Consider the following 108,400-nt stretch of genomic DNA (forward strand, 5'->3'; position numbering starts at 1 on the left):
ATAGTCACAGAGTGATCGGCGTGTTAGTCTGTATCTTCACAAAAAAAGAAAGCAGTCATGTAGCACTTAAAAGACTAACAAAATGATTAATTAGGTGACTGCAGTCATGTAGCACTTTAAAGACCAACAAAATAATGAAATAATTGAAACACCCATGTTTGCTTTATTTACAGACACTAAGTTTTCACAGGACTCTCCTTTACAAATTTTTTGCACTGAAATTCTACTTGTTACTGCTTCTCCAAAGTTAGTCACGTGATCTGTAATTATGCAGTATAGCTGTCTTTTTTTCAGTGCTTAATTTTTAATGAAGTAGGTGTCAGGTCTCAAGTAAATGTTTTATGTTCATAACCAATGCAACAAGCCTAGCGTTTCCCCTAACTATGAACTCCCAAGCTTAGAGGTATCAGGGCTCAGCCCTGCCACAAATTAAGAACTGTCCCTATTGTCATATTATGTCAGTTGCTGCCACTTGTCTGCTCACTGGAACCACTAAGGCACACTTCTGCTTCCCACCACCTGTGTTTTAGTAGTACACGTAATTATCTAGATTGGGCCTCCACAGCTAATAATCATGCAGGAAGCAACACAGAAGAATGTTGTATCTCAGACTTCTGGTGGAGTATGGGCCAAAGCCATCCCAGGCCCTGCACTTCGGGGGCCCCCCGAGTGGCTGTTTCAACTGTCCTATAGATGGGACCTGCTGGATTCAGGGCAGCTGGGGATAACCTTGTGGCACTGTTCCCTTGAATTTTTTTTTCCATCCACAAGGGGAATTAACTGGTATGTCTACCAACACACGTGGCTGTGCATCACCAACAGAAACATGCTGCCCACGTTGGATGGCTGTGGACCCTCTGCTAATCAGCTGGGATACACCTCAAAGTCTCTCAGGCAGGAGCTCAAGAGCTCAGCTTACTGGAAACACTGCTTAGTGAGCTTGGTACTGGCCAGCAGAAAAGGGTCAGTTGATCCACTGCACTCATTGCTACAGCAGAAGCTTGAGCAACCTGGCAGCCTGCTCTGCTGCCCATCCCCGAGCGCTCCACTTCACCATGGTGGTAGCAAGTGGAGCAACCCAGCACCAGGGTGTTCTACTGCTGCAGTAAAGCAGAGCACAGCAGGCTGGGAGCGTGTGTGCTGGGTAGGCGCTAACCTTCCAGCTGCCCTGTGCCAAGGCCCCCTCCCCTGGTTCATATTGCTTGAGGAGGGGGCTTTGGGAAAGTGGTGCAATGGGAGTGGATGAAGCAGAGGCAGGAAGAGGTGAAGCAAGCTGGGGAAAGGCAGGGCCTGTGGGGCTAGGGGGAATGTTGGCCTAGTCCCCACTCCCTGTGAGGGATGGCCTTGGCATGGGCCCACTAGTGACACTCTTTGGAAAATACTGTATTGGCTTCCTCCGCGGACAGGACCTGAGGGGGCAGGTGAACTGGGCCAGAGCTGCGGCCCCTCCCTTGCCCACTTCGCTGTGTGAGCGCCTCAGGCTGCCCCAGCTAGCCCAGGCCACCAGGACTACACGGTGTCTTGGGGCCCAAGAGATGGGTCCTGTCGCCGCTGTCTGCCTGGAACCAGCCAGGCCGGGGGTGTGACCCAGCCACGGTCTAACAGGCTGGCATCCGCGGGCAGGCCCCACACACAGCCCTAGGGCCTCAGAACGCCGCGCCCGAGTCCCTGCGCGCGCCTCTCCCCAAGGCTGGGTCCTGGGCCGCGAACCCAGGCACCACGCGTCCCAAGGCTGCGCCAGACCGCTCCCGGTGCGTGCGCCGACGGGCAGCTTCAGCCCAGCCTTCCGGCTGCCAGAGCGAGGCTGCGTCTGACACAGGCGCGCCGGAACCCGGAAGTGGGGGAGGTGGCTCTGGGTGCGAGCTCAGCGGTGGTGTTGAGCGACTGACAGGCGAGGATGGCGAGTGAGCGCCCGGCCCGGTCAGGTGTGTGAGGGCGTTTCGGCAGCGGATCCTGCGGACAGGGTGGCGGTGAGGCTCTTCGCCCCCCCGTGGCTGGAGTGTCGCCGTGTTTGGCGGGGTGGGTGAGCCCACGGCCTGGTGGGGGTGCCCGTGCCCGGAACCCTCCTTTTATTCCCAGGCGGTGGAGCAGGGAAATGGGGGACCCTTCCCAGGCCCGGGAGCAGGGCGCTCCCGTCCCTCCTTTGATGCTGTCAGGGCTGCCAGGAGATGAGGTGAAGGGCCCCCTGTCCTTGGGGACCGTGCGTATGTGACCCCAGCCGGTCTCTTGAGTGTGAAGAGCCAGAGAGGCTCCAGCACGCGAGGTTGCTCCCCGCGTCCTGGGCCGAAGCAGGGACGTGAGCGGTTGGGTGTCTGGCATTTGGAGGCAAAACGTTCTGGCACCCGAAATCTCGCTGAGCCGCACAGGAAGTCCCACGCTGCTCTTGTGCAGGAGTACAAAACTCCCCAGTAAGAATGTCATTAAGAGACTAAAGTACTGAGCATAGAATACGTGATTGGCCTCAGCCTGAATGCAGCCTTATGGAACTCGGTGAGTTAGTCACGCTGTCAACATCAGTGTGAGAAATGCACAATTAACGAGGACAATATTTGATCTTCATGTTGAGCTTTGTTTTTAATATTGTTCTGATTCTGAAAAAGATTTTAGAAAGAGCAGAACAAATATCTTTAAGAATAGTATCTTGGATTTGTCTCAGGGCATTTCACAAATGATAGGAGTACACTGTTCTATTGCTTAATAAACAGATGTGCCATATGCTTTCTTCTGTCAGTGCACAGCAATGTTACATGATAGAAAGAGAGGAGCATAAGTTTTAATAATTTAGTAAATGATTAAAGTGTGCAAACCCCACTAAAAGTAAGTAAAGATTGTGGAAAGGACATACTATTGTCCCTCGTATAATTATTCTTAATATTCTTTGCAGATTATGAAAGTATTCTGATCAAGCTGTTAAAAATTTCAGCAGTGAACTTGTGCTTCACCATAAATCGTTCAAGTTGTTTATGAAGTTTCTGATATTAAAAGTGCATTATTGAAATGAAGAAAAGGAGAAAGCTCCCTGGAAATCTAAATGAACATATACATCTTGGTCATGAGAAAAATATTTCTGATGGGATTCTTGTAGAGTCTAACCAAGACACCACAAAATCTGTAGAAGTAGCTATTGCAGACCAATTTGAGAGTTCCCAAGAACTTCCTCCATCACCAGAAGGAAGAAAACTCTTAAGTTCACTGCAGTATAATAAGAATCTACTTAAATATTTAAATGATGATAGACAGAAGCAACCTTCTTTTTGTGACTTACTTATAATAGTAGAAGGGAAAGAATTTAATGCACACAAAGTTGTTGTAGCTGTTGGCAGTAGTTATTTTCATGCTTGCTTGAGCAAAAACCCAAGCACAGATGTTGTCACACTGGATCATGTAACTCATACTGTTTTTGAGCATTTGCTTGAGTTTTTGTATACTTCTGAGTTTTTGGTGTATAAAAATGAAATCCCTTTAGTGTTGGAAGCAGCAAAATTTTTAGACATTATAGATGCTGTGAAACTGCTCACTAATGAAAATATTTCCAGCATACAATCTGAAGTGGTAACTGAAAACACAGTACCAGCTGAAACTGACAGTGAATTGACTGGAAAACTATCATATAGCCACCAGTGCACTTTTTGTAGTCGGAAGTTCTGCTACAAGAAATCCTTAGAAAACCACTTGGTGAAAGCTCACAGATCCTGTCCACTGGAAAAAAATCATGGGTTAAAAATGGTTGAGAAAGCAGACTTTTCTACCCGAAGATCTGCAAGGAATCGTAAATGTCCTCCTAAGTTTCATAATAGTGATAATGAAAGCAGTGATGTGTCTGACAGCAACTTACATAAAGGCCATTCTGAGAGAGAAACACCTGTTAAAAATGAATTTGAAAATAGTGGAAGTGAGTGCAATGCAGATGAAGAGGGTCAGGAAGAAGAAATATCTGAAGAAGATTCTGAGACTGAAGAGCAAAATAAAGATGACATTGAAGCAAGTCCTGAGCCAGCTGATTCAGGAAGAAATATTTCTGAAGGCTTAGGTCCAGTCATCATTCAGAGTAGTGGCAAAAAACTGTTGCAGTGTCCCAAGTGTGACAAAACATTTGATCGAACAGGTAAGAACAATTAAAGTTTGCCTCCTTCCTCTTTTCTCCATGTTACTTGCAGGTGGGAAATAGTCATTTTGACTTTTGTAAACAATTGGTGTTTCTGTCTGCTAAAATTTAGTATGAAGTGCCAGTTCTTATAGATTGGGGTCAGCAATCCCCAGCATGGGTGCCAAGAGTGCCACACAAACTGATTTTCATCAGTACAAGAGGCAGGAGCTCCGTCCTACCCCTCCTCCCCATGCAACTGGGAGCTTGCTCAAAGCCATGCTGCTTGTGGAGTAACAAAAGACCAGCTCGTGCTACCAACCACTATCTAAATAGTAAAGCTGTGCATCTTAATTTATTGATTGATGAAGCTGTTGTAAGAAGGACTTAAGTGACTTTTGAAAGTATCACTAGCACTCAGACTACACACAAAGGTCAAATTTCAGCACACTGCTTTGGAAAAGTTGTTGACACCTGTTGTAGATCTTGAAAATTAGAAATGATTGCTTTAGCACTAAAACTAGGAAGTGAATTAATAAGTGCTATTTTTATTAATCCTGCAAATGTCAAATTTTTCTCTTCTCCCCCACTCGACCTTGGTTCCATTGCTTAGTTAAGAAAGAAGCTTCAACAGAGTGCAGTATAGTCTAGTAGAATGTAATGTAGTTTGTAAAAAGTCTGAAACATGGGCTTGACTTCTCACCAAACTGTCCAACTTTATCTGATTAAGGCAGCTGACTTCTGTTTAAGTTATAGTATCTTAAAACAATTATTTCTTGTGATAGCACTGTATCCGCAACACACAACTTCCTGATTATGAAAACACTTATCTATGTAGTTAATCATAGAGAGGTAGCTGTGTTAGTGTGTATCTTCATGAAACAAAAAAGCAGTCTGTAGCACTTAAAAGACCAACTAACTTATTAAGTGATGAGCTTTCGTGGCACAGACATGCTTCTTCAGATCTGGAAATTTTGATAAAAGTAAACTGACACAATGAGAATTTAACAGATAGAGACAAATTAAATGAAAACTGAGAAATCAGCTACATAGGACAGATGAAGACGATGGAGGGGGAAGAAAATTAAGTTTATAGACACTTGCAGTAAGTAATTTTCCCCCCTCCTCCCCTTTGCCACCCCTCTCCTTCTGTCTTATATAGCTAATTCATCAGTTTTCATTTAATTTTTTTCTGTCTTTCTGCTAAATTCTCATTGTGTCAGTTTACTGTTTCAAAATAAGCCTAGTATATGAATACAAATGTAATAATTTTATAAGATGTTTGACATGTTTACATACCAAATAGAATAATACTAAACTCACTTCTAGATTTAAATTAGGTTTTATTGCAATTTTAAATGATCTTGCCATTAGTAAGTTCTAATTTTGTTGATCTGAAGGCAGAACTTTTCTTATACGGATCTCTAGTAATAGAAATTAGTCTAATACATTTTTATGTACAAGTCACAATACACACACATTTTATTGTCAAATTTAATTTTATAACACTTGCTGAGGGATGTGCTGGCTGAAATTAAGGGATAAATTAAGACTCCTTTTACAAAGCCAGGTTAAAGTTCTTTAATTGTGTTATATTCTTGTTAGGTGTGATAAATGTTCCTCAGAGTATTAAGATACTGCTTCAGTACATACCCACAGCTTTCCCACTATCTTTCTAATCTGAGGTTTAAATGGTGCATGCCTTATTCACATTTACCTCTTCGTATTTTCTTTTCCATAGGTACATTTCTCTTCAGCTGAGACTGTTAATGTATTTCTAGGCTTCAGTTAAGAGGCACTGAGCCTCAGCTGATTGTGGAAGTTACTAGAGCAGCACGTCCCAAGATCGGGCTCTTTTTAATACCATTGTAACACTACCACTGTATATTTTTGTCATCCTGAGATCTTAGAATTTGTAGTCATTATAAGGGAAAAGAGAAGCTGATTTATGTGTTTAGATGCCTATATTATAGGGGAAATTGGCAAGCTTGATCTGATGGTATTTTAATTTAATCATTAAGGCAGGGAACTATTTTTGGTTCCAGACCTTTCTTGTAGCAAAACTTTGTAAAAGCTATCAAGTATTTGGCTGATAATATAGTGCTATTCATCTGCAAAGCACTGTACAAGCATTAACTAGTTGATCCTAATGACAATCTGGTAAGTAGTATTATCCACATTTTACAGATGGGGATACTGAGGCAGAGGTGAAATGAGTTGTCCAAGGTCACAGATAATATAGTAATAACTATTCAACATTAAAAAAGGTGAGATCTCTCTCTTTTAAAGTAAAACGTTGTGGAATACTCTCTGAATTTGATAACTGTTGCTAGGATTTTTTTGATATTGAAAATTCAGATTACGGAGGCTAATAGTCTGAATTTTTAAATGAAGTATTTTGAGTAATAGTACAAAGTCAAACTTTTTTTCTCTTTGTACTCTTGTAATATAGAGCCACAGAACTTGTGTTTTTTAAAAGGGGGCCCAGGGAGAAGGAGTGGATGGAGAAATAAGTCCATCTTCCATTGGTTATTTTAATATCCGTAGTACACTTTCCTTGTTTATAGAGTGTTCAGACATAACTTGTAGGTGTCTTTACAAAGAAATAAACCACCTTCCAATCCAAGTGCAGACCCATGTTGCAGGATTGGGGTCCAATTTTAGTCAAGCTGTGAATAATAGTGTAGAAGAAATGGGGCAGAGATTCTTGTTGTACAGGTTGAACCTCTCTTGTCTGGTACTCTTGGGACTTAACCGGTGCTGGATGAGAATTTGTCGAACCATGGGAAATCAATGTTTTGTAGCACATTACCAACATTTTCACTGGTTATTGGGCTCTTAGAAGACATTTGGGGGTAAATTAGACCTAAATAATAGCACAGAACACTGAGAGCCAAGACTGGTGACTGCACACAAACTTTATGGGACCACATGAAGCTTGGCCACACCCATGATAAGTGGTTGTCTAACTAATTAAAATTATGCCAGATTACAGATGTTGAGCGACAAGAGAGTTCCAGATAAGAGATTCAGCCTGTAATGCCTTGGATCCCTAATCATGGGGGAGTATGAGCATCTGAATCTACTTTAGTCTTTGATTATACCAAAATAAATAAAATGAAGTTCTACTTTTTAAGTTTCCAAGCTGCTTCCTGTTCTAAAAGAGGTGTTTGTAGGCTGGATAATTTAAAAAAGTAATACATCTCTTATTTCTTTAGGATAGGGAGTTTTTTGCTGAGATGAGTATGTAGGCCTATGTGCACAAGATGTGGTAGCAATATATATGATGTAAAAATAAAACATTTTAAAAACAGTAAATATTTATTTTGGGAACCTTTAGTTGATTTTTTACATGATCTCTATAAATCATCCAATGAAACTCTAAAATAATTGGTCGTGTGTATATGGAATATGCCTAGACTTCTGGAAGGTTGGCTAAAAGTGTTTAGTGTATGTACTGTACAAGGCCTTGACCCCTGGTTTGTGTGCTCCAAATTGCAACTCTGTAAGGCTCATATTCTTTTAAGCTTCAAAATACTGCGTGGGGATTCTAGCAGAAATAAAACTGCACTGAAGACAGTAAAGAATGTATGTTAGTTGCCGTCAGTTTATGCTTTTAAGCTGTCTATAGCAGATGATTGTTCTACATTAAACTATCTTATTTTGTAGGGAAACTTGAGATCCATAGCCGTGTGCACACAGGTGAGAAGCCCTTCGAGTGTGATATTTGTCATCAGCGCTATTCCACAAAATCTAACCTGACAGTTCACAGAAAGAAACACAATAATGAAACAGAATTTCATAAGAAGGAGCACAAATGTCCGTACTGCAATAAACTGCATGCAAGCAAAAAGACCCTAGCAAAACATGTGAAGAGGTAAGTATGAGTGAAGAATATCTGTTATACTTCCACATAATGTATGTTACAGCCCCAAAGCTTGTACAGCACTTGGAAAATGGAAAAAGTTTACATAGATGCAGGGGCAGCACTGGTTTTGGTAGCAATGATGTATCTCCCCTAGTGAATGAAGATAAATATGCATGTTAAATCTTAGATTCATCAGGTGCATCTCAAGAAATAAATATTTCACATGCTGCATACTTGAACAAAAGCTACGCTTTAAAAAAAGGTTTGTCAAATGTGGAGATAAGTAGACTTTGAAATGAGAAGAGGATGGTACGCTGGCACTGCGTGCTATGCTAACATGTTACTATAAATAACATAACAGCTAAGAAATTTATAGTTTAACGTTACTCATTTTCACTTCTAGATTTCATCCAGAGAATGTACAAGAATTTCTTTCCATTAGAAAGACAAAGAGTGAAGGTTGGAAATGTGATGTAAGCATTACTTTGACTTTTACCAAAAAATTAAATAAACTGGAAGTTTTTTCTATTGGGATTTTTTGTAAATTGGTTTATACAGAAATTACTTGGCTTAATGTGTATTTTATTTTCATTGCGCTAGTCATCTGAAGTCTCAATAAGCTGTATATGCCATAGTGAAAGTTCATATTTGTGTTGATCAGTTTAATATTCTTAAATGTTGCATTTTACCTAGAGAGGTGGTGGAATCTCCATTATTAGAGGTTTTTGAGTCCTGGTTTGACAAAGTCCTGGGTGGGATGATTTAGTTAAGGTTGATCCTGCTTTGGGCAGGGGCCTAGACTTGATGATCTCCTGCGGTTTCTTCCAGCCCTAGGATTCTATGAGTGTGTGCATAACACTCTTTGCCTGTACAGAAAATAACAGAGTAATTTTATAAAGTAGCTGCATCTGTTAAAATTGTTAAAATATAGTTTTATACATTTCACTTACTGAGAATATTACCTTAATAAAGAGGAGATTGGGGAAATTACACACCAGTCAGCTTAACTTCTATGACTGGAAAGATCTTCGAACAAACTTTTAGTTTGTAAGCACTTGGGGGTAAAAGGGTCACAAGGAACAGTTAGCAACTCAAGAAAAATACTACTAAATTGATCCGTTATCCTCTTTGACAAGATTACTGGCCTAGTGGATAGGAGGAAGGCTGTAGACATGATGTATCTCAAGAGTACTGCAAATTTGTTGGTATCTGCATCCACAAATATGGATGCAGATGTCAACAAATGTTTTTTGAGGAAGAGAATATAAAATTTGTATCTGCGCAGGGCTCTTTATGTATCTTGGTTTTTTTGTTTGGGTTTTTTTTTTTTTTTGGTAACAGTTTTTACACAATTTCAGCTGTGTTCACCTAAACTATGGAAATGTGACGTAGATGACGTTACCATGAGGAAGATGCAAAAATGTTTGAAAGACCACAGTCAGAATAAAACAGCAGAAATGTAGCATTTTAAAGACTAACAAAATGATTTATTTGGTGCTGCGCTTTCATGGGACAGACCCATGTCATCAGATCAATCTCATTTCTAATGCAGACTGACTTTTATAAGTAGAAAGGACCAAAAAAAAATTGCAATAAAAACTGGCAAATCATGTACATAGGATTGAAGGAGGGAGCTGAGGGAAGGTGGGATGTTAAGTGTCCTTCCTGAGATAATTACGAGCATCAAAGGAAGGGAAGCAGTCCTTGTAACGTGTGAGGTAGTTGATGTCTCTGTTCATACCACATGTTAGTGTGTCAAATTTGAATATGAATTCCAATTCACAAATTTCTCGCTGTGATCCATTTTTAAATCCTCTGTGCTCTAGGACACAAATTCTCAGGTCTTTAACAGACCCACTCCATTGAAGTGTTCACTGACCGGCTGATGTGTATTGAGTTTCTTGATGTCTGCTCTGTGTCCATTTATTCTTTGGTGAAGGTTTTGCCCTGTCTGTCCAATATATATAGTGGCAGGGCATTGTTAGCACGTAATGGCATATGTAATATTGCTGGAAGTGCATGAGAATGTGCCTTTGATCTTGTAACTAAAGTGGTTAGGTCCAGTGATGGTATCCCCAGAATAAATATGTGGACAAAGTTGGCAGCAGGGAAAAGTTCCAGAATTAGTATTACTGTGGTGTAGCCTGTGATTGCTGGTGAGAATCTTTCTTAGGTTAGGAGGATGTCTATAGAACAGAACAGGCCTGTCAGTAGGGGTTTGAGCTGGGGACTATAGGTGATGACAAGTGGTATTCTGTTATTGATCTTCTGGGGCCTATCTAGAAGTAGCTGGTTTCTGGGTATTTGTCTGACCCTGTCAATTTGTTTTCCCCCCCCCCCCACTTCTGCCGGTGGGTAATGGAGTTTTATAAATACTTGGTAGAGGTCTTGAAGTCTTCAATCTCTCAGTAGGATCAGAGCAGATGTGATTGTAACTAAGAGCTTGACTGTAAACAATGGATCATGTGGTGTGTGCTGGATGGAAGCTTGAGACACGTAGGTAAGTGTAGCAGTCAGTGGGTTTCCAATACAGAGTGGTGATGATGTGGCCATCAGTGATTTGTACTGTGGTATCCAGGAAATGTATTTTTTGTGTAGAATTGTCAAGGCTGAGATTGATGGTAGCATGCAGGTTGTATACCTTGGCGAGGGGCATTATGTGACAGAAAATTCAGCTTTTAGATGAAACATACAGCTCTTTACAAATCCCATAGCCAACTGTTAAATTTAAAAAAAAAGTTGATTCTAATGGCACTTGCTTGGGAACCCCCTTGCAGCAAATCCATCCACTATCTGCTATACATTTCACAGACTCACTGTCTTCTGCAGGAGAAGTCTGTTGATCACCTTGGTTACCTGGATGACAATAGCCCCCACTGTAGATTTGCCCACTCCAAATTGATTTTCCATTGACTGGTAGCTGTCTGGTGTTGCAAACTTCCACAGAACAATTACCACATGCTTCTCAACTGTCAAAGCAGGTCTTATGCTAATATTGCTGCGCTTCAGGGCTGGAGACAGCAGTTCACAAAGTTCCTAGAAAGGGGCCTTATGCATGCAGAAGTTTTGCAGCTACTGCTGATCATCCCATGAGGGCAAAACAATATGATCCCACCAGTCTGAGCTGGTTTCATGGCTCCAGAACCTATGGTCTATGCTGTACAGTTTTTTCCAGTAATGCCGAAAATTCCACAGTTGTTTTTTCCAGATCTTGACGTCTCTCAGTGTCCCTGGCAGCGATGAGCTCATACTGCATAGGCAGTACTGTCAGTGTGAGAAATGAGCACAAAACACTGCACCAAGCTTTGAAGTGTTCTGGGATCAATGTTAGTGTTTGTAATGATGGTTGGCAATCAGTATAAAAAAAGTGTGAAAAATGCATTTGTTTTCAGTGGGAAGGTGGAAGTGAGGGAAATGCATTCTGGGATGATGACATCAGAAACCCAAAACCACTTGCAGTGACTTTTTTTTTACCCCACAAGATACCAGCACAAAATCCCAAAATGCAATGGGTCTGCAGGAATTGTGGGATGGGTGCCCACAATGCACTGCTTCTACAGGCGGTCTTCAGTTACCTTGTGAGGACCCACGACGTTGACTGTGGCTGTTTCTACACAGGCCACTTCCTTCAGAAGTGGAATGCTAATACATGGAGCGAAAGATGCTAATGAGGCACAAATGCAAATTCCCCACGCCTCATTAGCATAACGTGACGTGATTTGGAGTCCGGAAGACCGTTCTTCATTTTTCACTCCGTGTATTAGCTGTGTAGAAATGGCCTATGTGAGCAAGTGTGGACACTCAACTTCAACTTTATAAAAATCTAGGGTTAAAAGGCTGACTTTAACAAATTTGACTTTGTTCCCAAGTTTAGATATGCCCTGTGAAATAGATATGATGGATTAAAGAATTTACCTGGCCAGGGAGAGTGCTGTAGGGTTTGGATGTGAGAAGGACGAGGGCAGGGTGCTTATCTGGCACCCCACTCCTAGGGGCACTCTGCCACTGAAAGGTGGGGAAAAGTGTCAGGGGAAATGTCATTGCACTGCTGTTCCTCCAGCTCATGGTGGAGGGTGAGTAGGGGACGGGGGTGGCATAGTACAGAACTGTTTCCTCCTCCTGACAGTCTTCACTGTGGATATTCTTGGTTACGGATACCTGTAGTACAGAGGTTCAGATGTATCCTGAAATAATTGTTTGACATCCATAATTTCCTACAACTGTCGAAAATTAGTTGATAAAAATCTAACTGTTTAAAACCCATATTTTTGTGCAATTGTAAAAAATTAAATCGATTAAAAATCTAAATACATCAAATAAACGCTATGTTTTATCCTTTAGCATTCAAATACATAACTGTTTTTAAAAAAATGTAATTCTACCAAGCCCATGTATAGGCAGGCTGAGCTATCTAATTTTCACAACTGCTGAAGTTTCTTGTTCTTGGATTTGAATTACTTTACTTGGGTATCAAGAGTATGTCTACACTACAGCGATCTTTTGAAAGAAGCCCAAAAGATCTCTTCTGAAAGAACTTCTATTGAAATAGAGCGTTCACACACAAAAAAGTGGATCAAGAGAGTGATCTCCTCTTTTGAAAGAGAGTGTTCACACAGCCTCCGCTCTTTCAAAAGACCAGGCCAGACATTGAAAAATCAGGTGCCACGAGGACTGCTGTTTTGAAAAAAAGGGCCTGTGGAGCATCTACACATAATTTTTTTTTTCTTTTTTCAAAAGAAGGCGCTCTTCCTGATCTGGGAGCAGAAGAGCACTTTCAAAAGGAGTGCTATGTTCTTTCAGTTTTGTTTAGAAAGAATGCCTCTTGTGTGTGGAAGCTCTGCTGAATATTTCGGAGGAGCTCCTTCTTTCAAAAACTGTTTCGGAAGACCTTGCTAGTATAAGATGCAGCCAAAGTGAAAATGAGTTTGAAAGTTTTGTCTGTGTGATTTGTCTCTCTCCCTCTCGCCCCCTTCCCCGCCCCCAGTGATTTGTGGTATTTTTAAAGAGGTTATAGAAACTTTAAAAAATAGTCCTGTGTTTGTCTCTACCTAATGTTTGATTAAGTATTTGTCATTTTAGATTTGTAAGAAATCTTTTGCTCGGAGACCCCATTTGGAAGAACATATGATTCTTCATACTCAGGATAAACCCTTCAAATGTACCTATTGTGACGAGCACTTCAAATCGCGGTTTGCAAGACTGAAGCATCAAGAAAAATTCCATCTTGGTATAAAAACCTCCTTTTACATCAAAACAAAAAGCAGTCGAGTAGCACTTTAAAGACTAACAAAACGGTTTATTATTTTTTATTTATTATTATTTTTATTTATTATTCTGACACGTGACCAATAGATTTGAAGTAAAAGTCTTCCAATGAGCACTGAGTTTGATAGTTAGTAGAAACAAGGGAAAATATTTTACTAGATTTCTGAAAAGTTTTAGCAAGTTTTCAAAAAGAACAATAGGTTGACATTATTTATTTTTTCTTTAAACTGCAATAATAATTTAAAAACATGCATCCAAATAGCTGTGTCATGTTTGAACTAACTGACTGGAAAATTCTGGTGAACAAACCCGTCCTTTAACCATACTTACTCACAAAGTATGTATATTGCCAATACATTTAATGATTGTTAGGCAGCACAATTCTACAAACAGATAAAACTATGAGGGAGAAATATCCCATGAGTCTGGAAACTAATAAAACAAACCTGAAAAATAAGATGAATATAAATTTCTAACAGTATTGAAATTATTATGAACTGTTTGGCCTCTTGCACTAATTTTCTTATACCACATCAGCTGAGATGGAAAGAGTACTTTTACACTTTGAGCTGCAGATGTGATTCCCAATTTGAGGTGCTATACTTCCACTAGCTTTCATTGAGCTTTATAGATTTCAGTGAATAGATTGTAGTCAAAACAATACAAAGGGCGGGAGAGGCTAGCTATCCCAGATGCATACCATCCAATTTCATAGGCTTATACTTCTGCCAGCATCCTGCTTCTGCTGCAGGGATCAGAGCGACTGTAGGTATATCTCTTTTAGTTGGGAATTGCACCCCTAGACACTGTGAAGCAATTGCTATAGCAGACCTCTGCTAAACCAGGGATATCTTCAGTAAACAGGTCATAGAGTATAGAGTCTGATTAACACTGGGTTGCCAAAGACTAGTTTTGTTGACTTCTTGTTCATGCCGAAGATCTGTGGATTCTCTCAGGCTTTTTCTAGAAAGGAGGGATGACTGGTGATGGTGGTTCTGGTGGTCAGAATTTAGTTTTAGAAGAATACAGGTGGGTTCACATCCTGGTATATGATTAGTTCTAAATTAATAAGCTTAGACCTTTGGGCTATCTAATTTAAATTTTGTTGGCAGATTGTAAAATTTAAACATTTGAGTATTTTCTCATATGGAAAAAATGTGTAAATCAGTTCATTAAACTAGTATTTTTGTCCTGCATCTTGGTTAGGGAATGCATCACTGACTCAAAATATACATGTGTTTGACTCTGTAATTAATCTCAACTACTAGCAGTTCTGGTTATTTCCTTTCAGGCCCTTTCCCATGTGATATTTGTGGTCGTCAGTTCAATGATACTAGAAATCTAAAACGCCATATAGAGTGTACTCATGGAGGAAAGAGAAAATGGGTGTGTTTCATATGTGGAAAATCAGTCAGAGAAAGGTAAGAAGGAATATTTCAATCAAGACTTGGCATTACTTTCTACATTAAAATTGCATGTTAATATATTTGAATTTATGAAATCAGTTATTTTCAGAGGTTTGGTAAGCCAGTGTATCAAAGAAGCTGTGTGTCTGCTATGCACTATGGACATACGTATTTATGGTACAATTTATGTATGAGAATGGAGGGCAAAGGTGATCAACTGACTGCAAAACACCAAATATAGAGGATTATTGGGGAATTCTTTTAGCTGTATTCAAATTTGCTCTATTGTGACATACTTCACTGCCTGTATAATTGAAGAGGGAATGTGATTTTTCTGCAACAAGAGCTTTGCTGAGAATAATAGGAATTAAATAATAATAATAATAAAAAAGCTGGGCAAAAACTCCAAGAAATGGCAAAATTTTAAAGTACATCTGAAGCAGGGAGCCTGGATGGTTAACATGGTAAAGGAGCACTCAAGGATGATAAGGTTACTGTGGAGAAACTAAATGAATTCTTGCATCGGTCTTCATGGCTGAGGATCTGAGGGAGATTCCTGAACCTGAGCCATTCTTCTTAAGGGGCAAACCTGAGGAAATATCCTGGATTGACTTGTCATTAGAGGAGGTTTTAGAACAAATTGATAAACTAAACAGTAAGAAGTCACCAGGACTAGATGGCTGTCACTCAAAAGTTCTAAAAGAACTCAAATGTGTAATTGCGGAACTACTAAATAACAACGGTTTGTAATCTAGCCTTTAAATCATCATCTGTACCAAATAACTGGACGATAGCTAATGTGTCACCAGTTTTAAAAAAAGGCTGTACAGGTGATCCTGGCAATTACAGGCTGGTAAGGCTAATTTTAGTAGGAGGCAAATTTGTTGAAAATGAAGTAAAGAGCAGAATATGTTTGGGGGAGGGGAGGCTGGGGAGAGAAGTCAATATGGTTTCTATAAAGGGAAATCATGCTTCACCAATCTACTAGAATTCTCTAAGTCTGTCAACAGGCATGTGGACAAGCGGGTTCCAGTGGATATAGTGTACTAAGATTTCCAGAAAACCTTTTGACTAGGTCCCTCACTAATGGCTCTTTCAGCTTGCTAACTTGTCTTTTGCCTCTTTTCCATAAAAGTAAAATGTAGAATATGCAATTACACAACTTGCTGGGCAATATATTAATCCTGGTTATTAGAGTGAAGATTTGTATTGGAAGATTCAGAAATACTGGTTAATTGAGTACTGGAGAACAGAACTTCACTGTTTCTAACAAAACATTCTACTTAGTATTGGTAACATCTAGGGTACTAATTTAAAATTTTTTAGAGGTAGCTGTGTTAGCATATTTCAGCAAAAACAACAAAGAGTCCAATGGCACCTGAAGGACTAACAATTTTATTATGGCATAAACTTTCATGCATTGTAACTCACTTCTTCAGATGCATGAAAGGAAAGAAAGAGAACAGGAAAACACAGATGATGGGAGTGTTACATCAGAGCTTGGTAGTTCAATCTTGGTAGTTGTAGATAAGGTTAGAATAACTAAAGTGGAAAATTGCTTATACTAATATGCGTATCATTCCCATTCTCTATTCAGACCCATTTTGATGGTGTCAGATTTGCATATGTATTCCAGTTTAGCTGTTTCCTGTTGAAGTTTTTTGCTGGAGGATGGCAAATTTCAAATATGTAACTGTGTGTCCAGGGAGGTTAAAATGTTTCCCCCCGGTTACTATGTTACTGTTCTTGATGTCAGATTTGTGTCCATTTATTCTGTTGCATAGAGATAATCCAGTTTGTCCATTGTACATGGCAAAGGGCCATTCCTGGCACATAATATCATATATGACATTAGTAGATGTGTAGGTGAATGAGCCTTTGATAGTATCGATGATGTGATTAGGTCCTGTGATGTTGCTGGGGTAGATGTGTGGACAGTTGGTTATGGAGTTTGTTGCAGGCATTTTGGTGTCTGACTTAAAACAACAAGCATTTGTGTGCATTGTGCATCTTTGAGAGCATCTTGTTTTCAGACGGTGGCAGTAAAACTATACATGATGAATGAAATTTAGGAAGTTTATTTGTTCATGGTTTTATGTAATTTGATACAAACTTTTGTAATTTGAAACAAAATCCTCTGTTTAATCCTGATGCATCACTTTTGGTAGAGAACAGTATTTTCTTTTAAATCTTTGAAAACAGTATTAATGCTGAGTTTCTAAAATATTGCCTTTTTTTTTAAACCTAGAACAACTTTGAAAGAACATATGAGAATTCATAGTGGGGAGAAGCCTCATCTTTGTAGTATTTGTGGGCAGAGCTTTCGGCATGGAAGTTCCTACAGGTAATGAAGCAGATTCTGATTCTGTCTAAAAAGATTAAGCTATCACCTTATCATTGGTAATCGGTGTTTCATCTTTGCCCACACATCTTGAATTGATGTTTTGATTTGGGTTTCCAACACTAATAAACATTATTTTTCAAAACTGTTTTTTAATTTAAAGAAACTTTGGGAATTTAGATTGATATTGGTGTGGAAAATGGTTTTTTTTTTAGAATTGTCTAAATTTAAGACTTAAATTACTTGGACAGAATCCCTTTCAAATACTAAAAATATCAGCAGTTGGAAAGACAAACATCAAGAAACAAAATGTTTGCATTGTTCTGTTCCTCAGCTGTAATACAGTTTACATCAAAGTTGACTTCTAGACTGTCTGCCAACTTTGAATAAGTAGTGTTTGAGGCGGGGCAGGGGGAAGCATAACAAGTAGCATAATTCAGTTTCTTTATTAATTTTTATTAAGGCGAAGTTATTCTTAAAAAGTCCTGTGTTCTCAATGATGTCCATATCAGGTTTGCTTAGTTTTACAAGTAAAGAATAGTGCTGGGGCAATGTCCCTTTCAGATTTCTTCGCTAACTGGCAGAAAAATGATTCTTAGGAAGCCACAAGAGTGGTCATGCAGCCTTTCCTGTACTATTGTGGGCATCTAGGGCAGCTGGCAGAGAAGTAAATCACTGTGGGAGAGGAGGCTGGACTGGGGAAGATGCAGCTGGTGGCTCCTGTCCTGAGCTGAGCTCAGCTTCTAGTCCTGGCTGGGTTGGGGAGGTTGCTACTTCCTCTTTCCTTGTACTGTATCCAGGGCCAGGTCAAACTCGCCCTGAGATTTTATGCCTGGCTGGAGGAAGTTCTGCACACTCTTTCCCACCCCATGACCATACAAATGTTAAACTTCAACACTGACATACATTTATCTCTGTCTTAATACAGACTTCATCTAAGAGTTCACCATAATGACAAAAGGTATGAATGTGAAGAATGTGGGAAAACATTTATTCGGCATGACCATCTAACAAAACACAAAAAAATACACTCAGGTAGGTAGGCTGGAAGTTTGATCGAAATATCTGAGTGAACAAAAAATTAATGCTTAATATTTTTAAATGTTTTTAATATGAGTATATGTCTGTTACAAATGTTTTCACTTTGTGTCCTAAGGTAAGGACTATTTATCTCTTCAAGCATTTGCAAAGTTTAACAGTCTAATGTATCCTCTGTGTTAACACAGAGAGCTGAGGGACAGTCAAATGATGTAACTATTGATTTATGTATTTAAAAAAAGCAAATGTGATAAGAGGATTTTTGAGTTAAGATTTTTTTTTAATGGCTGCTATTGGAAAAATTAACACCATGGTACAAAAAGCTGTCATTCACAGTCTCTGCTGAAGTTTGCACCTTGATCACTTTAATGTAAAGTAAACTGTCTGGATTTCTGAAATTCCCTATTGTGATTGGGAAATCTTAAATATGGGGAGAATCAACTTGGAACAAAGAGAGGTTTTAAACCCCCCCCCCCCCCACCTGTTTTGCACTTTGAGGCAAATGGGAAAGGGGTCATACTGTAGAGGAAAGAAAGTTTGAACCATTGAGGATTTCTTTATTGCTGCAGAGGGATTATAAAGATTCACCAGAGGGTGAAAAATAACTTTCCAAAATGGGGTGAAGATACAAAAGTGATCAAGGGCTTAACTTTTGGAGCCCTTTTTTGAGTAAGATAGCTGCTTATTTAGTGTTTTAAACCCTAATATGATATAAAAGAAATCAATTTTGAAAGTTCAGATGAAAAAAAATCCCCTTTCTGTTCTATTTGCCTCTCTTAGTTGAGAAAGTACCATATTTTGACTGTTCAAACTGCATCTGCATACATCAGAAGAAATATTCTGTCACTTTGTGAAAGATCTCAAGGTGACTCAAGAAACATCTTTTTAAACATCAGTTACCTTTTTAAACAAGACAAAAAGTAACTATTAAAAATTAGAAAAAAGGATTATCGTTTGGATATAGCACTAACTTCTTAAAACTACTGAACTGATATTGCAAGAGAAAAAGGCTGACATAAAAAATCTTAGGCTTTTTCAAGGCTCTTGGAGCTTGGCTTGTTAAAGATGAAACTTCAAGTCTCATGAAAAAGGGTGACCTTTCAATCTTTCTCTTGCCTCTCTTCTTCATTTTGTGGCTGTGTGGGGTAACGAATTCCAGCCCCGGAGATTAGTTACAATGTAGGAGGAAATAGAGGCCAGGGAATGAGGGACTAAAAATGAGGAGATGGGTAAAAATGACATCTCTGCTTTTTTCAGCCCAAAGTCATGCAATCTTTGTTCTGAGCAATATAAAAATCCTTTTGAGATGTGGGAGACCTTTTGGTTGTGCGATATAAAAATCCTGTTGAGATGTGGGAGACCTTTGTACTAAATATGACTGTACTTTTTCTGAGACTTAAATTCTTGTTAAACTTAATTTATATTTGTTGTTGATTTCCTTTAAAGGTGAAAAAGCACATCAGTGTGAGGAATGTGGAAAGTGTTTTGGCCGCAGAGACCACCTAACTGTCCATTACAAAAGTGTTCATCTAGGAGAGAAAGTGTGGCAAAAGTAGGTACTTTTTAAAAATTAAAAATGTAAACATTTCCATATTATATAAATGAAAATGGACAAATTTTATAAATTTATAATATATGTATACTGTGCCTTTTTCCATTATGGCAAGGTTCTTATAAAGCCAGTGCCAAGTCCTGTGTTTTGAAATGGCCATGTGGAAATCATAGCCATCTTGACAATCCAAACAAGACCTTTTGTATTCCTTAGAGTGACTGTTGCTTGTTTCATCTTGGGAGAAAAGGAAGATGAACTCGTTTTAAGGCTTTTTGTAGCACAACGTGCTGTAAAACTGAAGGCCATTTTTGACTGCTGATCTGAAGTAGCCTCCCCCAGACGCACTTGGGTTTCAAATGGGAAATTTAAAATGGATTTGCTGTATGAACGCGAAATAGTAGACAACTCAGTTTGCAAGATTAAATATAGAATATAATATAGATAGCCCTTTGATAATTAGATGTTTAATGCAATTGTCTGTCCTCACGAGATATATTTTATATTGTAATGTAAATGTAGACGGGGGGGTGGGGAGAAATATGTGACTTTACGCAGTTTGTGGAATCTTTAAAAGCAATGTACATATTGGATTACTTTGGAGAAACCTGATCTAATGGAAACATGTTTTCTTCTTTACAGATATAAAGCAACATTTCATCAGTGTGATGTCTGCAAGAAAGTTGTTAAAGGGAAATCAAGTTTGGAAATGCATTTTAGGACACATTCGGGTAAAACTTGAACTATTACTCTGTTACTGCCAAATTGGAGTGAAGCCAGATAATGTTCAATTAGCATAGGACTGATAGAGTTTTTCTAACTTTTCAGCCTCTGTGAACCTTTAGGGCAACAGTAGCAAGATAGAGCATGAATTTTCTAGTGATTGTTTTGTGCCATCCCTTGCTGAGTGTGAATACTGACATGTGAATGTATTAATCAGCTCCTCCTTAGGAGGAAGAGGAATTCCTGGTTAGCATGTGTTCTTCTGACTGTGTATTCTTACCAAATTTACTCATGTTTTTCCTACCCTCTGGAGATCTTGGGAATGCATAACTTCAGTTTGTAACCCTGCAGAGTGGTTGGTGTCTTCAAACACTCGGTTCTGCATTCTCTGCAGGAAAGTAATCGTTCATTGGAAAGATACAAAAAAAGGCAAAATTGAGCTTCTTTAACAACAGTATAGTAACACAAATGTTATTTCTTCTTGTTGGATTTATTGACCAGTCCTCTTAATGTGCACTGGTTAGAAATCCCAACTGTCTGGATCCGAGGAGACTGCTATGCTGATACTACATTCTGGTTTTACTTGATGAATTGTATTCTCAGATGCCAAACACTTTTTTCTCAGGCAGCTTTTTGAGAACTGTGTTTTATATATCAAATATTCTCTAATCCGCAAACACATGATTTCTACATAGTGATACTTGATTTCAGCATTAATTGATAAAATGCAACTCTTTCTTCTACAGGTGAGAAACCATATGAATGTCAAATTTGTAGTCAGTCTTTCAGAATTAAGAAGACATTAACAAAACACATGGTTATTCATTCAGAGGCTCGGCCTTTTAACTGCCAGCATTGCAATGCAACATTTAAACGAAAAGACAAGTTGAAATACCATATTGATCATGTGCATGGAACAAAGGCTGCAGAAGAAACAGTAACATCTGAGGAAAAGGTAATATCCTTGCCGCTACAGTATACGTCTGTTGACAAAGTTTTCCAAACAGAGTCTAAACCGTATGTGGAACAGCCTGAAGTTTACGAACCAAAAGCCAAAACTATGCTACAGAATGTACCAAGAGAAGTATGTGTGCCAGTAACCCTGGTGCCAGTTCAGATGCAAGAATCTCAGGCTGATCTTGTACAACATACCACTTCTCTCTCACCCCAATCTCATGGCATTCTTCCCTCAGAGTCTCAGCAGCCAGATTATCAACGAGCAACAGACCTGGCATTTCTGGAAAAATATACTCTCACTCCCCAGCCTACGAATATAGTTCATCCTGTCAGACCTGAGCAAATGTTGGATCCTAGAGACCAGTCTTACCTTGGAACTTTATTAGGGCTTGATACAGTTCCAACTGTACAGAATATATCAAATAATGAACAATCATAATGAGGCCACAACATTCCACCTAACTTACTAAGGCACTAGTCACTGAAAGGTCAATATGACTATTGGGTTTTGTAATTTACTTGGACTTCTAGGCTTCTGAACTGTTTTGTTGAGTTCAAGAGAAGAGAGATTTGTTTACATATGTGAGCATTGACTCATTTTGATATATAATATCTATATATGTATATCTATATATATCTATATATATATCTATATATATATAGTGTTCCTTGTGGTTTTAAAGGCTTTTAAATATCTTATAGAAGGCCTTTTGAAAACAGATTCTCCAATATCTTTTAAGAATGCCAGCTGTAGCACACTTTAATCCCATACTTGGCCATTAATAAAAATAACTGTTCGGCTGTCTGCATATCCCTTTCCAAATAAACCTTTCTGTGGATAGTGGAACGAATACTAGAAGACTTAAAGGTTATAGACAATTCATTCAAGTTATGATCGGAAAAGAACATGAAACTAAACCTCGATGATTCCTCATTTTAAATTAAAAATTATTTTATCACAGATAAACTTGGTTAAATTATTTATAGTAATTCATATGTTTAGTGGGATTATGAGTCTGAGAATAGAAACAATACGTGTGCTTTTAACCTTGGTTCAGTCTTCTAGAATGCTTCCAACATTTGTACTTTGAAAGGTTGAGTGACATGGAGATAATATGTTGTGATCCTCAGGCAGTAATAAAAGATTGGAATAGCTCAATTGTTTATGAGCACAAAGTCAAACCAAGCTGAACCCCTCACTGGTGTACCAATTTCCACATTGCTGCTGTGTTTAAGTGCAGGTTGTACCTCCCTCATCTGGAAACCTTGGGAACTGAATGGTCCTGGACAAAGGGATTTATGAGACAAGGGGAGGTCAGTCCAGCTGCTTGGAGGTTGGGGGAGGGGGTGGAGGGCGGGGATCCCCCACACTTGCATGGCTTCCCCCATGACAGGGCTGCTGGGCTTCCCTGGTGTGACGGGGCTGCAGGGCTGCCAGTGGGGCACAGTGCCCAGCCAGCTTCCAGCTGCAGGACTGCCAGGGTCTGTCCTGTAAGGCAGCTGGGTTTCTCTGGCCAGGCAGGGGATCCCCAGGGCTGCTGGCAGGGCTCCATGACAGAGCCATCTCCTAGCCACAGGGCTGCTGGGGTTCCTCTGGCCCTGGCAGGGCTACATGCCCCAGCCAGCTCCCTATTGCAGAGCTGCCAGTCCCAGACAGGTCCCTGCGACTGCAGCTGCCAGTGGGGCTTTGTGCCCCATCCAACTCCTCACTGTGAAGCTGGCAGGGTTGCCCCAGCCAGGTGCCCGTGGCTGTGGGGTTCCATGCCCCTTCCGAGTCCCTGCCATGAGACTGCCAGAGTTCCCTTTGCCCCAGTTAGCTCCCAGTCATGGAGCTGCTGGGGTTCCCCCAGCCAGGCTGGGTTTCCCGCGGATGGGGCTACCAACAGGGTTCTGCACCCTAGCTGATTCTGGCTGCAGGGCTGCTGGTTCCCGCAGGTAGGGTCCTGTGGCAGCTATCTGGTCCAGTAACGTCCTTTGTCCTGCCAGATGAGGAATATTTCTGGATGAGCATGTTGGATGAAGGAGTTTCAACCTGTAATGTAGAAAGCTCTTTTCAGAAAAGTAATTTTTTAAATTTATTAAGAGAGTAATGGTATCCGCAATTATAAATCTCAGTTTGGGGGAAGAAAGTGAAAGGAAGTGGTTTGTTTCTCCATGTTTTATGATTATATACATAGTGTATAAGTGACATAATTAGAAAGAGGAAGGATTAGAAGATGTCAGGGCTTTAACTATTCTTTTTCTGTTTACATATTGTTTTACTAATGTGGAATCATATCACATTCACCATCTAGAAAATGTAAATTATTAAATCCTGCAGACTCTCTTTTAATTAGATCCCTACAAATCCATGGATATCTGTGGATCAGTTTTGCAGATTGTGAATCAGATGCACATACAGACTTTTGTATCTGCACAAGACCCTGTTTCCAACCTCATTGCCAAAATAATACTTTGCTTGTTGTAGACTCAGTCTTATGCCAAAGGAAATATGAAGAATCATAGTTGTGTGTGTTATGTCTCATTAAGGATTATATTTTAGATTAAACTTCCCTTGCATTCCTTAAAGATCTGGTTTTCTCACTTTTATTATTCTAAGCTATGTATGTCCAATTTCTAAATCACTTGTTACGGTGAATTACTGTTAAACTTCTGCATTTGGTAAGTGCATAAATAGTTTCTGAAAAAAATATCCTGTTGCTACAAATTCTTAATGATCCTAGCTTGTAAAATGCTAATCACATCCCATGAGGAGTTTGAGTGCTTTACAGAGTTGGGGGCCAGAGCTTGGAGTCTGGTAATGTGTAGAAGCTATTCAGCCTGATTCTCACATAAGTCACACCAAAGATTTGCATTATACTAGCCTGCATAGAATTTTAAATGTGTTATTTTTAAAAGGACTTGTCCAAAGAAGCACAATAGAAGTCCTAAACTTACAGATCTTTAAAATATAGTTCCCATAGTAGGGCTGAGTATGTTTAATGGTTTTGTTTTGATATGAACAAAGCAAGATTAGAGATATGAACTTGGAAAATGTTCATAATGAGAAGCTCTGTGTGTGTGTGTGTGTGTGTGTGTGTATAATATGTATGTCAAGTAAAAAATGAACTAATTATACAATATTCAGGCTATTGAATGCCATCTATAAAAGGACACACCAAGTCTTGTGCATCTTGCTTGACCTCTGCAAAAAATAGTTACGACCACCATACTTACACTCCAATGCACAAAAATAGTTATTTGTTTCAACTTTTGAAGTTGGCAAGCACTGGAGTTTTTATTTCTCTGCACATCCATATTGCTTATAAAACACATACCAGTGTTTCCAAAACTTGTGCCATTAAAGATAAACTAATATCAGTACTATGTGCACAGTCCTGACATTCTAACTTTGCATTATTTACTGACTTTCTTTAAAATGATAGAGGACAGGATGAAATGGGCATAAAAATTTTGGTAGTCATGTTTTTGATTTTTTTTTAAATCAAATCAGTCTGGAACTCACTTCACAATATTTAAATGTTGAGACTGAATTTGGAGCATATACTAGTGTTCTTTTTGTTTGTCATGATTGTGCTAACTGCTCACTCGTTGTTTAATTATTAAAACATTAAAGCCAATATTTTCAAAAGTGCCTAGTGACCTTGGGTGCTCAATTTGACATTTTAGAGGTGTTTAAGATGGGTACCCCAAGTCACTACACTTTCTTAAAAATGCTGGCTTAGTAGTTCTTCAGTGCAGTTTTACAATTAACAATATTAGTTTGCATCTTTATCTGCTGGTCAGGCTCTATCATTGCCAATGAAGGAGAAAAAATAGTTCATGTGGGAACTTAAAAGTGCTAGATTGTAAAATAATTTCACTTTTTTTATATGCTGTGTTTTGATTCTTATGCCCTTGTAGTAGTAAACTTGCATGTGAGTCAAGTAAATCTCTAGGGACTGGTTCTTCATTCTATGTGCACGAATGGATCATCTTCAACCTGATAGAGCGCTAGTTCTGAGTAAAAGGGCATGGATTGAGAGAGAAATGTGAACCATCTTGACTGGGCAGATTGGAGCTCCTTTGCTGATGGGACTTTCATATCAATAAACACATGGATTTGTACCTATTTAACATGAGAATGTTCTATAAGCATTGAGAGAGTTTTCACAAATAAAGCTTCATCAAGGTGGTAGCATGGACTCTGCTCACCATTAAAGCTGAAGGAGGAAGCAGGTCTCTTTTAAAAATGAACAGCGGCAAAAGCTTTTTTTCTCTCCCACAAAAAGTTTTGGAGGAAAAGTGGAGTCTTTGTGGTCACCTAAGTCTTTTTGTGAATATTTCTATAAATCTTCATAGAATCACAGAACACTAGAACTGGAAAGGAATTGAGAGATCGAGTCCAGTCCTCTGCCCTCACACTAGGACCAAGTACCATCTCTGATAGATGTCTGTCTAACCTGCTCTTAAATATCTCCAGTGATAGAGATTCCACAACCTCCCTAAGCAATTTATTCCAATTTTTAACCACCCTGACAGGAAGCTTTTCCTAATGTCTAAACTAAACTTCCCTTGCTGCAGTTTAAGCCCATTGCTCCTTGACCTCTCCTCAGAGGTCCAGAAGAACAATTTTTCTCCCTCCTCCTTTTAACACTCTTTTAGGTACTTGTAAACTGCTATCATGTCCCTTCTGTCTTCTCTTTCTAAACTAAACAAGCCCAGTTCTTTCAGTGTTCCCTCATAGTGTATGTTCTCTACACGTTTAATTATTCTTGTTGCTCTTCTCTGGACATCTTCCAGTTTCTCCACATACCTCTTGTAAGGTGGTGCCCAATTACAATACTCCAACTGTGGCCTAATAGCACAGCGTAGAGCAGAAGAGTAACGTCTCATGTCTTGCTCACAGCACTCTGGTTAATGCATCCCAGAATCATGTTTGCCTTCTTTGCAACAGTACCACACTGTTGATTTATAGTTAGCTTGTGGTCCACTATGAGCCTAAGCTCCTTTGCTGCAGTACTCCTTGCTAGACAGTCGCTTCCCATTCTGTATGGCCATGTCTACAGTAGCCCCCTACTTTCGGAGGGAACATGTTAATGAGGGATTTCAGAAGATGTTAATGAGACACTGCCATGAATATGCATTCTCATTAGCATAATGGCAGCCACACATGATTTGAAAGTGCTGCTTTCTAAATGCACCCTGCCCGTGTAGATGGGGGCCTTTTGAAAGGACCACCTAATTTTGAAAGCCCGTTCTTCCCAAAATCAAACGGGCAGGGTCTTTTAAAACCAGGTCCTTTAGAAAGGGCCCCATGTACACAGGCAGCATGCATTGCAAAAGCAGCACTTTTGAATCATGCATGGCTATTATACTAATGAGGCACTAATATTCATGGAGTTTCCACACTAGCATCTTGTGAAATCCCTCATTAACATGTTCCCTCCAAAAGGAGGGGGTTGGTGTAGACACAGCTTATGTGTGAAGTGATTATGCCTTCCTAACTGGAGTACTTTGCATTTGACCTTATTAAACTTCCTCCTATTTACTTCAGACCATCTCTCAAGTTTGTCCAGATTGTTTTGAATGATTACCCTATCCTCCAAAGCAGTTGCAACCCCTCCCCTGTTGGAATCATCTGCAAATTTACTGAGCATGCTGTGTCTATGCCAATATCTAAATTGTTGATATTTAACAGAACTGGTCGCTAAACAGACCACTGTGGAATTCCACTTGTTATGCCCTTCCAGCATGGTCGTGAACTATTAATGACTATCCTCTATGAACTGTTATCCAGCCAGATATGCACCCACCTTATAGTAGCCCCATCTAAGTATTTGCCCCGTTTATTGATAAGCTCATGCAAGACCATATCAAATGTCTTATTAAAGTTTAGGTGTACCACATCCACCGCTTCTCCCTTATCCACAAGGCTTGTTAGCCTATCAAAGAAAGCTATCAAAGTAGTATGGCATGATATGTCCTTTACAAATCCATGCTGGCTGTTAGTTTACCTCTTGCTTTCTTCCAGATGTTTGCAGAGGAATTCCTTAATTATTTGGTCCATTATCTTTCCTGGCACAGACTTAATCTCCTTTGTAATGCTGTAAAAATTACTGCATTTATATCTGTTTAACTAAACACATAGCTTACTAAAAATGTAGCTTCCCTCATATTACTGGGCAATTCATTATTCCAGTATATCATGTTTTTGAATGGATTTTATATAATTTTTAAAGAACTTCTTTCTGTGCAGTGCTACTTTTTCCTACTGTACCAGTTTCCAAGGCTGTCCTCATTCTGAACAGCAGCAACAGTGATAGTGGTATAGCTTCGATTATACTGTTGTGTACCTTGAACACAATATTACTCTATTTTTAAATTTGCATCATTTTAATTTCAGAGAGAATCATGTCAAATACCCTTCAGAAACAACTTAAAATACTTCTTTTAAAATGTGAAGCTAATACAATGTAGTCATCAGTCCTGGTGTAAAATCTGTTGAGAACAGGATTTTCTAGATGGGTCACTTATGTTAATATCTGAAAAATAATTCTCCAGAGCAAGTCAACAACCTCTTCAAATGTTTTGAGGTGTAAAAATAATTATAGACTGGGAATAACCTAATCTTTTCCCCCTTTTTGAAGATAGAGCTTGCATGTAAAGCAGACAAACTGTGAGAATAGTGTTGATAGTATAGATCAGAGCTTTTTTAAATTTTTTGGGGTGGGAGTGGAGAATCTATTTAAGAATATCAACGTAAAAGTAACAAAAGCAATTCAAAGATCAGTTTCCATAATGGACCTGTGAATTGTTATTACTTTATGCAGATGCCTATGAGTTGCTCTCACATGAACAACAACTTTAGCTTTCTGAAATAGGTATAGTACTTGGGAGCAGGAAACCTTTGTATACTTTTGATTGCTGTCAATTTTGGCCTTGTCCTAAATACTCTCAATCTTATGAGCATCTCATCATGGACCTGTTCTTTAACTAGCTAATATGGATAAGTATTGATTGAATATTACCACTAAAGTGTGGAGGGGGGGGGAGGCATTTTGATAAAACAAGGGTTATAGGTTTATGACTGTACTAGTGCATTAAAGGTGACTATTTTCAAGTTGTTTGAAGGCCCCCAGAACAAGCCATGTTTAAAATGTTAAACTTTGTTTCTATATAAAATTTTTGCAATATTTTGTCACTGATATGAAATACTGTGTTTTTGGTACAGCCTGTATAGGTTGATAGAAGTCCAAGTACAGTTAGTCTCTCCCCCCCGCCACCCCCAAGAGAAATTGCTCTCCTATAAGGCATTGTGAATGTACAACAATTCGGTCTGTAATTCTGTTGGATAATAAAAATGAAAAGTTCCTTTGTCCTAATGTTGCTTTCATTTCAACACTTCTTGCAGGAAAGATCGTTATTCTAGATTTGTACCTATTTTAAAAGCATGGAAAAAGCATTGTGCATGTCTAGAGTTAAAGACAATGGAAGAGTTTTGGAAATGGTGAGAGCCACAAATGTGACAATCTTACAACATTGGAAGTTTAATTAGGAAAATCCCTTGGTTTGATCTGATCTTTTAATGTGAGCAACCTTCTACAAACCGTAAGGGTCTACCCAAATGATTTATAAGTTGATGAATCAAACTGCAATTAGTGCAATTTAAGGTAAAATTTTCAAAACTAAAAACAATAGGTATTTCTATAGTTATGCCTGGTCTCTCAAACCTTGTGCAAACATGGGTGACAATTACAAAAAAAAAAAAAATCTTCTAAGAAAACCAAGTATGTTCTGATGGTACAGGTGTATTTTCAGAACCAATCAGTATTCAACAGCTTTAAATCAAGGGGACACTCAGTATTCAACAGTTTCTACTGTTGCGCCAAGGAGTTGCTGAGTGCTTTGTTTAGATGTTATTAGGGTGGGCTGAGCTCATCTGGCATCAAGTGTCTGTTCCAAGTAATCTTGAAAATCTACACTGTAGTCTAAACAGGATGACAAAATAAACTGGTCTGCCAAAAAAAGCCACTAGTATTAGCCCAACAGTTATGGGTCAGTTTCTTTTATGGCAGGGATGGGGAACCTCTAGCTCCTGGGCTGCATTTGATACATTGGTAAGGTTCTGAGATGCTGAGAGCCTCAACTCCTCTCTGCTTGGCTGGAGCTGTGAGTACTGACTTGCTAGCATGTCCTGCAGCCCTGAGCCAGAGCCACACTTAGGGAAGCTTGGTGTGCTGCCACCACCCCCACCACTACCCCTCCCACTCCATTGGACAGGAACCACGGCCAACAATAGCTGTGAGGTTGCGATCTGTGGGCATGGCCTGGTCTTGTTCTACCTAGGGGCCAGACAAACCAGCCGCTTCTGGGAGCGATGCAGAGCCATAACAGGCAGGGGGCCTGCCTTAGCCTCACTGCAATGCCACTGGGCCTGGGCCAACTCTGTTCCCCTCAACAGGGCTGCTTGTCATGGGGATTGAGACAGGAAGTACAGCAGGTGCAGATTCATCCATGAGACTGCACTCCATGAACTATCCCCAGAGTCTGGTCATTGATGGCCTCCAGGACCACCCCAAAGTATCCCTTGCAATTGGTGAAGCTGGATGCCTAGTGTTGCGAGACATGGATAGGGGGTGTGTACTGTCAGTAGCTCCCCCACAATTGGGGAAGGTCAGGGCACCAAACCCCTCAATGACTGAGTCCACATCTGCCAGGAGGACGACCCTGCACAGCAGGATGTAGTTGATGGCTCTCACCAACTGGTGGTGGGCAATGAAGTGGGAGTACCATGGTGCAGCAGCCTGGCCTGCAACTCCCCCTGCACCCTCTGTCCCAGCACGCTCCCATCACCCATCCTGGCCTGGTCCCTGAAACCCCCAGCCCCCACCCTTCTAGTCACTGATGCAGCCCAGAGGAATGAGCTGCCACTGGAGTCAGGGGGAGTGCTGCAGCCTGTAAGAGTGACAAATGGAGAGGACACTCCATCCATGCTGCTGTCATGGAACAAACAGGAAGTGGCAGTTACAGGTTATAAGCCCTCCTCAACTTGCGAAGAGGATGCTGTGGCTCACTTTTTTTGGTTGGAGAAGTCACGTTCTAGAGGTCAGCTACCACCCGTCTCAAGCCAGGCAGCCCCTGGTCAATAAGGTGCTGACCCACATTTGCCTTCCTCATTGGGTGCATGGGGACAGACCAAAGATCAAAAAGATGTAAATGACAAACCCCCCACAAGACAAATCAACTTGCCTCAGGTTCAATAGCTGGAATGTACAGACCATGCATCCAGGACTCAGCTGCCCTGACCTTACAAACACTGACTCAATATGCAAAACAGCAACCATAGATCAACAGCTACACAAGCAGAATGTCAACATGGTTTCCTAGAGGGCAGCAAAGTTGGCAGATGCTGGGTCAGTGAAAGAAACCAACTACACTTTCTTCTGGAAGGGCTTGAGTTCAGAGGAATGCCACCTCTATGGAGTTGGATCTGCTGAAATCTATCAATATGCCTACAACTGACTCCAAATGTATTATATCCCTGAAGCTCTGCAACAAGTCAGGATAAGTCATCATCAGTGCTTATACAACCACCTAGGCATCATGCACCGAAGACAAGGACCACTTCTAATTTTCAAAAAGTTAGACTCCTTTCCAACTGGCGAACCACTGTACATCCTTGGCGACTTCAATGCTAGAGTTGGACAAGACCATCAGTCCTGGCCCGTCTGCGTCTGTCATCACCGTATTGAGAAAATGAAAGAAAATGGTCAAAGCCTTCTCAAATTCAACTCTCAAAATCAGCTCTGCACCACCAATATTTTCTTTAACTTGAAAGAGAGTCACTAGGTTTCATGGCACCACCCTAGATCTGGTGACTGGCATCAAATCGGCCTTGTACCGATATGTAGGAAACATCAACGCCATCAAAATACAGGCATACATCACATGCCACTGATCACTCCTTGACCATCAGCAGAGCTAAAATCGTCCCAAAGAAAATCTATGGCAAAGGAATGCAATAAGCCAAAAATCAATACTCTCAATAGCAGAGGCCCTGAAATGCTGTATCTTCACAGATGATCTCACTTGCAAAATGGAACACATGTGACCAACGAACCATTGATGAAACATGGTCAGTGCTGACAGATGCAATATACGACTGTGCCAAAACTGCCTTTCGAACACAAGTTCTCCAACAAAGACTGGATTGATGAAAATGCTGACATTCTTAGGCCTCTTCTTGGGAAAAAAAAAAAAAAAAGAACCACAAGGCACATCTGAACAACATGAAGAACCCATCTCAAAGCACAAGAGATCAACTTTGACACGCAAGATCTGTTCTCCAGAGAGAATCCAGGTGGTGTGTGAACAAGTATTGGACTGACCTATGTTCAAATATTCAAAAGGCATCTGATTTGGGCAACCTGAAAACCATGCATGATGGACTGATGAAAGCACTTGGACCAAACATTACCAAAGTTGCCCCACTGAAGCATTTAAATGGACAGGTGATCACAGACAAAAAGCTGCAGATGTCCAGATGGGTGGAACACTACTCACGGCTTTATTCCCATGAGCATATAAAAGAACCTGAACTTGATGTCATCCCAACTCTTCCAGAAGTGTTTGAGCTCAACGTGGAGCCTAAGGAGGAGGAACTTTCTCAAGCTCTTGATGTTCTGTCCAATGGAAAAGCACCAGAAAAATGACAGAATTCCAACTGAAATCCTGAAGGCAAACAAGGCTGTGCTCTTCACCTGCCCTCCAACATTTTTAGGAGTAAATCAAAGAGGAAGGGGATGTTCCACATGACATGAGGGGGATGCAAACATCACTCTATAAAAACAAAGATGACAAGGGTGACAAATAGTCTAGTCTATATTAGTCTAAATTAATCTATAAGGTGCCACAAGACCCTTTGTTGCTGTTACAGATCCAGACTAACACGGCTACCCCTCCGATACAAGGGTGACAAATGTCTTCCCAAAGAACTCCTCTTTGGTGAACTGTCATGTGGGTTGTAAACAAGAGGAAGATAAGCTAAGATTCAAGGATACATGCAAAAATGCCATGGAAAAAAATTCAACATTGATCCAAAAATCCTGGGAATCTATATCAGATTGAAATACCTGGTGATGATTGCTATGACTGGGCAGAGCCTTTGACAGTCTGTGCAAGCCACATGAAATAATTTTGTCTTAAGAGGAAAAACACTCAGATTCCAGAATTTGGAAGTAGACTGACTTGCAGTTATGGCAACTGACCCTGCCAATCCACTATTGGACAGATAAGCCACAAGAAAAGCAGCAGATTCAAACACTGCCCCTAGATCCTCACCCCAACTGCTAACCCCTGTCTCTTAAGATGAAAAGGGGTCATATCACAATTACTGCATCCATTTCTGGTCACCCTATCTGATTGGAGGGGAGAAGACAGGGCCACACAAATGGAAGAGGCATCCTATATAAAGAAAGGAAGAAAAGATTAGAATGATTTAAAATTAGAAAGTTGACAGCATGACAAAAGACGAAAACAAAAGTTACTGATTAAGAAAAACATAGGTGAGCTCTTATTTGCCCTCTCAAGCAAGTCATGGGGCTTCAGCACCCTGGGGGAAGAGGGGTTCAGTGAGCTCCTACTTGCCACTAAAAAGCAGCTCTTGGCACCTGGGCTGGGGCGGCTGACCCCTCAGCTAGGGTGTAAGGTACACTTGAAGAATACTAACAATTTTTATTTTAGTCAAGTAGCAAGACTGTTGATGTGTATTAACTCGGGGGGGGGCAAGGAGGCAATGCAGCAACAGCAGCACTCAATACAGAGAGCATAGATTTAAAGGATAACAAAGTTTTAGGCCTCGCCCACGCTAGTCAGTCAGGTCATAGTAAGGCGCACACACGGGTACCAGCAGAACTCACTACCCTAACCGCACCTTCACTGCGGGCACGGCGCTCGTGCCAGGGCCGTTAGGGCGACGCAGCACAGACGCCCCCTTATTCACACTCGCTCTTACTGGTCATTTTCACAGTCCCAGGCAGCCGGGAACGCGGGACTTGACAAGAAACAGCCAGCGAGACCTGCGCCCTCGGGGCTCCCGGTTGCGATGCAGCCCGTAGACAGGAAGGGGGCGCCGTGGGGGGAAGCTGGCGTGCACAGGACCGTACTGTAGGAGCTCAGCCATCGGGCAGGGTTGTGGGCGGCTTCTCCTCACTCTCCATCCTCCAAGCGGGACTCGCAGGGAATTCTCTGCGGCGAGGTGGCTGCCTGGGGAGAGAACACAACTGCGGCCAGCCGCTTCGGAACGAGTTTAAATAAAACGCCGGGCTGCGATTGGCGGGGGGGTGGCGCTGCAAGGCGATTGGCAGCTCGGAAGGGGCGCCGCGGTGGTGATTGGCGGGCGGGGTGAGACAGAACTGTGCAGTGATTGGCGGGCTGTGGGGGCGCTTGGCGATTGGCAGTGGCGCTACGTTTGAACTCGAGGCGGGGCCGGCTGGGCCGGTTAGTTCCGTGCTGTCACTACGGATCGTGCGGTTTCGCTGCGCTGCCGGCAGCTACTAGCTGATGACTGCAGAGCTGCTCCGTGCGGGAGCTGCCGCCGCCTGGGAGCTGAGCCCAGCCGAGAGCTCCGGGCGGCGGAGGCGGCGCTGGGCTGAGCGGGAAGAGGAGGACCCCGCTGTGCTCACTCTCACCCACTTCTCCCGGCCGCCCTTCGTCAGCTTCTGCAGCCTCCGGCCCGGCGCCTCCTGCACCCGCCGCCTGGCCGTAGACAATCCCAACCCGGAGGAGGCTGATGTTGTCATCGACCGCTTCCCGCCTCCCTCCACGGGCTTCAGCCTGGAGCGCCGGCGCTTCCTCATCCAGGTAAGGGTCCCTCCTCGCGCCTTTGCTGCTCCGAGGGCAGCCGCGCCGCGCCACGCTAAGCCCCCACCTCTTCTGCCGGTCACAGTAGCTGCCTAACCGGCGACCCCGACGCTAGGTCTGCCTGTGTGGGCCCGGGCAGGTGGAGCGGAGCAGCCTCGCCTCGCTCGCTGGCCTGCCCAGCGCCGCAGGCCGGAGCGTGTCGGAGCTTCTGTAACGCCTTTTGAGCTGCCTGTTTTGACTGAGTCACGCCGCTACCAGCTTTGCCTGGGAAGCGACAGAGCGCCCCCGCCCCATTGACACAAGCGCTCGGCTTCGGCCCTCTGAGCGGGAGGAGGCTCAAAAAGCTCAGGAGGACTTAAAGACTCTGTCCAGAAGAGGACAGTTAAGGGCGAATCCATTCACTCATCCCTGCGAAGAGGCGGTGTTTGGAGAAAGCGTAGGCTGGCCATGTCTATGGTTCACAGTGGTCAGGGTAGGTAAGATAACGGCCTTTTGTATCTATCGCTCTCATAGAGCTGGAAGGCATCGTGAGAAGTCAGGAGTCCGCTCCCCTGCAGGGCCTATCACCATCCCTAACAAATTCTTTTTTTTAAATGTAACCTGCTGCAGCCCCTTCAAAGGTCCTCTCAAGGATTGACCTGACACCGCTGTGTTTACAAGGCCTATGTGCTAAGGACTGAGCTAACCGTGAAGTTTTTTGTGCTTTGCCGTTCCTAGGCTAAAGATAAACTCTCATATAGTTGAATCATAAGGATTTGGTCATTGCTAGACACTAGTCCCAAATAGGAAGAACCACAGATGGCGTAGGCCGTTCTTTCAAGCCACCCTCCGTATCTCTTTATCATCCCATTTATTTATTTACATTTAGTAAAATGAGGAGCGGAATCTCCTGAAGAAGTGGCAACTGCCACGTTTTACTACCTGGAGCGCTAGTACAGTAATCCTGCGAGTTATGCAGAAATGCAACCCCTGTATAACTCGAATTTTCATGCAAGTTGAGGGAAGACAGGAACCAGGCTGGTCAGTTTCCTGGCTCCCAGAGTGGCAGAGAGCCGGTAACCAGGGGGAAGTCTGGTTCCCATCTGCTTGCGGGAGAAAACTGACCAGGTTTCCTGGGGCTTGCAAATGGGGGAACTGGGAATCGGGCACTGGCCTGGCTCCTGGCTCCTTGCTCTCCAACTTGCATAGAGGGGAAACTGACCAGGGCAGAAGCCTTGTTCAGTTTCCTGGCTCCAGCCTGGTTCCTGGCTCCCCTCTGCCCTTTACATACCGGAAACTAACAAGGGCTGCTGCTCTGCTCAGTTTCCCGGCTCTGCCCTCAAATATGGTGAAAATACAGAACTGGTAATGCTTGAAGTGCACAGAATGCGTCAGAACTGGCATTTTCCACTCTATTGTTACTGTCAGTAAAGCAGCAACATGCAAACTAGGGTAGCTCTTCCAGTATTTGGGGAGATTCTTCCCAGAGTTCAAGCATCATTTCAACAAATTAATTCTGATGCCCCACACCATCCAAAGTTGTGCTATTAGAATGTGAGAACTCTATCTTTGTTAATTTTCAGTGAGCTTATTGGTCTATCTGCACTAATTAATACACAGTGTAAAACTTGGATAGTTGAGGTAAATGAAAACAAAATTGTTTAGAAAATCTAAATAGGGCTTATTTTAAATTTTGCTTACATTCTATTAATTATTTAGTATACTTAATATTGCTCTTGCATGTCTTAAATAGGCTCTCTTGCTTAATGTACTGTCTTTATAGACCTTTCATGATCATTAAAACACACTACAAAATATGAATGTTAATTTTAGGAGGTTTTTCTGTTAACAAGTAATCAGATCTATCTTCTTATCTCCATTCTGTTGCCTGACCTCACTATTGAATATTTTGTACTTTCTCACCTATCCTGCATTATAATAACTTAAAATTAATCTAATAAGTTGACATTTAGAAGTTGAATGTGTATATTTAGTCACACAAACTCATATTATGAAGTGTGGTTGAAAATGTAAGCATTTGCAGACACTAACATTTTTTATTTGGGGCTTCTCTCTTAAATGATTGATTCTCTTCAGAATGTTTGCAAGTTCTCACAACGGTATATTTTTGTTTTTAACATGTCTTTCTTTCATAGCCTGGAGAAAGAATTTTTATTCCTATAACTTGGACACCACTAGAAGAAAAAAAAGTCCGAGAATTGGTAACTTTTATTGTCAATGACATTGTAAAATATCAAGCTGTGTTGCTGGGTGATGCTGAACAGCCGCTGAAGAAAAAGGTAAGAAATGTGTTTTTAATTAACACTAATTATTTTTGTCTTTTTTTGTTGCTTGCTTGTAAGTCCAAATTTTGCAGTGTAGCAGTTGTCTACTCATGTAGACAATTGTTTTAGAGTCTACACTATCTTAGAATTTGTTCTCCTTTGACCTGAAATAGCCCAAATCTTGTGGGCATCCAGGTACAATACAGAATTTTTCTTTTTCCATTTGGAAGTGGTGCAACATCTTAAGGATAAATTATAGGGAGTAACAAAGTGTCTTTAACTTATTTTCCTGGTTTATTTGATTATGGATTATATTGCATTTTATCCCCGTGCTTCAGCTATGCTGATGTGTTGTTTATGGTGTGAGCATTATAAAGTTAATGGTAAGGGCATAGAACATGTGGCTAGTTGTTACTTATTTTGGATAGATACACTTTAAAAAAAACAAACAAACAAAAACCTTAATCTCTCCCCTTCATATTAACGACTCTTAATGAGTTGATAGATGACCCATACAAAATTGTGCATAGATTAAGTGTTTGTTTCTTTCTTTCTTTTTGTGGTTTTCCAGAAGAGTCTTTGGGATGTTATTAAATGGAAAAACACATTAGAAGGATCTGTTTCTACAAAAGCTAAGAAAAAGCATTCAAATGTTAAAAATGTTAACAAAACCTTTCATGTTTCGAAAACAACAAAAACAGTTAGAAGCACCCTCCAGTCCTGTGAAAATCTGGATGTGTTAGGAGGCAGTGTGTCTCCAAAAAACAACTTGCTTATTCCTTTAGAAAACAAACTTCCTATATCACCTATCAGTCCTGTATTGCAAGAACATCACAATACCATTCATACACCTCTTTCAATGAGAAGATCTACTACGTACTCAGTTCTTGGTACGGTGATAAATGATGAATTACTGCAAGAAATACACACCAGTGACATCAAGAAACTTCAACATCCTAATGAGGAAATGAAATCCTCAAACGTACAGAGATCTGCTTCTGGATTAGTACAAGCACATGGATCAAATACACATTCACCTGCTTATGCTTCAGAATGGACGGCAGCTTTGCATTCTTCTTTGGGTCAAAGGAGAATTTTAAGTCCAGATTCTTTTATAAATGATAGTTATCAACTTAATGTAGAAGATGCTGCAGAGCAAGATGCTCCAATATTGTCGCCTGATCAGTTTGTAAAAGACAACATATTGCCTATAGAATCAGTGTCTCAAATCCATGAATCTGTTACACTGCCCTCGTTATCCACCAGTTTGGAGGCTTGTGTTAAAAAGAAGTTGTCATCTTCAAAATGGAAAGAAAATGAAAACATGCAGTCAATAAATGTATCTGTAGAAGGCGAGTTTTCAAACAGTGTCTTCAGTGAGAGACAAATAATGAAATCTCAGTTACTTCATTGTGCCACACCTGAACAAAATTGTCTTAGTTCTCTCTGTTCTGATAAATATCTTCAGAGTCATAGTCTCTTCCAAAAGGAACAACCAAAAAAATGTCCTGTGCTTTTGGCTACTGTCATCAAAAGTAAATCTACTGCTGTTGGAAAGAAGGAAAAGGAGACAACCAAGCCAAAATTTAGAAAACGTCATGATAATGTGATATGGGAAGATGAAAGTCGAGGAACCACACTTACAAAAGTAGAAATGCTCCATAGCCTTCCAGTTATAGATCCCATCTCAGGTGACACCAAATATCACAAAGAAGAAAGATATTCATCTTCCATTGGATCTACTTTACGCAGTCGCAAGAGGAAAAGTGAAGTATACTTAGAAGATATTAAAGCTCCAGCTACAGGATATGTGAAAGAAACAGAAACAAAAAGAACCCTTACATCTTGTGTTGACAAAAAAAAACATGCTGTAAGACCACCGGTCTCTAAGCATCTAAGCACAGAGAAACTAAACCTCAGAAGAAAAGCTGGTGAGTATTTTTCATTTGTTTTCTTTAAGTGTTGTGTTTCTTTTTTTATAACGTGTTTTCATATTTTGCCAAAAAATGTGAGAAGAGGCTCTCTAGAACTTCCAGCATTTCATTACCACTTTCTGCAGCAAGTATGAACTATTGTAGCAACATCTCCAATGAGGTGGTAGCAGTAAAGCATTGCTATAGAATACACTATCTGCATTCATTTAGTAGATGCCACTTGTTTGGCTAAATAGTCTTGCAGTGTGCTAGAAGATGTGCCTTATTTGGTAATGTTGCTGGAGAATTAAGTTTTTTGTCTAAGCGGCGTTGCTGCCTAATGAGCCCTGTATAGGGGATCAGGGCTGCCAGGCATGGAACTATCATGGCCATGGCAGAGGTGATTTTGGCCATGGCAGCTCCCCGCTAGGCCTGGAGGGGTGAGTCTCCTCCCTGGCTGCTGTGCCCTGGTGATAGGTGCCTTCTCAAAGTTCTCCCCCAGTTGCACCCAGCGGCATGAACTGCTGTAGTCAGGAGAGTGGTGCCCCATACCCAGCATCACCTGAGCTTCCACAGCTGGCAGAGAGGCACCTCTCATCTGGCATGGAGCTGCTATGGTAACAGAGGACTGGGGGGAGTAGCTCTTTCTCCCAAGGGAACTTGCATCCAAAGCCCTTTATTCCCAGTCCCATCACATATCCTGTGCTCCATCTCAGCCTCCTCCAATATCTCAAATCCTTTGTTTCCAGCTGTACCCTGGTCCAGAGCCCTCACTCCCCGAAACCCACACCCCTTTGCTCAAACCCACCACCTTGCCAAGGATTGTCCGTGTACAAAATGAATTTTATGTGTACCAATATGGAGGTGATATGTCACACACTATTTGTTTTGCAAGAGGACAAAACAAAACATTAGACTGTGGACAACTGCTAGGGAAGTACCAGATTTGCGTCCAGTGGCTTTTGGAGCAAAGCTCTGGTCCAGAGTAGTTTATTTTAACAGGCAAGAATTTGGGTAGAGGTACTGGATAAAAGAGATTTTAAGATAAGCTTTGGTGGGACTGTGGAAATTCAGCATAAAATCTAGCATGCTGTCAAGAATGTGAATATTCAGTGATAAGGTATTTTCAAAGGTTTTGCTTTAATGTCTCACTTGGTAGCTTTTAAAAGACCATTCACAATGGCTCACAGCTGTGATGCATTTCTGGTACCATAGATTTTCACATGTGGTTCTCTGTTCACCTTTACATTGGCTTACTTGGTAATTCTAGTTACACTAGAAAATTAAGTCCAATTTAAGGTCGGGGTGTGGTTTTTTTTTTGGCAACTAATTTTGTGAAGTTGGGGGTGCTTGTCCACATTGGCGCATGGAGTCAATGGAGTGCGTCCTCGTTGGGGCGGGCAGCTTCAACTTGGTCAGCAATGCACTGTGGGTACCCACCCAATGTTCCTACTGCCTCCTTGTGTTGATTAAGTTGGGTAGATTAAGCTGCCAGTGTCTGACAGGGTAAAGAAGTGCTGAGGGAGGTTCTGGGTGTGTGTCATCAGCTTCCCTTAGTGCACTTCTTTCTGCCCACTACCTTGGGAAAGCAATGGCAAAAATTGTTTTAGCGACTTTTTTCATGGCCATGCATGAATGTGAAACACTGGAGAGGAGGAAGGAGAAGATGCTGGCTGCACTCTGCTTTGTACACAGTAGAATGCTGATTCTGGTACCAAGAAACAAGCTCAGACTGGTAGGACCACACTGTTGTTCAGGTATGGGATGATCAATGGTAGCTACGTAACTTCCGCATGTGTAAGGCCATTTTCATGAAACTTTGCAAAGTATTTTCCCCTGTCCTGAAGCGCTGCAATACCAGAATGAGACCACCTCTCACTGTTCAGAAACATAAGAACATAAGAATGGCCATATTGGGTCAGACCAAAGGTCCATCGAGCCCAGCATCCCATCTGCCGACGGTGGCCAATGCCAGGTGCCCCAGAGAAGGAGAACAGAGACAATGATCAAGTGATTTATCTCCTGCCATCCATCTCCTGCCCTTGTTATGAAGGCTAGGGCACCATACTTTATCCCTGGCTAATAGCCATTTATGGACCTAACCTGCAAAAATTTATCAAGCTCTTTTTTTAAACCCTAATAGAGTCCTGGCCTTCACAGCCTCCTCGGGCAAGGAGTTCCACAGGTTGACTGTGCGCTGTGTGAAGAAAAATTTCCTTTTATTAGTTTTGAACCTACTACCCATCAATTTCATTTGGTGTCCCCTAGTTCTTGTATTATGGGAAAAGGTAAATAATTTTTCTATATTCACTTTCTCCACACCATTCATGATTTTATATACCTCTATCATATCGCCCCTCAATCGCCTCTTTTCCAAACTGAAAAGTCCCAGTCTCTCTAGCCTCTCCCCATATGGGACCCTTTCCAAGCCCCTAATCATCTTAGTCGCCCTTTTCTGAACCTTTTCTAATGCCAATATATCTTTTTTGAGGTGAGGAGACCACATCTGCACGCAGTACTCAAGATGTGGGCGTACCATAGTTTTATATAGGGGAAGTATGATATCTTTTGTCTTATTATCGATCCCTTTTTTAATAATTCCTAACATCCTATTTGCCTTACTAACTGTCGCTGCACACTGCGTGGATGTCTTCAGAGAACTATCCACTATAACTCCAAGATCCCTTTCCTGATCTGTCGTAGCTAAATTTGACCCCATCATGTAGTACGTGTAATTTGGGTTATTTTTTCCAACATGCATTACCTTACACTTACCCACATTAAATTTCATTTGCCATTTTGCTGCCCAATCACTCAGTTTGCTGAGATCTTTTTGTAGTTCTTCACAATCCCTTTTGGTTTTGACTGTCCTGAACAACTTGGTGTCAACGCACAAGTGGCAACAAGCTCTATGGAAACTTGCAACACCAGACAGCTACTTGTCAGTGGGCAATCAATTTGGAATGGGCAAGTTTACATTGAGGGCTGCTGTCATCCAGGTAGCCATGGCAATCAATACCCTTCTAACCACAGAAGACAGTGGCTATGTCTATACTATAGGCTTTTGTTGTCGAAACCTGGGGAGCGTCCGCACTATAAATGCGTTTTGTTGACAGTAACGTGACCGAACATAGCACATTCGTTGATGGACTTCTGCCTCTCTCCTGCGAGGCAGAATGCCTCCCTTGACAGAATCTGTTGACAGAATTGAAGTGTGGACACTCCACGTGGGGGTGGGGGGGAGGGTTGCTGTAGCCAACTAGGCACGGGTTCCCCAGAGACGAGGCTGCACCCAGAAGGCGAGTGCTATATTTGGTTTATTGAAAGCACGTGACACCCGCGGCGGGAGCCCTGGAGACGTCGCAGTCACCCGTGGGGGAAGACCCGACATGCCAGAGCTTCGCTTAGGGAGAGGCTCTGTAACAGGCCTCCTAACACTAGCTGATAAAGCTCAACTCATTAACATAAGATTGCCTAAAATTGCCTATGCATTCCTTATCACTATCTCTTGTGGCCTACTGCCAGCATAGCCTTGAAGTCTTGGCAAGCAAGCCTTGTTTCGCAGGTGTTGTAGGGCAGGATGAGTTGTTTTGCAGCATGTAGTCTTGAAGTATTGGCAGCGTGCTTCTGTATAAGATTCCTCTAAGGGGTTCACAGAGGGGTCGGACTGCTCTCATGAGACCGTTACAAGCTCTTCTAGCACCCTACAGTTGCTTTTATAGACAGGTAAGTCCTCCGTGGTGCTGGCCAGCTGACACTGGGAGACACCTGTCCACTGCAATCACAGCTCTATGCTCTCCACCTCCAGCCAGGCTTAAAGATGCAGGGATCCTTGGAAACCCCATGGGAGGAAGCTGAGAGTATGGAAGCAGCATGCTTGTCTGTACCACGTCCTTGGAGCCTCTGCAGATCTTGCTGGAATGGTAGAGAGCCACCCACCCACCGCTGCTGTTACTGCCCTGGCCTGAGGGACCCCTTGAACAGGATCTCTCCCTCCCCCGTCCCCATGCAAGGCCTGAAGTCTGAGAGTGCATGAGCATGGCCCTGGCGATGGATGTCCCCGCACAAAACTGGTTTCTGATCGAGTGGTAGATGTCCGGTGTGGCAAGTTTTCAGAGGGTGATGGTGGCCCTTTTCTACTTGGGGGTAACTGTCTGCAGGTTGGGGGGTCTTGTTTGCAGAGGGCAGGGGCAAGCCAAGCGCAGCGCTCCAGGAAGGTGTCCTCCTGCATGCGGAGGTTCTGGTGCCAATGCTGGTTGTCCCACTGGCCTATGGTGAGGCTGTCCCACCATTTGGAACTGATGGTGTACATCCACAGCTGTCTGATCACTTGGGGGGCGGCAGGCACGGGTGGGGCCTTGGGGCACTTAGGGTGTGCTCACCAATACCAATACCAGAAGACAAGCAGGATGAGGTGCTGCAGAAGCTACTGTGTCTTCATGGCTAACTGGAAATGACACAGTCTCCTTCAGCAAGTATGTGAGCCCTGCACTAGCTATGGCGTCCCTCGTGGAGGTGAGCAAGCCTCAGCACGTGCAGGGATCAGGTGTTTGTGGAGTGGTCCCTTTAAAAGTGTGCCTTGCTGGTACTCCTGGAAGGGCTTGCTAGCCGTGCAACCCTGTCTGTAGGGTTCTGGGGCCTGTTCAGTCGAGAAAGCAACTGGGCAGTCTGGATGTTCTCTGTTGACAGAGCCGCAGAAGTTTTATTGGGAGATATCTCCCAAACAGCAGTGACTTCTGTTGACAGATCGCTGTGGTGTACACATAACCAGTGACTCTAGGAAATGTGCAGCACATTGTGGAGGGTTTTGTCGCGAAGGGGTTCCCTAATTGCAGCTTGGTGATAGGAATGTGCATTTCAGTTACCTTGGCACCAGACCACCTTGCCACAGAGTACATAAACCATATGGGGTACTTCTGTATGGTGTTGCACATGTTGCTGGATCAGCAGGGTCATTTCACCTCCATCAATGGGGGATGGTCAAGTAACTCTGGTTAGTTCATAAAGCTGATTGGCTTTATTATTCTTCCAGTAGCAGAAAAGTATGTGAGCTATTGCAGAAAGATAAAAGTGTCAGTGTTTCTAATCATGGATTTATGTTTTGATGTTATCTATAATCTGGAAACATACGCTGTTTTGACTTGCCATGATCATTTCAGTCTCTGAGTTCTCCTGAACCCATATTCCCTCCCACACCTTACCTTCCAAGCTCCTACCCCGGTCACAATCCCTTTATTCACCCAAAGTCCCTCTCAGACTCCATACTCTGTCCTGCTCACCAGTCCCCTACTCCAAGCTTCCTTCTGCACCCAACCTCCGTCCCAGACACGGCACTGCCCTAATAGAAAAGTGCAGCTTTTGACCGCTTAACAAAACCTTGTTGTGAAAACCCATCAAAAACTGTCTCTGCATGTGTTGGTATAATTGTCTTTGCTGAGCTTAAATTGCAGTTAAACTGTATATCTTCTCAAAAAACTTGCTCATTTCTTAAAAAAGGTGTCCAAGTTTTATTAAATGTGCAAATTCACCCAGTGAACTGAAAGTTAGGCTGGGGATTTCCTGCTACTGTTTAAATGCCTGTAAAGGCTGTTGTAGGTGGAAATTATATATCTATATGTATCAGAACCAACCAAATTCACCATCCATTTTTTGTCAGTTTCATTGTAGGATTTTAAAAAATAATAAATTTCCTTGTATCAGCTTTTTAAATTTCAGTGTTGTGATGGTAGGAGTTCTGACTCCTGACTCAAAGCAGAATTGCAGGATGAGGGAGAGTTGCAATGTTGCATTAGGTGGGATTGCAATACTGCTACCCTTCTGCACTGCTGCTGTATAGTTGGACAGTTAGAAAACAGCAGTTGCTCCCAGCGGCTGCACAGAAATAAGGATGGCACGATGTGGAATTACCATCTTTGGTTCTATATTGCTGATGGTAGACGACTGCTTTCAGAGCTGGGCTCCTGGCTGCAGCCTCTGCTTTCTGGCCACTCTGCTCAGAAGACAGCACAGAAGTAAGGGTGTAAATACTGTGACCACCCTTGTCATAGGGTTATACAGATATAACAGCACAGTGGCAGAATGAAGAGTCTGTATCATGGCAGGAAGTTGAATCCATGAACCTCAGGACACCCAGGTCTCCTGGGTCATAGGCTAGAACTCTGCCCGCTCATCCAGATAAATGGCAGTGGATTAAAATTTGGAGCTTTGAAATTTAATACCTTGTGCTGGCACTAGTGGGAGTCACTTAGCGTGGGTATTTTCTGAGAAAAATCAAAGTAACTTTTTTTTCAGTGTGGGAAGAAACATGGAATGCAGCAGTGATTTTGATAACTTGCACTTTGTTTTGTCATTCACTCTTATTAAAGTTGCCAACAAAGCAATTTATTCACTTCCTTTTATCATTCATTAGCCTGAAGACTTATGTATAATAGGCTTACGTAGCGTCTAAAAAACTAATAATTCTGTCAAAAATTACATTGAAATATTGGTTTGACTTGTCCTTAAATAAGCTAAAAGATGGAAATTTAAGGGTAAAAATAAAACCTCTAGAATTATGGAATTTTCTATAGTGCTTTAACTCTACCCAAAATGTTTGAGGTTGGAAAAGAATGTAGTTTAGACTATAAGCTTTAACTTTTTTCTTTATTGTTAGTGGTAGTGGAAGCTTCAGTGATAAACTAGTTTTTATTGCTAGCATATGATGATTTTAACTTTTTTAGGTTCATTGACTAAAACTACCAAAAAACCAAGTAAACCTGTTGATGGTGTGGCACAGTCTCAGCTGACCTTCATAAAACCACTAAAAACAGGTAAGCGAAGACTTTCTCTGTCCATGAAAATCGGGGTTTTTGTTGACTCAAATGTTGTAATTGAACTGGGCAAATTGTTTTGCTGAATAGCTTTTGTCAAAAAGTGCAGTTTTCATTGACCCAAATCTGTTTGTGAATTCTGTCACATAGTTATGACTGAACTCAAAACGTACTGCTAAATGAAAATTAAACAATTTCAACATTATTAGAAGGGGATTTTTTAAAGGAATGGAGCTAAAAATGGCAGGGAGGAGGTGGTGATAATGGTGAGTCTTTCCTTCTAACTTAGTGCAATTGTGGGCAACACTTGGCTGCAAGCAGCTCTTCGGGAGAAGCCACAGGCAGGCTGCCGGACAGGGGACGCATCTACACTAGCAAGTTCTTTTGGAAAATCAGTCCCTTTTTTGAAAGAATGTGCATATGGCTGCGCCCTGCAATGTGCTCTTTCGATCCGAAATCCAAAGACCATGGCAATTCTGGAAGCCATCATACTCCTTGAGAATGTAGTTCTTTGTTTCCATTGTTTAAAAAAAAAAAAAAAAAAGCAACAGACAAATTAAATGCCTAAAATGTGTCATTTTGAGATAAAGCATTTAGTTCAACTTGAAATGTGTTTGTAATGGACAGTGAATCAAAAATCAGTAATTCTTGTCTTCTAATAACATCTTTTTCTTGGTAGACAGATTTGATTTTTGAATACATTGATGGAGCAGAACTGCTGTGTGACAACAACAAAAAATTCCGCAAACCTTTTGTTTTTGAGAAATAGCTTCCTTATTAGGCATATTAATACAGATCTCTGAATAATGATTCGTTTAAGCTAAAATATTGAACCATATTTTCCCCATGCACTAGAAGCAATGCGAAGCCTGCGGGGTATCCAGGGGTAATGGAGCAGCTGAGGGAAAGGGAAACAACTGCGGGGAAGAATACTGGGTGTGAATGTGGAGAGCTGTTGGGTGTGGGTGGGGGCAATATATGGAACAGGTTTTTTGGGTGGGGAAGAGAGGGGAGTGAGTGTGAGGAGGAAGCTTCCCTTGTGCAGACTCTAGCTGACCTCAATGCCCCTATTTCCCGGAATAGCTCTGCATCCCTTTACCCTCTACTTGTGTCTAGTCAGTGTAACCCTGTGCCTCCACTCTCATTCAGCTCCTGCTGAGTCTGTCCTCCACTAGCCCTTCTGAGCCTCTCTCTCATCTCCCCCTCCAACCTTCCATCAGCCTTATGTTGTCTGTCCTCCCCATAGCCTTGTGTCCTGATCTGGCCAGACAGGTGTCTGAAAGTAGGCAAGCTTTTTCTGTTCCCTAGCTGGTTCTAAGTGGCTGGTGTATTCTAGCTCTACAACTCCCTCTGGTGGTCAAAATGCAAAACTGCAGCAACTTTTCAGCAGGAAGCTTTTTCTGCCCCAAAAATTAAAAATATGCATGGCTCGTTGATTATGTGCATGCATAATAGGGCATAATCCTCCCTCCCCTCCAGGAATATTTCATATAGGCAGAAACGTGACGATCATGCATGTTTCAAGGTTTTTCAGATTTTCACTAATCAAGCACAAAAGCACCAACTATCAATATTGGTAACTGTCTATTTTGAAGAATTTTAGTTGAAGATAACAGCAAATACAATAAAGATGGCATGTGGCTTCCAAATGCTTTCCTCATAATTAACTTGAGTTACTTTCACAAAAATGACAAGTGAAGTAGAAGTGCCCATCCTACTTCACGATTTTGCCATCATTAATAATTAATTATACTTTGATCTTCATCCGTCTGTGTAATCTTTTTCTCATTAAGTCATTCCTAGGCATCCAATGCCTTTCGCTTCTAAAAACATGTTCTATGATGAACGCTGGAAGGAAAAGCAGCAGCGGGGCTTTACCTGGTGGCTGAATTTCATACTTACGCCTGACGACTTTACTGTAAAAACAGAGAGTTCACGAGGTAAAGTAGATAAAGTGCACTTCTGCTAAATCACAGAAATACTTTAATGCCAATACATAAAATAAAACTTGATCCAGGAGTCTCTTAAAATTAAAATCTAGGGGAGGAATGAAACCATTAGTTAAAAGCTAGTATAATTTTAGGCTTTCATTAATTTATGGAGGGTGTGTGTGTAACTTTTTTCAATTAGATTAATTTTTGATTGTGAGGCGGTTGGTTTATTTTTCCTTTCCCATCGGCTTCTGTCAATAAGATTGAAATGAAAGTTTGTTCCATTTGTATTACTTTTTTCAGAGATACTTCAGTAATTGTAGAGATACTACTTAGGTTTTTGTATCAGAGGTGGCGCTGAAGAAACTTCTGAATGCTGTTCTTGAGTTTTATGTATTTCTGTTTTTTTCCACGTTCTCTAAGCCAATGAGTACTGACTTCAGAAATTGTACTTTCTTGTGGGGAGTCCTATTATACTAGTATGTTTATGTATTTGTGCATTTGAACAATACATAAAATGATAGTAAAAACAACTTCTATAAAACATGTTAATTTACAGTGTTACATTTATAGACTTTTTTTATTCCCTTTTCAATTAGTAAATGCAGCTGCACTTATCTTGGGAGCAGAAAATCATCACAAAACTAGTGTTGCTAGAGCACCAACAAAAGAAGAAATGTCCCTAAAAGCTTATACTGCTCGATGCAGGTTGAATAAATTACGACGTGTGGCTTGCCGTTTATTCACGTCTGAACCAATGGTTAAAGCTATTAAGAAGCTGGAGATTGAGATTGAAACTAGACGTTTGCTAGTTCGGAAAGACAGGCATCTCTGGAAGGATATTGGTAAATTTATTATTTATTTATTTATGAAGTATTTTTGGTAATATAGAACTGAGTTACATTATAAGAGTAACAAGTAGAAAAGAAAAATCTCTTCTACCAACTGGTTTAAATGGCTTAAAAATGTTTGCTGAATTTAACATTTCATCATACTTTTCATTCATTGCAGGAGAAAGACAGAAAGTTCTCAACTGGCTTTTATCTTACAATCCTTTGTGGCTACGTATTGGTCTTGAAGTAAGCAGTACTTCTTTTGTATTTTCTATTGTAAAGCTTGTGACAAGAGTGTATCTTAAGATCAGCTGTAACTGGCAGGCGGATTTGATTTATTAACACAACAATTTCACATTTCCCTTTAATTCATGGCTGTCTTTTGTAAATTGCCTGGTCAATTTTGAAACAAGTGCTCTTATTTGAGATATCCTGAAACTAGAAACTTTCGTTTTGCAAGGCCACTTAAGGATAACAAGGATTCAAACTGTGCTTTGCATAAGCCATCTTTTATCCATATCATTTTATTGTGGACATAGTAAGCTATTGTCTGCTTTACTAGTGTGGTTGTAGGGTGCAAAGCAGGGGAAGCAGGCCACTGTCCTGAAGCAGGTGGAAAATATTTTGGACATTCCCTGGAGCAGTCCTCTGCAAGGAAAACCCACCTGTGCTGGATGTGCTGGTGTGTGGGACCAGGGTCCTCAGAACTTGGGAACCACATGGCAAGCGGGAAGGGTTTGATTCCAGCCATGTGGAAGGCTGAGTAGGGGAGAGATCCATGTAAAATGAAAAGAAATGCGGGGGAAAAGGGAAACAGGTGGGGAGAAGGCCTGGAAAGCCTTCCAGCCACACGGAGGAGGGAAGACATAGCACCCGCCAGCCATGTCGTGCAGCAGTATGGTCCAAGGAAATTCAAAAGGGCAGGGAGTATTGCAAAGGAATCCAATCCAAATTCACATGCTTCTTTAGGCTGCCAAAGACATCCTCCTCCTAAGAATAATAGATAACGAAAAAGAAGAAATGTTCATCCTGTGTGAGCACAAACCTGGAAAATTTGCCAGAATGCTGTGTGCTGCTGTGATACCAGATCACTATGTGGTTGCCAGGCATGACAAGGTGTGCTACTGTGGAAGCTGCAAAAAATCAGGCTTGCCCAAAAACCTCATGCAAAAATACAAGAGTACCTGGATGAGGCCTTCCTGGAGATCTACAAAAAGGATAAGTGCTCCCTACCCAGAAATATTAACAAGCTGTCCTGGGGGTGGGGCATAGATCCATAGAAAACCTATACCTATGTGCAACCCACTTGTAGCATTCAGAGAAAACTACTCACCAGAACAGATGGGTTCTGGGGGCTCAGGGACCAGCTTAGAGTGGACCGGCTCCAGGTTGATGGTGAAGAGCTCCAGGCTGTCAGGAACAGTTTCCTTGCACCCCTGCTGGTTGCCTCTGTTGTCCCCTCCATTGGCCTCTTCCTCCTGGTCCCCCACCTACCCTCGGCTTACTCTGGAACAGGGCCTCCTGGAGAATCCCAATTAAGAATGGGCAACATAGTCAGGTCCCCCCCCAAGAGTCACGTGCAGATGTTCATATGGTGGCAGGTCTTTGGAGACCACCCAGACCACTGGTTGGCTTTCTCAGACTTCGTGCTAGGCCTGCCAGAGTTCTCTCACCTGGCATTGTATAGAGTCCTAGGAGTAACCTCTGGTGATCATCCTGTGCGACATCTTCTCAAATATGTCCACATTTCACTTGGACAGCCAAAGTCTTCTGGCCACTGACTCTTCTCCCCAAACAGCAAGAAGATCCATAATCTGATGACTCCATGCTGGAGCTCTCTTGCGGCCCTGAGAACTAAGCAGATAACTACCCTGAGTGCTCATTATTGCAAGAGATGGCTTGTGGTGTGATGTGATGTGATAGCTTCTGGGTACCCCTTATATTTACTGGGCTTGCTGGTGATGAATTCAGATTTGTGGGCTTCCTTTGACCTCCTTCCTGCACACCTGGAGAGCAGCAGAGATGGAAGTGGCCATGGTGGGTAACCATGTAGCATTGCGGATACAAACAGGACACTTTTGAAGGCTAATAAATTTAATTTAAAGACATGGCACTTTCACACTAGTCTTATTTTGAACTTTTAAATTTAAACTTGACACTATGTTGAGTAGATTTCCATGGTGTTGTGTAAATCTTAGTGCTCCCTAGAATTGACCTAATGGTATTTTCAGTGAAGACCATAACATTTTAAAATTGATCTGTCTTAAATTCAACTTTATCATGTAGTGTATACTGTTTTGCAGATCAATCTGTTTTTAAAGAAATGGGCTGGATCCTAATTACTGGATAGAGAAAAAATTCTTAAATACTATATTACTCTTTATTTTGAATATTTTCTAAAGAGATACAATTGTGATAATTTTTTTAATTTTAAAGAGTTTGCTTTATTTTTGCTCTTTCTCATTAGACTGTTTACGGAGAACTGATTGCTTTGGAGAGTAATAGTGACATTATGGGTTTGGCAACATTTATTCTCAGTCGCCTGCTTTGGAATCCTGACATAGCAACTGAATACAGACACCCCACTGTACCTCACCTTTATCGGGATGGTAACTACTTATTTTTAAAACAGACTATTCATACCATTTAATGTTGCATTCATAAATAACATCTCTATGAACTGAATATTTTAGGTCATGAAGAAGCTTTGTCTAAATTTACACTGAAAAAATTGCTGCTGTTGGTCTGCTTTCTTGATCAGGCCAAACAGGCTAGAATTATTGAGCATGACCCTTGCCTTTTCTGCAAGGATGCGGAGTTCAAGGTAAAGTTTGATTGTCATTTATTTTATCAGTGTTTTGATGTTTTGAATGTATGGCTTTATATGCATATAATATAAAGTTGCTTTTTTATTGTTATGACTTCAGTACTGTTCGCTCTTCAAATCTTACAGGAGGTCACTATGTGTAAAACTTACCTTCAGGACTTGGGAAGTAAACGTAACCAATAAAGATATCTCGAGAGTCTTGCATTAGAGGTCCTTTCCTTCTCTTTCTAAGATTAAATACCGTTCTGCCACAGCATTCGTGACCTGAAATTAAATCTTCTTGTATTTTGGAAGTTTATCTGAGGTGGTCTTCTAGAATATTCATTTCCAGAAAGATAGGCTGCATGTCCCATCTGTTGTATCAGATGCTTGATTAATAAATAGCCTCATTTACATTGAACTAAAAACCTATTTTTTTACTTTAGCCAGTTGAAGTCATGGTATAAAATTCATATATGATCTAGTACTTAGACTATAGCACTGTTTAATAAGTTACATGCCTAAGTAAATAATATTCATGTATTAAGGATACAGAGCGCAAGGTGGGTATGATAGATTAATGAAAGGCAGTGTGATATTTTTCTTGTTCACTAGGGAAGTTAGGAAATCAGTTATATATCTGTGTCAGCGTTAGAATATTGTGGGCGCATTTTAAATGTCAAGAAGAGATATTAAGTACTTGAATTTTAGCATCTTTATGTTTAGAGAACTAAACAACAAAGCTAAAGGCATTTAGGGAAAGGGGAACCAAAATGTTCACTTCTTCTAAATTTTTGATATATTTTTTTCTCCCTTAGAATAGTAAAGAAGTTCTAGTGGCATTTTCACGAGACTTCCTGAGTGGTGAAGGTGATCTTTCCCGTCATCTTGGCTTCCTGGGGTTACCTGTTAGTCATGTTCAGACACCACTTGATGAATTTGACTTTGCTGTTACAAATCTAGCTGTAGATTTGCAGTGTGGCATTCGTCTTGTGTAAGTTGATAGAGAGTGACTATATTTGTATAATCCTTTGTAAACTGATCTAAGGCACTTAATAATGAAGGACATTTCATATTTAGGAGAACAGTGGAACTTCTCACAAAAAACTGGAGTCTCTCGAAGAAGCTAAGAGTTCCAGCAATAAGTCGTCTTCAGAAGATACATAATGTTGATGTTGCCCTTCATGCTCTTAAAGAGCAAGGAATTCAGTTGAAAGATGAGCGTGGTAAGAACTGAAAAATAGTACTAGAATAACTATGCATTTAAACATATTTTAATAAGTTGCTGTATTTGATTTTTAGGTGCTTCAATCGAATCTAGGGATATTGTGGACAGGCACAGAGAGCGAACTTTAGCCCTGATGTGGAAAATTGTCTTTGCTTTCCAGGTATTGCATAAAGTGTGTAGTAGTAAAGAATTATAAGAGATTTTACAAATGAGGGGCGATAATGTATGGCTTTCAACAAGGGAAATGTAGTATTCAAATCTGGATAGCTCTGGCTGGGTGACCCATGAGAATGAACTTCTGTAGACATCATGCCTACTATGTTGAAGTGCTTTAGAACTATTAGATATGTTGGTGAGCTAGGCTGTAAAAGGAAATACCCTTCAGAACTCTTTAAATTGGGCTAGGTACACTTGTCCTTTTTTTGTTATAATATCTGGCACAAATACCAAAGGTTAAGAAAGCGATAGCAATAGTTAGGTAATTTGGCTGCAGAAATTGACTTCTTGCCACCTTCTGAGCAGGTCTTTAAGAGCTACAAAAATAGCTCAAATAGATGGGTGTATTTAACACCACTTCCAAACACTTAAGCTATGTCTACGCCAGCCCCCCCGCTTTTCTAAAGGGGAATGCTAATGAGACATTTCTGAATATGCTAATGAGGCCCTGCAATGAATATTCAGGGACTCATTAACATAATGGCAGCCACGGCACTGATAAAGTGCTGCTTTTGATTGTGTGCGGCTCTTCCACATGTGATCCTTTTCGAAAGGACCCCCGCACACTTCAAAATCCCCTTATTCATACTTTCGAAGTGCTGCGGCCACTATGATGCTAATGAGACACAGGATATTCATTGCAGCACCTCATTAGCATATCCTGAAGTGTCTTATTAGCACCCCCCTTTTGAAAATGGGGGGGACTAGTGTAGACATAACTTTAAGGAATGTTCCTTTTGCTGGACAATTGGAGGAAGTGAATTCTAGATCTGTGGCTCTTTTACCTGACATACATATATCTCTAGCATCAAAGAGGTAAAAGCTAAAGACTTAGTCTGGATGCTATTAAGTATATCAACAATAGGCTACGTCTACACTAGCCCCAAACTTTGAAATGGCCACGCAAATGGCCATTTCGAAGTATACTAATGAAGTGCTGAAATGCATATTCAGCGCTTCATTAGCATGCGGGCGGCTGCGGCGCTTCGAAATTGACATGGCTCGCCACTGCACGGATCTTCCCAACGGGGCTCCTTTTCGAAAGGACCCCGCCTACTTCGAAGTCCCCTTATTCCTGTGAGCAGATGGGAATAAGGGGACTTCGAAGTAGGTGGGGTCCTTTCGAAAAGGAACCCTGTCGGGATGATATGCGCGGCGGCGAGCTGCGTCAATTTTGAAGCGCCACGGCCGCCTGCATGCTAATGAAGCGCTGAATATGCATTTCAGCGCTTCATTAGTAAACTTCGAAATGGCCATTTGCATGGCCATTTCAAAGTTTGGGGCTAGTGTAGACACGGCCATAGAGTCAAGGTGTAGGTATAGCCATAGTAGAAGAGGGAAGAAGAATTTAGGAGAAACAAATTGGCTGAATGGCAAAGTTAAGAAGGTTCAAAATACATTTTACTTGAGCCAAATAAATGTGCTCTCAACAGTGTCTGTACAGCTTAAGCAAATCCAAGTGGCAGGCATATAAATTATGAAAATTAAAGCATAAAATGTGAGAGATGAGGAAATTTGAGAAGCAAGTAGGCAAGACCTACTAAAACAAAAAACAGATGTAAGACTCCTATAGAAAATAATTCTGCAGGACTATTAGGAAATTAAAGAAGGAATCATATATTAATCTTGCCCATAAAATGAATTATTCTTCCTTGAGTGCTTGCTCGTGTCCATTCCATGCAGGTGCGTGTGTGCAGCATGTATGCATTGTCAGAAAATTTTCCCTCAGCAGTATCCTTCAAGCTGACAGGGATGCCCCCAATAGAGGCACTGGTCTATTATCCCATATATACCTATGCCGGCTCCCAACATCTTCAGTTCCTTCTTACTGCCCATGGTGGTCATTGGAATGTTCTCTTGCTCTAGCAGCAAGTGCCCTTTGCTGTTCATCATTGGTGATTATCAGTTGTTAAGTAGTTGTTAAATAGTTATTTCTATTAGTTTAAGGGCTCATAGTGGTCCTTCAGCTGCATGCTCAGCCCGTGTAGCTTCAAACCCTGCAGGTGTTGCCAAAAGCCTATGCCTTATAGTGAACCCTCACTCTGCCTGCCTCAAGTGTTTATGTGAGTCTCATTTGTCTGAGGCCTGCATGATCTGTAAGGCTTTCAAACCCTGGACTAAGCAAGAAAGGGAGTCATGCCTCAAGATCATCGTAAGGGAGGCAGCTCATCTCCTGGAGATGGACTTGGCACCGGAGACGTAGAACGCACCAGCCTTGGTGCAGGAAACCTCTGAACACCTTGTGTGCCTCCCTAGCACTGCACAGACTCTGGCACCGTTCCCAGTCTCTGGTGCCACAGAAGAATGGGAGGACTAGTTGGGGCAGGTCGTCCCAATGGTGCTTGCCCTCCATGTGCTCTCAGTCAGAGTACATAGCACCCTCAGGCACTGAGCCCGGACCTGCTTGGCTGGGCAAGCAATGCAGTCTGTGCTGGGACCCAGAGCCCTCAATGCTGGGTTTTTTTGAGGCAGCTAGGGATTTAATCAAGTTGTCCCCTTCTTCACCACCAGCACCAACCTTGGGGAAGGACTGCCATCATAGATGGCACTGTTGGGAGCCTAAGGCGTCAGGTGCCCTACCTCCGGGGCCTTAAAAACACTGCTCGACCATAGTGTCTTCGTATGCCACTCCAGACTCGAGTGCAGCACTGGCGAATTCTACTCCGCTTTGTACCCCAGCATCAGACTTAACACCGGGAAAGGGGCCCTGCCTGGCACCGAGCAAGCGCAGCATCGGCCACCCTGACTTCCGTTACTGCCTTGGACTTACTCTTCCCCACCTGCCATGAGGCCCTGGGTGACACCCTCCCTTCTATGCCTTCAATGGACTCAAGGGTGCATGAGGACCTCCTCTTGTGCCGAGCCCATAGCCTGGGGAGCCGTACTGAGGGGGTGTCTGAGGGCTCTGACAGAACAGTCGATATCCTGCCGACGGATGACCCAACAAGGGTAGACCACCTTATAAAAAAAAGATGGTGGCCAAGATTTCCAAGTCCCTGTGGCAGACCCAGGCTTCCATTCCCCCCCACCCCCCGCCCCGGACAGATAAGAGGGCTGAGCCCATGTGTTGACAACATTTGGCACTTTCACTGACAGCATGCGATGAGGAATAATGCCTTTGCCTACAGTTTGTCAACAAAAACACCATAGAGGTGCTCCGCAGGGCCCTCTGTCAACAGACTGGGCTTCCAGTTCACTGGGCAGCCCTGTTTGCTGAGCTTCCGGTGCGCCATTCTGCCAAGAGAGCAGCCGGGTAGTCTTGCCGCTCTCTCTTGATGGTTTGCTTTTTCGTTCCACTTGTTTGTGTGTTTCATGATCTGTTGACAGAAGTTTTGCAGGAAGATTTCTTCTGACAGTAACTTCTATCGACAGATCGCTGTAGTGTAGACCTAGCCATTGTGTGGAAGAGTACTTGTTGCTATGACATCATTCCCTAGCTTTTCTGCGCAAATAAGTTGTAAATAGCTGTGTTTTAGCATACCTATTGTTTTGGTTCAGTCAGTGTTAGGTAGTTGTCAGGTAGAGAAGATCTTTCTCCTTCTCCTGTTTTTTCCCCTCCTGGGGTTAAAAGAATGAAAAAGTCCCAGGGCTTTAAGCAGTGCTGTTACATGTCTAATATAACACCGTACTCGCTCTCCTGAGAACCCGAGGAGTTGAAGAACACGCCTCCACTCTGCTGCTTGTGAGAGGTGGAGACTAGTACAGTAGAGGACACTCTACATATTTAAAGAGAGACTAGTATCAGTACAAAAGTAATATTTTAGAGAGGTCTTAAAAGATCTTTTAAAAATCTTGGATTACTCCCTGCTTGCTATTAGCCATGGGTTGTTATAGGCCTTTTTGCATCCATTGAGCCCAACCTCCCAAAACCAGACTTTGGTACCCTAAAATTTTCAGGGTGGGTACATCTGAGTGGGGGATTAAACTAAGACATCCCTTTTGAACGTGCATAAGATGTCACTTTGTAGCCTTGTAAACAAACTCCAAGAGTGAACATCTGCGGTTAAAATACCGATAAATACCACCTGATGACTTTTAGCAACTTTTGCTGCTTCTTATGATAAACAAAGTGACCAGTTTACCTGGGCCATTATATTTTTGCCACCTGCTTACACCACACAAGATCAATGTCACCTTTTATGTCAGTATATTGATCTTCTTGACGTGAAAATAGTCAAGCTGGAAAGATGGATATGTTCATGCTTACTTAGATAATCTTATAAGATGTATATGTTTAGTAATATATATGTCTATAATTCTGCATACTAACTGAAGCAAAATATAAAAAATTGCTAAAGGTCACCTTTTACAGAGTCTGGTCCTTCTAGGCCCCTTGCATTACTTCTAAGATAGAATAAAACAAATTAAGGAAAAATAGATCAACTACATATAGGCTTATAAGTGCTAAATTCAAAACAAGTATCCTTATAGGCTGCAGACCTCACTTATGGCTAGAACTCATGACAATTTTTCTGTGGCAAAGGTGTAGGGAATATAGGAGGATGTGTGTTTACTGAATAGTGTGTTTCCCTTTTTCTTTCCAGTCCACTCTGTTGTTCCTTTTTACTCTGTCATTTCCTATATATTTTATCTCTGCCTTTAACATAGTGTCTTAACTAACTCCTCTGCATTGGTTGACCCAGCTCCCTCACCACATAAGCACAGCACAGCAGCCCTATCCAGCCTGTTTCTGTCGTTGCTAGTGTGAGTTTAGTCTGCCAAGAAACAGAAACTGAAAGCCCCAAATTTTCAAGAGTTAGTAGTAAGGCTGGACAGACTAGAGCCATTAATTCATGTTATGGGACTGTAAATGTAGGTCCAGCATGTCTGTGATTAAATTTATTAGTAACTGTTATTGATTTAAATGAGGAAAAAGAAATACAGTATTAATTTTTTTAAATTGATTCTTTTAAAAATATTTTTATGTTCACCCTGCTCATTCCGAAACCATACCCCTCTGTTTAAGCATATCATCAAGTTCATAAAATCCACTGTAATGCTTTTTTTACATATCAGAAAAATATTTTTCTTTCCATTACAGGTGGATGTTTCCCTTAATATGGCGCAGTTGGAAGAAGAAATTTATTTTTTAAAGAATGCATGCAATATTAAGAAACAAATGGCTGCTCTAAATTCCTGCTATAATCAGAGGAGAGTTAGGAAAAACACCAGTACTTGCTCATCTGAAAGCTATGGCAAAAATGTGAAGCTGCTGATGGACTGGGTTAATGCTGTTTGTGAGTTTTATAATACCAAGGTAAGAAGTCTTGTTCTGTGTGTGTGTGTGTGTGTATTCCATGTCTTTGTACATCTGCTGATACATTTTTCTTGACATGGGAAATATTGTTTATAAGTCTATAAATTTTTGAACACTAATTCTGTTCTATCAAATATATATATAAATACATTTCACAAGAATTGTAATGGATGACCTTTTATCAGTCTTTCTTGGACAGCCCTATTGGTGGGATATCAGATACTCAGGATATATTCATGTGCCCAGTTGCATTTTTATCATTTATCATTACATTCTCCTAGAACTGAATTCCTACAATAAAAGTCTAGTCTACCTGTCGATGTAACATCCTAAAAATTCCTCTATTAGTGAACAAGTAGAATATGTTCTTTGAAAGATTTCCTAAAGGACCCTATTGGTCACTGATTCCAGTCTGCTGGAAAAGAGAAGTTCTTAACAAGCCTCTTGGTGCAAAGTAATTCCTCCAGTATGTTGGGTTTTTTCATAACCCTCAGGAGCTTTGGGCACTAAAATTCAAGTTAAAGTTAGCCATGTGAATATTAATCTTGTATCCCAAGTAGTCTTATCATTCTTATAAGAAGTAGTGTGTTTCTAGGAAACGAGATTATCCTCATCAGATTTGTTTCCCCAGCATTGCCGTTTGATTCCTAATCAATGAACCTTCCTTCCTCTCTGAACCTCATGAATTTCACTTTGTGCATCTCCCTCTGTTTCTGTTTCATCTTTGCCTCTTTCTTTTCAATATTGTTGCTGCTGCGTCAAGTAGTGGGTGCACCACTCTGGGTGTCAGTGTAGCCTTGCTCGGGTGCTCAGAGATTCTTCCATAGCCATGGTTTCCCAGGCCATGCATGCACAGAATTGCCTCCTCGCGCTGTCTGGTGTACATGCGGAGCAGGCCCCTTAGGCCGTGTCTACACGGGCACATATCTTCGAAACAGCCATATTTCGAAGATCACTAATTAGGTGCTAAATTGAATATTCAGCGCCTCATTAGCATTAGGATGCTTCCGGCCGCGGTGTTTTGAAAGCGCTGCTTTCGAAAGCACGCGGCTCCGCGCAGCTACATGGGGGGTCCTTTTCAAAAGGTGGGGGGTCCTTTTGAACAGGACCCCCCGTGTAGCTGCGCGGAGCCGCGTGCTTTCGAAAGCGGCCCTTTCAAAGCACTGTGGCCAAAAGCGTCCTAACGCTAAGGAGGCTCTGAATATTCAGTTCAGTGCCTCATTAGTAATATTCAAAATGGCCATTAGCATGGCCATTTCGAAGATTTGTGCCCATGTAGACACACCCTTAGTTCCTTCTCTACCATCCTTGGCTGCAGATGGAGCGTTGTCAGTCTCTTCAAGAGAGTTTGAATTTCATTAGTTAGTTTATAGCTTGTGCTTAGACATTTCCTAGTCCAAATTAATTACCCTTGTTCTATGTTTATCCAAAAAAAAAAAAAAGTTATAGTGCTGCATCCACCGCTATGCCAGGCTCCTTGGACTTTAAGCAGTGTGCCACATTCAAGGATGCCTTGCCTGCTTCGGATGGCCTTGCATCCTGCATAAAGTGCCTCGGCGAAGGCCACCAGATGCAATTGTGCATCCATTGTTCTGGACTAATGGCCAGAGCTAGTTGAGATAGAGGCAACAGACTCAAAATCTTATACAAGAAGTCCCTGCAACCAGCGGCTCTGGGCAAGCCAACTGCTCATGACAAGGCTAAGGGTGAGGACTCTAAGCATCCCCCAGCTTCTAAAGGCTCTCCCACTAGCGTGCTGGGTCCCTCTCCTTGCCCATTCCTGGTCTTTGGCACTGTCTTTGTGGGCTGCGCCAGAAAGGAAAACCATTTTGGGCTCTCCAGCACTGTGCCTGTTGGCACCAACCAAGCAGGCGCACTCTGTGCCGAAGTGCAAGCATACTGCATCGATATCGTCAGCACCAGAGGTGCCAGCACTTCTGGTAGCACCATCAAGCCCATCGGTGGCTATGGCCTGGCAGACTAGACCAGCAACAGTGTCTGCCCCTTCTCTGATGTTGACACCTGCACGTAATGTGGCAGCATTAATTTTTTCCAGAACCAGGGACATCATGCAAGACCAGGGCTGACACCCCTCCCCGCTTTCAAGCATCAGGGGATCTGGGTTGGCACCATCACAAATGCATTGCCTCTACTGCACCCTTTATGCCTCAAGATTTGGCACTGAAGCGCCTGCGGTCGACATCAGCACTGACCGAACAGCAGCCCAGCGTGGCACTGTCTTATCGGCACCACTGATTGCTCGAGGCTGGCAGCGTCTCTGTGTCTCTTGCGCCGCTTGGCATTGTGCTGCTGCTCTGGCATCAAGCCTTCAACGCTGGGTGCACGGTCAGACGGTGCCAGTGCGTTCTCTTTCCAACACTCCAGCCTGATGCATCCTTGGTAGATGTCCTACTTGTGCTGGCTACCATGCCATGCCACCTTCTTCATAGTTTGCCCACCACTACTCGCAATAAGAGCAGCAGTGGCCTTCTTGGCATGGGGTGTTGTGGCACTGGCACACTTAGTTGGCAACATCATCTATATCAGAAACAAGACCACCCTCACCTCACCCATCCAAGGCACTGTTTCAGCCATTGGGGAATCCCAACAATGAGGAATCCCTGTCAGAAGGGGTAGCGGGGGGCGGCGCCACCTTCCCTCTCCTTCCCTCTTCTCTGATGCAGCAGCGCTCACCTTGTCACCTCCCTTGATGGATGACACAAGACCTTTTTTGACAAGTGGCCCAGTCATTGGACAAAGACATGCAGGAAGTCCTAGTAAAGCAGTATCAGCTCTTGCATACGGTGTAGCCCCTGTCCTCCTCTAGGGTGGCATTGCCCATGGATAAGGCTATAATAGAAGCAACCACGGTGCTGTTAGAAACCCTGACATCCATTACCCCTGCCAGCAAATGAGCAGACAAGAAGTACTTTGTCTTGTCCAAGGACACCAAAGTTTTTTTACTCATCTACACCCCAACTAGCTGATGGTGGATGCAGTCCATAATAAGATTCAGTCATTCCATTCCACCCCACAAGACAAGGTCAGCAAGAAGTGAGACATTATGGGCTAAAAGATTTATTCCTCTGGCACCCTTCCCCTTGGTGCCGCAAACTATACAGCCATGTTGGTGGATTATGATTTTCAGAATTACTCCAAAATACATGAGCTGGTCCCAATGTTACCTGAACATCAGTTCCAAATGTTATCAGGTGTCATCAAAGAAGGCCATGCATTTGGCCATGGACATAGCTGACACAGCAGCTTGTGTCACTGTGGCGCGTCTGCTGGCCAAGCACCTCCCTGGTCCTTGGCATCAGAGGTGTCCAGTTATTCTTTGAGTGGTTGCCCATGTGCATTCCAATACAGGTTTGCGTGCCCACATATGCCCCGTTGCCGAAAGTCTTTTCCCTTAGCCAGTAGCTGTAGGTTCGATGAGGTGCTCTCTGAATTGATGCCCTCATGGCAACCAATATATACACTTTCTGACCCATTCCCCACTGTTCCTTCTCACCATGGAGACAGGTGTTAGAACTCCCTCTTGTTCGTGCAAGCAGCCATTTCACTTCTGGTAGCTTAGCTTATCTGTACATAACAATTATTCACAGTTTGCTATTTAGATAAAACAAAACAACAGAAATGCAGCACTTTAAAGACTAACAAAATGATTTATTCCGTGATGAGCTTTTGTGGAACAGATCCACTTCTTCAGATCAATCTCATTTCTAATACAGACTGACAAAAGTACAGAGGACAAAAAAAAATTGCAATAAAAACTGACACGAGGGATGAGGGGTGGGGGAAATGTTAATTGTCCTGCCTGAGATAATTACGAGCATCAGAGGAACGGACGTAATGCATGAGGTAATTGATGTCTCTGTTCATACCACGTGTTAATGTGTCAAATTTGAATATGAATTCCAACTCACAGATTTCTTGCTCTGATTTGTTTTTAAATTTTTTGCTCTGGGACACATGTTCTCAGGTCTTTGACATAATGGCCAGCTCCACTGGAGTATTCACTGACCGGCTTATGTGTATTGAGTTTCTTGATGCCTGCTCTATGTCCATTTATTCTTTGGCGAAGGTTTTGCCCAGTCTGTCCAACATACAGTGTCAGGGCATTATTGGCACATAATGGCATGTATAATGTTGCTTGAAGTGCACGAGAAAGTGCCTTTGATTTTGTAACTTATATGGTTAGGTCCAATGATGGTATTCCCAGAATAAATATGTAGACAAGGTTGGCTAATTAGTGTTGTTAATAGTTCGTTCTTGTACATAGTTGTCGGGCCTGGGTTGGGAGGTGGGTTCCCCTATGTCACAGCCCTGGCACCGAGGGGTGTCAGGGTTTCTAGGCTTTAAGGCCTGTGGAGAGTGTGGAAGCACGTGCTGTAGAGTGATCCCCCCCCTCAGCCTGTTCACAGTGCTTGGGTGAGAGCTGCCAGGGGGGTCGCTGCTCTATTTGTAGAAGTTTTAAACCAAGGACTCCAAAGGAAAGGGCGCAGTTCCTGAAAGTCCTCAATGTAGTGGTTCCCAAACTTTTCAGTATCACAACCCCCCTTTTGATTTTTGAGAGACCCTCATGCCCCCACCTCTTCATCATCCAACCCCCCTTTTAACAAAAAAATTCAATTCGTAATTTAAAATAAGCACAAAAACTTTGATATAAAAATGTTGCCTGAGCCCTGTGCCAGCCACCAGAGCTGCCCTCCACCAGCTGCCTGCCTGCATGAGCTCTGTAGTGCCAGAGCTGCCCATCCATACCCACACTGCTGGGGCCAGCTGCCCACTCTCCATCTGCCAGGGCCAACCAGCCACCCCAGTATCCCGAGCCCTGCACTGTTTGGGCCAGCTGCCAGCCCGAGCCCCACGTTGCCAGGGCCAGCTACCTGAGCCCCACAGTGCTGGAGCTAGACAGCCACCCACCCACCAGCTGCCCAAACTCCATGCTGCCAGGGCCAGCCACCTGCCCGCTAGCCTGAGCCCTGCAATGCTAGGGCCAGCCACCCAAGTCTCACGAGCCCCGCTAGCCTGCCCCATGAGCCCCACCACCCAAGCCCCTCACCTCCTTTCCCCCAAAGCCAGGCACCACCAGCCCCACCCCCATCTAACCCTATCCTCCTTCCCATCACCTCCCCAACCCCCACACTCACCTTTGTAGCAGGCAGCTTGCTCCACGTAGAGCTTCGCTGGCTGTGTGCTTTTTATGGCATCTGCACTGGGTCACCCACGTAAAATGACAGGGGCTGCAGAGCAGGAAGTAAAGGCTGGCTTTTTCTTTGGGTGGGAGAAATAATGAGGGGCTGGGTCACCTTGCTCCCCCTCTCCTCAGAAGTTTTTCATGCCCCTCCGCCCAGGTTGGGAAACCATATCTTAATGGAAGCTGCATTTCAGCTAGAGTGATCCCCCATCAGTGGGACTGAGTAGGGGATCCTTGGTGTGGAGTGCACTGGCGGCACTGAGTGCAATGTTGGCACTGGTGAAGGCCAGAGGGGCTCGGCACTGGGGTGATGGGCTGGCACCACACCCATCCAAGCAGCATAGATCGCAGTCTTCAGTTCCCCGTAAGTGGAAGAAGCGTTATAGGGCCTGGTACCCTGCGGTGCCGCGAAGGATTGACGAGTCTGAGATGTTGACAGTTGAACAGCACTGGGGCGTGCTTCAGAGGACTGAGCACTGATGCTGATTCAAAGGTCTAGCCCTCACTTGCCTGAGCTGCCTTTGATGCTAGAGTTGTTCTGGACAGTGCAGAGTCTCCTGAGGATCAAGGTGCCTTTCTCACCTCCATCACGGAGCAAGCTGATTGTGCTGGCACCATCTTTGACACCTGCGGTTCAGACAACTGTGATGCTAATGCAGACACTGGCCCAGTCAGGGCTGAGACAGGTGCCTACCCGTCAGGAACCTCGCTGGTCCTTGACGTCAGGATTGGAATCGGACTCCTACCTTTCAGAGCAGGACGCCACCAGGAACAGGAGTGGCCATTCCTCATCCTGTTGGAGCCAACACCCCACAGAGACAGAGCCAACCTCCACAATGGCTCTTTTGAATTCTGTGGATGTTCCATGAGTCCCAGGGTCAATTTCTTAGACCACACTCAAAAGGCCCTGTTGCTGTTGGTGGTGGTGGGGGCTCCCTGGTACCATGTGCAGCACATTCAGCTGCACTGGGAGCACCCCCTCAGGAGCAACGACAGACCAATTGCCTCTGGGAGATAGATCTGTCTCAGGGGCATCCCTAGTCACGGTATCGACCTCAACTGACTTGGTGCTGGCTTCATTATTGCTGATGCCTCCATCTTCAGTGGCATATATGTGGGCCCTGTCGGTGTCGGTGGCCTTGGTGCCTCTCCCAGGTGTGTCATCTTCGGCATCACCTCAGGTGGACTCTACGGTTCTTGCGACTCAGTTGTTTCCTCCACCATTGGTGGTGGGCGTGGACCTTTCAGGGACCATGGACCCAAGTTGTTTGGGGCAGGCTGGCACCTCTTCATCGTTCTCCCTGGATGAAGCAGTGATGGGTTCCTCTGTTTCTCTAGTGTTAGATCATGGTTGAGCTCTGCAGCAGCAACTGCTTCGTAGGGTGTCCAAGCGGAGGAGGTTAAGGATGAGGCAGACCCTATGACAGACATTTTATCCACAGGACCTTCTAGAGTGGCTTTGCCTATCATAAATACAAAAGCCCAAAGGCCAAAACCCATGTGGAAGGTGCCAGCGTCTGTCCAGCCAACCGCCAGAAGAAATGGAAGGTGATACTTTGTCCCTTCCAAAGTGAACAAACATCTGTTCGCCCACCCCAGTCCCAGCTTTTTAATTGATTGTGGACGCAACCAGCCGCAGGGAGTGGCAAGGTTTTCAGGAGCCTTCTCCCAAAAATAGAGAAGTCAAGAAATTGGACCTGAAGGGGAGAAAGTTTTATTCTATAGGGAGTTTACAGTTACGTATAGCAAACCAGCAGGCTCCGGTGAGCAGGTACTCCTTTAATACAGTGACTTCTCTGTCTAAATTCTCAGTGCCTGTGCCTTCGAATGCTAAACAAGAATTTACAGCAGTAGTGGAGGAAATTAAACTGATTTCTTTTGTGGCTCTCCAAGTCACCCTGGATGCTTTATGTGTTATGGCATCGGGGATTGCCATGATGTAGGGGATGTAGGTGCAGGTTTCCAGACTCTCTCAGGAGGTGCAGCAGACCATACAGGATCTGCCCTTTGAGGGACCCACTTTGTTTTCTATGAAAATGGACAAGAGGCTACATAGTCTAAGGGTGACCCTTTGGTTTCTGGGGCTCCATACCCCTTTGACCCAGCACAGGTACTTTGCCCCCCCACCCTCTTCTTAGGCAGTTCCAACAGCCACAACAGCCTAGAGACCACAATAGGAGATGGAGTTGCAGTGGCAGGAGGTGCTCCAGCCAGCCAGGGCAGAGACAACGGAAGCCCCCTGCTGGGCCTTAACTGAGCTTTTTTGACGGTACAGTCCGGCAGCTAGCTGCTGCAATGGGGCTTCTTCCCTTCTTCCCCCAGCTGTGGGACTGGAGTGCTTTTGATTTGCACTGAACTTGCGTTAATGTGAGTTAAGTACACATCTAAATCCTGCATGCCAGGGGATTACTGTATAGACATGTTAGTGACATTGCCAAAGTGGGTACTGCAGACTCTGTATTGGTGGCTAGATGCTTGGACAGCGTGTTCTGCAGTTTCCCTCAGACCTCCCCAACCTTCCCTGTAACCAATGCGTCAGACTTCAGGTGGGGGATGTATCTGGGAGAGTGCCAGACTCAAGCGTTCTGGGTCACATTGGACCTTGAGCTCCACGTCAAAGTGAGGGAGCTCAGGGCCTTCAGGTTCATGTGCGAGGTGTTTCAGGACAACCTAGCAGAGCATTGTGTGTCAGTGAGCAAGAACAACAACAGCAATGTGTTACATCAACAGGCGGGGGTGCATGCTCCTCTCCTGTGTCTCAAGGCCCCCAGACTTTGAGAGTTTTGCATTCAGCACCAAATTCTCCAACAAGCTCACTACTTACCAGGGGTCCACATAGCGGACCACCTCAGCAGGTCCTTTATGAGCTACTAATGGTCCATTCACCTGGACATGCTGCAATCAGTTGTCCAAATCTGGGGCTATCCCCAGGTGGACCTGTTCACCACGCACCTTAACGCAAAGTGCCTGATGTTTTGCTCTTACCAGAACCAGAGCTGGGACCCTGGGTAGACGCATTCAGCATGTCTTGGGCAGGCCTGCTTCTGTATGCATTTCCTTTGGGCCCACTTGTCCACAAGGTCCTCTTCAAAATTCGATCAGATCAGGTCTCGGTGATTCTGGTGGCCCCAGCATGGGCTAGGCAGTACTCTGTCCTCTTGGACCTGTCAGTGAGTGAACCAATAACATTCCTGTTACGCCCAGACCTGTTGACTCAAGACAAAGGGGCAGTTGCAGCATCCCAACTTTCTGTCCCTTTACCTCACAGCATGGAAGCTTCATGGCTGAGTGCCACGGAACTTTCCTGCTCAGAGACAGTGAAGAAGGTGCTCCTGAACAACAGGAAGCCTTCCATGAGAGCGTTTATCTGGTGAAGTGGATAAGGTTCACAATCCTGGCCATTGTAGGTTACCTGTGGCACCCGAGTGAGGAAGAGCTGGCCTTTTCCGCCACCAAAGTGCAGTTGGTGGCCATTTCTGCTTTTTCATTCTGGCCCAGACTTTTCATTGGTGTTCTTGGACCTGGTTGTTAAGAGATTTAAGAAAGTCCTGGAGAGTGTTAAGCCACCCTCATGGGACCTTAATTTGCTATTGTCTAAGCTTATGAGGGTGGGGGTACCCTTTGAACCCCTCATTCCCTGCTGTGTCTAAGATACAAAATTTTTCTGGTGTCCATTTCATTGACCAGGAGGTTGTCTGAATTCAGAGCTCTTAGGGTGGATCCACTCTATATGGTGTTCCACAAGGACAAGGTTAGACTGTGTCCCCCTCTGGCTTCCTACCGAAGGTGGTCTCTTCTTTTCATGTCAGTCAGGATACCTAATTACCAGTGTTCTATCCCAAACTACATGCCTTGCCGAGGAAGCAGAATTTGCTTACCTTTAGATGTCTGTAGCGCTTTGGCTTTTTACGTAGACAGGAACAAGATGTTTAGAAAGTCACAGCAACTCTTTGTTGCAGTGGTGGACAGGATGGAGGGCCTTCCAGTTTCCTCCCAGTGGATTTCCTTCTAGATAGTGGCTTGTATTAAGGCATGCTATAGGTTGGCGAGAGTTTCCCCTCCTTCAATCAGGGCACACTCTCTACAAGAGTGCAAGTGTTTTCAGTGACATTCCTGGCCCATGTCCCTATTCAGGAAATCTGTAGGGCAGTCATCTAGTCTTTAATACGTACATTTGTGGCTCATTATACAATCACAACACACTAGGGAGGATACTGCTGTTGGCAGAGCTGTATTACAATTGTTCCGGGGCTCCAACCCCACCTCCTTAATGTCATCTTGGAGTCACCTATATTGGAATGCACATGAGCAATCACTCAAAGAAAAGACAGTTACTTGTTTCTGTAACTGATGTTCTTTGAGGTGGGCTGCTCACGTCCATACCAAAACCCTCCCGTCTTTCTCCGGTGTTGGCATAGCCATCAAGAAGGAATTGAGCATGGAGCTGGTCAGGCAGTGCCTATATTGGTCGCCTTAATGGTGGCACTGCATTGACCCAACAGCTACTGGCTAGGGGGAAAAGACTTCCAGCAACTGGGCATGAGCTTGCATGCACACCTGCATTGGGATGGGCATGAGCAACATATCTCGAAGAACACTAGTTCTTCTTCGAGTGTCCCCGTGGGTGCTCCACATTAGGTGTCGGGCTCGCCCGGCGCCGCAGATCGGATCTTCCAAGCAGTTTCTGCCGGACCGCGCATGCGCCGGTGCGCGCCGCTCCCCCGCGCGCTCCCGGCCATGTGCGCGATCCGGTCCCCGCCAGTTCCTCTTAACCGCCGTCGGCTGCAGACGGAATCCAACTAGGCTAAGGCCAAGTAGTGTATTCAATGGCTTTATCTGTTTTTTCTTAAAGTTTTTTCAGGCACTTAGGCTACTATAAGCTAGCCGTTTGTTATTTTGTAAAAAAAAAAAAAAAACAAAAAAAAAAAAAAAAAACAACAACGAACAAGCTAGGAGAGGGACAGCTCAGCCAGTCCCAGTAACAAGCGCCGGAGGCCAGGAGCTAGGGCTATCAGCCCTCCGGCTAAGGCAGACCATCGGACGGGGAAAACGGCACAAAGAAGGTGCTAAGTACCCACTTAAAAACACAAAGACTCACCAACAATGTCCTCTTCAGGCTTTAAAAAAAAAAAAAAAAAAAAAAAAAAATGCTGCTTCTTGACAAGGCCCTCCAGCCAGAAGTGCCGGAGCGGCCGCAGCAGGAGGGACCCTCCGGGGCCCTTAAAAGGAAAGCTGCCTCCCTCACTCCATCAGCGCAGAAACGGAGGAAAGTATCTCCAGCCCGATCCCTGCCGGCAGCAACAGCGAGCGGGACGGGAGGAGCAAGCAGCCCCCAGCCGCAGCAACAGCTGATCGGCGGCGGCACGGAGAGCCACGTGGAAGCGGCTCAGCCTCCAATACTCAGCCAGCCGCCCCGCACCGCAGGCAGGGCGGCGGCTAAGCAATCGCCGGTACTGGCGGCACCGCAGGCAGCGGCACCGACCCCCGGGGAACCGGCGGTGCAGAGCGCGCAGGCACGCAGCCTGCCGGCACCGGAGGACACCGCACATGCGGCATCGCCCTCGAGCGTGCCGAGCTCGGTGCAGACGGGGCCGGAATCCCCTGTATGCTCCCCAGCCCGATCCCTGCCGGCAGCAACAGCGAGCGGGACGGGAGGAGCGAGCAGCCCCCAGCCGCAGCAACAGCTGATCAGCGGCGGCACGGAGAGCCACGTGGAAGCAGCTCAGCCTCCGATAATCAGCCAGCCGCCCCGCACCGCAGGCAGGGCGGCGGCTAAACAAGCGCTGGTACCAGCGGCACCGCAGGCAGCGGCACCGACCCCTGGGGAACCGGCGGTGCAGAGCGCGCAGGCACGTAGCCTGCCGGCACTGGAGGACACCGCACGTGCGGCACCGCCCTTGAGCGTGCCGAGCTCGGTGCGGACGCCGGAATGCCCTGTATGCCCCCCAGCCCGATCCCTGCCGGCAGCAACAACGAGCGGGACGGGAGGAGCGAGCAGCCCCCAGCCGCAGCAACAGCTGATCGGCGGCGGCACGGAGAGCCACGTGCAAGCGGCTCACCCTTCGATAATCAGCCAGCCGCCCCGCTCCGCAGGCAGGGCGGCGGCTAAACAAGCGCCGGTACCACCGACCCCTGGAAAACCGGCGGTGCAGAGCGCGCAGGCACGCAGCCTGCCGGCACCGAAGGACACCGCACATGCGGCACCGACTTCGAGTGTGCCGAGCTCGGTGCGGACGTGGCCGGGATCCCCTGTATGTCAGGGGCGGAGTTACCTCCTCAAGGGAGGGGGAAGACTGCACACAAGAGGAGGCATTGCAGCCCCTCTCCGCACAGGGCTGTGTAGTTGCTTTCTCACAGCCCTCCGCTATGTTGCAGACTCCAACTAGAAGGCAGGGGTCCCCCCCCTCCTTGGCCTACCCAGAGCCCCCTTCTCCATTTCTGCAACCAGCCTCACCCTGGCTGGGACCACCTCCACCCTTCCTGGGATTTGAACCGCTGGACTATTAGGCAAAGTCGCTCTCTCCAGGGTCTCGACGGTCTCCCTCCCCCAGACGCAAAGGGTATCCACCAAGGGAGTGGTCTAGGTCACCTTCCCAAGACCAGTGCTTATACTGCCGTGGTCGCCCCTACCACGCAGGGCATAGACACCATCGGCAATCTACTAGGGAAAGATCCCTACGAACGATCTCGTACCCCCAAGGGCAATTGTGACCGGGGACAGAGACTTAAGCATCTCAGGGGGGACTGGTTATGGAACCCTGAGATTTTTCCTCGCACACCTCTAGTGAGAGGGTGTACCATCATCAGCAGGAACCGGAAGGGTCCAGAAAGACGTACCCCAGCGGTTCCTCGCTTTCCTCCCCGGATGAGGCTACGGCCCCGGGGGGCGTCCATCCTCCGGACGATCTCAAACAGTTCCAAGAGCTGTTTTACGAGGGTGGCCTTCACGCAAGGCTTCCAGACAGCAAAGGTGCAAGAGCAACACCATAAGCTCCTCAAAAATCTGAGACCTCCGGCCTCCTCCAAAATAGCAATACCGCTGATGACGCAATCTTGGAGCCTGCCACTATGATATGGCAGACTCCTGCGACTATTCCGCCTGTCCACAAAAGAGCGAAAAAAAAAAACTTCGTGCCCACGAAGGGCATGGAGTTCCTGTTCAGCCACCCACAACCAAATTCTTTGGTGGCGGAGTCGTCGCAACGTGGGGGAATAAACAAACATGCCAAAAAGCTAGAGCTGTTGGGCAGAAAGGTCTACTCCTCCTCCACGCTACTGTTGCCAATGGCAAATTACGCAGCGCATCTAGCGAACCATAATTTCAACAACCACATTAGGTTGACCTCCCTCATGGACTCGCTTCCAGAGGGCACGAAACCAGTGCTCAAGGCCATCATCCGACCATTTTATAACCAGTGGCAAAGGATCACCACAGACACATGGGTGCTGGAGATCATAGCCACGGGGTACGCCATCCCCTCCCAGTTGCTCCCACCGCCATGACCTCCACCCGGGGCCCCACCTCCAGGAGACCTCCCATGTAGCGAGGCTCAAGCAGGAGGTAGACCATCTCATGCTCGTAGGGGCAGTGGAAAGAGTGCCGGAGCAACTGCAAGGGAGAGGGTTCTACTCGAGGTACTTCCTCACGGGGAGGTCCATCTTAGATTTTCGAGGCCTCACCGGTACCTGCGCAAGCAACGTTTTCGGATGATCACAAACGCCTCCATCCTTACGGCACTAGACGATGGAGATTGGTTCGCAGCCCTCGACTTACAAGGTCCTACCGTTTGGGCTCTCCTCAGCCCCCAGAGTCTTCACCAAGACCTTGGCAGTGGTGTCAGCCTACCTGCACAGACAGGGGGTATTTATATTCCAGTATCTGAATGACTGCCTACTCAAAGGGGCCTCAAAGGAGGAGGTACTACGCATAATATGTGTCACAGCAGGCACGTTCTCTTCGCTCGGCCTGCTTATCAATCTGACAAAATCAAAGACAGACCCCACACAGGACATAGAGTTCGTAGGGGCACGCATAAATTCTATTACAGCGAGGGCGTATCTACCAGAGACTCGCTTTCGGGCCATCGGCTCCCTCGCGCAAGGCTTCACCTTCAGCCCTATGGTGCCGGTTCTGACGTGCTTACAGCCGCTGGGCCACATGGCAGCAGCAACGTTTCGTACAACAGAACGCCAGGTTACACATGCGCAGCATGCAGCATTGGCTGGCGAGCGTATACAAACCGGCAACACACACTGTTCACAGGATGGCGTCGCCCACAACGGAGGTGCGCAAATCCCTGCAATGGTGGGTAAACCCAGAGAACCTGCTAACAAGGGTACCCTTCCACCAACCACACGTATTGGTTTTTCTTACTACAGATGCCCCCCTCATAGGGTGGGGAGCACACATGGGCGAAGAGGTGACGCAAGGGCTGTGGTCCTCTATGGAGCAGTCACTGCACACAAATATACTGGAGCTCAAAGCAGTGTTCAACGCCTGCAGACACTTTCGAGACCAACTGAAAGGCAAGGTAGTCGGGATCAGTACAGACGATACCTCCACCATGTTTTATATAAATCGGCAAGGAGGAGCTCGGTCCCGTGCCTTATGTGTGAAGCAGTCCGGTTGTGGAACTGCTGCATCGCCAACAATGTAACCTTGAAAGCCTCGTACTTACCAGGCGCTCGCAATGTGAAGGCAGACCAGCTGAGCAGGCGTTTCGCACTCACGCACGAGTGGCAGATCCGTCCCGATCTGCTGCAACCGATTTTCCACGCATGGGGTTTTTCCCCAGATAGACCCTGTTTGCTACTCAGCACAACAAGAAGTGCCCACAATTCTGCTCCAGGGCAGGACTGGGACGGGGGTCCCTGAGGGATGCCTTCGCGATCTCATGGAGGGGCCCCCTGCTTTACGCTTTCCCTCCCACAGTGCTCATCCACAAAGTGTTGCAGAAAGCCAGGAGGGAAGGAACCTGAATGATCCCGATAGTCCCAACGTGGGATCGACAGCAATGGTTCCCCCTATTCCTGCGCATGTCGGACCGGCCACTGAGGTCCCCTCCGGTGGCGCGGGATCTGCTCACGCAAGCCCAGGGGTCCATAGTGCATCCGCACCCCCAAAGCCTGCGACTACGAACGTGGTTAATCCATGGCTCAGCTCCCTAGAGAGCACATGTACGGAGGAAGTGCAGCAAGTCCTAGAAAGTAGCAGGAGGACTTCCACCAGGAAGACCTTCAAGCAGAAATGGACTCGCTTTACGGCATGGTGTTCTACCAAACGGCTAGCCCCCTTTCGGTGCCTATGGCTGTGATATTAGAGTATTTACTGGACCTCAAGAGAGGAGGACTCTCGCTATCCTCGTTTCAGGTCCACCTGGCCGCCATTTTGGTGTTCAGACACGAAGAGGAAGGGCACACGGTGTTCGCCCATCCCATGGTTACCAGGTTCTTCAAAGGGCTGGTAAGCCTATACCCCCCTCAGAAACCGCTTCCACCTCTGTGGAACTCGGACCTGGTGCTTAATGCGAAAAGGGGACCACCGTTTGAGCCTTTGGCCACGGTTTCCCTCCGCCTCCTTATGATGAAGACGACCTTTCTTCTCGCAATCACGTCAGCTCGCAGGGTGAGCGAGCTTGAGGCAGTTATGGCAACGCCGCCCTGCGCTGTTTTTCCAAGGAGGCGGTAACCATACGGCTGCATCCAGCCTTTGTTCCTAAAGTTTCTTTCCGAGTTTCATACTAACGAACCTATTGTTTACCCTTGTTTATCCAAAGCCTCATAACTCTAACAAAGAGGTGCGCCTACACCTCCTGGACGTGAGCAGGCGCTAGCTTTCTATATGGACAGGACCAAGTCCTTCCGGAGAACGGATAGGCTCCTAGTCTCTATCGCTCCCAAATCAAAAGGAGAATGTCTCTCTTCGCAGAGAATCTCTAAGCACATCGTATCTTGCATAAAAATGTGCTACAAACTCAAAAAGACTCCTTTACTGGCCACGCCCAGGGCTCATTCCACTAGGGCGGTGGCAGCATCAACAGTCTTTTTTCAAGGGCGTTGCGCTAAAAGACATTTGCAGAGTGGCGACCTGGTCATCCTGTGACACCTTCGCCAAACATTACGCCCTTCACAGGGTATTCCAAGAGGATACCCGTCTCTTGGCAGCGGTCCTCTCGGGGACAAGCTGCACATAATCCGATTACCCACCTCCTATCTTGGGTTACTGCTGGGTAGTCACCTAATGTGGAGCACCCACGGGGACACTCGAAGAAGAAAGAAAGGTTACTCACCGTAGTAACGGTGGTTCTTCGAGATGTGTCCCCGTGGGTGCTCCACTACCCGCCCATCCTCCCCGCTCCGGATCTCTGTTTAGTGTTTTGCAGGAGCATCCGAGGCGGTTGGTCAAGGAACTGGCGGGGACCGGATCGCGCACATGGCCGGGAGCGCGCGGGGGAGCGGCGCGCACCGGCGCATGCGCGGTCCGGCAGAAACTGCTTGGAAGATCCGATCTGCGGCGCCGGGCGAGCCCGACACCTAATGTGGAGCACCCACGGGGACACATCTCGAAGAACCACCGTTACTACGGTGAGTAACCTTTCTTTACGGACACAGGTAACTGTCTTTTCTTTGTGTATTCTCACTTTCCAAGTGAATGGTCAGCGGTTTAGTTTAAGATTTGTAGGCTACGGTGATATCTTATTCTGAAAATCTTTAACACATTTTTGACACTAGATAAATATCAGTAACTGACTAGGCTATTAAAAGGTCCTTTCTGGGATCCTCCATGGAATTCTGTCTGGTTTCTTTAAATATTTTTCTGTAATATATGCTTTTTCTTTGGTAGACATTCCTTTATATATTTGACTTTCGGAAATGGAGACCCATAGCATGCACTCAGAAAATGAACACTACTTTCAGATAATTTTGAATTTGTATATATTTAATTTCCCTTCATGTATATTAAAAAGTGCATAGCCACATCTTTTCCAGTTATGTGATGATGATATGACAAATGAGATGTACTTTAAATTTGTACTAATTCATGAGTATGAAAAAGTTGAAGAAAATTCTGTTTGTTTATTTTTAACCAGGTGGAAAACTTCACTGTATCTTTCTCGGATGGCAGAGTATTTTGTTATTTGATTCATCATTATCATCCATGTTATGTGCCTTTGGAAGCTGTATCTCAGCGGACCACTCAAACAGTAGAATGTACAAGAACTGGTACAGTAGTACTAAATTCTTCCTCTGAATCTGATACATCTCTGAATGTGTTGGATGGAACATTCGACCAAAGTGAGTCATTCTTAAATGTAAGGTTTAATATTGGATTAAGTTTTAAAAAAAATACTCTTAACAATACTCTTGATCTCATTAACAAATATGATTATATTTTTTGCTTCTGTCATAAAGCTATAACTACCTCAGTCCTCTATAAGGAACTTCTGGACAATGAAAAGAGTAATTTTCAGTTAATTAATACTGCAGTTTCTGACCTGGGTGGAATACCAGCTATGATTCATCATTCTGATATGTCAAATACAATTCCTGATGAAAAGGTAAAAGAGGTTTTTTATATTTCATATAAGGTGTCATAATCTCCTTGAGAATCCTAACTTACTGTTTTCTTTCATATATATTTTTTTAGGTTGTTATTACCTATCTGTCGTTTCTGTGTTCACGGCTTCTAGATCTTCGAAAAGAGACTCGAGCTGCTCGTCTAATTCAGTCAGCTTGGAGGAAATACAAACTGAAAGCAGAGCTAAAGCTCCATCAGGTATTTTTTATTAAGCACTTTGCTCTTTTGTGACATGCAGGTTGAATATCTCTAATCCAGAACACTCTCATCTGGCAAACTCCGTAATCCGGAATGAATTTAGTTATCCAATATGACCACTTATCATGGGTTGGCCAAGTTTCACGTGGTCCTCTAAAGTTAGTTTACAGCCACCAGGCCTGGCTCTCACTTTTCTGTGCTGTTACTTAGCTGTAATATACCCCTAAATGTCTTCTAAAAACCCAGGAAGCAATGGAAGTGTTGATAATGTGCTAGAAAATATTGACCTCCCATCTTCTGAAAAATTCTCTCATATGGCAACAGGTCCCAAGGGTGCTGGATGAGAGCAATTCAACATATAGTAGTAATCAATCTTTGTTTGTGATACAGTGGGGGATACAGAATCAACAAAATAGTGAAGGAATAGTCCCTCAGAGAATGGTATATGAAGTCCTTTTAAAAAAAAAAAAAAAAAGAGAGAGAGAGCGAGAGCTTTACAGTCCTTGTCCAAAGTCAGGGCCTAGGTGGCTTTACTTCCCGTTATGAAGAACACATTTCTTATTTTAAATTGTAAAGTTGTAACATTTAATATGAAAAGAATGCCATGTTTGAGCTTGGTCTAATGCCACTGTGCAAAGTGTGGGATACGACACACAACTTCACCAATGCATGCCAACTGGAAATTTTAGCAATCTTGTATTCTGTTCCTGGCTTTTTGCAGGGATTTGTGGCAAGTTTATATGTCTATTTTTAAATCTACAAGACTGCATTTAACATTGCCAAACAACTTGGCACCTGTCTAAAATTTTAATCCGAGTATTTAAAAGTGAAATGTAGCTGAGTAAATTCAAAGCTGCATGATTTCACCATACTTTATCAGTACATGTGTAGCATAACATTTTTCCTCTTTGAGTCGTGTCCCAATTGGTGCTCCACTCTAAAGGGTATGTCTACACAGCAAAGTTGTCTCAAAATAATGGCCATTATTTCAAAATAACTTTGCAAGCGTCTACACTACACAGCTGCTATTTTGAAAGAGCAGACAGGATTTTGAAATTGGTAAACCTCATTTTATGAAGAATAGTGCCTATTTTGAAATAGGTATTTCAAAATAGGGGCTGTAAAGACAGGGAATAGGGGCTCTTTCATCTGTAGAGCAATAATAATAATAAGCTGTAGAGCAATGGGACACACTATTATGAAGTGGGCTCTGTTGTGTCTGGAGGCTCTATTTCAAAATAATGCTCAGCTATTTCAAAATACAGTTCATGTGTAGCAGTCTGATTTTAACATTGGCTATTCTGGAAAATCTCTTCCAGAGTAGCTTATTTCGAAATAACACTGCTGTGTAGAAATACAATAACTGGGCTTACGTCCTTATGCAACTGATGAGAGCATTAATAGCAGTGTCTTAAGCACACTCATATGCTGTCTAGTGACAGAGTAAGCCATGCTAGTCTATACACTATAAAAACAAAAAGCAGTCAAGTAGCACTTCAAAGACTAGCAAAATAGTTTATTAGGTGAGCTTTCGTGGGACAGACCCACTTCTTCAGCCCATATCCAGACCAGAACAGACTCAATATTTAAGACACAGAGAACCAAAAACAGTAAGCAAGGAGGACAAATCAGAGAAAGATAATCAAGAGATTATTGAGTCAAGCTGACTCAATCTAATTCTTGATCTCCCCCCCCCACTCTCTGATTTGCTCACCTTGATTATCTTTCTCTGATTTGTCCTCCTTGCTTACTGTTTTTGGTTCTCTGTGCCTTAAATATTGAGTCTGTTCTGGTCTGGATATGGTCTGAAGAAGTGGGTCTGTCCCACGAAAGCTCACCTAATAAACTATTTTGCTAGTCTTTAAAGTGCTACTTGACTGCTTTTTGTTTTCATATGCTGTCTGTTGTAGTGCTACCCTTGCGTGATGTACCAACAGCATGCCTCTGGAGCCTTGCCCATCTGGCACACCCTTACTCCTATGATATAAGGGATGGAAAGTGGAAGTGTCTTGTTCTTCTTCGAGTGGCCCACATGGGTGCTCCATATTAGGTGTCGGGCTCGCCCCGGCGCCGCAGATTGGAAATTCTCAAGCTGTATCTCGTCAGGTCGCGCATGCGCCAATGCGCGCCAGTCCTTTGTGCACTTTCAGTCACGTGTGCAATCCAGTCCACGCCAGTTCCTCTCAACTGCCAGCGGCTACAGACGGAATTTGCTTCAGCTCCAACGCCTAAGACCGATAAATACGTTATTAGTACCATTATCATTTGTTCTTGCTAAATTCGTTCCTTACAAACCGTTTTAAAGTTTTTCTTCTGTATATAGTTTTAAAAAAAAATGAAAAAGTAAAACAAGAGAGAGAAGGGGCAGCTGCCTCTATGGCCTGCTTATCTCTACAGACTGTTGAACCTTATCTGTTTCTAGTAGCTGCTAAGTACCTTGTTAAAGTTACAACTTAAGTACTTCTGAGAAGATGTGTGTGTTGGTGGGGTGGGGGTTAAGAAATGCCTCTAGAGCTGCAAAGCTATGCCTGCCTCTGCCAACCATAGCAAATGTATTCGCTGTCTGGGAGAGACCCATGTCCCACAAAAATGTCCTCACTGCTCTAAGCTGACAGCCAGAGTGAGAGAGGACAGGGAAATGAGGCTGAAAATGATTTTATTTGACAAGGTTCTTCAGCCTGAGCCATCGGAGGCATCCTAAGGGGAAGGGCCCTCAGGGTCGCATAAGAGGAAGGCAACCTCTCTGACCTCCTCGGCCCATAAGAAAAAGAAAACATCCCCTTACTCAATCCTTGCTGGTACTACCTGCGAGCAGGAAGAATGAAGCACAGGGCCTGGAAGCGCTTGCTGTCAAGGGCAGCGCAAAGGCCACAGAACATAAGACAGTGTCTGGGGTTCAGACTGGCAAAGATCCGGCACCAAAGACCCTGCAGGCACTGAAGCAGCAGGCACTGGAGGCCACAGCACCGAGGCTCCCAGCACCAAGAGCACCAGAACTGGGCACACCGGCATGGGGTCCGACGGTGCCAGAGGTCGCTGCCTTTGTGGAACCACTGGCAGAGGTACCGGGCATGGCACTGACGACACCGACACCCGCACCAAGATCTCAGGCACCGGATGCATCGGCACCGACCAAGCAACCACACAAATCAGGCAAGGCAAGGTCTAAGACCCAGCACCGAAGTCCATCGCTGGACCTTATCATGCCAGTCTTGCCCTGCTCTCTTCCCAAGGTGTGCATCCTGGAGCGGCTGTTAACACTGCCATCCTCCTTCCTAAGGCCTCCATCTCCACTTTTACAACCACCTTCTTCCTGGCTCAGGCACCTCTCGCCGGTTGCCTCAAAGGAGCTGCATAGACATTTCTATAGAGCCTCTCCTCTGATGTCCACATCATCCAGGAGAACACTCCTCTTGGCACTATATGTACAGACATCACTCACGTTCCAGATCTTCATCACCAAGTCCATGCCCTTGCAACTACAGTCACTCATATCATTGCGAACATCACCGGCACCGGAGCTCAAGGTCAAGGGATAGATCCCCGTTCCAATCTTTGTTGTACAGACATTTCTCACCCCTTCCCTTAAAAAGAGCATATGTCTTTCCTCCAGGGATGGGTCCAGAGTCTACCATAGACCTCTCCCTGGAATCCTTAAGAGAGCGGACACAGGAGGTGTCCGTGGAACAGGTGGAAGCATATCATGCCAGCGCCTCTTCATCCTCCCCAGATGAAGCGGTCATTCCAGGAGGTATATCTCCCCCAGACCATCGCAAGCCATTTCAAGAACTCTTTGAAAGGGTAGCACAGTCCCAAAACATACAGATCGCGGAGGTGCAGGAAAAGCAACATAAACTCCTCAAAAACCTAAGATCTCCTACATCATCTAAAATTATCATCCTGCTAGATGAGGCCATCGCGAAGGCTGCCACAAACATCTGGCAGACCCCAGCCTCTATTCCACCAACTGACAAGCAGGCGGACAAAACGTACTGTGCCCCATCCAGGGGGATGGAGTTCTTGTTAAACCACCCCCAACCAAACTCCCTCATGGTGGAGTCCTCTCAGCACAGATCAAAGACACCACAATACCAATCCACGGGGAATGCTAAGGATGCAAAGAAACTGGACTTATTTGGAAGGAAGGTATATTCTCCCTCCACCCTACTGTTGCACATGCCAACTATGCCGCCCATTTATCCAACCACAATTTTGACATCTATACAAGACTTACCTCACTCATGGACTTCCTCCCTGATGATAAGAAACTGGTCTTCAGGGTGATAGTCCAGGAAGGCTACACGGCCTCTCGAACAGGTGTCCAGATTGCCTTAGATGTGGTGGACACAGCAGCACTCTCTACAGCCACTGCAGTGGTGATGCGCAGAGAGTCGTGGCTCCAAACATCTGGCATCCCCAAGGATCTGCAAACAAAAATCATAGACCTCCCATTCGACAGAGAAAAGTTGTTTGCTGACTCAGTCCTACACTCCAACAAGGACTCGAGAACCATGCTCAGAACGATGGGAATGTACACCCCTCCTTACAGGAGGAAAAGATTCTACCCACAACAAAGACATTACACCTACCAATCCCAGCGCCCACAATACCAGTAAGGCTACAATCAAGAGCGCCACCACCACCAACAGCAAAGGCCACCTAGGCAGTGCCCCAGCAAGGCCGTATGTCGGTGGCACAGACTCCTAGGCAGCAAGTTTGACTGCTATGTTGTGGACTGCGACACCACGAACATCCTTCAGTGCCATTCACATCATATGTTCCACCACAGACACAGACCATTCTACTGTCAATGGGAAAGTATCACCGCAGACAAATGCGTATTGGAAATTTGTTGCTATGGGGTACACTGTCCCATTTTGATCCATGCCCCCGCCAAAACCCCCTACCCAGTCCTGCTTCAGGGACCCCTCTCACGAGATGATGTTAAAGCAGGAGGTAGACTACCTCATATCCATAGGGGCGGTGGAAAGAGTCCTGGATGAGTTTCAAGGGAGAGGTTTTTACTCCTGATTATTTTCTCACGGAGAGGAAAACAGAAGGCTGGAGACCAATCCTGGACCTATGGGCTCTCAGTCATTATCTCTGCAAATAGCGTTTCAAGATGACCACAATCTCTTCCATAGTCACCGCACTGGACAATGGAGACTAGTTCGCAGCCCTCTACTTACAAGATGCTTATTTTCACATAATGATCCACCCAGCACACAGGCACTTTCTCTGCTTCACAGTGGACACAGGGCACTTCCAGTACAGAGTCCTCCTCTTTGGCCTTTCTTCAGCGCCCAGGGTCTTTACCAAGACACTCTGTAGTGTCAGCTTACCTGTATCGGCAGGATGTATTCTTCTTTCCCTATCTGGATGACTGCGTACTGAAAGGTGTCTCATGGGCAGATGTTCTGTGCATGATAGACATTGCCACAAAGACTTCTCTCGCTGGGCCTAGTCACCAACTTCCAAAAGTCAATGATGGAGCCCACACAAGACATAGAATTCTTAAGAGCATGCCTAGACTCTATTACATGGAGGGTGTATCTGCCCCATGCACGTTTTCATGCCATCCGGTCCTTGGTGCAGGTGCTGATGTACAGACCCACAGTGCCAGTCCTAAACTGCTTGCAGCTATGGGGACACATGGCCGCCATCACGTTCATGGTGCAGAACACCAGACTACATATTTGATACCTTCAGCATGGTTGGCAACGGTGTACAGGCCAAGGATACATGCCATGCACAAAAAGGTATCACCCCCAACGGAGGTGCGAAAGTTTCTGGCATGGTGAGCAGACCCCAAGAATTTGCTATCAGGGTGCCCTTTTACCAACTGCAAATCGCGGTTTTTTTCACGACAGATGCCTCCCACATTGGATGGGGGGCACACATGGAAAGCAAATCAACACAAGGGCGATGGTCCCCCACAGAGATGGCAATGCACATAAATGTACTGGAGCTACAGGCGGTGTTCAATGCATGGAGGCACTTCCACAAATACCTGCGGAACAAGGTAGTCAGGGTCAATACTGACAACATTTCCAGAATGTATTATATCGATTGCCAAGGCAGAGCCGGATCCTGCACGTTATATGCAGAAGCAGTCTGACTGTATAAAATTGGTGCATTGCAAACAACATAATCTTAATAGCCTCTTACTTACCTGGTATCCACAATGCAAGGGCAAATCAGCTGAGCAGGCATTTTGCTCTCACGCACGAATGGGAGATCCGCTCCAATTTGCTTCACAGTATATTCGACATATAGGGGTTCCCTCAAGTCGACTTTTTTGCCACCTACATCTACAAGAAATGCCCTCAATACTGCTCCAGAGCGGGCATTGGACAGAACTCATTGGGGGAACGCCTTACTGCTCCCATGGAGGGGCCCCTGGCTGTATGCATTCCCTCCCACAATACTTATGCACAAGGTCCTTGAAAAGGCAAGGAGGGAGAAGGCACGCCAATACTTGTAGCCCCAATGTGAGACCGACAGCACTGGTTCCCTCTGCTGCTACACGTCATGCTGCCCACCACTCCCCCTCCCAATCGTACCGAACCTCCTCATGCAAAACCAAGGGACCATAAGACACCCTCATCCTCGAATGCTCTTCCTCAAAGCATGGCTAATCCCTGGCTCAGTGCTCAACAGAGAACATGCTCAGAAGGAGTAAAAGAGGTCCTAGAATGCAGTCGACAGACCTCTCCCAGGAAAGCTTATGCATACAAGTGGAAACACTTTACATCCTGGTGTCTGTCCAAACAATTAACTCCTCTAGAGGTCTCAGTTCCCACAATTTTGGAGTACTAACTGGATCTAAACAAGGCAGGCTCACTTTATCACCATTAAAGGTCCACCTTGCAGCTATATCGGCATTCTGACATACAGTGGATGGGTCAACTGTATTTGCCCATCCCATTATGGCGTGGTTTTTGAAGGGTCTTGCAAACTTATACACCTCGCAGAAACTATTATCACCTTCATGGAACTTAAATCTGGTCCTTGACATGCTGTCTAGACCACCCTTCGAACCATTGGCCACCGTCTCCCTCCAACTCCTTACCATTTAAAAACTACCTTTCTTCTTGCGATTACATCAGCTCGCAGGGGGAGTGAGCTGGCAGCAATAATGGCAACGCCACCTTATGCAACTTTCTCGAAGGAAGCAGTGGTTCTGCACCTACACTCAGCATTCCTTCCAAAGATCTCCTCAGAGTTCCACATTAATGAGCCAATAGTTCTACCATCCTTCTACCCGAGACCGCATGCCTCGAGTAGGGAAATATGGCTGCATTCACTCGATGTGAAAAAGGGCACTAGCCTTTTACATAGACAGAACTAAACCCTTCCGAAAGATGGATAGGCTCCTGGTGTCTCTTGCATCCAGATCGGAAGGGGAAAAGACTATCATCACAAAGAATTTCAGATAACATTGTATACTGCATAAAAATGTGCTATGAGCTCCATAAGACCCCTCTGCCAGTTCCACCCAGGGCTCAATCTACTAGAGCGATGGCGGCCTCCCCAGCCTTCTTCAAAGGAGTCGTACTAAAGGACATCTGCAGAGCGGTGGGTCATCTTATGACACCTTTGCCAGACACTATGTGACTCGCCAGGTGTTGAAGAGGATACACGTCTATCAACAGCAGTCCTTTCTAGGGCAAGCTGCACATAAATCCGGTACCCACCTCCGTTCTTCCGGGATCGCTGCTGGGTAGTCACCTAATGCAGAGCACCCACGGGGACAACTCCAAAGAAGAAGAAAAAGACGTTACTCACTTGTGTAATAACGATGGTTCTTCGAGATGTGTCCCTGTGGGTGCTCCACTACCCACCAATTCCTCCCCACTTTGGAGTTCTGCTTTATATTTTTCAGGAGCACCCAGGGCGGTTGGTTGAATAACTGGCGTGGACTGGATCGCGCACGTGACCAAAAGATCACGAAGGACTGGCGCACGTCGGCACATGTGCAACCCAACAAGATACAGCTTGAAAAGCTCCGATCTGTGGCGCCGGGACGAGCCCGACACCTAAAGTGGAGCACCCACGAGGCCACATCTTGAAGAACCATCGTTACTACACAAGTAAGTAACCTCTCTATCTTTTTGGTAGAAAAGCATACATCTTGGCAACTTTGTAATTCTGTATTTCCAACTACCAAGCTCTCAAGGGCTGATAGAGTGGGGAGCACACGTAATTAGCCTGCTGACCACAAGGCAAATGGTCATCCATGGAGATATCCATTTCAGAACTGTCAGAAATGTCTGTATCCATTTCTTCAAACACAAAGATCATGACAGACAGCGTAGCATTACTTGTCAGGGGATTAAGAACAGGTTGACCTTGCTGTGTGCAGATGTGAAGAGGCTTTGGAATTGGTGCATCTTCCACAACATTTCTTTCCCCATAGTTTATGTCCTGGGCACACAAAACTCTACAGTGGTCATTTTCCATGGCAGATTCCCACATGACCATGAATGGGAGATACATCCAAGAGAACTTCATGATTTAATCAGGCAATGGAGAACACTGTCAACAAATCAATTGACCACTTACCTGAACAAGAAATGTCCACACTATAGTTCCAGATCTGGAATAGGATAGCAATCCGTTGGTTATGCTCTCTTCCTCTGATGGGATGAAGACCACCTCTGCATCTTCACTCATTTCCTCTATCGTTGAAGGTCCTAGTCAAAATTAAAACGGATAGAGCCCACATCATTCCACTGGCTGCTAGTTGGTCAAGTTGTGTACCCAACAACCTCCCTCCACTTTCCACACCTTTTCTCAAATAACAACCAACATGCCCTACATCTTAATTTGGAGGTTCCCCTCCTCAAAGCATGGCTCCTGCTTAATGCCCAAAAAAGATGTTTTTCAAGTTTGGTAGATGTGAATCTATTACACAAGTAGAAAGTCCTTTCCCAATGTACTTACTAGAAGTGGTAAAGGTTTTAGATTTGGTGCATGAATGAACAAATCTCCACAACATTTACAACTCTTCCACTTTATTGTAGACTATGCTTTGACCCTTACAAAAGGATTAGGGATAATCCATGAACTCTCTTAGGTCCATCTAACAGCCATAACCATTTCCCCCATCCTCTAGAGGGGTGCTCAGTGATGTCACAGCCAACCACTGAAAGATTCTTCAAACTCTTCCCTCAACCTGGATATTTAAACCCCATTTGGGACCTAAACTTGGTACTTAAAGGGCTAAATCTCCTTTTGAACTCTATTCACTAATGTGCCTATCAGTGAAAATGGTTTTCCTGATAGCATGTAGGAAATTAGGAGAGACAGCAGCTCTGGCCATCCCCCTTTTATGGAATTTTTTGTGGACTAGATTATGCTCTGCCTGTATACAAAATTCATGTGTTTCACATAAGTTAATTGATACATTTTTCAAACTTTACCCTAAGCCTCACAACAAAGAGGCTATACTACATACTTTAGATGTCAGAAGATGCCTGACCAGGATGAAGGCTTTCAGGAAGTTCCGTAAGCTTTTCCTTTCCATTGCAGAAAGATACAAGTGCTTAGCAATATCCTCCTAAAGGCTCTCGAAATGGATCCTGAGTTGCATCAGACAATGTTATCAAATTTGCAATATGAGCCTTCTAAATCCTATTTATACACAGTCCATGAAGTGGCTGCCCTCATACATTACCTTCAACATTGTCCCTATTTCAGAGATCTGTAAAATGGCAACATGGGTTTAAATCCACACTTTTGAAGAACACTATGCAGTCACTGGAGACTCTGCTGCTATCTTTGTTTCCACAATGCTGTCATCTGTAAGTGATCCATCTACAAAGTCCCAACTCCTCAGAAGCGGGGGACTGCATGGAGTCACCCACAGTGGAGTGTCTATAGGGACACTCCTTGACATTATCTTGTACGGTTACAATGGTTCTACAAGATGTCCCTCTATGAGTGCTGTGACAAAGTCCTGAGCAACTCTGTGTGGGTCCAGCGTTTTGTGGCATTTAAAGAATTGCTCAGAGGTGCTCTGCCTCCCAGTTTTACCAGGGTCTGGGCACAGCCCATTGATTGGGAAAAAAGGCAGATGTCATGCCCATCTTTAAAAAAGGAAAGAAGGACAATCCAGAGAACTATAGACAGGTCAGCCTTACCTCAGTCCTTGGGGGGAAAAAATAATGGAGGGGATCCTCAATGAATCCATTTTGGAGCACTTGGAAGAGGGGAAAGCAATCAAGAGTAGTCAACCTGGATTCACCAAGGGCAGGTCATGCCTGACCAATCTGATTAGCTCTGTCGACATGGTGAAGTTAGTGGATGTGGTATGCCTTAACTTTAGCAAGGCTTTTGATAGTCTCCTACAACATTCTTGCCCATAAGTTAAGGAGGTATGGATTGGATACATGGACTGTATGATGGATAGAAAGCTGGTTTGACGGACGGGTCCAACAGGTAGTGGTCAATGGCTCAGTGTCTGGTTGGCAGTCGGTTTCAAGTGGAGTGCCCCAAGGATCAGTTCTAGGGCCCATACTGTTCAACATCCCTATTAATCACCTGGATGAAGGGATGGATTGCACCCTCAGGAAATTTGCAGATGACACTCAGGTAAGTGGTCAGGTAGATACATTGGAGGGTAGGGATAGTTTCCAGAGTGACCTAGAGAAACTGGAGGATTGGGCCAAAAGAAACTTGAAGCACAACAAGAACAATTGCAGAGTCCTGCACTTGGGACAGAAGAATCCCAAGCACAGTTACAGCCTAGGGACTGAGTGGCTAAGTAGCAGTGCAGCAGAAAAGGACCTGTGGATGAGAGGCTGGATAAGAGTCAACAGTGTGCCCTTGTAGCCAAAAACGCTAATGGCCAGTGCGTTAGGAGAAGCATTGCCAGCAGATCTAGAGAAGTTGTTATTCCCCTCTACTCAGCACTGGTGAGGCCTCGTCACGAGTATTGTGCCCAGTTCTGTCACCTTTTGACAAATGTCTGAAAATAACAAAGTAGCTTTGCTAATTAACATGTATGTAACAAAATTAGAGAGATCTTGTTCTGATGCTGAAAAGCCCATGAAGTTTAATTGAAAATGTGTGCTTGAGGAAGGAAGAGAAACAAACTGAGAAGCTATCAAATGGATATTCTATATTTTTGCAACTAACACTCTTGTGACTTCATTTTCTTTCCAGAAAGGATGGAGGCATGCTTTGGATATCTTTTTGACTAAATTCTTAATGGAAATTTGTTTCTTACAGGAAAAAAACAAAGCTGCTCGGATTATTCAGTCAGCTGTAATGAATTTCCTGTCTCACCGGCGACTACAGAAAAAAGTTAATTCAGCAATTTTTATTCAGAAACACTGGAGAAGATACTTAGCTCAGAGAAAAAGTTTTAAATTAAGAAAAGCAAAACTGGAGGAAACTGAAAATAAATGGGCTACAGTCATCCAGGTAAGATTAGGTTATCTGAATTTACCTAACAATGAAGCTTTTTAAAAAGAGATTGTTCTCTGCTTTAAGTTGAAGGAAAAGGCACTTTCCAGTGTCAGAAATTTTGCTTTTGGCATCAAAGTGCATTCTCTGCCTTTAAGTAGCTGCAGACTAAACTACCCAGAACTCAGGACTAGTCCCTTTGAAAGTGCCAAAGGGACACAATGCATCTTGCTGGCCTGAATTCCATATCGGGTTTCAGAAATAGGATGGAGGGTGGGCTAGGGGAGGCTGTACCTCCCCAAATAGCCAGGTGTGACCTGGCCCCTGTACCTGTCCTGCTTCTTGCCCCCAGTGGCTCCCTGGACCACCCATTCCTTATCCCATACCCCTGCTTCCCAACTCCTGACCTCGCCATCCAGCGCATCAGAGGGTGGGAGCTGACTGCACCTCTCTAGGAGCTGGAGGAGCTGAGACTGTGGGTAAGTGGAAACAGAAGGTGAATGGCCAGGAGCTAGCTTCTCCATGCTGGAGCTCAAACCAGACAGAAGGGTCTTCAGGGCTGGATATAGTCTGGATGCTGTAGTCTGTTCTCCTCCCCGCCACCCTATGCTAAATAGTACTGAACCTGAAAATTCATTAATTTCTTAATATTTTTTCTATAAGCAATTGTTTTCTATTGCAAGTGTTAACAGGGATGCTGCTTTTAATGGGAGTGAAAGTTAGTCATTTACTGCCTTATTCCTGGTTGTTCTAATACATAAGAAATTTTCTCTTAAGGTTTGGTACATACTTGGAATACGTAGGAGAACCTCTTATTGTTGCCTTTAATTCAAACTCTTACAGTAATATATAAATAAAAGCCCAAGAGTAAGTTGAGGTGGTTCTTTAACTGCTTCCTCATGTCCATTCCATATTAGGTATGTGTGCTTGCCACATGTACTGATGCCAGACGTAGCCATAGTGGACCAGCTCAGGTACTCTCATGAGTGGTATATGGTGTGGTATAAAGGGAACCACCAGCTCCCTCCACCTTTTATATTCCTTCTTGACCCTTGTGATTGGTGCTGTAAGTTGCGGCTTTAGACAATTTCTGTCTTTTGTTCTGTATAAGTATGCATTTTTTCTAGTGTAAGTTTTTTGTGTCATAATTTCTAGTTAGCACAGGAGTTCCATAGGAGACCCAGCCTAGTGATGGGGCATACCTGATTCCCAGGCTTTAAACCTGTGCAAGCATCCCATTCCCATTAGCAACCTAGGCTTCATCTACACTACGAGATATGTTCAAATTTCAAGGCTTAACTCGATATTAAAATATGACTATCTTTACATGTAATACCATTAACTCGATTTATTGAGCTGTAATACTGATCACGAAATATCGATATTATAGGATGCATATAGCATCAATTTGAAATTTAAAATCTCGTATCAAGGCGAGTGTGGAAGCACCATGTTCTTAATTCAAATTTGTTAGCGTCCAGAAGTGTCCCGTATGGATCCCACAAAGCTACACGGTGACCCTCCAAGTCTGGCTGCTTCATTATGCATTGCTGTCAGGTTTCCAGGAAGAAGGGCAAAGGAAGCCTGTGAAATTTTGATTGAATTTGAATTAAAATTTAAATTGGAATTTAGCTGCCCAGCCCTGCAAAAATAAAGGGCGTCCATTATGAAAAAATCCCTTTGCACATTGCCTTGCAGCACGTCGGTAGCCATCACACCTCATCAGTAGCAATTATCGGTAATCCTGTACTGCAATCATGAGCACTCAGAGTAGTGATTTAACTAACACTTCTCAGGCTCACAAGAGATCCCTAACTTGGACCCACCAGGAGATTCTTGATGTCAGTGTCATTTGGGGAGGCCAATGGGTGGCCAAGAGAAATACATCCATCTATGATCAGATGGCGCATGCAATGGCTGTCTGAGGTTATTCCCGGGACTCTATGCAATGCCTCGTGAAGGTTAAAGAACTCCGTCAGGCCTATCAAAATGTCCGGGAAGCCAACCATCAGTCAGGGCGGCTCCATGACCCTGCTGCTATTATCGACAGCTGCACGTGCTTATGGGAAGCAATCCCACCACAGAGCCTGGACTGAAATTATGACACTCGTGGACACCCTGGTATTGAGTTTGGAGTGAGTCCGCAGAAGCAGGGTGGCCCAGAGGAAGTGGTCAACCAAGAGAAGGAAAGGAGCAATGAGCAGGGCACCGAGGAAGTTGTTCCAGATAGCCTGGTGCTCTTCATCATCAACCTGGAACTGGCCTCCTCTATGGCATTCCCATGGCACTGAAATGGGTAGAGACTGACAACCCTCACGATTCTGCTTGTCGGTCAGTGAGAGTTCTGCTTTTGAGGTGAGCATTGAGCCAGGTGCCCTTTCCACTGGGGCAAGCCCCAACATCGCAACTGCATACTCAGCACCACAACTAACTGTGTGGGTGCAGGGGCAATGGCCAATGCCCTTGAACTCCTGGAGGTTTCCCCAACTATCCCAGATTGCCCAATCTGTCTCAGGGACCTTGGAAAAGCTATCAGCTTTAGCATCCTGTCTTTCCTGCAGATGCAAGCTCCTGAGGACAGGACTGCCGCCACCCCGAATCCATGAAGCACTTGAGAGTAGCCCATCATCCCAAAGTAGGAAGGGGCAGATCCCACAGCACCAACCTCCTCATCACCATATGTAGTCGTCTTGGTGATTACTTGATAACAAGCAGGATGTCTTCATGTCACCCTCCTATTTTTGAGTCAGTTGATAGCTGATCAGCCCAATTCTGGAGCTGCAGATCATATTATAGAAGAGGCAGATGTTGGTAGCTGTTGGAGGGATGTAAAGCAGTTATTGATACGTTTTTTTTTGCTTCTCCACCTCTTCTTGTCTGCATTATGGCAGGACCACTGAAACTGTGCTACCACTTCACAGTTTACCACTTTCCAGTGGGGATGGGCCTGGACGAGGTTCTCCCAACATTGTGTAAGCTCTGCTTTTGCCGGCCTGAGGCAAAGGGTCTTTGAGAACTGGAACATCTATCCCAAGACAAAGCATGCCAGGCTGAGACTTGCATCTTACCAGGTGTGGCTGCCATCAGTTTATCACCAGGCTGGGATAATCTGGATTTGGTGTTAACAATTGTGGGTCATGTCCTAGGTATTCTTTGGTGGTGGCTGGACCCATGTGCAATCCCCCCTCTACCCTCTGATCTTGGTAACAGACTTGTTAAATTGAGGTTGGGAAGCACACATAGGGGATCTGCAGATTCATGGCCTCTGGTCTCAATCTCAGACTTTCTCAGCCACAATGAAAGGGCAGTGAATGGCAGCAATGACTGAAAACTCCATGTCCATGTTCTGCATAAACAAGTGGGGTGGGGCCAGGTCCTCACCTCTCTGCCAGGAAGCCTTCATGCTCTAGCAGTTCTGTGTAGTTCACTCCATACACCTGGAAGCAGCTTATGTAGCAGGGATACAGAAGAAACTTGCAGACCACCTCAAGACATTCTTCACCCAAGAGTGGTAGATCCAAGCAGACATGGTACCTTCTATTTTCCAGAGGAGGAGATTTCCCCAGGTAGACCTGTACACCACCAGGAGCAACAGTAAGCCTCTGATGTTCTTGTCCTTTCAGAAATGCAGTCTCAGCTCCCTGTTGGACTCATTCACGATCCACTGGGGAGAGCAACTCACATATGCAATTCTGCCAGTCCTGCTCATGCACAAGGTGTTAAGCAATATGTGCAGGGATGGGGCACAAGTAATTTTGCTGTCACCAGAATGTTCATACATCACCCTGCTGGACCTTTCAGTGGAAGCCCAATTACCCTGCTTCCCTTCCCACATCTTATCACACAGGACTTTGGTCACCTGCTTTACGCAGACCTCCATTCGCTATGTCTCTTGGCGTGGAAGTTAATGATTAACTCCCAGGGAGCTTTAATTCTCTGAACCAGGGAGGGAAATACTTTCCAGTATCAGAAAACCCTCCAGAAGAATCACTCCACCTAGTGATGGGGGAAAGGTTCTCAGGCTGGTGTGAACAATCTCATGCATCCCCCACATTAGGCATTGATACCATTCCTCCTCAGCTGTATACCACACATGAAAAAACAAGGCTTATCAGGTTCTTCCATCATGGCACATCTGGTGGTCATCTCTTCATTCCAGTTAGGAGAGATGGGGTGGTTGGTGTTCACTAATCACTTCCTGAAGGGCATGGAGAAGTTATATCTGTATTTGCAATTACCACTTACTGTTTGGGACCTCAGTCTGCTCCTCTCCAGATTGATGGGGTCCCCATTGAAACCACCAGCAACAAGTTCGCTTCTCTACCTCTCATGAAAGGTGATTTTCCTGGTAGCCATTATGATAACCTGAACAATATCTGCACTGAAGATGCTAATGTCAGCATGTCCTATACCATCTTCTATAAGGATAAAGTGCAACTCAGACCCCATCCAGGATTTCTACTTATGGTGGTGTCCCAGTTTCACATATGTCAAAACATTTGCCTGATATTCTTGGTTTTTTGGGTTTTTTTTCTTTTGTTTCCCCCCTCACCTCTTCCCATCCCCCAAGACACATGCTAGTGCACAAGAACAAAGATGGTTCTTTTCATAATGTCCCCATAGGTGCTGCACTCTGGGTATTGTTGCATCCTTATGCTGGGACTTGGAGATTTTTCTATAGCTATAGTTCCCTGCACGTGTGCCGTAGGACTTCCTCATGCTATCTGGCATGCATGGCTCAGGTCCATCTGTTCCTTCCATGTCCTCGGCAGCAGATGGCACTACACTTGCTCTCTTTCTGAAACAAAGAAGAGTTATCATTCCAGCCATTCTTATCGAAATTTCACTTCCTGTTAAAGTTCAAAAAACAAAGTAAATGTTTTAGTGTTAGAATTAGTTGCTGTGTCCTTGCCATGCTGGACTCTCTGGGCTTCAAGCAATGTGCAACATACAGGGAAGCCATGCAGGGATCTGGTGGCCACGCTTCATGCCTTAAGTGCCTGGGTGAGGGTTATCAATCCCAATCCCACTGCTCCAGCTTCATGCTGGGGGCCAGGAGGGACTGACCCAATAGGCTCAAGACTTATCTTTATGGAAAGTCCCTCTAACCACTGTCCCTAGAGCAGTCTTCTCCCACAAAACCAGCATAGGAGACTGAGGGAATGGACTCAGTGCATCCCTGTACCTCTGTTGGCACCCCAACCCCGAAGACGGGCATTTCCCTCCCACATCCCAGGCCTCCAGCACTGTCTTCATGGGCTGCGCCAGTCTAAAAGATCACCACAATGCCCCTCCCCCCCAGCATTGTCTAAACCAGCATCACTCAAGTGGTCGCTTTCAGAGCAGAGCCACCAGCATTTAGCACCTCTGACACCATTGGCACCTTTAGCACAGCTGGCTTCAGCTTCTTTTATTCCAGGACACAAGAGCTCATCAAAACCTAAGATCTTGCCCTCTGTGTCAGAGATGGAATACAAGTGGCATCACTCCAAGTCTCCACACTGCTCCCATGAGGCACTGGATTTGGCACTGCGCAAGTCCAGGGCTGAGGCTCCACCCCACTCTTGTGCAGCACCAGAGAAGGCCCTGAAGCATCACTGGGACACCTCTTTGCCTACACCTATGGCACTGGAGCATACCACGGTGTCGGTCTCAGCACAACCCCGCTCACTGCACTATATATCCCTGGAGCCACCTCCATACCTGTGCTCATCAAGTTGTTCCAGGTTTTCGCATGGCTCAGGAGTCAGACTGCCAACCCTGGGAGGGGACAGTTCCAACTGATGGAGTCTTTTCATCACAGCTTCCATCCCACACACTTCAGCTGGGAAGATGTGCCACCAACAATAGCTTACCTACTGCCACCCCCATCGTGGTTTGTACATCATTACCTCTACCCACAAGCGCCCGCTCCTTACTGGTCACCCTGGCAGTCAAGGTTGTCCTGCTCCTATGCTCTGCTGGCACTGTCCACCATGTCCAGGGACGCTGTGTCTCCACAACCTACGATATCAGCATCAAATCCCCCTCAGAGTGTTCTGAAGCAGAAGACTCCCTGTCAGAAAGTGAGGACAGGTCCCCACTCACCTTCATCACCTGATAATGCAGAGATCACTGTCTTGCATCCCCCAACAGAATACTCATGGGCCTTTCAGGAGCTCTTTAGGTGGGTGGCCCAGGCTCAGGCAAAGGAGATGCAGGAGGTGCAGATGAAGCAGTACAGGCTTCTCCACACCCTGCGGCACCCCCCACTTCCTCCAGAATTGCACTGTCCTTGGACAAGGCAATAATAAACCCCTTGAATGTAATCTGGCAAGTGCTGGTGTCCATTGTCTCCACCAACAAGAAAGCAAACAAAAGCTATTTTTGGCCTCCAAAGATGCAGCGTTTCTACTCGCCCATCCGCAACCAAATTTGTTGGTGGTTGATCATGATCATAACAAGCCCCAGTCCTTCCGTTCCATCCTTCAGGACAGCTAGTAAGAAGTGGGACATCATGGGGTGCAAAGTCTAGTCATTGGGTATGTCGCTCCTGTGGGCAGCAAACTATGCAGTTGTGCTGGCTGTGACCACCTCAGTTACTCCAAGCTGCAAGATCTGGTCTCCTCCTTGCTGGAATAGCAACACCTGGCCTTCATTAACATCATACGAGGAGGGCACCCCATGGGCTGTATGGTGCTCCAGTCTGCAATGGATGTGGCGGACACAGCAACTAGCATCAGGGCCTCTGCTATGGTCATGAGGCACACTTTATGGCTCCAGCCCTCATGCGTCCCCAAAGGCCTACTGCAGAAGGTAGAGGACCTTCCCTTTGATAAGCAATGCTTATTTGTGGAAAAGACTGATGTTGGCCTACATTGATGAAGTACTTTTACCACACTATGTACATAAAGAGGTACACCCACCTGTTCGAGCAGGCTTAGTACTCTTGCTGCCAAAGACCACAGGAGAAAATCCAACAACAGCCACAATGCTATGAACCCTGCCAATGACCCAGGTCTGAGTGGCACAAACCTCAATGACAGCAGTGTTATCAATCCATGGCATCCCACCCCCAGACACCTTAATAAAAAAAAAAAAAACTACTCATTTTCTGGTAACATTCCTTCTTCAGGATGTGGTGTTCACATGCTGTATAATACCCATGCTCCTCCTCCTCTGTCAGAGTAGCTGGAAAGAAGGAATCTAAGAGGGAGTGGGCTGGCGGGGTCATATACTGAGTGAGGGATGGAGAGTTGGCAGTGTTCCTAATACTCTACCAGACCCAGTCACCTACAGGTATTGTTGAGGGAGGAGCTTCCAGCATTAGTGCATTTGTCACACACACACACACCTACTATGCAATGGACAGTAGCAATATATTTCCAAAACCATAGCCTTTGTGTTTAATTCTCGGTTTGTTTCTTAACGGTTTGAAGGGGAATCAGAACTGTTCTTAATAGATTCACCATTTTGACACAGAATCGGTGTGTAAATAGAAGTACCCTTAGTCAATTCCTTTTTTTAAAAAATGTACTGCTATTTAGCCAGTTCCACATCTGACCCCTTCCCCCAATCCCATGGCTGGGGCTGCTGAGGTACTTTAAATCATTCCCACAAGTATGCACACACAAAAAGCACTGGCCTTAATGCATTTGGTATTTTGTGATAGTGAAAAAAACGTTTTCGGCAGTCTGGTGATAAGATAGGCATGAATAGGTTGGAATTTATAGATCACTAGCCCATAAAGTCAGGATGAATGTTGAAAACAGCAGCATTAATCCTTGAGTGTTTTCTGTTTGCTTGTTTGTGGGTTCTTCCCTGCCCCCCCCACCCACATAAGAACAGTAACTAGCTCTTGGGATAAAACTTCTAGGCTAACTTGAATGTTAATATAACCTCAATTTAATCCATAAATTAATCATCCTCTTTGCTTTTTCAGACTAACTGGAGGAGATTCTCTGCTAGAAAAAGATATCTGCAGCTAAGATACTATGCTGTCCTTGTGCAAGCCAAGATAAGAATGTTGATTGCTGCTGCTGCATATAAACGACTTCGTTGGGCTACTGTTACAATTCAGAGACACGTGCGTGCTTATTTGACGGCAAAAGAAGTTCAACAAAGATATGAAACTTTAAAGTCTTCATCACTTGTCATTCAATCTGCATTTAGACGATGGCGAAAACACAAAATTCAGCAGAAAATTAAAGCTGCAATAGTTTTGCAAGCTGCTTTCCGAAAATGGCAAGCCTCAAAATTAACGAAGAGGTCAAAAGCTGCTGTTGTCATACAGTCCTGGTATAGGATGAATAAACATTTGAAGCAGTATTTATGTGTTAGAAAAAGTGTTATCCAGATTCAAGCCTGGTTTAGATGTGTTCAAACTAAACGTGCTTATGAGGAAAAAAGGAAACACATACTGATGATTCAAAAGCATTACAGAGCTTATCGGATGGGAAAAATTCAAAGAGAAAATTATTTGCAAAAATGTGCAGCAGTTACAGTACTCCAAGCTGCTGTTAGAGGCAGGAAAGCTCGTCTGTTATATCGACAAATAAAAGCAGCATGTGTTATTCAGTCATTTTGGAGAATGAGACAAGACAAGCGAAGATTTTTACTCATGAAACAGTCTGTTATCATATTACAAGCGCATGTGAGAAAATACCAACAACTAAAAAGATACAAAGAAACTAAAAATGCTGTTTGCATAATTCAAACTCGCTACAGAGCATATGTTGCTTGTAAAAATGCTTTCTCTTCTTTCCAGAAAATACGCCTTGCCACTCTAGTGCTACAATCTGCCTACAGAAGAATGCAAGCTAGGAGAAAGACCCGCATATTGAGATCTGTGGTGAAAATTCAGTCATGTTATCGTGCTTATGTTGCTCAGAAAAAATTTGAAAATTTAAAAGCTGCTGTAGTGAAGATTCAGGCTTTTATAAAAATGATACAAGCACGTAAACATTATCGTGCTTTAAAGCAAGCAGTACTCTGTGTTCAACGAAGATACCGCTCCCAAAAATACATTCGTCAACTTAAAGAATACAGGAAATTGAAAGGAGCTTGTATCAAAGTTCAAGCTTTAGTGCGTGGACACCTGGTCAGAAAACAACTACAGAGACAGAGAGAGGCTGCAACCTTGCTCCAGGCTTACTACAGAATGAAAAGGGATAGGCAACGCTACATGAGAGTCTATCGTGCTACTGTTGTCATTCAGAATCATTATTGTGCATACCAAGAGCAAGTCCGTCAGAGGCAGAAGTTCTTGAAAGTCAAAAAGGCAGCTGTCTGCTTGCAAGCAGCTTACAGAGGTTATGGAGTACGCAAAATGCTTAAACTTCAGTGTAAAGCCACTGTTAAAATCCAGACAGCTTTTAGAGCTCATGCTGCAAGAATGAAATTTCAAGCAATGATTCAAGCCTCTGTTGTGATACAGAGGTGGTACAGGGCCTACAGAACTGGTTACAAAGTGAGACTGAGCTTCTTAAAAAGGAGAGCAGCTGTGATTTCTCTTCAAGCAGCACTCCGTGGCTGGCAAGTACGAAAACAGGTTCAAAGGCAACATGCTGCTGCAGTTAGAATACAGATTGCCTTTAGAAAGTTCCGTGCTCAAAGATTCAGGCTTATAAACAATGCTGTGCTAACTATCCAGTGGCATTATAGAGCCAATGTTGCAGGTAGAAAACAGCGGCAAGAATACATGAAACTGCGCAACTCTATTGTACAGCTCCAGGCCATTTGGAGAGGAAGAACTGTGAGAAAACAAATTCAGAAGAAGCATCAATTGGCAGTAATCATACAAGCCTATTACAGAATGCATGTAAATCAGTCAAAGTTGAAAAAATTGAAACAAGCTGTCTTAGTGATTCAGAGATACTACCGAGCTTACTGTATGAAGAAGGACCAACGTATGCTTTATCTAAAAACAAAAGCAGCTGTCTTAGTCTTGCAAGCAGCTTTCCGTGGAATGAGAGTGCGGAGACAATTATGGCAATTCAACAAAGCTGTTACTATTATACAAGCAACGTACAAATCCTACGTAGTAAAAACAAAATATGCAGCCCTTAAAGCTATGACTATCATGATTCAAAGGCGGTATCGTGCAAGTGTTCAAGCAAACTATCAAAGGCAGGAATATTTGTCTTTAAAGCATGCAGTTGTTAAAATTCAGGCTATTTATAGAGGCATAAAAGTAAGAAGGCAGATTCACTACATGCATCAGGCAGCTAGTTTAATTCAAGCCACATTTAAGATGCATTGTATGAACATTAGATATCATGCAATGAAACTGGCAGCAATTGTCATTCAAATCAGATACAGAGCATTTTGTCAAAGGAGAGTAGAACAAAAAAAATACTTAGAGCTACGGAGATCATCCCTTGTCCTTCAGTCTGCCTATAGAGGCATGAAAGTTCGAAGAAAGTTAAGAATTATGCATCAATCTGCTGTAATGATACAATCATATTATCGAATGCACAGACAACAAAAGGATTTCAAAAAGTTATCCATGGCAACTAAACGGATACAGCAGTGGTATCGTGCTAGCAAAGAACGAAATGTTCAAGTACACAAATATAAGATAACAAAGAGGGCAATACTCTCTATCCAGGCTGCGTTTCGTGGCATGAAAACAAGGCGACATTTGAAAATGATGCGTGTAGCTGCAGCCCTTCTTCAAAAGAGAATTAGGTCCTTTCTTGAAAGGAAAAAATATATTTCTCTTAGGGCATCTGCTATTATGGTTCAGAGAAAATATAGAGCAACAATACTTGCAAAGCAACAACACCAAGAATATCTTCGCCTCCGGAAGTCTGTTGTTACCATACAGTCTGCTTATAGAGGCTTTGTGGTAAGGAAAAAGATGCAACAGATGCATGGGGCCGCCACAGTTATCCAAGCCAATTTAAGAATGTATAGAATGTACATTTCCTATCAGCGTCTCAAATTTGCTTCAGTAACTATACAACAGCATTACCGAGCTTACAAGGAGAGAAAACATGCGAGAGAAAAGTACTTAAAACAGTACAACTCTACTTTAGTTCTTCAGGCTGCCTATAGAGGAACGAAAACAAGGCAGCTCCTAAAGAAAAAACATAACGCTGCAACCATAATACAAAGTAATTATCGGATGTACAAGCAAAGTTCTTATTACAGAAAAGTACAGTGGGCAATCCAAGTAATACAGAAAAGATACAGAGCCAGTAAGATGAGAGCAATAGCAGTGCAGCAGTACTCTTCAATGAAGAAAGCAGCGACTTGCATTCAAAGAGCTTTTCGAGAGGTGAAGGCAAGAAAAAAACATCAAGAAATGTGCCAAGCTGCTACTGTTCTTCAGAGACATTTTAGAACATTTAAAGAACGACAAAGGTATCTTTCCCATAAAGCTGCTGCTGTTGTCTTCCCAAGTTAAACCCATTTTTGTTTTCTATTTATTTGTTTGAGATAAGAAAAATCTAAAATTTCTTTGCTTATCTTTTACAGTTTCACGCCAATGTTTTATGTTTCCATTGACAATTAGTCTTGAGTGTTACGAGCTGGGCCAGTATTCTCTATACATTCTGGGTGGCTGTGTCTACACAGGCACATATCTTAGCCATATTTTGAAGATTACTAGTGGGGCACTGAATTGAACATTCAGTGCCTCATTAGCATTAGGACGCTTCCGGCCGTGGTGCTTCGAAAGCGCGCGGCTACATTATTTAATTAATTGAATTATTTAATGTGTTTACTTTTGTTTGAGCAGCATCTACACTGGCTTTCTTCTTTCGAAAGAAGCACTTTTGAAATTAGAATACGTAAACGAGGTGCCAAATATGCAAATTTACACCTTATTTGCATTTCCAATTTACCTCATTTGCATACCCCTTTTGAAATAGGAGTGGAAGTGTAGACGCATCCTCGGTGTATATAAGTAAACTGATGTGTTTATGGGTTTTGATAACTTTGCAATGAATGACACTTGTCTTGCTTAACTTCTGCTGATGTCAAGAGAAAAAAATGAGAAGTTTGTATTTTCATTTAAAACACATCTTTAGAAAATCTAAAATGTTCATTTGCATTAGATTTTTGAAAATAAGGGCCTCTATAGTTACCATTCAGAGGAGATGGAGAGAAACTCTTGCTGCGAGAACAATTCTGCTACAATTCCTAGCAACCAAGCAAGCTGCAGTGAAGATTCAATCAAGTTACAGAAGTTACAGCACCAGGAAACTTATGAAAAAGGTATTTTTTTACTCTTAAATTCAGCTAAGATGTGGATGGTATTGAATGAGAAATATTTTCAGGGTGAAGTAAACTTATAATGTACTCATCAAAACTTTTTGTTTTCTAAAAAGTAAGGCTGTTCATTGCTTTTCACGTAACTGCTTTTATTCAAGTTATTTTTTCCTAAAGAAAATCTTCCTTGAGCTCTAAATTAAAACAATATGCTCTATTCGTTAAGAAAATTACATTTAATAATATTAAAGTTGGAAAAAGAAGTACTTAAATCAGAAAACACCAAAGTGAAACTCCTTAAAAGCGAAGTCTTAAATATGTGCTTACCTTTTTGCACTTTGACACTTTTCATGCTGATATACATGATAAATGTGAAAACATAGTGTACTTTTATTATGAGAAAATAAAGCACACTTGACCAGCAACACACATTTCATCTTCTAGAAGCAGAAAGCTGCAAGTTTGATTCAGGCAGCTTACCGAGGCTTCAAAGAGAGACAAAAGTTTCAGCATCAAAAAGCTGCTGCTGTGGTCATCCAAAAACATATCCGAGCTAGACAAAAAGGAAAACTTGAATGCATCAAATATGCCAAAATTAGAAATGCTGCTATTAAACTGCAAGCATTTACCCGAGGATGGTTAGTAAGGAAAAAGGTAAGTGTCTTTTTAAGCAATATAACTATATGGATACTAAAAATATTTCTAGAACAATTCTAGTACTACTACAGGTCACATTTTGGGTAACATCTCCTAAATTTCTTTGCTCATTATTAAAACAAGGATTTTGAAGTTTTTAACAGCATAATAGTCTACTTGATGTTTCCTTTTCCCCAATTGAACTGATAATGTTCTGGTACTGCTTACATTGTGACTCGTGCAGTTCTAGAGGTGGTCAATCCTGGACATAAAGTTTGATTAGGAGTTTGGCTACTTAGTTAGTTATGGTTACAGTGAAAAACTCTCAACCAAGAGATTACACTAACCCCAGCTGCTTCTTTGTGTGACTCCATCTCTGAGTTTTAGTTACCATAGATGATTGTTATGATTGTAGCAAAGACTACCTTGGGATGTGAGTACTAATGCTGGCTCTATTTTAATTTTTGCAGATTTTAGACCAGAAACGGAAGATGCAGCTCCTTTGTTTTTCATCTGCTGCATATCATCATCTCTCTGCTATTAAAATTCAGAGAGCGTTCAGAATTCACGTTGTATTGAAACGTGCACAAATGCAGATCTCATCTGTCATACGTATTCAGGTTAGTATTAGGGGGAGGGAGGAGCTGTTGCACACTACTCATTCTCTTCAGTGCACATTATTACTCTTTTTATTTAAAATGCTGTATCACTAGCCATTATGTTCTTTTCCAGACAGAAACAAATGAAACAGGTAAACTAAAATCCAGAGCTACAATTTTATTTAGCTATTCCCTAACAAGAGTAATTGACAAACTACCCAGCAGGGTTGTTGCAATGCTGTCATTATCACTATTGGTCCCGTTGGTAGGTATAAGTGCCATGCCCCCTTTCCATTCTTAGTCCTGTCAGGCTATGGCTACACATCAGTGTTACTCAGAAATAAGCCATTGTGGAATAGATATTCTGACATAGCTTATGTTGAAATAACACAGCTACACACAATTAGCCTATTTCAAAATAGTGCCATTCGTGTCTTAAAAGCGTCTATTTTGAAATAGCTACCCCAAAATAGGCGTTATTCCTCCTGCAATGAGGTTTATGAAACTCAAAATAATGACCATGCTATTTCGTATTTATTTTGAGATAGTGTGTGTAGTGTAACGCTCACAGTTATTCCGAAAGAACAGCTGCTATCTTGAAATAATTTTGCTGTGTGGTCCTAACCTCCGGGACCCTGACTGGAAACCAGAAACCTGACTCACTCTCTCCTCTATGCTGGAGGGAAGAAACAAGATGAAAGTCATAAGCTGCATGAGACATGGAGTCATGTCCACTAAACATGCAGTAACATGCTCAGGACAAATGTGCAAGCAACTGCCACTAAACTCTTATATCAGGCAGCTCCGGGACTGGGATGTTGCTGGATACTCAAATATTCTGAATAATAGAGAGGTATGTCTAGCAATGCATAACACTAGCGAAAAACAAGATTAGATATTAAGAAACAAACAAAAATGTATGCAGAGTACTTTATTTACCAACAACTGTAGTATTTTACCATGCAAACGTATTTATTTGTATTTACTTTCATTATACTATATTTATAGAAAACATGACTAAAATTTACCTATGGTTAGAATGCCAGATATTTGATGGTTCCTAATGATAGAATGCTGGTTAAGACAGAGTTCACTGTAGTTTTCAAAGACCTCTTTTGGACACTTAGTAATGCAGTGGTGATCAGTTATTTTGTTTTAAGGCCTGAACTTCTTGGCCAAAGTAGGGTAAAGTTCCAGGCTCCAGAGAAAATAATACAAAGTAACAATGATAATAAGTAAATAAAAAGATTTTATGGTCTGTTCAAAAGCATCTGGTGATCCAAGATTTGGCCTGCAATCTGCTGTTGACTGTCCCTGTTCTAACCCAGCTGATCACACAAGGATCTGCCTAATATGAAACAACTAATCTAACCTCTCCAAAACAAGACTCAGGGTGCTGAATGGAACTTCAAAAAATCCTCAGAGCAAAACAGGCAAATCTTTTCTGGATCCCAACTGGTGATCAGTTTAGCCCCCAGAATCAAAGGAGACCCTGAAACTAGATTAAAGATGTGGCTAGCAGTCTCTCCTCATCCATGTTTGCTAAGTGAGGGTTAATCACCCAGCCACATTGGCACTGCTACAATGCAGTGACATATCTTTCCCTCCCTAAGGGTTTCCTCAGGTCTTCCCAGCCCCTTCAAAGCTTCACCCTTGCTAGCATGGTGTTCAATTCCTGGCTTTACATCAGTTAAATCCAGGGTAAATTCATATTTTAGTCCTTAATCTATCAATTTAGAAGTTATTTTGTGCTATTATCAGGAAAAGAAAGCAAGCTTAATTTATCTTGTCTTTTTTTAACAACTCCCGTTTATTTTAAACAGAGGTGGTTTCGAGCAAGACTTCAACAAAAAACAAGCCTACAAGATCATCAGAAAATCATTAAAATACAGCAAATGGTTCGAAGGTGGCTGAAACGGAGAAACGAGGCTGCAGTCACTATCCAAAGAGCAGTACGAACATTCCTGTTCTACAAACACAAAAAACAGCTTATGAATGGAATCATTAAATTTCAAGTATGTGGATTCCTGTAAGAGAATTCTAGGTTGTTCATGTCTACTCTTTCATAGTTCTAGAAAAGCCTGCTTCTATTTTACTATTACCCAAAGGTGTTTATTTCAGATTTTTTTTTAATTGGAGAACTAAATACCAGCTAGCCATCAAATAACAGTAGAAGACACCATTTTTGTAATACTTTTGAATGAGGAATCTAGTTTTCGGAGGACTTAATGTTAGATCTGATCTGATGTAAACTGGAGTTCTACAACTGAAGTATTTTGAGACTAACATTTTATTAAACTCCTGTAAGGCTGATTGGAGATGCTAATGAAAGTTCTATGCTAGAACCGTGTACCTTACTTGTAAGTCTTTCCAATTTATGAAATCTTTTTGCCGTTTTTTCTCTCAGGCATTATGGAGAGGATATTCCTGGAGGAAAAAAAATGACACAGCAAAAACTAAAGCTTTACGAAACAGTTTGGAAATAGCAAACAAAGAGAGCAAAGAAGAAAACAAATTATGTAACAGAACAGCAGTTGCCATTGATTATCTTCTAAAGTACAAACATCTTTCTTACATTCTTGCAGCATTAAAACATCTAGGTCAGTAGTTTCTTTTTATTAAAAATTGGACACCACTAAGACAACAGTGGACTCCTAAGAGAAAGGGGACCTTATATTCAAGATTACAGTACAACTAGGGAAAGTGACCAAGAGGATACAACAGTACGCAAAGCCATTTGTTCCTGAAAAGAATGTGGTACTGATAAAAAGCTGTCTTTAACTACGTCAGAATGTAGTCATGAATGTCTTAGTCTAGTTCCTGGCCTCCCCATCTCTAGCAGTGCTACTTCCTACATACAAGGCCTAAGGGGAGTCCCACTTACTTTAAATTTCACTTGATATGCCATATCACGTACAATAGATATCTTTTTTTTCTTTCTGGAAAGTTCAAAATCATGGTTTAGAAACACTGCTTGAATTTAATTTATTTTTGTTTTAATATATATGTCAAACCTAATGAGGAAAAATGTTACTGTTTGAAAACAAGTTGATTAGCATTCACAAATGAACATTCCTATTTTAGATGTTGTTACCAGGCTGTCCCCTCTCTGTTGTGAAAATATGGTCCAGAGTGGAGCAATCGTTACTATTTTTGTTCTGATTCGGAGTTGCAACCGTAGTATTCCCTGTATGGACGTTATCAAATATTCAGTTCAAGTCCTCCTAAATGTTTCAAAGGTAATTTCAGTGTTTTGATTTAGAAGTTTTATATGGGTTGTGGACTGTCTAATTTATAGATATTTAAATTGTATCCAAAGAGATTACTATGAACTCATCCAATGTAATAATTGCCTTTTTTTTGCGGGGGGGCAACCTTTTCCCGACTTAAAATGATTTATACGAAATTAAACAGATCATCAAATTATTTGTAAGGCAAACAATTATTACACTTTGTAAAGTAGTCTGTAATTTTAATAATTACTTTCAATGAATTTAGTGCACTCAAACTAAAATCTGAGTGGTGGCAGGGGGTGCATGATTGGAAAAAGTACCTGGCTTGTATGATGTGGAATTGTTAAACAGTTTTGTACAGAAAAAGAGAATCATCATTGGTGGGTATTTCATCCTGAAGTTTTGATTTGGAATTAAATTATAGAAAACAGTGTGATATAGGATGGTTTTCCAAATATCAACAGATGTGATCAACAGTTCTATAAAGATATTTAAAGCTAACTCAGCACATCTTTGGGTTGGAAATGAATTGGTTCTGTTCTTTTGATAGAAATGTTTGCAAAACCAGCAAATTTTAGATTACAATAGGGTATCAATATTTGCGAGGGCTTGGTGTTCAGAACCCTCACGAATGTTGATTTTCACAAATGGGGTTGGTGGGGGGGTGGGCTCTGAGCCCTGGGGAATGTGGAGACATTACAGTACTAATATGAGTGGGTGGTTATACAATACAAAGGTGTATGGTGTGCAGTTAAGTCATTCAGTAAAAATGTTTAGCACTGAAGTCTAGTAAATTTAGCTGAGTATTTTCTATTTTAGACAGCAAGCATCAATTTCATTACAAAAGGTATATGTTAAACTGATTTTTCAATATTTTTGTTTTCTTTCATGATTTTAAGAAAGGATACATTGCTGCTAAGTTTAAAAGGGTAAAAATGTTGGTTAGACAACTGAACTGCATTGTAGTTTGCAAAGCAATCCGATATCACGATATTTATCTCTGGTTTTTCTAGAAAAAAATATTACTATAGGGCAACTTGGCACTGTACCTTATTGCACAGAAATGAATTTTGTCTGAACTGCAGTCTATATCGCAAAAGTATCATTTAGTTTACCTGAAACAGATGAGAGCTTTTATTTTCTCATATCTTGGTAGAGCTATATCTGAGATGTGTTTATACTAGCATTTATAGCAGCTCTTTTGTCTTTCTTTTAAGTATGAAAGAACTACTCAAGCAGTTTATGAAGTGGAAAATTCTGTAGATACATTATTGGACCTACTGCAGATGTACAGAGAAAAGGCTGGTGACAAAACTTCAGAGAGAGGTGGAAGCATTTTCACAAAAACCTGTTGTTTGTTGGCTATTCTTTTAAAGGATTCAACGAGAGCATCTGTAAGTTTTAGTATGTTGTTTTCAGTAGTTTTTTGTGGCTTCTTCCAGATGATCACTACTGAATTATTCAGGTTGCTTGGTAAAGTATTTGCATCTCTTTAGTAGTATCCACCACAGCTACAGTAGTACGTCCTGGTGTATTGTTGTTGTAAAATTGGTATTTCACCTTGAATGTGAAGCATGGTCTTACACATGGATTACAGAAGGGTCTTTGCCCTGTTTCATACTTAAAAATAGTTGTCCATTCCCCAGAGCCTATATACCATTGTCTGATAATCTCCTTATACTTTCTAGATGACAGTTTGTAAATATTGTTCATCTTTGCTCTTCAGTCCAATCCAGTAAGGCTTATCAATATTTTCAAATTATACTTGTTGTAAAATTGGGTTTGAGACTTCACGTAGGCACTCACTATTGTATTCTAGCTCAAGACAGACAAACTGTCTGTACAATAGGTATGTTTCTAAAACAACTCCCATTAGCACCACTGGTGGCAACAACAATTAGTGTAGTGGTGGTAACTGTTAATGTAGACGTAAATAGCCACCAGGTGTTTATCAATCATGTCATTTAAAACCTGTCCAGAGCAAATCCTGCATAACTCGTGTAATGTTACTAATATCTGCCTGTGGCCTCATCTAATCTAGCACTACCGTTGGTGCAGCTATAAATAAATTGGTTAATATTTGCTGTGTATAGTAATCATCATTAGATAAAACCACATTCAAGACATAAAATAACTAACAGAGAGAAAGGCGTGCTAGTCTATTTACTATCAAAACAAAAAAGCTGTCAAGTAGCACTTTAAAGACTAACAAAATAATTTATTAAGTGATGAGCTTTCATGGGACAGACCCACTTCTTCAGACCATAGCCATACCAGAGCAGACTCAATATTTAAGGCACAGAGAACCAAAAATAGTAATCAAGGTTGACAAGAAGTCTGAAGTGGGTCTGTCCCACAAAAGCTCACCTAATAAATTATTTTGTTAGTCTTTAAAGTGCTACTTGACTGCCTGTTTGTTTGTTTGTTTGGGAATAGTTTAGTTGGAAATATCTGGTTATAAAGCTACTTTGTGCGTCCCCAGTGTCACTGACAGTTCAAATGTCTAATGCTGTCAGGATGTTGAAATACCAATTGAAATTAAATATCTGTTGCTTTCAAATAAATGTCAGTGTGTGCTCATGGAGAGACATAATTCATGTTCTTTGAAATCCTAGACTGCATTGAACAACCTGAGTAGTTTTTCCATTATTATTTAACTTGCTATTAAATTGCCTGTTTAAGTACTGATTTGTGAAATTTGCATTCTTAGGAGATTCGAAGCACATCTAGAGCTGTTTCTCGCATTCATAGCTTGTATAAACTTACAGCTCGCAAACACAAAATGGATGCTGAAAGAACTCTTTCCAAACACAAGATGTGTATATCCTCGAGTGGGAATTGCTTTGTTCCAGTAACTCCTGTACGAACAAAAATAGTTTCAAGGTAAAAAAAAAATATATATAAAAATTTGCTTTTTTCCCCCCTCTGAAAATATATTGTCTTATTTCAAGCAATTCTTTTTTCACAGAATCAAACCAGACTGGGTTTTAAGGAAAGATAACATGCAAGAAATTGTAGATCCTCTGCAAGCTATTCAAATGGTAATGGATACACTTGGTGTTGCCTAACTCAAAAATGTAAATACTATGTGTATATATGTGTTCAAAATGATTACATGCTTTTGAAGTGGAAAACAGTGATTCCTTAAAGATCCAAATTTACTCTACAGTCGGCATTTTATTTTATATTTTGTATTGTGTACAGGTTTTTAATACTCTTCTTTGTACCTATGAGTAAAGCAAGTGTACAATAAAATACTGAACTTCATTTAAGCTCCCGAGTGTTTTATTGCTTTGTTTCACATATACTGTTTTTACACAGCTGCAGTCTTGTAAAACACAAGGCAGCAATTTAACGTGCAGCTTCTCTCAAAGGCTGAATGTGTTTTGAATGTCCTCTTAGCAATTAGGACCAATTATTTATGTTGTTCTAATGCAGAAATGGTGTTCATGAAAAGAAGCATGTTCTAGAGATTAGAGAGTCGCGTGGGTCTGTGTGAGACCCAAATTTCAGTTTGCATTCTATCACAGATACCTTGGGCAACTCACTTAATCTATGCTTCAATTCACTGTCTGTAAAATAATAATAATAGTGCAGAGGAGTTTTGCGATGATATACATAATTCTCATTCTTATCTCCAATTAGGCCTTTCCTTCCTTTCTCCCAGTTACTGACAGAGCCAGAACTCTTCCTACTCAAGCAGGATGAACATGGGTACATCCTTCCAGCAGCCTTTCACTGCTTCTCCTTTCTTGCCTATTACTCACGTTTCTGAAACAAATCCAAGCAACAACATAGGAAGCATTAAAAAGAAACAAAAACTGCATGAGGAATCACCGAAGGATGAAGAACTTCTCTCATCTCTAGGCCCCGAATTTTAAAAAAAAAAGCAAACACCTTGGAAGTCTTCTTGAGAATAAATCACTTCGGAAATGTGCCTAATGTTTTTACTACAATTTCTGGTGACCATCTTAAAGACAGTGTCTCCTATATGATTCCTGCTATATGTACAAGAAGATTGGATTCTAGCAAATAACCCATATGAGTCTCACATGATCTTATATGGGACTAGTTTTGCCAAAGCAAGAAGCTAACAGTGGAATTTCTGTGGGTTTATGTCCTGAGAGAATAGTGATGATTCTGAGTTCTGAGGGTGACCTTGATTTGTGAGTGACTTGCTACAGGTGTATGGTGACCCTCAACATGAGGGTGGTGTTGACCTAGTTTAGCTAGGTTTAAAAGCTAGTTACTAGCAAATACTGGAGCAGTGAACAGCTAAAACATTGTTTCAGTGGTGGTGATGGTGGTGGGTGTCCTAGGAATTGGATCTGTGAAGAGAAGACACTAGCTTTTGGGCTAGCACAAGAAGTGACCTGAGAAGGAGAGGAGACAACATGGTGGGATGCAGAAATGAGATGTATGTTGGAAAGGAATTCTCTTGCCAGGATTATATGGGTATATCTCAGTCATCTCCCAATCATTCCAATTTCTGAAGCATTGCAAGGGCTGACAGCATTGGTGCATCTTGGTCCCTCCTCTTCTTTCCCTGTGACACAAGTAGTCTGTTTCTGTGTGCAGTAATATTTTGGTCCAATTTTAGTTGATGGGTTTAGAGTGCTGTGTGGTGTTGGTGGCCTGTGAAATAAAGATTTCAGACTTAATGATTCGATGATTGTTTCTGATCTTAAACCAGGAGCGGACAGTAACTTTTTGATGGAGGGGGGAGAGGCACTCCGAGAATTTGGAAAGTGGGCAGTGGAGGAAGTGCAGAGTCTGGGATGGAGGTTGGGTGCTTGGAAGGGAGCTTGTGGTAAGGGATTGGGGTGCAGGGTCTGGGAGGGGGTTGTGACATGGGATAGGCATGCAGGAGAGGGGTGTCGGAGTTGGGGGTGCAGAGGATTTTGGGTTACGTGGGACAGAGGTTGGAGAGAGAGTAAATGCTTCCCTGGACAGCTCCCAGCCAGCCTCCCTGCCCAGTAGTTTTCTCAGCCAGGTCCCCTGCCTACTACGCACCTGCAGGCCACTCAGACCTTCTGTCAGGGCTTTGAAAGTTGTGAGGTCTGGGCCGGGGAGGAGGGCTACTTTGCATACTGCCTGTCCTGTAAACAGGCAGTTCCCATTGGCTAAAAATCAGTCAATGGGGAGCTGCAAGATTGTGCTAGGGGTGGGGGTAAGCCTCCTCTCACCTCCTCCCCTAGGCTAGCAGCACTCCAAAAAGCACAGGGCTATCACAACTGCCTGCTCTGAGCAGTGTGCAGGGCAGGAGTGGGAAGGTAGAGACTCTGGCGGAGGTTCCCACTGTGCTACAGTCTGTATTTTGCCCACCCATCTTCAACTCGATTGTTTTAACTCAGTGGTTATCAGATTTATTTGATCATGCTCCCCTTCTTTGAGTTTGTAGTAGCTTACACCTCTTCTCTACACCTCTCCTCTGCCCTCCGCCCCCATCCACACAAGTACATATACCTGTATATATATACATGCGCACAGTGTTCAGTTTTCACTTGATTTGCCAAGGGGGACAGTCTGTTTCACAGAGGAGCTAAGGATCCATTCCAATAAGAGCAACAGGTAGGCCTGGAGGAATCAGCTTTGCTAACTATTTATTGCTGTTGGTAAAATGCACACAGTACACTCATCCCTCACAGAATCATAGGGCTGGAAGGGACCTCAGGAGGTCATCTAGTCCAGCCCCCTGCTTCAAGCAGCATCAACCCCAACTAAGTCATCACAGCCAGGACCTTGTCCAGCCGGGACTTAAAAACCTCAAGGGATGGAGAATCCACCACCTCACTAAGCAACACATTCCAGGTGCTTCACCACCCTTCTGGTGAAGTAGTTTTTCCTAATATCTAACCTACACGTCTCCCTCTTCAACTTCAGACCATTACTCCTTGTTCTGCCATCTGACACCACTGAGAACAGTTTCTCACCCTCCTCTTTAGAGCTCCCCTTCAGGAAGTTGAAGGCTGCTATTAAATCACCCCTAAATCTTCTCTTCTGTAAACTAAACAA

The 108,400-nt window shown here is 43.4% G+C and overlaps 2 protein-coding genes across 4 annotated transcripts; both read left to right on the forward strand.

Annotated features, from left to right (window-relative positions):
• Positions 1-1,831: 1,831 nt before the first annotated feature.
• Positions 1,832-28,582, forward strand: ZBTB41 (zinc finger and BTB domain containing 41). Of its 3 annotated transcripts, none has more exons than XM_075003009.1 (11): positions 1,832-1,925; positions 2,885-4,105; positions 7,754-7,961; positions 8,356-8,425; positions 13,032-13,179; positions 14,509-14,638; positions 16,872-16,967; positions 17,893-17,999; positions 19,449-19,554; positions 20,194-20,282; positions 21,021-28,582. In XM_075003009.1, the coding sequence occupies exons 2-11, from the start codon at positions 2,998-3,000 to the stop codon at positions 21,668-21,670; spliced, it is 2,712 nt and encodes a 903-aa protein (XP_074859110.1). In that variant the 5' UTR covers positions 1,832-1,925; positions 2,885-2,997; the 3' UTR covers positions 21,671-28,582. The 3 variants fall into 3 exon arrangements, with proteins under 3 accessions (XP_074859110.1, XP_074859112.1, XP_074859111.1); XM_075003011.1 differs by lacking the exon at positions 1,832-1,925 and adding an exon at positions 1,991-2,019; XM_075003010.1 differs by lacking the exon at positions 1,832-1,925 and adding an exon at positions 2,438-2,490.
• A 5,192-nt stretch (positions 28,583-33,774) lies between these two features.
• Positions 33,775-105,628, forward strand: ASPM (assembly factor for spindle microtubules). The gene is made up of 28 exons (XM_075003296.1): positions 33,775-34,074; positions 36,210-36,353; positions 36,910-38,269; positions 44,971-45,060; positions 46,854-47,000; positions 47,591-47,836; positions 48,003-48,070; positions 50,292-50,433; positions 50,518-50,648; positions 51,449-51,624; positions 51,711-51,856; positions 51,933-52,018; positions 57,116-57,331; positions 73,625-73,829; positions 73,947-74,092; positions 74,182-74,310; positions 85,546-85,740; positions 93,644-97,106; positions 97,183-97,243; positions 97,764-97,923; positions 98,362-98,571; positions 99,024-99,173; positions 100,976-101,167; positions 101,560-101,752; positions 102,237-102,391; positions 103,603-103,779; positions 105,096-105,268; positions 105,354-105,628. The coding sequence occupies exons 1-28, from the start codon at positions 33,775-33,777 to the stop codon at positions 105,451-105,453; spliced, it is 8,961 nt and encodes a 2,986-aa protein (XP_074859397.1). The 3' UTR covers positions 105,454-105,628.
• The last annotated feature ends 2,772 nt before the right edge of the window (positions 105,629-108,400 follow it).

The sequence above is a fragment of the Carettochelys insculpta genome, chromosome 9, assembly GCF_033958435.1.
Source record: "Carettochelys insculpta isolate YL-2023 chromosome 9, ASM3395843v1, whole genome shotgun sequence".
Taxonomy (NCBI): Eukaryota; Metazoa; Chordata; order Testudines; family Carettochelyidae; genus Carettochelys; species Carettochelys insculpta.

What these genes read in the sequence shown, in the direction of transcription:
- ZBTB41 (XM_075003009.1), top strand. Translation starts at nt 2,998, where the DNA reads ATGAAGAAAAGGAGAAAGCTCCCTGGAAATCTAAATGAACATATACAT. An exon ending in TCAAGAAAAATTCCATCTTG is followed by an intron (nt 13,180 to 14,508) that starts GTATAAAAACCT and finishes ATTTCCTTTCAG; the next exon opens with GCCCTTTCCCATGTGATATT. An exon ending in GGAGAGAAAGTGTGGCAAAA is followed by an intron (nt 19,555 to 20,193) that starts GTAGGTACTTTT and finishes TCTTCTTTACAG; the next exon opens with ATATAAAGCAACATTTCATC.
- ASPM (XM_075003296.1), top strand. Translation starts at nt 33,775, where the DNA reads ATGACTGCAGAGCTGCTCCGTGCGGGAGCTGCCGCCGCCTGGGAGCTG. An exon ending in ACCTCACCTTTATCGGGATG is followed by an intron (nt 50,434 to 50,517) that starts GTAACTACTTAT and finishes TGAATATTTTAG; the next exon opens with GTCATGAAGAAGCTTTGTCT. An exon ending in GAGTGTTACGAGCTGGGCCA is followed by an intron (nt 97,244 to 97,763) that starts GTATTCTCTATA and finishes CATTTGCATTAG; the next exon opens with ATTTTTGAAAATAAGGGCCT.